This window comes from Trachinotus anak, unplaced genomic scaffold, assembly GCF_046630095.1.
Source record: "Trachinotus anak isolate AG129_WGS33_773 ecotype Australia unplaced genomic scaffold, CSIRO_AGI_Tana_v1 ptg000031l, whole genome shotgun sequence".
NCBI classification, from domain to species: Eukaryota; Metazoa; Chordata; class Actinopteri; order Carangiformes; family Carangidae; genus Trachinotus; species Trachinotus anak.
This window is the reverse complement of record NW_027273882.1, coordinates 1,477,274-1,612,407: the sequence shown is the minus strand read 5'-3', so window position 1 is coordinate 1,612,407 and position 135,134 is coordinate 1,477,274. Positions and strand designations below refer to the sequence as shown.

The following is a 135,134-nucleotide window of genomic DNA, read 5'->3' as shown; positions in this document are numbered from 1 at the left end:
AGTGGAGAGGAGGAGGAGGAGGAGGAGTAGGAGAGAGGAGCTCTTCTGTGCCACAGAACATGCCAGCCCTGCCCAGTCACTGCTTTTCATTTTGATAATTGACCGGCAACGCCAGAAATGTCCATCAGCTAATCCTCTTAGCTTTCATAATGCTGACTCTGTCACAGAAGCCCCTGTTTTAATGTAACGAGCAGCTAAGCCCAGAGCGCAGGGCAGAGTCGCCCTGGGGCACAGAGGCTGCTCTGCCCCCTGGAGGCCAGCGAGAGATCTGCTCTCCACTCAACAAGTGCCCCAGCCAATCTGTCGGATTCAAATCATAAATCCATAACCTGGCTGCAGGGTGAGCACCCCTCTGCCTTTCACACTGTACTCGTTGGCATGCAGCTCTGCTCAATAGGGAGCATCTTGGTGGTGTGTATCCATTCATCTGTGCGGATTGGAGGATGAATGAATTTAATCCCTTTTGAATTCCCGGTCTCCTCACTAAGCAGACCACTTAATGCCAATGACATCAATGTAATAATGTGAAAAGGGGACGAATTTCTATGAAACCTCACAATATTCAAACATAGCATAAGGCACAAAAATCCCATGACATCCAGATCTAAAAATGGAACTAGAGCTTGTCACTCTGCCCAAATGGACATCACATTGAAATTTCGTGGAGATTTATTACAGTCGTTGTACATTAAGCTCAGACATGGGTTGTAAAAGAATAGAGAGGTTCTTTGACACAGTGATAGTTGCTGGAAAATGGACTCATGCCTCCATAGTTTTACTAAACATTGTTATGGTTTTATCTCAACCTATGAGAAATTGCAAAAATAATAAAAATATGAGACGAACTTTGCCAAGATCTTGCAATATTTTTACAAAAATCACAGGGAGAAATGTTGAAATGAAATGAAATTTGTTTCAGCTGTTATCAAACTATTTAATACAGGTAACACTGCTAAAGTAGCTCATTTAGGCTACTTTGTTGGTATCGCTACAAAGCTTCCACTGGACGTGACCACCTTGGAGTAATGCACCGACACTCCCAGTCGGTATAACGCTGGTGCAGAATAAACCAGCTAGAACAAGTGAAGAGCTGTATTCCCCAAAATGTCAAACTCTTTCTGTAAAGATCTGGTTGTGTGGAGTTGCCTTGAGCTGACACAGATCAGGACCTGGACCTTGCTTTTGGACGTTCTACTTCAGAAAGCGTTTGAAACCCATGACCAAAATAGTCACATATTCTGTAATTGTGTTACTCATGGATTGAATTATAGTGATAATAAATTATTCCCCTTTTCCATGGGAACCATCGGGAACATCATCAAGGACCACTCAGTATCTCTGGATCCCATTTTGAAAGCCACCGTTTTAAACAATATTTAATATAATCTTTAGAAGGTTTGTTGACACTAGGAGGTAAATTGAAACTTCCCTTCCCATTTTCACTCTTTTTTTCATTTTCTCTCTCCTCTTTTCCACTCTACACTTAGGCCTTGCTTTTTCCCTCCATCTCTTCCTTAATTCCTCTATGGATAATCCCAATGTGTCAGCATCTTTCTGTGGCTATGGTCTTCCAGTAAAAGAACCACTTATGCCCACCCACTCTCTACGATACACATAGAAAGGCTGCGTTGAGCAGGAATCCTGAATTACACCATTACGGAGGTGATCCTCTTATGCAACCTGCTCTTCACACCCCATCCACAAAGCAGGAATGCTCACGAGCACAAATCCACGAAGGCACTCGCTGCCAGATTATCCACAGTCCACAATACTGCAGCTGCCATGTTGTCTTTCTGTTAAAACAATGCGTTTTGTTGGGTGTATTCATGGCTGGGACTGATCCTTGCCGGCTCTCTGGCAGAGCCATGTGGATGACTTAGCGATCATGTGTATGTGACTGGATATTTAGGACAGATCGCATGAGATTGTTTAGCTTGGCTTGAGTACAAACACCACATTCTTCTCCTCCCGGAGTAAAACAAACCTGACCAGTTGGTTGTCCGTAACTTGAGGCCATGTGGGCAATAGGCTCATGAAACACGCTCCTGGATGAGGGCAGCATTCGCCTCTTTGCAAACTGCATTCAGGCTGACATGTGCTTCCAGCCAGTCAGCAGAATGCAACCTGGCTGGCCTGCTCTTTCCGCTCAGCACATCGGAGGGAGGCAGCCCTATCTGATGTGACATGGCTGACACCACCTTGAGAGCTGAGAGAAGACCCTGCCGATGATTAATTCAGGCTCAGAAAACAAGATGAGGATAAGCTCTCTGTGTTTACCCCTGCAGATGTCTCTCCTAAACTCAGGGCGACTACCTGGCATGACACGGGGCCGTGTAACAAGGCCAAATCACTGGCAGCAAATGAGGTAGATGTGAAAACGAGCATAGGCCAGGCCGAAGAGTTTGAATCCAGAGAAGTGACTCAGCATTACAACTGTTTATGTTCATGCAGTCCAGTCCTGTGAGTGGTGCCCTGCAGACCTCAGTCAAACAGAATGTCCAAATTATTCCGCTCGCTTTAACATGGAGCACAAAATAAGGGAGGTTTTGCTGCATCAGACAAATTCAGATATTTTGCAATATCACTTAATAATACCATAGCTTCTTCTTTTAAATGTTCTGTCTCCCACATTATCTGTTTTTTAAAAAAATATTTTTTGGGCATTTATGCCTTTATTGGAAAGGATGGTAGAGAGTGACAGGAAAGGGTCGGGCCAGTTGGGAGTCAAACTGGCAACTCGCCTGCTAAGAGCATCTGCGCTCACATGGTACGCACCCTGACCACTCGGCTGTGGGGTCGCCCCACCACACGTTATCTTTCGAGGTCAATTCTAGCGATCACATCAAATGCTGAATTTGTCCGTTTCAGAGCTGTAGATTTGAGCTTCGAGTCAGATCTAAAGTCACAGAAATAAGGATCTGAGACTTGATTCGGACCGGACTGCTATTATTTACACCAGGAAAGTGTCAAATATGGGACCTTTAAAGGCCCACTCACTAGCTTCATTTGGAGCTTTGACTCTCATCTCACAGTCTTTATCAACAAAAGGAGAACCAGGACTGCTTGTTGTCATGTGACCACGATTTTACCCAGGGGGTATTAACCCTTGATGGTGCCCCCCAGACAGAAATTAGCCGTGGGCCCATAATGACCCCCCAGTTTTCCCATTCTGTGCATTATATTAGTTTCTACTTACTTGTTTGTTGTAACTTGATTAAAGTAAAGTTAAACTCAGGGCCTGTCTAGACGTTTGAGTTGAGGTTACCTTGCCAAACATACGAATAACAACTCTGAACGGAAAATATTGAAATGCTCCATCATTTTAATTATTCAGAGATCTGAAAGACTTGCAATTGAAGTGCACTTAGCTTATAAAGACTTGTGATCTTACTTGGACTTGCCCTCAGGGATTGAGACTTCACTTAAGATTACCTACTTAAGATGTGACTTGGGCTTTTCCCGACTGACTTAAGTCTTTAAGTGGAAACTCCAGTGATTTAGCATTTTACTTTCATTAAGTTGGAGACTCACAGAGACAGATTTAGATAAGAATGTTTGTAGCAAGATGTTTTGACTTGTAGTCTCCAAAAACATTGGATTCTACAATTCCCACTATCAGCTTTGGTTAGTCCCTCCCTGCCTAGAAAAAGCTCGCACCCTTCGAAATCCAGTTTTTCTGTTAAAAACAAACCATGTCACAATATAAACAATTTCTCAAGCCCAATGCAAAATCACATAAATCACATAAATCACATTATCAGTGTTAGTTGCTCAGATTTTAAATCTTCTAATCCATAAATCAGTGGAGTGCTCTTTAAAGATATGATGATAAGTTTTCCATGAAGAAAATCATGTTTCAGTCCCTGTTCTTGCTTATGAATAACAAGCTTATGACATTAACAACTCCTACTCATCCTCCAACGACACAGTGCCTATAACTTCTGTGTCCAGTGTGGAGGTGTGCAGGGTGATGAAACCACACAGCAGGGAAATCTACTGGCTCACTTACTGTACTGCAAACCCCTCCACCCCCAGCTCCAAGTGAATGGAGAATTCACCCTCACTTGTCCTCTGTTTCAGAGAGCTGCTGGCTGTATTAATATAGACTTTGTAGCCTGTCTCTGCAACTCTGATGCTATCTGCCCAGAATGAATTGGCTGCGTGTTTCTGCTGCCATTACCTCTGTGGTCAGTCTGAATGGGACTCTCCACTCTGTTCTTCGCAAGGGGAAAAGGTTGCTCTTTGCCTGCCTTCCCTTTCTTTTCTGCGCTGTAGACAAAAGAATAATGAAGTTATATGTGTGCAGCTCATTACAAAAGGCCAAGTCTCTCAGATAAAGCCAACCTTTTCCCTCTAGCCACTGTTTGGCAGAGGAGCTACGCCTTCTGCTCAGGCCTCAAACGCTACCACTGAGATTCATGAAGAATTTCAACTAAACCAAACAGTATAAGGTTAACAAATGTTGTATCTATTGCAGAGCTACAGTGTTAGACTGCATCGAGCGCAGTACATTGTACTGTACAGTACACACAGTACATAAAAGAGCAAGTTTTACCTCCTGAGGTGTCAGTTCTAGAGGTAAGAAGCCACCTTTTGTATGTAGAGGTGCAACACACTGATTAATAGCTCTGAAAATTAGCCGTCAACTTTTTGAATTTATTGTCTCATAGTTCAAACAAAAATGAAAAATATTTGCTGACACCAGCTTGTCAAACATAAGACTTGCATGCTTTTCTTTGTCATGTACAGTACACTTGATGAAACAAGCAATTTAAAGATGTTACCTTGAGGGTTTGGAAGTAAGTGGGCGTTTTTCTTCAGTATTTTCTGACAGTTTACAGAGAAAATGATGAGGTGACTTGTGAAGAAAATAATCTGCAGATGAATTGATAATGAAAAGCAGTTGTATCTCTAACTGTATGCCACTCTGGTACTTATCATGTGTTATGTAACCCGGTTTATAGAGAGATAAAGAAATAAATCAGCAGGCATGAAACACACATAATTGATCAACTTGCTGTTTTCTGGAGCACATAAACCTGTATTTCATACAGTAAAAAGCACTGTGTGATTCATAATGTTTTGTGACTCTCCGAGGCTGACTGAGTCGCCTCTTGTTGTCGACAGCTGTATGGGTGAGTTTCCATGTCGCGGGAGATGAAGACAACAGTACAGGAGATGAATTGCTGCCTTCAGAATACACAGATTAGACTTTCTGTTGCTCTTCTCTGCCCTGTTTACTCTTCACACCTGAGCAGGCATACAAATAAACCTGCGGTGCTGCCACAGAATGCTCAACACTCATGATGAATATTTTATTTTCCCTGCAGCTGACTGAGGAGCTTTCTCAAGGAGTAAAATCAGCAGGTCTCCAGAGACACCTCCTGTGTGTGTGTGTGTGTGTGTGTGTGTGTGTGTGTGCACACGCTGAGCTTGTATTGTGCTGTTAGTAACAGCCATTGGCTAGAATGGGCTCAGCAATAGTTGGCAGGTTGAAGGGAAAAAAAGGGGGTTCAGAGCAGGAGGTATTCATCCCTCCATCTGTTTACTTGCTTCAGATAATTAGTAGAATATTGGTTACAATGCTGGCAGTGCAGTAATGGAAGGTGTCACACTTCTGACTTTGGCTCAGTGTCACCTGGTCATCTCTCCACACCACGCTCACACACACGCACTCACACACACACACACACACACCTCAGCAGAATCATTCCCATTTATACGCCAGATACACCAACACAGTGGAGCCATTGTGTAGCATACGGTATTCTGCTCTTTTCTCCGAAAACAAAAAACCAGAGAATTTGAAGGTTATTTACTGGAAGTTATCAGTTTTGAAAATTGATTTTAATGTTTGATTTTCTTGGGTGAAACCACAAGGTCCGTTTTATAGCTGTTCTGGAGCTTTTTGATCATTATTACGTGATCCGTGAAGATGGAGTTTACCAAGTTGTCATGGAATTGCGAATGATCAGATTTCCATTTTGAGAACTTAAAGCAAGACTATATGACCTCCACTGAACAGCAGTGGCACCATATAGGCACCAGTGGCAATGTAGGCACCAGGTTTTGACACAGTTTTCTCAACTGCTGCTTCCTTGGTCACCTCTGAACCTCAAAACCACAACTGTGTTATTTCAGTTCTTAAGTAGATACATCTGCTTGCAGAAAAAAAAAATCTCGAGGGACTTTTTGGGTAATTTGAATGTATCAGTCCACGTTTCAGACTTCATACATCACCATGCCGTAGTCATGTGTTATCGTAGCAAATCTAAGCAGTTGATTGTCGTTCATCATCTGCAAACAACAAACAACATTAAAAATGCATTTACACTGCGTTGTGTGGCACATTCTGTCAATGCCTGATTCAAAAGCCCACATAGTAAATTTCACATTGAAAAAATAACCACACACTCGCAAAAACATTATGTAAGCTGTGCCACGGTTCTGTTGTGCTGCCCTTAAAGACGGCATCTTAATTACTGCATTAAACCAGTGAATAAATCACATGAATCATCACTGCAATAATTGGAGTTGGAAGCTGAAATGAGCAGTGCTGAGTCAAATGGCAATCGTTGTGTAACACTCACGCAGTTCATTGTTAACACCCTTGACATCAAGTCATTATTGATCTGCAGTGGAAGGACATGACACATACTTGGCATTTATATCAAACAACACATTTTTGTTTCAATGACTGCTCCTTTTGACATCTGCCCACAGTAAAACACTCCCACAAAGCCAACCTCTTGCCGTCTCCCTACAGCTAAAACCACATTTCACACACACGATTATCTCTGCTGCAGATCAGCAGCCATTCACTGGGTCCTGCAGAAGGCAAAGGAGGCCATGTGTGTATGTTTGACGAAGCCAGGGAGTGTAAAGCAGTGGATAAATCTCTGTAAGCAGGCCCTGGCACTGCTCCCCGATTGCCTGCCTGCTGTGTGGGCAGGGGCCCGGAGGGGACTAATCCCTTGGCATGGGCACGGGTCGGGACATGTTGATGTGTATGTGTGTGTGTGTGAGTGCATGCAGAAGACCCAAACTACAGGATAAACACAAAACCTGGCGACAGATTCAGAAAGTCCTGACTAAATAACCTGTGACGCCTTCCATACTTGACCAGCAGCCTCCACACAACATCTTCGACGCTTCATGGAGATGATGGAGCAAATGTTTTTGGAGGTCTGCCTCACGCTGTACCGACAGAGACAGTCCTGATCTTACATAACCTTGGTGTGCAGGAGATTGCGCTGGAGTGTGAGGCCTTTGACCCTTACAGGCTGCTCGGTTTTTGCTTAAGTGAGCAGCAGCGGCGGCCGTAACAAGTTGACATGCTGTTTCAGCCTTGTCAACCTGTTCATGTAGATGGCTACGAGGTTGTGGCAGAGTTCCTGTTCTGTTATCTTGGCAGCTAAGGTGACCCTCAACAGGCCTGGAGGCAGCAAGAGCAGACAGTCTCCACTCTGTGGCCTCACAAGCCCCCAAAACACACGTGTGTGCTGTTTTTAGTTTCAAGACGAGATTGCGCTCATGTGTTGAGGGAGTGGTTTGACATTCTGGGCTATACGTTCATTTGCTTTCTTGTCAAGAGTTAGATGAAAAGACTGACAACACTGTTGTGTTTGCAAGGGATATATGAAGCTACAGCTAATAGCTTAGCTCAGCTTAGCACAAAGACCAGAAACGGGGAAACAGCTAACCTGGCTCTGACCAACAAAACTGACCTACTAGCGTCTCTTAAGCTCACTAATTCATTCTTGTTTGGTGGAGAGATGTGACTGCGCTCGGCCAAAAAATAAGCAGCGTACATGTGAATAAGCCTGCCCCCCCCCCGTTTCCCTTCAAGTTTTTTTCTTAGTGGAAACATTACCAGCTTTGAATTGAATGGGGCAAGCTATTAAAAGTTCAACAATGGGAAGCGACTTAATTATTCCAGGACCAGTCTATAAATACAGCTGGTTAATAACAGAGGAGCGCTGCATGGGAACAAACAGCGGGGTGGCAGGGCTTTTTCTCAACAACGCTGCAGCAAAATGGAATCACTTAGTGGAAGTTTCAAACAAACAACTTTGAATCTCACTGTTTTGCGGCACACTTTTCTAACCACAACGCTAAATTACATTTTGATTCAGACGTCATAATAACAGGCTGCTTGTCAAATCAAATTGTATTCCGCATGATTTACATAATTGCCAAAGATTAAAACTGTCCAATTATTTCCTATATGCCACAGTGACAGCTCCAGGTGGCAACGGCTAACGCCGAATAGTGGGTGAGCAATGACACCTGACCCTCGCCACTCACATGCCATGGAGCCTGCAGACTCCACAGAGACCTCAGTTGGCCTGCATGGGGTGACACACTTGTGAGGCTGCCAGCTATCAAACACTAATTAGCAGTGTAGTAGTGGAGAGTAAGTCCAGTTCAAGTGAGCATTTCAAGCTGACATATATGTTTGTGGGCAAAGAGAGAGAGAGCGTGGAGTGAGTTATAAGAGCAGCCAGGGTCTTTCATGTTCCCGAATATACAATTGATTTTTCTTCATGATGGTAATTGTTTGCTTTCTAATGATCCCTGACTGCGGGACATATTTTACCCACATTTAATTTACAACTGCCACACCGACACAAAGGTCCCCATCACATTATTCATCTCTAGTGTGCACAGGTCCAGCAGCTCTGTTTGTGTGAGGCAATTTTCTGAAGAGCACAATGCGGAAGCCATTATAATCTTGGCACCAATAAACCTTTAGGCAATTCTTTCATGGTTGTAGATTTGGTGTTGAAGTGGGAGGAGGAGGAGGAGTAAAAAAAAAAAAAAAAAAAAAAAAAAAGCAGGCATTGATACTTGTGAGCTGGAAGATCTATAACCTCAATTATTCAGCGTGATATCAACATGAGGATAGCAGGTGACTTGTAGGCCAGTTATTAAAGGGGCTGCGCTCGGGCCCCAGAAAGATATTGGATTTGGTTTCATAACACAGCAATGGTGGGACACAGGAAGTCTTGTTGTGAGTAGCATGATAGGGTTTTTTTTTTTTTGGTTTTTTTTTTTCTCAACCTGCACGTTTGATCTCACGGCGACGCGCAAATAACGTGAGAAAAAAAAACAAACAAAAAAAAAAACAAACTGGCCAGACTCCAGGACCCAGAGTGGTCGAGGAGCAGCTGTCCGGAGGTTTCCAGCTTTGACAGTGGAAAGACAGAGGAAAGCAAAGCCTGATCTTCCGTTCCACGCTGGTTTAGCGAAGTTAAAGGGTCTGATTGAAGGGGAGGGAGGGGGGGAAGCGGAGAGACGCCGACTCTCTCTCTCTCTCTCTCTCTCTCTCTCTCTCTCTCCTGTGCACTGAGGAGGGGGAGGCGCCGGAGCGAGGCGAGCGGCGCGACTGCTGGCCGAGTGGAACAATTAACCTTGATGAACACGGATTGGTTTCACTTAGCGGGCGCACAGGTGCGTGGAGCCCGCGACACGGCGCAGCTGAGCGACTCCGCGGTTTGTGACCGCACACTGACGCATTTCATGCCGAACACAGAAACTACACGGACAGAGGATATTGCAGCTGATATCAAAATATTTCTCTTCTTCTTCTTCTTCTTCACGGGACAGGAAGGATGCGCGCTGCGACGGGAGCTCATCCGGCTCGGGTCTCCGTGCAGAATCCGAATTCAGGAGCATCGCTGAATTGATTTTTGTGCCCTACATCGGAATTTGACCGCCGTGTCATTGCCCAGTCTCACAGAGAGGCATCTTTCTCAGCGGCGGAGATAAGAAAGGAGGAGGAGGAAGGAGGAGGAAGAGGGGGGGGACACTGTCCGCTTCACTACACTCTCCATCTGCGCCCTGGACGGCTTGAAATGAGGACCACATCCCGGCTCTGTTCCGTGTGAAGAGGCAAGCGGGGCGGCAGTTTCTTCGGCTCTCAAGGACGCACACACACACACAAAAAAAAAAAAAAAAAAAAAAAAAAAAAAAAAAAAAAAAATAGTGAAAGTGGCCGCCGGCCGAGCTGTGAAGCATGGAGCGGGACGACACCGACACCGACGCCGTGAGCGCGTCTAAAAAGACAATAATTGCCAAGATATTCAAAGTTCGCAAGAGGAGGGAGATGCTTTTCGTTCAGGTGTGCTTCATCTGCAGTGTCCTCTTCGTGGCGTGGAGCATGTCGGCGCTGTTGACCAAGACAGGTGAGTGGGGAGAGACTGCTGAGCTGCACCGGGGGGGCGCACAGAGAGCCGAGGAAGGAGCGGAAATCTGCAGTGTAATCACGCATCCACATGCACATCAGTGAACCGGAATCACGCAGCTCCCTCCGATCGATCACAGAAACAAACCAATGGGCTTTAATTGTCAAGGGCACGCGATCGGAGCGCGACATCCGTGTGCGACATGTTATTGTCGGGTCACATTCATCTTGTAGCTCGGTGTCGGTGATTACATGCGTCTGTCAGTCCGTGTATGCCGCAGTGTGCGCGCTTGTGGCAGCGGCACGTTTTTTAATTTGAGAGGCAGGCTCATCATCACGGCACACGCACACCTCCCACTCCACATGCACCCATCAAGTATCCGACCCGAGAACGAACCCCCGATCGGGTTCGGGTTTGTTTTCTCTTTCTCTCCAAAATGTTTTATTTAAATTATTATTAGGATTATATTTTATAATTGTCTTTCTGGCGCCAGGCGCATATCGTCGGTCACACAACACTGGAGCTCAGGTTCGTGGTTAATGCTGGCATCATCTTGTCTAGCCCGGGGCTTCACACACACACACACACACACATACACACACACGCTGGACCACCTCGATCACACTCGAGCATCACCACGCCGCCGCCAGGTTTAGGCAGGCCGATCGAGGGATGCCGATTTTTACGCAGAGGCCACCGCCGACGGTTCTCCAGGAGGGAGGGCGGATAAACGCTGATGCGCACCGCTGATGTCCGGGGTGTGCGCTGAGCGAACGGCTCAGATGGCTGATCATGCGTGATGCGTGTGATGTCCCCATGCATCGAGGCACACACACGTGCACACGCACACGCACGGACGCTGGCAGACAACATGCCCCCCCCCCCCCCCACCCCCCCTCAAAAATCTTACCTCAGGCCCGTGCAAACACTGACACGCAGAGCATCCCACACAGCCTCACACGCAGTTATGTAATCTAACGACCAACCTTGACATTTTGCTGGTGAAGAATGATAACTGACACACCACTGGGATCAGAGGTTAACTACACACACACACACACACACACACACACACACACACACACACACACACACACACACACACACACACACACACACACACACAGAGCTGTGTTTGGTGCCTACATTAATTTTTGATAACATGTTTTAGTTGAGCCACTATGCAGGAGAGACCTATTACTGCATTTAAGTCAGGAATTTTTGCACGAAAGGGAAGAAGGCCTGATTTTTTATTTATTTATTTTTTTTTTTTCCCCTTTCAAAGTGCTTCTAACCCTAAGCCTCAGCCCCAGACCATGTAGTGGGATCTGTCCATCTGCAACCACTTAGGCCTCAGGGCTGAAAGCGGCTGTAAATTCACCACAGCTACTGCTTGACTGTAGATCTCTAACGGATGTATCGGGAGTTTTATTAATTACATTAAAAACAACAAGAGGCTTAAAAGATTATTCTGGAATGATATCATACAGACGAGTGCAAATCTCCTATCTCCAAAGGCAGGCTGTGGGAGCCAAAGTAAGCCCCCCCCCCCCCCCCCCCAACCCAGTCACTAATGGCTTGCCTTTTTTTTTTCCATTTAATCAAGTTTGCCTGACCCACACTGTGGTTGTCATGTGGAGGTATTTGACAGAATGCGTTTTCTCGTGAATTTCAGGCGACTGTTTGACCAGCAGCTGCAGCAGCAGCAGCGGTGGTGGTGGTGGTGGGATGTCAAGGTGACATGCATGAGAGAGTGTTTGATGGGAGGGAAACAGAAATCCCCTCTGAACCCACGAGACCCAAAGCTCACCATAATCAGATCCGTCCAACTGAATTGCTGTGGCCTTCTCATCTTTCAGCCATCACAACGGGAACAAGCATTTGTCATGTTACAGTAACAAACCTGTGCCCCATGTTTGCCACCCATTTGATTGATAGTAGTGTGAGGAGGGGGGGGTCGTTGACGAGCTGAATGGTCCAGATGGATGGGATTTGATGTACTACTCCCGGGTTACATCTCTATAAAGAGGGGTGGGGCGCAACATGCTGCCGTGCATGCTGATCGGGCTGCGTGTGTGCATGTGTGATGGAGCTCGGCATGGGAGAGCAGAACAGGTGTTTTTTTTTTTTTTTTTTTTTTCTTTCTCGAGAAGAAGCAGGGCAGGGCAGAGCTCTGACAGGTAGCTGCAGCAGGCTGATGCTGCTGGGGGAGGGAGGTGTGGGGGCAGACTGATGGTGATGTTGAATACCCACGTAAGAGAGTGTGTTCATAGCAGAGGAAGGTTGATGGATGGCTGTCCTTGGTCCATCTACTTCCTGAGCTGATTGAAAAAAGCTGGAGGATGACATCAGTGCTGTGCTACTCTCTGTCCCTCTGCCGCTCAGTACAGTCTGCAAGAAGCCCATTTTAGCTCATTTGTTTCTGCTCCAAAGCAGCCAAGTAGATTTAGTGCCGCTTTTTAATGTAACCCTTTTTGCGCTGCAGTATTTAGGATTTCAGCTTGGCCTCTCTCTCCTGTGTATATACTAAGCAGTCAATAATGGAAGAACCTCCACCAACTCTAACGCTAAATCTTACTGTTGTACTCCATCGGCCACAAAAGATGAGTCGGCCTCTTGATTCTGTGCAAACATAAAAGAAATTGGAATCAACTGTGGAGCTGAAACAACTGATCAACAGAAAATCAATTTGCAGCAGTTTTGACCACCAGTTAATCTAGTCAGGTTTTTTTTTTTTTCATGCTGAACCAATGTGGCAATGCTTTTATCATATATCAAAGCTATGTGAATACATCACCATGGGCTTTTACAACCTATGATGGACACATTTTCAATTAGTTTCTGACATTGTATAGAGAAAACAATGAAAGGAAAACATAAGACAGATGAACAAATAATGAAAATAATCACCCTGATCATTTTTTCATATTTTGTAGGGTCTTTTACTTTTCATAATGTGTCAGAAGGACTAAAAAATGTCTAACGAAAGTCCCGAGACCCCAAAGTGTTATACTGAAATTACTTCGTCTGACCAGAAGCCGAACTCATAAGTATTGAGTTAGTGTACGAAATCAGAGAAAAAGGCACATCTTGGCATTTTTTTAAGCAGTTATGAGCATTTTTATGTGTTGAATGACTAAAATGATACATTTAGTGCTGCAGTTAGTGATTTAAAAAAAATGTTGTTCATCTGTGTTTTTTGTGATTAATCATTTATTCAAATATTATTCAATTTGTGAAAAATGTTCCAAAAGATATTCAGTTCACAAAGACACAAAACGTGGACAATGTGGAACCAATGAATGCCTGGTCCGTTTTGCCTCTGTAAATAAATTATAAATGTTTAGATGAATTGATTATCAAAATTGTTGACAGTTGTTGATTAATTTTCTTTCAACTGATTATTTAAGAACTAGATGAATTATCTGAGATCTCAGACCCAGCTCGCCACAAAATCGAATCAAGTGATTCTTGGCTCCCTGTCCATCAAATTCCACTAAAAATGAAAAGTTTTTTTTGAGATTTCCTAATCTCAGACGAACAGGGATTAATCAGGTGTAATCAAAACCATCAATTTCTTTACAAGACCAGAACACTGGTCATTGCACATGAGGAATAAGACGATTAATCAGCAAGAGTCAGCTCAGGGGGGAAAGTCGGTGTAGCATGAGCCAGCAATGCTGAGGCCACAACAGACTGCAGTCCTTATTTTACCTCTAGCCTGCCTAGAAGTACTGACAGAATCACATCGTCTTTGTTTTCCCTTTCAGATTCTTGGCAGCGAGAGCTCAGTACACTGAACAGCCCCTGTGTACACACACACACAGTTGTCCTGCCTTGTTTAGTCTTCCAGGAAATGGTCATAGATTCTTTGTTTTAAAACCACAGGATTTCATAGTTGCATTGAAACAATTCTACACATAACTGCCCAGAGAAATTACATTCAGATGGACTGCCATGCACAATTAGCCAAAAAATTGAAATAATCCACTATGTCCACACCACTTTGTTGTTTAAGTGTGAAAGATCACACCTAGTTCCATGCACATAATTCTTTTACGTATGACAAACGTCTCTTTGTGCGATGTGTCCATATGTTTCACTGTCTTTCCCCTGGACAATGTTTTATTATGAGCTTTGCTAGGATAGAACGAAACAGGAGACCAGAGGCGAGAGAGCAGTGAAAGTGAGCTGGTTAGTGAGGAGGAACAGGTTGGAGCCATGACTGGAGGGTTTGGCCTTTTGGAGAACTGTGGGAAGCAGCTGCAGTCGCCTTGTGTACAATCTGTTTGTCCAGTGCCTGCTGATCTTCAGGTTGTCTAGCTGTAATAGATAGAAAGCCATTTAACGAAGACATTCTTGTTTCAGTATCCTGAAAATATCCTCAGGTCCAGGTAGAGGACTTTAGAAAAACACTGACTGAAAGCTGTTGGATTAAAACACAAAATGATGCATAAAAATCAAGAATTAAATCCTTGATGTGGGAAAGCATGTGGGTTCGTTTTATTTTCTTTTTTGCACTCGGCCCGCTACAGCCCAAACTCTACTGATTCATGCAGATTCATTTTTTGAAAAGGATCCCATAAAGCGGGGGTCGCAAGTAAGTTTGGCTTCGGGCCAATTTTTTTCCTAACCCATTACATGTTGGGCCAGAACATAATCAAAGGCTAATTTTAAGAAACTGATTGATAAAAATGCAACTTAAATGTACTTTATAGTGTGGCCACAGTCACATATATATATGTTTGACTGAGTCATTGAACTGGTGTTATTTTTTTCATATCACTTCATATAACCGCTATTTCAGAGGTCTATCTAGTAAACGACAGAACCTTTGGAACTTCCTGTCTGAACTTTTCATAATAAAAGCTAAAAGCTTGTTTGAACCATAGAATTACAGTTTGCGCTTTTTTTTTTTGTTGACAAAATCACTGTGATACTGTGATACTGTGGGTAACTGTTACGGCTATGACGGAGATCTATTGTAGAACCAGACGCTGACAACTCTCAAATTGGATAAAAGTATAATAAGCATCTTCAGGTGGGAGGAGATTCTGTTTCGACATTAGCTACATCTTAATGTGAGAATGTCAGTTCGATATTGTAAGATTAAAAAAAACAAAAAAACAAAACAAAACTGGCAGCCCAGTTTTGGCCTGTGGGCCGCCAGTTGCTGACCACTGCCATAAAGCTTCACTAATGTATATTTTCACATTAACAATGAAACAACTACGTGTAATGTGGCTCACTGTGTTGCTCGTTGACTCTACAGTTCAGTAAAAGAGCATTTTAGCATCTTGTAGCTCATTGTTTTGGTTTTCTGACCTGCAACCATTGTGTTTTTATTGAAAAATTTACTGTTCTATACACTTATGCTCATCACCAAATGGCAACAATGGCATCAATTATTTTAGTTGTTCAAGTCAATTATGAAACAAATGTCACACATCGCCGTGTTTAACCTTCCCAAATATTATTTTCCTGGTTTGTCTTCTGTGATATTAAACTGAATATCTTTGGGTGTTGGACTGTTAGTCGGACAAAACAAGTAATTTAATGGCCTTATCTTGAGCCGTGGGTAACTGTCTTGGGCATTTGAAACTATTTTGTTACAGCAGTGTATTGCTACTATCATGACCAAAAAAATGTCTTAGTTTCTTGTCATAGCGAGGAACTTTTCTTGTTCTGACAAGATCTTTTTCATGAAACTCAATATTTTTCATGTTATGACATCTTCTCCAGTTATTGCTGGATACTAAATCATTCCGTTTTCACAAATGTTTCTGGTAATGACAGCATATCACTTCATCTTGTTACACCACAAAACCTTCTGCGATATAAAATCAGCATATCGCGTTAAAACATTTCTCATTTCAACACGAGTTGGACCAAAAGAGGAACAATCAACAGATTAACTGGAAAATAGTCTTTCAAACATTTGTGCTGCATCGACTTGTTACTTTTCAGCTGGCATATTTAATGACACTGTTACATCTGCAAGAAAAGGTCATTTGGTTGGTTCACTTCTACAATATTACATCATATTCAAACACATTTGGACAACTTGTTGCCCTTTTTAAAGTTGTACTTGTCTCCTTTGTCTGGAACCGTTAGTTCCTCGTAGACACTGCCAGAGGGGAAATGAGCCTGCTGAGACTGGGTGATCATATGCAGACATTCACATGGTCAGGGAGACCTTTACAAACACTGAGATCATGTGAGTCTGCTGCTACATAGAAAGTCTTTCATAGCTATTGTATAACCTACAACTAAAAGCCAGACAGAGGTGGTCTCTTGAAGGAAACACAGACCTTCAGTCCTCGGGGTATTCCCCAATGATCTGCTCATTACTGTGTATCCAACAATACTGTTTAATCATCCTGCAGTAAGTTCCTGCTTTGTCAGGTCAACGTTGCGTTTGTATGGCGACGTTTTATGGAAATTACAAGTTAAAAACGCCGCTCAGCTCGTCGGCATGATTTTTACATAATAGATTTGGGACTGCTGTTTTTTATGTCCTCATTACAGAGGCTTAAGAGCAGTTTAATGAAAAATGAAACTTGTACGCTCCTCCTCCCACTCTGCCTTCCCAAAACATAATGGCACAGCAGCTGCATTTTGATGTGTTATTGCCGCCGCTGGATGAAAATGTCATATCTACATAAATGAAAACTTTTAAGGGATTAAAGGAAAGCAACCTTGTTTGGATAAATGACTATAATCATGATCATGGATCTTTTGGGTCATGAAAGATCCTCTGCGTAAGAGTGGCCATGTTAGGTTTTGATTGCTGGGTTTTCAGATGTGCAAAATGGAGTCTCAAGGTTTCCCTGCAGCAAAAAAAAAAAAAAAGGGATTTTAAATTCATACCAGGAGCTTGAACCTCCAACATGATGTGTGCTGCAGACTGGGCTACAAGCATAGATGTAGTATTTATGTGGATGTCTGATAATCAAAGCTGTTTGTATTCTGTTGCAGGCCATGGGATGATAGTGGAGGGGCATCCGAACCTGGAACACTGGGGAAGACGGCTAATGGCCTCGGCACCAGACAACGAAACAGAGAAGAACTGTTCAGAGCCAGGTATACTGTTGTGAGATTAAAGCTGCACTGATGAACTTTTTTTTAAAATTATTTTTACAATGGTATAAAAGTTGTTGCTTGTATTGTTGCAAGAATTATCACCCAATGCTGCAGCTTTCCTCAGCTCTATGTGATGTTTTCGTGTCTTTCGACTTTGGTCTTCTGGCCCGCAACTTTTTTTAATAATGTATGTGCTACCTTGCAATAATAGCATTATCTGCTGTTGCTCCCATGCCGCTAAAAATCAATGCATACTGCTTTAAATTAGTCATTTTCATTTTCAGCCAGCGATCAGGAGATTTAATGGTCTTGCTCTTTAATGATCAGCAGCTGAGAATCCACTAATTAATACGCAGGGCCTGACTAATGCAGTCTGAAGATCATTATATGCACATATCTTTTGTTAAACTCTCTTAAAGGGGATGCACTGTTCTCAGAGGAAAAATAAACAAAACAAATAAAACTGTTAGGAAAACTCAAAGTAACACCAAGTGGTTGTGTAGTCCGAGGTGGGTCTATATTGTTCTGACTCGTTTAGATCACTTGTGCTGTAATAAGCTCTGGAGGGGCTATTAAAAAGGTTAAGTATTGATTATTTCACAGCGTCTCTGTTACTCCTAGGAAGCAGCATTCTCTATAATTAGTTATACTGGACTGTATGCTGACAGCTCCACTGACACTGCTGACATCTGCATCAGGCTGCGAAAAAACATTAAAGCTACGTTTTTCATGAAAGTATTGATTGGAAGTAATGGCAAGAGATGGCACTTGTTTGTCTCGTTATTTGTTTTATTTCCTTGTCATTTCAATTGCCTCAATCTTATTAGTTTTCTTTTCACAAACACAATGAATCACTTTCTCTGGTCCTGTATGACTCGGTGGGAAAAGCATGGCATCAAAGCTGCCAGGGGTAGAGATTTAGTCCCATTTGGCAATTTCATTTAAAAAATAGTATGTACCTCTGGTGCTGTGATGTCAGCTGGTTGTACAGAATTTAGGGACGTTTCATTACGAAAGCCACTAAATCTAAGGTGGGAATATAGATGAAAGGAGACCTGTTGAAGGAGGATTTTTAAGACTCGAGGATGATTATTTTGCTAAATGAGCTGCTAAATGGAGTATTGGGATTTGTGTTATTATTTGTATTTGACTAACATGCAGAAGATGACACCAGAGCAAGACAATTTGGGAGTAATTTCAAGTATAAAATTTTTTTTTTTTTTTTAGTTATTCCATTACTGGTCGCAGCAGGCCGACTCCCTCAGGGAACAGTGAACCTGCTGTTTCATATATAAACAAGCAAAACAAACACATTTTCACTGACAATTCAGCATCGTGACCATTTGAAATGTGAACTTTACTTTTAGAGTCACAGTGGGTTTCTATTGACATGTGCGCCAAATGACAAGATTATGTGCTGGAAGTTTTCCTCCTAATCCTCCAGGATTACCTTTTTTTTTTTTTTTTTTTTTTTTCCCCTTCCCCATTCAGATGTCTACAGCACTGGAGGCACCACACTGTACTTCACATTCCACACATTTCTCGCCGGCTCTAGTCCTCCTTCCTCTTATCCCACCACTGCTGCTCTGCCTCATCAGTGTGTGCTGATCATATGACTCTTTGTTCTTGGGGCTTGGTCTTGTGAATAATCCTGCCATAGTTACAGACGTCAGGCACGTCAGCTGACAAGTTGCCTGGTTTTGGTCAATTTGGGCAGCATGCGTGGTTCTAATTCTAGCTGTGTAAGACTATTACATAGTTGGAGTATGTCTTCAATATGTTTTTTGGTGTATAAAACTGTCATTTTGACTTTAAAGGAGCTGTTTGTAAGTTAGCATTAAAAGTTTGCAAGTTCAGCATCAAACTTCATTCCTTTACTCACCATAAGCTGTCTCCAGCAGTGGAAAGCAATGGCAATGTTAACGCTTGTCTTTGTCATGTTTTTTTTTTTTTTCTTCTACTGAAGTTAGCATGCTAACTAGCTAGCTCCAGCCCGTCTGGTCACTTTCCAGTAGCAGCTCACTGTAGCTTCCAGTCTGCCCTGAGGACGCAGCGCTGCTCAGGAGGCGTGTTATAACCTCTTGTCTTGTAAACGCAACAATGGCTGAACCTCTTTTCAAGCCACAATAACCACCACCTGCCTCCAGCAAGAAACCATGTTTGGAGAACACTTACAAATAGCCCCTTTAAGGCCAAATTCTGTTGGCAGATTTTTTTTGTCCCCATTTGAAGACAATAGTACTTGTTCTCAGTGGAGGTTGATATGTTTGAAAGCATTTTGTGTAGAAATGACGAACAAGTTAAATAACTCCCTGAGTAGCAAGGAAGAGTTTCTCAACCAGCTGATTTGTTTTTGGCTAGATAAAGATAAGATGAAATCATACAGTTAGTTATTTTTTTCATGCAATGAAATTGTGTTTTTCAGATTTTGGGGTCACATTCTCGTAAATTTTGGCTCTTGTGACTGTGGGTCATATCGGCATAATCTTTCTAGGATGACAAACTTGTTTACCATCTACACATTTTCCAAGAAGTGAATAGATTGTTCTCACAATAAGTGAGAGACGTGTGTGTCGTGATTCCCTGTGCAGTTGTTTGCTCAGAGCTGATGATCCAGCAGCGGACCAGTGATGACTCCGGTCTGCAGCCCGGGGGGGGGGGCAGTTCTCGTGGATGAACTCAGGCTAGACTGGATGAGAATTATTATTGGAGGCTTTTTGTTTTATGCTGAGTGTGTGCAACATCTGACATTCCGTTTAATTAGGCCACTGCCGAATAGATTACACTCGGCCAGCTTTGGTCTCTCTACCTTTTCCTCATCATTATTTCTCCGATCAGCGAGGGAACCTTTCTCTGGGTTCATGGGGTGCTAATGTTGTTTTGCTTGTCCCAAGACTTGTGCTGCTAAGGCAGCCATTCATCATAAGTGCCTCTTTTATTGGCCGTTCAGTAATAACTCCACAAGGTGCTGTCCAAACAGTTTTTTGTGTTCCTGCTTGATTACAACACACGCTTGTAATCTACAAAGGACTAAATCACACTGCCAGGGGCTGATACAACCTCTGAATATGCTTTGTTAACTGTCACATGCAGACCTTGAGTCATACCACCCCTTGAGATTCATTTCCCTTGTAGCAATCCTATGACGAATGGAACAAATGCACTTTGACTTTTTCACCAAAATTTGACAAGTAGCAATAATGTAATGGCTGTTTTGTTTTTGTTTTTTTGGGTTTTTTTTAATTTGGGCTATGTGAGGAACATGATCAGTGATGTGTGTTTGCTGAGAAAAGACTAGAGGTTTATATGGGGACACAGAATATTAGATTATACTCTCTCATATGTATCCCCTCCCATGTGGGACCGAGTGATGCCAACCATGCAGCACAGAAAATTGGCGAGGGGGCAGAGCACTGTGGCTAATGTTCTGTAGGAGGAATAATTTGCCTTTAATAAAGATGCTTCTAATACCATATATTGAAAACTCCCTCTTGAGTGGCATAATTGGCCTGGTAGAAGTAGATGGCAGTGCAAAAAGTAGAAGTGAACAACAAAGCAAAGGTTTTAGTATGGCTTGGTTTGTACTATGAATTAATCCGACAGGATTTGATTATAGTGGTTTTGAGATATGGCACTAATCTGCTCATGGGCGGGGGGGTGCACATGTTGCATGTGAGGCGGTCGTGGGAGAGGAGGAAGTGTGGATAACTCTGGCCTGCAGGTACTGTAGTTTGTTGATTTTTATTTTTTTCCTTTTGATGTTAATTTTTGTGCGTGAGTTCTGACGTTGGCTCACAGGAAAAAGGCAGGATTTGAGGCAAAAGGGAGGTGGGGGGAGGTGGGGGGGGGGGGGGGGGGGGGACTATACTGAGTTATTTTTGGGGGGCAGGCAAGAAATTTGGCAGCAGCATGAGGAGTAAAGCTGCCAGCGGGTAACGGGCTGCAGCTTCGTCAACTCCAGGGAAACACCAGAAGGAGGCTTTTTAAAAGGAAATTACACAAGCGGGGATTATGCTGCGGTGCATAATGGAAACTGACCTCGCTTTGCTTCTCTCTTGCATGCCAACAGTGGAACAATGCAGCAGAGAGAGAGCGAGAGAGAGAGAGAGAGAGAGAGAGAGAGAGAGAGAGGGGCGAACGCGGGCACGAGCACCTGCACAGAGCACTTTCCGCTCAAACACGCCTGACCTCTTATGTATTTATTCATTCACATTCTGCTCTGCTTGTGATTTGCTGCCTTTTTGTTACTCATAAAGTCTCATCCCATTGAGCTTTTGGCTAGCGTGGAGTAGCTTTTATTAAAAGTGAGGCTAGAAAACACAGTGGGACAGGTTTTAAAGTGTGTAGTCAAAGCAGTGAGGTAGCTCTGTTCGCTTTGTTGTTACAGATCCATACCTTCACCCCAAGGGAGTTGTTTACCTGTTTCTGTTTTTCACAGTTGAAAGCATATGTCTCACAGCAGTGTCCCCTTTAGGTTATTGAACCAGGTCCACCAACACACTGACTACTTACACACAGTCATGTAAAGGCTGATGGGAGTTTATGCTAAATGTGGTAATAGTGTAATAGGTATGTGAGTGTGTTCATGTGGGGGAAAAGGCATGTGTTAAAGTGCTTACATGGCCCATGTGAGAGCAGTTGTACATGTGATGTTTGAGCATGTGAAAACAACAAGAGGATAATCGTGTATGTTTCGAGTCAACCAAGCCCCTGCTCTTTTCATCATTTATTGTTTTAGTGTGACCAAAAGATTTTCCCCACCAGGCGACTCGTGATGTTGTCGTCACGTTTTCAAGAATGGCAGACGTCAGTCGCAGCAGAGGTCAAAACCAATTATCTAATTGGCTAATAATGACCCAAAGGAAGCATTGTTCTCCGAAGAGTCCCTTGATTCCTGTACTGAAGTGCCAGTTGTATTCTGTTAATGACCTGACCGGTCTGTGGGTCGGAGCGCAGGCTGTGACAGAAGGTAGCACCAGGCGCTCTGCCAAAACATCTCGCTCACATCATATTTTTATTTGGCTGTTTAATATATGATGTCATTCAGATTTTTTTTTCCTTTTCTCATCAGAATGATAGATTTAGATGTAGTAGACCACACAGTTTTAGAAATCTTTAGAAAGTTTAGAAATCTTTGCTTGACGTCGTCTCAGTGTGAGTGTTTGGTGAAGACTGGCCTGTTCTGTGCACTGTCCTGCCGGTCCTCCTCTGGGACAACAGACGGCACCCGACACTGAGCTCCATTATGTAACTGCACAATAATATCTGGAATATTACCAGATTATGGAATAATAATTGCACAAATGTAAAGAGTGGCCTGCATGCTCTTTGGCATTAGCTTTAATATGTTAGTATATTAAGGTTATCTTAGGGGATTTTTTACATTTTTTTTACATTCAAGACTTGTGGACTGTGGAAAGTGGCCAGAGTAGAGACAAAATAGAGATTTATTTTGTGTGTATGTGTTTTTTTTTTTTTTTTTTTTTCCGTAATCGCTGAAAGAATGAATTCGCAGCACTAGTGCAAGCAGTGCTACAAATCCAAGGTTGTACTTACTGTACATGTAATAAGAGCAGGAATCTGAAACTGCAAGTGTAAAATAAGGAGGACTGAACATTAGGTTTCACTTTTTAAAAAAGAAAGGTGTTCGCCATAGTTATTTTCTCTGAACCGTCCCCTTGACTACGATTAAAAACCCTGCAATGCTCCCCCCAAATGTCTCAAAATAATAAAACTGTATTAAATTGGTTCATATTATTTGATCATTTATAACTAAATTGGGAAAAGACAAAGAATAAATTGCAGTGTTTTGATGGAACAATGGTTTTCACAGAACCATTAAACATTGGCTGTAATTATGGCAAACATCACAAAATATTTAATATTCTAGTGTGTTTTTTTTCTAAATTGAAAGCTGCTAAGCAAGCACCCATGGTTTAATTTAGATAATAACTAACTTTATATGACAGGTTTAACTGGAACTGGACATGAACTGGAGATCATGTTTAATCCACCGTGTTCTCGCTTTCTCAAAAAAGATGATAGATTTTACCGTATGAAGCATAGCTGAGTAGGATAGGCCAACACACAGGATTGCTGTCCTGCGCATGTGTTGATGATGACCCTCAAAGTTTTACAGTGGCGGTTGGCAACACTGCATGTCGTAAAATCCTCCGAACCCTTCTTGTGAGGACTCCATGTGGACGTAATTACTTCTGGGGTTGAGGAGGAGGAGGAGGGGGTTGGGGAGACAGATGAACAAAAGTGTTGCCAGTAATTTCTTGCATAAGCAGCACAGTCAGGTGTCCAAACAGAGAATCCAGGGTTTATTTATAGTGTTGTAGCTTAGCTTCTAAAAAGGACTTTTTTTTTCCCCTTTTGCATGCCCTGCCAGTCCAGACATCTCTCGTTCACACTCCCTCCCCTGCCTCCAAAAACAGACAGCAGTCCCATACCAACACAGAACAGCAGGAAAGATAAAAATTTTAGATTTCTTTTTTTTTTTTTTTTTTTTTTCCCCCCCAATGTGTGCAATCACAAAACCTTTGCTCGGCAGAGTAGATTTTATTCTGAAAGCAGCTTGCTTGGCACAACTCATGTTAAAGATATTTACCAGAAGATTCAGAATTTCTGGCAAATGTCATTTGGTTCAAGATGCCAAATATTTAGGTTTCTGTAAGCCTGAATGTCAGTGCTGTATTGCATAGTAAATTACAGCTAAAACTCATACATTTTTAAAATAATGAACTATCTACTCTGATGTCAGAGACGAGAGACAAAAAATTTAAATATTCATGGCATGATTTATATAAAATGAGGAGTAAGCAAATTCTTTTAGAGGTGAAACAGCTTATTAACTGAATTGCGGACTGACAGAAAATCAATCCATCAAATGCAGCACTTGTGGTGATTTGCTGTTTTCCTGTCTGATGTCATAATAAACTGAATATCTCTCGGGTTTGGATTGCAATTGTAAAATTCTCACAAGCAATTTTGTATTTTGACATTGTACAGGCCAAATGATTAATCAAGATTAACCAGTAATGAAAAAAACTGCTAGTCCCAGTCATCCTTGCATTCATGAAGCTATAACCTGCACACGTTTGGCCATTTTTGCTTGATTTAATGATAAATTATTTAAATTAATTTGCTGTCAACTCATGATTTCTGCAGTGTACATCATAACGGTATGCCTTCTCCACTTTATTTCTTCACTTTCTGCCAAAATGACACGATTCAACTGAGCTCCATATTATTTATGATTCTATTTATGGACCTCATTTGAGATGCATCACTTAAGCAGCATGTCTGTTGTCCCGCTCCTGTGTGTACAGCCTGTCCTGTCCTTGTGTGGGGAACGGCTGTAGAAGCATGTTCATGTCCGGTTTGACCTCTACAGTGAGGAGACGCGGACGAACCCTGCCGATGCTGTCTGGTTGAGTGTTTACAGGGACTGGGAGGTGACCCCAGCCTGCCCGTCATCTCTCAGCTGTCCCAGTGCCGGTGACCTTTAAGCACCTTTGTGATCACCTATTTTTAACACACACTCAGCTTGAGCTGATTGTACAGAGTAGAAAGGGGCCGAACGAGTAACTAAAGAACATGGATGGCCATGGCATTTAATTATTGATTAATGGAGGACCTACAAGGCTGTTAACTGAACATGGCAGCAGGAGGTGAAAAGACTTAGCAGGGAACTTGTACTTTTCCCATGTTTTGAAGAAGTTTAACAGGCAGGACGTTTAACAGGCAGCCTTGTGGAGCCAGAATAGTATATGGTTGTGGAGTTGTTTGTCCATGAGGTATCAGTAGGAGTTTAGCCTTCTGTATTGGCATCAGTGTGTTTTCAGTCACCTCTGAGGGCACAGCTGACAAATCCTGTAATTGATTGCGCCTTTGCTTAAGGCCATCGGCTTTCCGACACGTTTCATTCAGCACATAAACCCGTCAGAAATGAAATGAGCTAAAGCTGCCGGCCGCAGTCGGTGTTTTCAGTGTCATCCAGGTGTTTTCTTCAGTTTCTCATTATAGTCTACATTAAGATCGTAATCCACATTACTCATATATTCAACTTGTTATCCTGGCCCCTAATCTAATCAGGTGCATTTACTGTGTTGTGAAGGCAGGCAGAGCGCTGCAGTGTTGCGAGATACCAAATCTCCTGCAAATCAAGGTCAGATTAATGTGTCCCACTGCCAGAAATAGCATTGTACTTTCTTTGTGTTGTGCCTCTTTGTTCTGTGGCAAAGCTAATGTGCTAGATGACATATGGAGATGCAAAGTGTACCACAATTTCTATATACGTGATGTAATTGAGTGAAATCCAGGATGCATGCAGTTGATTAATTGGGCTTGGACTACATCCTGCGGAGTATTTGATTTGCCCGTGCAGTGTTCCAAATGCTGCACTGACTCAGTCATGTGTGCACACCATCGAATATCATAAAAACAGACATCGGTGAGGTGGGGACAGATGCAGTGAGGAGTCTCAGGTGAGCACTGTTCCACTTCACGAGTCCATATGTGACAAGGGCCTAAATCTTGCCTTTATGTATCTGTTGTAAACAGCATTGTTCTGCTGTTTCTTGCATCATGTGTGTACGAGTGTTTCGAAGTACTCTGTATAAATAGTACAACAGCAAAGCATTCTAGGGATGGCCAGGTTGGTCAGCCACTTCCTGTTTATTCTGAAACATGTTAACAATAAATATCATGTAATTTTCTACAGATTCATGGTCTCTAAAGGACAAATCTCGCTGACCTTGATGATCCTCTGACATGTCATCTGATTTTCACCTATCCACCTCATCATGTACAGAAGAGACTGGCACAAAATTTTGTACAGACATTCATGTTTGTGGTTTTGAGTGAAATGTCTTGACAGCTATTGGATGGCTTGCCATGACATCGGGATGATTTGTTATCAGCGTGGTGATCTTTGTCATCTAGCACCTCCATCAGGTTAAAATTAGTTTTTGGTTTATGACCAGAAGCGTGCAAAACTAATGACATTCTCATCAGCCTCAGCTTTACACTGTGTTTAATGCTAATTACCAAATGTTAGCATGCTAATGCGCCACACTAAGATGGGGAACATAGAAACATATTGCCTCCTAAACATGTTTGTCATGTCACTCTGGGCATGTTAGCATGCTTTTGGCATTTAGCTGAAAGCACGAAGCACAGCCCCAAACAGTCACGGCTCTAGACTCTTAGTCTTGTTTATCCTCGCTGCAGTGGAAGACTAACTGTAGCTTAGAGATAGCTGTAGCTTATGTAAGCAACATGCCGGTAATGTCGCAGGCTTGTTACAAGGCAAGACAAGATGTGAGCCTGCAGCTCGGGCCCTACAGGGACAGGTCGGACAGAGGCCGCTCCCCACAGATGCTGGATCCTGTCAGGGAGACGGCCAGCTTCTGTCTCCAGCCAGGTGCACCGTAGAGTGGCTGTGCTCCCAGAGATCTGAGCCGTATGGTGGCACCAAGATCACACCGTGTTCCAGCTGGAGCTCTGGCTGATGAATGATGAGTCCTCGGCATGGGAGGTTTTTCTGCCTGCTCGCTTTAATTCTGTATGACTTTAGGCTCTTAATATAGCTCAAGCTTTTTACAACAGTTCTTGAGGAGACGTGATGGTTGATTCTTGTTCATTGTATTTTTTCCCTTGAATTAGGTAAGAAGCCATTGGTTGTCAGGCAGTGAGGCTGGAGATGATTTTCAGAAAATGTTTTGAACCATTTCAGTCCTTTGAAAAATTCAAAGCGCTTGATGTTGATGATGTTGACTGTTTCCAGCTTTTTTTTGGATGATTATCACAGGCTGCTATTTAATTTGCATCTGGCCCTTTCTGGCTGTTGTGCCCTCTTTTTAAGGTATACAAGACATTTTTGCTATATCAGATAATCCAGTGGAAAGAAACAGAAGAGAAGGACTAACTCAACCAAATGAGTTGAGTGTAAGCCTGCTGAACCAACAGAGCATCCTGGGCCTGTTCCTCAGATACCGACATCCATCATGAAGTCACAGAGCCCTCTCAGGATGGGGCGGGGACATGTACCTCACTGTCATGCTGCTGATGTGTGGTGACCGTGACATTTCCTCTCTCCACAGCGATACATGAGTTCCCTGATGACCTTTTCACCAACAATGAACGAAAGAGTGGGGCCATTATGCTGCACATTGTGGCGGTAAGAGGACTTTTTTTTAAGAAGCTGTACCTGCATCACCCTTCCCCTTGGTCTTGTATATGCTGTAGATGAGCCTCGTGGTGTTTTCGAATGTACTGAATGCACATAGCAACAACAAGGGAACTATAAGAAGTCATTAATTTCATTTAATGGCTCAGAGTCATAAAATGATGATGCCTCTCTAAGGAGAGCTTCAGCTCTTTGAGTGAATGCAGAAAGCTTCATAAATGTGGTGGTGGAGTATTTTCAGTCCAAGTTGAGCTTTGTCTCAGTCATGTTAAGCTCCTCTGACTTTGACATAAAGACACAAGCCACCTGTGGATTCCAGTGGAGCTATGGATCATTGTTCATTTTAAAGCACCTGTGAATAAACGCTTCATGCTGGGTTTAATTGGCTTTAAAAAGTTTTGTTTTTGTTTTTTTTATTGAACCCATCTCAGTATCTTAGAAAGAAAGAGTCCCCCCCCCAAAAAAAAAAAAAAAAAAAAAAACTCACTACACTGCTCAGAAAATTTTGACCAGGAAATAAAAATGTAATTAAAATGTTATTTCCCAAAATGAAATACCATTTCAAAGCTTTGATTCTGGGAGCAAAAAGGCTAAAACATTTTCTCACACACTTTTTTGTCATCATCCCTCCACTGCACAGGGAAAGATAAAGAGGCATATTTCATAGATTTTGAATATTTTTTGCTGGACCAGCAAGGCCAGCCCTATAATCTGGAATGTCCCTGACTGAGTGACTGAGTGATCGTATTTCCACTGTCGGTCAGCCGACTACCACATCACTGAGTTGGAGTTTCTGGTGCAAATCTAAAGCTTGGTATAAACCTAGCACTTGGCTAGACCATGCATGGACGCCAGCTGGGGGCTCTTAACAGGCAGACCACAGAGCCGCTCTGGTTTCCCGGCTGCTTGGGAACTGCAGGGAAGCGGACAAGCACTTCCAGTTCACTGAGCCTCCATTACGGCAAACGAACTACTTTCATTACATGTCTCATTATCACTAAAGGAGGCAGAGGAATAACTAAATATAAAACACACCAAGCAGAGAAGAGCGCAGGAGAGATGGAGGGAGAGAAGTCATTGGTAACTGCGAGAGAAACTAGCGGATCTGAATAGCATGTAAGCCACAGAAACACCAGCAACCGCTCATGAGACAATAAGCTTCCTGCAGCACAGCAATAAAAGCCCTGTTTTAAATAAAGGAGTTCTCCCCAACGGAAGACTAGAGGGCTTTTAATTTGAAATGGTTACAGGAAGTGTTGAGTTTTTATGAACATGTAAAGCAGTAAATTTAACATGCAATGACCAATGATTACATACCAACAGAGCAAATTAATTGTATTAGACCTGTCTCTAATACAAGCCTTCCTCAAATAAAAGTCTGTTACATTCTGGAGGTGAGGTAAATAAAGGCTAAACTATTGTGGACCCCAGACAGAGGCCATGTGCTGTGTGAGAGACAAAATAAGATTTTCTGTGGCATCTAACTTTCTCCCCAAGGGATAATTTTACAAATAAATATAACTGAACTCACAGAGCAGTCTTTGTCTTTAATTTATGTGTTTGATTATTTTTGTCAGATGTTAAGAAAACCAGGATTTGACCATAGGCGTTCCAGCTATATACTGACCTAGTCTTGTCTCACAGAACAAGGACTGTTGATTTCGCCCCTTGCATTGGAAGTGCATTTAAAGATCAGGAGGATGGATTACAGCAAATAAAGCCATTTTCAACCTTGTATCAGAATCTGACTGTTGCTTTTAGACTGATTTGAAAAATTGGGAATCTTTCCTTTAAAGGTAGTCCCATTTAAATCTGATGACAACCATTGATCACTACTGTTTTCTGGTCTGTTATCCCATCTAAGATTATAAAAATCCTCCTTAGTGCCACACAGAGAATTTTTCAGGACCAGGATATGAAGAGACTTATTACAAAGATACAATCCAGTTAATACTCAGCTCCACCTTGTCCCCATCTTAATGTTCCACACTGAAATATGACTTAATATTATTCTGGCTTCAGTGCTGAAAGGAGGGGGATAAAATGCAGGGGGTTGGGGGGAGTTGGATCATACTGCGGTCCTGCACTGCCCCCTGTGGATAGCATAGAGCAGAGCACACCTGCCAGAGCTGCCTGGCCATGATGATGTCACAGCTGATCTATAATTAATAGATCTCAGCTCAGCTACCGAAATAACCCCCCCCCCCCATACCCCACAGGGGTATACAGATCCCGAAGATCTTTCACATAGTAAGGGAAAACAACTTGTCATTGATCAGACATTTGAATTTAACACAACTGGGTGCTGTGCTTTGGGATTCCCCTTCACTCGTCCTTTAGCAGAATATCTGTGCTCTGCTAATTCTCTATTAACTCAGCCGTGTATCTACACACACACACACACACACACACACACACTCTCTTATTCTGACTTCTGTTTTTGCCTTTGTCACACTCACACACTTAACTCTGCTGATTCTGTCTGTAGGCGCTCTACATGTTTCTGGCCCTCGCGATAACGTGTGACGAGTACTTTGTGACAGCGCTGGAGAAGATCTGTGAGGTACTTGGATCTTGTACTGTTTCATCTGTCAGTGCTGGAACGACACATCGCTGGTTTGTCCGTGTGTACCACCCCTCTTTGCTGTATTTCCGCAGAAACTAGATCTGAGTGAAGATGTTGCCGGAGCCACCTTCATGGCAGCTGGCAGTTCTGCACCAGAGCTTTTTGCATCTGTCATTGGTAAACAAACACACACGTACACAGGGTGTGCATACTTACACTTAGACATTCCCAGATGGTCGGTGTCACCGCTGATTCTGATTGGCCTCCCTGTTTGCAGGTGTCTTCATCACCCATGGTGATGTGGGGGTGGGGACCATCGTTGGCTCAGCAGTCTTCAACATCCTTTGCATCATTGGTGTCTGCGGGATCTTCGCTGGACAGGTGTGTGTGTGTGTGTGTGAGTGAGAGAGAGAGAGAGAGAGAGAGAGAGAGAGAGAGAGAGAGAGAGGAGTGACTTGCTGCTGCAGCTGCATCATTCTGTTTATTTATAGACTGCAGAGTAGCACATGTGTGGCAGAAGTTTTTTGCTGAGGGGAAACAAAGCCATCTGCTGCAGTTAGCTTTCTCAGAACTGGTTTTAGTAGAAATGGAGAGCTAAACTCTGGAGGCGTAAACAGATTATAAATGTGTGATTCTTTTCTCCTCTCGCTGTTACTAATTCACATAGATCTCAAATATGACGGCACATTTTTTTTCCCTCTGTGAAATCTTAGGTGGTGATGCTGACCTGGTGGGCTGTTTTCAGGGATTCCTTCTACTACATCCTGTCTGTTGTGGCTTTGATCGCAGTAAGTTAATTAGGTCACAAGTTCACTGTGTGCATTTATTAATGGACACCAGCTGAGACTTTCTAATCTAAGAGAAATGTTTCTCTTCATTTTTCAGTTCATCTACGATGAAAAGATAGTTTGGTAAGTTTGTTTTTTTTTTTTTGTTTTTTTTCCCCAGTTTAGCTATAACACACTGTTATACAATTCTAAGCACGCAAGGATTTTGCTGCTACAGCCTTACATGACCTATGGTTAGCAGGACACTCTCTGTAGCCTTAACTATTTTCTCATAGTAATACTACCAAATAGCAATCATAGCAGGCAACTAAAAGACCTGAGTGAGTGAAGCTTCTATAAGCTAAAAGATCTTGGATATTCTTTTTATCTCTGTAAGTGTGTCCGGACCTGAACTTGTTGTCCTGGATATTTCTTTTTAACAGGTGGGAGAGTTTGGTGCTGGTGGTCATGTATGCAGGATACATCCTCGTCATGAAGTGAGTTCTGCATATTCACGTGCTTAAAATGGTTCATGTTAAAACCAGGCAAGTGGAGTACCACATCACCATAAAAAGTTGAGTGTGTGCACGGGAGGTGGTGGTGCTTGCACACCGACACCTGTGAGCTGCTGAGTATACCCAACTGTGCACTCTGTAGTTTTACAAGAGAGGAGTGAGTTTCCAGCTGGAGGGGAGTGTCTCATTCGCGTCCCCTGCACAGATGTTAGCTGCAGATTCAACTGTGGAGCACTTGTGGTGAAAAATGTTGCCCCTCTTCAGAAGTAAGATGCTGCAAACTACAATATTTATGATGCATTTTGTTCAGTTAGGACAGTTTATCATTACTTCATGTTACCTTGTCTTTTGACATTTATACTAGATATCAAAATTAGATGATGTATACTTAATAAAAAAAAAAAAAAAAAAAAAAAAAATGCACCACAGCATCTTCTAGTTGACAATATTCAGTTTTCAGTAGTTTTGCTTCATCTGATAATTAAATATTATAAAGGATTAGACCTGGAGTGTTAGCTTTATGCTTAACTGGATGATCACAATTCAGAGTTACAGTCTGCCCTGAGAACTGCTTGTCCCTGTCTCCATAACTGTCAACATTCAGCAAATAACAGACTCCTCTATTACACCATATTTGTGTCTTTACAGTCCAAACTGCCTAATGCCAACCACATCGTCCTGTGCCTCTGTGTCTGTCCAGCTGGTAATCTGTGTTACACTCAGCAGCAGTCTGCTCTCTCCCTGCCATAAGAGTTTAATCTTTCTCCCTCTGCAGTGGCTAAGAGCACAGGCTTAACCGGATCACTCCTCTCCTTTCTCATTTGGAGGAAAGAAGTGCTTACTGTAGGATATGCTGTCATATGTCTCCCCTCTCCCAAAATATCTGCTAACCATTTTGGCCTGTTCCAGTCAAAATGGAGCAGAATAGGTTTTAAATAGCGCAGTCACTGCTCTGAGGTGACCTTCCAGGGCTCGACTGTGATGTGTGCGTGCGCGCGTGTGTATAAAATCTAACAGCAAAAAAATATCAATTTAATCACAAAAACCTCTTTTTTTGAATTTCATTTTTGTTTAAGATAAGTCAAGTGTACTTGGGCCCAAAACGGACAAAATGTACTGTCTATAACAGAGCATGTTTCTGTCTTTATAACATTATCTCCATTTTCAGGTTTCTTTTCTTCATCAAGGACACCCTTGACATTTTGTGGATGTATTTGATTTAATGTGTCCTTTCCCCCCAAACTAAACTAATGCACCTTGCTAACAAAATGCTTAAGGTTCTGTTACACAAGGTACAGTGATGCTGCACTGCAGGAGTGCACAGTATGGTTGTGGGTTAAACTAGAGCTTTTTCTCTTATCAACCAATAGGAGGAAAAGCATAAAATTTAATTAGTTTTTACATTTGTTTTATTTGTTTTAATTCTTTATCTAACAGTTTTATTTATTGTTATAAACTGCTAATTGTTTTGGTCTCCATACTTTACGATATGCACAAATATAAATATATATAAATATAACAACCTAGCCTTAAACCTATAATTCACATCTAGAAAAACTTAATGTAATATTGAATATGGAGTTAAAATATCACTGATTCACTTCTTGCAAAATGTACCCTGAAACTACAACACATTGTCAGTTCTGATGATGGACGTCTGAGTACAGCTCTACTAATGTTGCCAGTGTTACCCCTGCGCACATGATGTTCAAAGTAAGCAGCAGCACTCAGTTCAGTATTTTTGATCCATTTTTATGTAATGCATTCAAATGGTCTTACTGAAGGCCCATGTGGCTGATGAAAGCCTTGTGATTGGCTTTTGTGAATATTTCTGGCCTTCTCTTCCTTTTCCTGTTCCAGTGCAGAAAAAGCATATTTCAGCCATTTGTTTTTTTTTTTGTTTTTTTTGTTTTTTTTGTTTTTTTTGTTTAGTGTAATGCTGATGCTGTTGTTTAGAAAGTAGGCCACCTTAACTGTAAATTCATTCTATAGAAGTATGGAGTGTAAACACTTTATTTTGCCTAATTTATACATACTATATTTCAAAAGAGCTGGAGCCTTTCATCTGAAGTTCATACTGTAAACCCTATTTGCAAATGTGAATCTTGACACTGGATGTCCTATTTTGTTTTTTTTTCCTTCCCTTTTTGGGCTTTCAGCTGAACTATTTCAGCATCTCTAATTTAGGGATTATGTTCCATCTGTTTACTAGATTCAACTCCAGCATGCAGAAATTTTTCATGGGGAAGTCGAAAAAGAATGTGGCCAATGGTAACGCTGCGGCCAGCAGTGAGATGGAGGACGGTAATACTAGTTATGACTATGTTTGGGATGACGACCCGTCATCGCCTTTACTCTCAGCAGGTAAGGTTAATCAGACAGGCTGGGTACCCAAAAACTATTCTGTGCCAGCAAATGAACTAGATGTATGTTGGTTGGGGTTCCTGAGCTATGATTAGATGATTTGACTTTGTTTCTCTGGAAGACAGTGGGTGTTTCCTTCTACTAAAAGGTCTGTGGCTATAAACTTTGCTCCTTTCAGCTGAACTAACGTGGAATTGCTTCAGCTTTTACTTTATTCTGCTGAAATTTACTTAAAGAAATAGTTCCTCATCTTTGGGAAACGTGCTAATTTGCGTCATTGCTGACAGTTGGATGAGAAGATAGATGCCACATATCTGTTGGTTAAAAATGAAACTATAGCCAGCAGACTGGAAACAGGCCTGACTTAAAAGGTAACAGAGCCAGGCCAAGAAATAGACTGGTACACAATAGCTACAAAACCACAGGTGTTCACTCAAAAAGAGAGAATTTGTTTTTGTGAACTTTATGCTAAGCTAACCAGCTGCAGACTTTAGCATCATAGTAAGCATATAGACATGAGAGAAGTATTAGTTTTTGTATAGATTTAACAAACAAAGACAAAACATGTTAACTGGTGAACATTACAAGCACTTTGAGACCATTCGTTCTTATGGCACAGTATGCTAAGCTAACAGGCTGCTAGCTGTAGCTTTGTGATTAGTGTACAGACATGAGAGTGGTCTTCACCTGATTAACTCTCAGCAAAAAACAAACACATTTCCCAAAAATGTCTAACTATTCTCTTTTCAAATTTTCAGTCCTCTGGCCTCTAAACTGCACTACCTGAAGATACAATTTGTTAAATTTCTCCTTTTTCCCCTTAAGAGTTAGATATGTCCTTCCATTAAATGTCTCTGCCTGCTAAGTCCTTTTCTGGGTGATGAGCAACTGACGCTTATCTGAGCGCATAGGGGCCACAAAATGAAATGTTCGCGTTCAAAATGGGAACAACATAATGAAGATATTCTTTAATCTTCCTTCAGTAATGCAGTTTAACGTCAGGGGACTTTGTTGTCTATGGGTCTCTTCAACCTTTTCTGAAACGCGTCTTCACTGTCATGTTTGGGTGGGATTTCCTTGTAGCCACAGTTCTCCACTTCTTCCTTTCCTTCCTTTTGACCTTTCAAAAAACTTCTCAGTGACATTTAACCCTTTGCGAAGTTTAACCCTTCCCACTTTGGCTGCACTAGTGTTAACATGCCTGTCTGTTTAGCCTTACTAAACTTATTCTTGCTTATTGTCAACAGTGTTGTGCTGCTGTGTGCCAATTCTTTCTGCTTGCATACTACTTTTCCTCTTCCGGTCTCTGGAGTGTAGACCCACTCACTCCTGAAGTGGTAATGAATTTCACAAGAGGAACTGTTTATGCCATCTCTGTTTACACAGTTAATTTATGTGCATTCTTGTATGTATAATAATTCAAATTAAGGATGAGTTAAACTAATAAGTGACATGTAGAACTTTCTCATTCCCCATTGCATCTTATATCTGATTGTGAGCAAAGTGCAAATGAGGAGTCTTAATAAAACTTAGGATATATATTATTGTCTGAACGGGAGTGACCACCTGCATATAGCGGTTTGAGATTGTCAGATCAAAGACTCCAGAGGTTACAGCTCCACCGTCACAGATTTTAAAATTTCAGGAGGCCTATAGATATTCACAACTGGTAGGCAAACTTCAAAGCTGCACCAGGCAAATTGGGAAAAGCTATTTGAAGTCCAGTACCCAGACATCAGGTGAACTGCGCATGGCAGCCTCCTGTTAACCCTCCCAAATATTGTGTGGTGATTTTTACCAAAGGGTTTGGAGGGGAGCAAAAGGTCAAACAGTCCTGTGTTGAATCCTCCTCCGTTCCTCCGTGACATGCACACAGAGTGAAGTGGAAGAAAGATTTGGGACCGTTAATCTGCTATTCAATAAAAACTAGATGAATTTCTCATCAAGTGGTCGTATCATGACTGAATTTACTTTAGCCTAACAGAGGCCTTTTAGCCAAGCAAGGTTTGTCACCCTTATATTTGCAACATTGAACTCACTCATGAAATGTTTGGCATTTATTTAGATGCTTTTTTTTTTTTTTTTTTTACAGGACAGTGATGACATTACATGTTCTTAGTTGTATCTAAATTTATGAGATACTAGATTTAAAATGCTCCAAACCTGCATATGATGATCCTTTACGTTGTTTCCTTGTGCGTCCTCAATCAAATAGTGCCATCAAGAACCACTTCCCTCATGTCAGTTGAGGCAACACGAAAGCACCAACATAAATTTTCTAGGTTGCTGAGGGAGAGATGAAGGGGTGGAGTGAAAGGAGGAGTGATTTCCGGAGCTCTGGAAAACACCCCAGCTTGTCTAGATAAGACATTCACGCAGCTGTTTAGGGGACGTTTTTGCGCTTAAGTTTTGATTTGTGTGGGTATTGAACTGTCCACTTCCAGCCCATGTTGTGATTTAGGGTAATAGGAATATATTTTATCATAATAATTAAAAAAAAAACTTGCCTATTGCAGCTTTAACTCTGGCATAGAGACAAAATGGCTCTGGTTCAGCATCATTGAATATTCCTTGGCCCAGGAAGCTGTAGTGCTACAGAGTAGAAAATGGCACTGCAAATGTTCATAGCATAGCATGTTTCTCTTGATAGCTACGCTCCTCTTAAAAATGAGCTCTGTTTAGTCTTGTAATTTGCACTTTTGCCAATGGGGTATAATCAAGTTCATTTGTATGTCACTTTTAAAAACCAGTGTGACAAAGCACTTCAGTCATGAAGGTAACAACTACACAAACTTGAATGACACAAATAAAATGGATTGCGCAGTTCATGTATTCATTTTTTAAAAATACTTATCATATCCCTCCACCCCTTAGTCAAGCCCAGCAAGGCCTACAGCCGTGGCTCGGTGGTGATGGTGGACGAGATCATGAACGCCAGCCCTACAAAGTTCAGGTTTCCAGAGGCTGGCCTCCGTGTCATGGTCACCAGTCATTTTGGACCCAAGACCCGTCTGCGCATGGCCAGCCGCCTCATCATTACAGAGGTACAGCTGGGCGTTGTTGCTCCAACAAGTAGATTTAGCTGCTACTGCTATACAGTATGTTAAGAGTCTTTTCTGTTTTCAGCTTCAGATTTATAAGTTTAAGTTTTTATAAACCTTAAAGAGTTTCCTTATCTCGCTTGCACAGTGTACGTATATATTTGTGTCTTTCATCAATGCAAACGGCAACAGAAGTAAATTGCAGTAAAAGTTTTGGCAGTAGCCCAGCAATCAAACGAGCAGCACGTCTGCTCATGTGCCCTTTGACTTAGTTTCTTTTTTCTGAAAGCGCCAGAAGTTGGTCCAAGCTGCCAATGGCGTGGAGACACAAGTGATTGACGGGAAGGTTGAAATCGAGAATGGAAACGTGCCAGAGGACAAACCCACCGAGGCGGAGGAAAATGAAACCATCTCACCGTTTCACATTCCAAGTATGTGATTCATGTATTGACTTGATGAATGTGCGTAATTTGGCATACATGGATGGATACTTTATTGGGTAAAAAGATACAGGAACAACATAATTATGAAGCATCCTCACATCTTTGACATTTCAGACATATTTATGAATATATTATACATCGTCCTGTGATGGTTATGTTAACAACTTGAAGCATTATTCATTTTGAAAGGGGTTTTTAGTTGGACAGCTCTGCTCAGTCTGCCTAAGACTCTCTCTGCTTCAATAGTTATTGATGTCCTCCCTCAAATTAGTCGGTGGCTTCATATGTACTGACTAATGATCACCCTCTTTGACAGCTCTGAGCGGTGCTGCCCTTTTATCAGTCAGTGGCTGCTGATGTGAAAAGAATCTGAATCTGATTAATCTGATTCAGCACGAAACAGACCAATTCATCAAAGTGGGTGGAAGTGTTGTTGCAATATATTAGGCGAAAAGGCATTAAAAAAAGTGGAAGGGAGGAGGATAAGGTTTTGGTGTTCGAGGTGACACAGTGTGTCTGCTGAAATCTTGTACCACAAAACAGGAAAAGGGCAATAAAAGGGTGATTTTAAAAAAAGAAGAAAAAAAAAGAAAAAAGCTTTCAGTGTTGGTGGTAAATGACGGATAGAGGGACATGTTTATCCTTTTCACTAAAGCCAAAGAGGGAATAAAAGCAAATGGGACCATAGCTTGGCCACAAGCAAAGATATCTCCAGTTTTTCTCCATTTTTTTTTTTAACACTATTTATTCATTTGTCCCATTTCAACAAAATGTATCAACAGTACAAACAACAATGACAGAAAAGTTTTTCCACATATTCAATTAGGGGAAACAATATTTAACATTTCACCCACAACAAAAAGCCGAGGAGCTAATCTCTGGTGCTCATGTGTATTTCTGCTGCAGGGGGTATTGGCAGCAAGTTCAAGTGGCTGATCTCGTGGCCTCTGCTCCTGTTACTGTACTTAACCGTCCCAAACTGTGCCAAGCCGCGCTGGGAGAAATACTTCATGCTTTCCTTCATCCTGTCCACTGTCTGGATTGCAGTCTTCTCCTACTTTATGGTCTGGATGGTGAGTATTACAGCTGTTTCAGACAATCTGTGTTTCCAGGTTTCCAAATGTGAAATTTTGCTGCTTTTCTGTTTAGTATAATTGTATATGCAATATCTTTCTATTGGATTGTTTAGTTGATTTTTAATTTTAAAAAAAGTCCACAAGTTTCAGATTGTTATCTGTAAGGATTTGTGCATTTTTTTTTAGTCTTATGTGATAGTAAAGTCATTATTTCTTGACATTTTGGACTGTTGGTTGAACAAAACAGGTAATTTGATGACATTTGTCACAGTTTTCTGGCATTTTAGAGACTAAATGATAAAAGATTAATTGAAAAAAATTTGAGTTGATAAGCAGCCCTAAATTCAAAGATACAAATCAAAAAAAGCCTGACATACCACAACCAAAAAATAAATGAATTAGTACAGTTTAAGAAAACTCAATTCACAAATGTATTACTTTTCGAATTGGTTACCTTGTGCTTCCTGCCAGGAGGGTAACATTAAATATCCATCGGAAATAACTGAATAATTAATCTATACAGTACAGACAGTCTACAAGAGTAAGTACAAAGAGTAAAATGCATAAAACATTAAACATGGATATTTGTTAGTGTTTGAATGTGACATGCTTTTTCTCGTACAAACAGATGAGGTTATTTTTGAGCCCTAACACTCCCTGTGTGTTTCTCTCAGGTGACTATAATTGGCTACACTCTGGGAATCCCTGATGTCATCATGGGCATCACTTTCCTGGCAGCAGGCACCAGTGTCCCAGACTGCATAGCCAGTCTCATCGTGGCTCGGCAAGGTATACCTTTCCCCCTGAACCATTTTTGGATTGTTATTGTATTGTGGTTTTATCCTGCAGTGGAGAGCCAGATGTGGATGTCATGGTTACGTGGTGTCCATTTAATAGCATTGGTCCACGAGGGTGTTCAAATTGTTTTAAAAATGTGTACACTTTTATGATCCCTGGTTGGATGAAGCATTAAAATAACCAAACATTAAGGTATAAATATAGATACAGTGTCTTTGTGGACAGCATGAGGTTGTTTGAGGTGAGACTGGAGAAATGGAAGAAGTAGAGAATTGTATCACATCTGTCTGGCTGTTTACATGCAGACAAAATACTACAAAGCGCAGGGGCAAGAAAAAATAGTGCAGAGCTGTTTATAGAAATTACTTTGTAGCCCTGCGTCACTGCCTTCCCAGCCGAAAGTACAGAACAGAGAAATGTTAATCTTCATTTGGAAATTAAGTGCTTTGTTTGACCTGCAAGTCGAGGAAAAAAAAACTGCTATTTCATTTACTCTTTGTGTTGTTGCAGGTCTGGGAGACATGGCGGTGTCCAACACAATCGGCAGTAATGTGTTTGATATTCTGGTGGGACTGGGGGTTCCCTGGGCATTACAGACCATGTGTGTAAACTATGGATCAGAGGTAAGGAGCTAGTTTGCTTTACCACAGATCAGAGTAATTAGTAACAACACAAAATCTGCTGTGTCCTTATGTCTCGCACTGAATAATTAGATTAAATGGCTGCCGATGAATCGCTGATCTTTTGTCATGTGTGTTGCAGGTGATGATTAACAGTCGGGGGCTGGTGTACTCAGTGGTGCTTCTGCTGGGCTCTGTGGCCCTCACGGTGAGCAATAGTGACTAATGTTTACTCTACACTGGTGCCACATGTCATCCACTTCCAGGAAAACAACCTGGTTTACTACTGTAGTTTACCTTACGCATTTTAAAGAAAAAAATTTGTGTGTGTTCATATGAATAAATAAACATACGTCTTTGCCTACGGTCATCACTGACTGATGCCCTGTTACGTAATGGTGACTGAAGCAGGTTATGTAATTGGTTCAAAAAATGTAAAAAATTCAGCATCATAAACACTTTGTGTCTTTCTGTCTTGCCTGTGAAAAATCCTCTGGTGCACTGGAAATGATGCATTTTTTCTGTTAGGTAGTTATGATGCATTCAATGATATTGGCATGTAAGACCTTCTACTAGAGAAAATAAAAGCAGAATGACTCTTTATTGCAAATTTAGTCAGACACATTTTCTTAAACTAACCCTTCACAATGTGACGTCAAATAAACCCCACTTAGTTTGGGGCTGTCACAGTTACTGTAAGTCGTGTTGTATTGTGGTATTTGATGTTCTTTGGTCAGATGACGTAAGATTTTGTTTGGATAATCCGAGCTCCTACACCAGTCGCTCTGATGTGTTTGTATGTGTGCAGGTTCTGGGGATACACCTGAATAAGTGGAGGCTGGACACGAAGCTGGGCATCTATGTCCTGGTCCTATATGCTGTTTTCCTCTGCTTCTCCATCATGATCGAGTACAACGTCTTCACCTTCGTCAACCTGCCCATGTGCATGGAGGAGTAAAGCGCAGCAGCATGTCTCAGATACCAAAACCTCAGTGCTCCCATTCGCAACCCCAAAACTCTCTCTCTCTCTTTTTTTTCCCCCCAATAATACTGGACCTAACACCAGACCTTTTTTTCCTACTGAGCACTCTCCCTGTAAGCTTTTCAGTCCCAAATATGAATCTATTTTCCTCAAGATGCAGTACACTCTAATGGTGGACTCCATTCTATGTCTCTAATTTGTCCTCTTGTCACACAGTGCCAGTCCTTAATGCCCATTATCTCAGGCTTTGCCTGTTACTGCAGAAAAGTCTTTAGTTCCCCTGTGCATCTGTTAACTTTCTACCCATCTAGCATGCCTTTAGATGTCGGGGACCTCCAGAATCATAAGTGCCCCTGTGGATTGTTGGTGTGTGTTTTCATTGTTCACATTGTAGATTTCCACACACCATTTTCAAAGTCTCTTTACAAACCAAACCAGAGTCTGTGAGGAGCAAAAAAAAAAAAAACAATCCTACTACAAATGCTGATTCCAAACAAACAACCTGTGTAGAGACGAGTCTCCTTGAAGTAATTCCTAAAAGATTTACCAAGTTACCCCAGCACTTCAAGAAAAAAGTGCACTCCTTTTTCCCTCTTGACCCCCTGGAGGAGGGCCTTGTCCTTGGCAGCTCCCCTCCTCCAGCCTGGACCTGACTCCCCTGGCATGGCCTCTGGCATCAGGGAGCAGATACTGTTAGCGCTTCACTTCACTCACCCTGCGCAACTCTTCCCAACCCTCATCTGCTTGATCAAATCTGCTTTCTTTTCTTAACAAAAAAAGACTTTGTCAAGACACTTTGTGTCAGAATAATTCACAGTCCAGATCAGTTGACTGTGAGGGTGTTATGCATATGCAGCACTGCACAATGTAAACTTGTAAACACTTTTTTTGTTGTTATTTTTTTGTATTTATTTTTTCAAAACAAGGTTTTATCTAGTATGAATTATGGAGGAGAGCTTGTTGCAAATATAGGACATTGCCTGTTTTTCACTGAAACAAATTGCACATGGAAACGCTTTTCTTGCTTTGTGCTGTAAGGAGATTTGACCACTCAGAGGGGTATTCAGGCTGGTGGTGGCGACTCCACTCCAGCGTTATTTCCATTCAGTGATGGGTCGTTTCACTTTTCCCTCTGCACAACTTCAGAAGAAAAAGAAAAAAAAACTGGCTCCAGATATGTGGGATGCAGCTGATTTTTGTCATCATCTGGTGACTCGTTCTCATCTTGAGACAGCAGCAGCATGGAGGTAGTTGTTTCGAAAAAAATTAAAAAAAAAAAAAAATGCAAAGAAACCAGGCAGTTCTCAAGACTGACTGTCTGCTATGACACCCTTTGGCCAGTAGGGGGTACTGCAGTCCCTCTACCCAGGGCAGGGGTGCCAACCACAGCTGTCGGTTATCAGGGAAACTCAGAAATGGACAACTCCAAGAGGTGGCGATGGTGATGGTCTCTTGATTTTGAGTTACATGTAGATATTGCACTTTAACAGCCATCCTCTCATTCTGAATCAACTAGTGCTTCCTTCTGTGCGTGGGTATTTTCAGTGTATATGTGGCTGTGTGTGTGTGTGTGTGTGTGTGTGTGTGTGTGTGTGTGTGTGTGAGAGAGTGAGTGAAAGAGAACATTGTGTATGTGTGAGAGTGTGTGTGTGTGTGTGCGCGCTCAGTACGGGCCCACGCTACGTTTTCTCACACCAGGCTCTTGATTCTCAGACTGGAACCTCGTTAACACCATGAGCACACCCGCCTCTGTCTGCAGTGCATGCTGGGACATTAAACGCAGCTCCTCCACAGCACAGCAAAAGGCTGAGGGCTTCTGGGCGTCTCCATGGAAACCGCCCCGACCCATTTTACAAAAATCGGCAGCTACGAGCTACACTGCAATCCAGACATTTTGACATCATGCAAAAATGCCTGTGAGGAGTCCACAAGTGAGGCGCAGAGACTAAAAACTAAAAAAGCGTGTGGGGAGCGTTTTAAATGTTGAAAATATTCCTCTGCCACACTGTCGGCAGCAGGCACTTGTATATGCAATCTCAATGTAAAGAATTTATGTGACAGAAGGCCCCCTGCCAGGTTGCCATATAAAGACGGGGGGATCCCCTGCGGAGATGTGATGTCGGTTTGTCTAGTAGTACTTGATGTGTGAGCTCACAGGTGTGTATTTGACAGCCGAGGAACTGAGCCAACAGCACGGACGCTTCTGGAACAGTGGCATTGTGGGAAAAAATTTATTTTATTTTTTTCCTCCCCCTCCTACCTACAGCTTTTTTTTTCCCCCCACTCTTTCTCCACTTTTGTCCCCTCTTGCACAAAGGGCATTAACTTTCCACCAACCCTAGCTGAAGGAGCAGAGGGGCAGTAAGGGAACACATGGATGGATGGAGATGGATGGATGACTTTCCTCCACTGCCCTCGGGACTTTGTCACTTTTCAGCGGACCTTGGTGAGAGCTGTCCTTAAGGAATTTTAAAAAGTCGGACCCCCTTAAGCTGCTACTCTATCAGGGTTCAAAAGGCTGTGTTTACTGGATGGAGGTGACCACACAGGGCCCACAGACTCCTCCACACTCCCACTGACACCCTTGGACACCACCCTTCCTCCCTGTCAACCTTCTCAGTGGGTCTTCTGTACATACAGGACCTATTTTTTTGACGCTTTTTGTGGGGGAAGGCACCTTTGTACTGTACTTTAGTTGATTCAGAATGTGCAGTGTTACGGTTTTTGTTTGTGTGTATTTTTGTTGTTTGCTCTGTGTGGTCATGTCCCGGTTGCCAGGTTTGAGCGGTAACACCATAGCAGGGGTTAAAAAAAAAACAACACACTGCTCCTCTTTTTGTCCTCATCTTGACGCACAGCGTATACGTCCTCACCGGTTGTCTGACTCACATCTTTGTTACCAAGTCACTTTTTTGGAAGAGGAAAAAAAAAAAAAAATTCAAATGCCATACTTGTCGTAGCTCTGCATTAATCCAGATTGTACGGAAATCCTGTGTACAAAATAAGCGCACACTTTAGAAGACACATTAAAAATGGCAATTGAACACAAGAGGACCGGTATGTATTTGTTGATTGAATGCGACCTGATGCACTGTGAGCTCAATGTGACGTGGGAGTTGTTTGTCAAGAATAATAAATGATTAAAAAATATATTTAATGTAAAGTTAGTTACTATAAAACATTACTGAGGACATCTGTATAACTTATATGAATGTATTGTCTTGCTATACTGGACATATCCAACCAATGCATTTTACTGTAAAGCAATAATGTGAAGAAAAAAAAATAAAATGGCAAAATAATTCCTGTACATTTGTCTCATAAGTTCTTGGATTGTTTGTGAAATACAAATTAAATGAAGCCATTTGTACATGTATCTGTTGCTTGTGCTGTTTTTGTTTTTTGCAGCATGTACTGATGATTTTTGACTTTTTTTTTTTTTTTTTTGGCCTTGCAGAAAAGCAGAATGTAGTTGTTTATACATGTTAGAGGGCCAAGGAGGTAAAATTATCCAATAGTCCCCAAAAGCCCCTAAAACTAAGATAAATATGTGTAGCTGAACTTGTTTTCACTTCTGTCGTACCCTGTTACTCATCTTACAACTCCTCAGGTTCATTGTGACTATCTGAGGCTGGTGCTGGAACCACTGCACTGAAATATCTTTAGTAAAAACTAGCTTCATCTCAACCAGCTGCTATAGTAAAATGCTACTTGATGCATTAATAATAACTATTTAAAGATGTCATACTAATACATGTAGTTGATAATACTTGTGTACTTTTACTTAATGGTGATCCAGTGATTTGGTATTGCATTAACATAAAGCTAGAGGGCAGAGCTAGAAAATTAATGAAGCCGTTTAATTAAAGGAGCCATGATGTCCTGACTTACAGTTCCTGGTATAAATCAAGCCAAAAAAAACATCAGGTACTATGTTTCCCATAATGCAATTTTCCAACTTTAGAAATGTCCTACTAAAGCTATAGAGAAAACACAACTGTTTCCACAGGCTGTAAAGTAAACTGACCTCCATGTGTAAAGTCACTGTAGTGGCCCTTTAAGTAGGATTTTGGATGCGGGACTTGTAATGGAGTATTTTTAGTTTGTTGTCTTGGTATTTGCTCTGCAGTAAAGGATCTGAGTGCCTTTTCTCTCACTGTATTAAACTGATCCGTCTTCTTGCTAATTTCTAGATATGTGTTTAAATGAGCTCATTTCTGAAAGTATAAAGAACAACTTAATTGAATTGCTGAATGGCTCCAGCTGTATCTTGTTTCTGTAATTCATTCTAATTTGTTAATGTCAGATTGAATTATCAGAAAGCGACAACACTGAGGGGGACACCTTCAGATTTGCTGACTCGAGGTTTATTTTACACCTAAAGCCAAATGAATCGGTGCAGCTAACATAGTTTTGATGTGAGCAGTTTAAGATATGTAATAAATCTTTCTTGGTGAAATGACCCTTAAGGTAAAGTTAATGAGTTTGATGTACTCCTTATGGCTACTCTGATGCACCAGCAGTGATTAAAACACTTTTGAAGAAAAGTAGTTTGTGTCCCTGCAAAAACTCCATAATATATTCTAGCCATATCACCCTGGCTTGATTGCATTCAGTCTTTTTTTTTTCATTCTGCCCGGCCGTGCTTTTTCTCCACTCCAAAATTCACTGATTTTTTAAATTAAAGTTCCAGCATCTTCTGATCACATCATCAGTGGATAAATTCACACTCAGTCAACGCTCAAAGTAATACCATGCAACAATTCTTTTAATTTTGGGGTATGTGTGAGATTAGATAGCAAATAAATCATCTGCTATTTGGTTGAAGCGCTCCGGAAAAGAATATCTGAATTAACGAGTCCCACTTATGATTTAGACGTTGCTGTAACAGAGTGTATTTCTCCCTGAGTGAATGATGAATAATGATTTATTGGCCCTTACTGGAAACTTGTCTTGAGCAATAATCAAGCTCCAGAGCGATGCACTTATCCAGACAGGGTGATTGCAAACAATCTGTTATTTATAGTGACAGCTGGCAACATGTGAAGAGTCCATTGAGGGGCAAGTGATTGGGAAATTCATGTTTTGATTGCATCTTGCCTCCATCAATCTGGATTTCTTGTCCGTGGCACCAGTAGGGGGCAATGTTGCAGCAGGATTTATCCTCTCAGTGTCACAGACAAACTTTGTTACAGCAGGATGAGATGAAAATGGAGCTTCTTCACCTAAGTGACTACAGCTCTGGCACTCCATAAAGTTTCAAATATGAAACTGTGACAAACTCAAAGCATGACTGGAATGAATGCTTTCCTTATGATTTCACGCACAGAGAACATACTGCACACAATTTGTTAATGATGGATGTCCATGTCCTTCATCAGCCAGCAGACAGCTAGCCATCTGGTGAGACCAGCATTGCTCGTGCACGCTACTGGTGCTTCTCCCTAATGAGCCACCCTCTTGGCTACTGTGCTGCGGTTAACAAGCTTCTCTGTCAGCCGTGATCTTGTGCACTGATGAGTTCCCTCTCTGCCCCCTAACAAGCCCGTTTGGGCAGCCGCCGCGTGTCTCCCCGTGAACGCTGGCTTAACTCCCCTCCACCATTTGTTGTGGCACATCTAGAGACAAGGCCCACGCATCCTGGCCTCCACATATACAGTGTCGTAATTCTGCTTTGAAAAGTTGTTTATGTGTTCACCCGCCGCCCCCACAGTTACAGTTTGGGGACATGTTCTATCCTTGTTTGTGCCTTGCCAGTATTTTTGACACTGCTCTGCTGTTTGGGTAAATTGCTGTGCTGGGGTGATGGATGGTGAACAAACTGGGTTGCCACTGCTTGCTGCAGTTCCCCGTAAGGGCATCCTGTGCTGCTGAGTACAAGGTGTTTGTTGTGAGTCGCCCCTGTTCCTTTAACTGCCAGTTTGGTTTGACTTCCTCTGTTGCATCCTGATGTTGGCTGGCAAACTTGGACTCTTGGACTTTTATTTAAAAGTTTCGCTCCTCCAAATTACAAAACAAAGGCTTTCTCATCTATAATGGTATTTAACAGCCATGAGAATAGTTTCGTTTTTTATGTACCGTCTCTTAGATTTCTGCCTCCGATCTCATTTAGTGAAAGTGGATGTAATTTTGTTGTGGTCCTCGCAGAAATAAAAAATATATTTAAAAAATTCAACACCAACATCTCTTTCGAGACACAATGCCCTAGTTATTCTGGATAATTCCCAGACCTCGCTGTGAACAGTTTTCACTGGAACTACTTTCAACGGAGAAAAGCGTCTCAATAAAAACTTTTCACAAAAGATTCTGTGGATTATTCTGAACAACTGCAATCTCTGTTTTCTAAATAATGTCTACAATGTTTGGCCCTCTCAGTCCTCTTTTCCTTTGTCAGCATCACGTCGCAGTCAGCCATGACCGGTGACATTTAACCTTTAACAACAGTCTTGGCCTTGTGGGAAATTGTGTTTTGTTAAGGCAGTGGTTCCCAAATTTTTAATACTTAAACAGCATCTTCTTGCCGCAGGTTGCAAATGTGAGTGGAGGGTGGTCATTTCAACCAAGGAGTGTTTTTGCTCACTTGTTTTATTTTTGCACAGGCCTTAATATACAAAATTAATGCCTTTTATATATTATGTAAAACACTGGCAAAATCAATTTGTCTGGCCTATGATGTAAAACTACTCACTTTTGTGTGGCAAAAAAAATTTTTTTTTTCAGCTTTCTAAAACTTGTGAGTGGGTGTTTACCCACACCCACTTAGAATAATCTTGTGACCCCAAGGTCCGGAGCCAAAGCCTGCTAAGCATAATGTTTTTAAGAATTTATAATCTCAGTCTAGACAGATGGAGTGATTCACACAACAAACCGAAAAGAGTGACTTCAGAACCACACTGAAAAACAGTGATTCACCGCCCTCTGTTGAAAGTTCCTGTGACGCACACACCCGACCCGTCAGTGCTGCTGGGTGTGGTCAGAGGTGTGCTTACTTGCACCTGTAACCAAACCCAACAGTGACATCACAAAGTCCTGGGGTACACCTGTACATCACTGCAGCAAGGTGAGGACGTAAACCAGTGGGGGGGGGGTCATAGTCTCAACAGTAAAAATCCACTGGCTGAGTCCATTTAATGTCCCTAAGATAACAGTCCCCAATATTTAAGTGGTGCATTGTTTCGTACTCCATTACCACCACGTGACCTTTCCCTGGTATTTAAACCGTCTGCAAACTTTGTAACTAGATAAAATTAAAATAAACGGAATAATGATGAGGACAGTGACATTATCACAGCTGTAACCTGCGGTCGCTGGTGGTTTTGGTTCTTTTTTAGCAACCCAGATGGTAATGAAGACACTTTAAAGATGGCATAGAAATGAAGTCATAAACTCAAAGGACAGTCAGCTGTTTTTATAACTAATAGCAGGAATTTCTGCCACGCTGCACGCTCAGCTTTCATTTATGCTTATCTGTTTATGACAGCCTCCACAGTCTGCTCCCCAGTGCATTGTGGCTCAGTGATTAATCCATTCTGCACATGCAGTACAGTTCATGAAGGTAACACAATACCTTCTTATCTATGTATGCATGAATATTAAGTAGTCGGCCCAGGTGAAACTAGAAGTGTGCAGTGGAGACTGATAGTCCTGATAAGTAAATCTGAAAAAAAAATCAACTAATGGTGAGTCATGCACTGAGCCCTTTAATCAAGGTTAGAGTTAAGATGTGAAGTGCATCATAGATCAGATCACTGAGTGCTGCTGTGGACTTTAGTTAGGCTATTCCACAGACATCCATCATTACAAGAACACATTAGTGCTGGAGAGAGTCCAAGGTTTGCATTTGTTGTAGCCTGAAATATAGATTCACACTCAGAATCAAATTTAATTTTAAATTAAAACAGTAAGGCCAACTCAGATGCTTTGCTTGGTTTTCAGCGGAAACCACAGTCATAACTCAGTGTATAACTCATAATTAAAATGGGGTTTTTCCTTCGTTATTAGTGAATTATAGTTTGTTAACACTTGGGAAATGCTTAAAACATTAAATCTTTGCTATTTCCAGTTTTTGTGCGTGTAATTAATCTATTTCAGCACCAAGAGGGAGCTATACAGAACTGTGCAAAAAAGCATTCGGCACTTTAGATGTTTAGATTCCCTCCTGCAGTACCTTCTGGGAGGCGTCTGATCCAAATTCATTCTGCAGCATGACAGACGACCCTGAAAAACCCAGCCAGGGTCATAAAGAACTTTTTTAACATCAAGAAGACACTGAGACAAACTAAATCCACAGAAGAACAAGTGGCAAGTGGTGGCAAATGTACCAAGGAAAAGTGGTGCTGTTTTAAAGACAAAGGGTGGCCACGCCAAATATTGATTTGATTTAGATTATTTCTGTTTACTGCACTTTCTATGGGGTTAACTGATAAATAAGAACTATTCATGGCATTATATTTGAAAGCGTCCTCATTTTACTTTTAGTGTCTACATTTTTGCACAGTAGCCCACTTTATGTCAAAGTTATTGAATGTTTCTGTGTTAGCTGTTGGAGTATTTTCTGTGTGGCAAACATTTCTATTTTCTATTATTTTTCATGATTTTCCTTTTCTTCTTTTTGCCAAGTTTTTCTCTTCTCTTTTACATACCTTTCTGCATGATTGTTTTTATTGTTTTTTCTTTTCACATTAGATGCATCGTCTATATTTCCATGTGCTCTGTTTCTCTGGCAGTGGTTTGATTTGCTCTAACCGAGTCTACCTACTATGGGAGTGCGATGCATTCACAAAGGGAAAAAAAAGGCTAACCTTATAATTAAGAGAAAAGAATTCAAAATCATGAGATGAGAAGGCTGAGATTGTTATCTGGCACCGATAAGAGGGAAGCATTATTGTGTTACCTGATTTCATCTGCTTTCATTTCCCCCTTGTCTTGAGACTGTGGGAGATCTTCACTGAGTAATGTATTATTCTTATAGAGGTTTTCTTTTTTTTTTGCCTATTTTGTCTCTCCTATATATTTGAACATGAGCATAAACATCAGTATAAAACAGGGTACTTTGGAAAATTATACATTAAAAGTCTGAAGGCTTGTATGAAAAGATTGTAAGAACTGACTGTTCAAGCTACTTGTAGTTATTATTTCGGATTTTTTTTTTTTTTTCTTTGCGCTTCTGTAACGTTTTAAAATGCATTTATAACTTTTTTTTGGCCACAAGGGGCCACCGTAACAAGCAATTCGCGTTCAAATAGTTATGAATGTACACATAAAATAACACTGGAGCAACATTAGCATTCTTTTGGAGTAGCGTGTCTGGCCACCTGTCAAATGTAAGTCCAAGATTCACTCCTCTTTCGCTAACCCTGAGGGAAATATCTGGCTCTTAAGCTGAGAAATGCTCCACTATGTTCACCAGCCAAGGAGCTCTGCTGTTTGCACCTGAGAAGGTGCTGTACAGGGTTTTCTGAAGCTTAGCACTTAGCACCTCGTTTGTTCAGTCTATACAGAAACTGAAACCGGCACTGGTGGGTTTTATGGGAAGTTATCGGCTTTCAAAGGCACACAGTTCTGATTGAATGATTAGCATCACATCACCAGACTTATTGTACTTAACACTGGGGGACCCATTATCCGCTTTGTTGTGTTTTTTTTCTTCTGCAGTGTAGTCCAGTTACAAGAATTACCACACAAGAATAGGTAATTCTGTGAGGTTTGAAAGCTCTTAATTTTGTTTGCCTCTACCTTAGCTTTAGAGTAAGAGGGATGCGTAAATAATGTGCGACTAATGCTGTTGCACGCAGAAAACGCTCCTTGTGACTCCAGAACTTGCTTGAGAATCATCAGGTTTTTAGGTTCTCTTCAGTTTTAAGGTAAACTAGTGACAGTTATATGCCCACCCGTGGCAACATTGCAAACAGGAATCGCTAATAGCTAATTCGGCTTACTTTTAATGTCAATAATAGAAATATAGGCTAGCATGAACAGGTCTCACTCCATGGCAACATTATACTTTGTACTTCCTGTTTAATGGGGATATCTTCTCGATCCGCAGTAAAACTCCACTAATTGTCTCACTAACTTTTAGCATCATTGGGTGATTGACCAAGCCTCCATATCCGGTGGACAATAAATATACTTCTATTCTATTATAATAGAAGCACAGCCAGAAAGCGATTTCCATATAGATTACTGTGTGCAGTGGCTAGTGTAGTTGAAGGGTTATGTAGTCAGCAAAGTGATTACTGCGTGAGAACGAAGACATTTATTAACAAGTAGGAAGCAACTACTGAAGCATCTGAGAGGACAAACTCCTACAAGTCAGCAAATGCAAAGGTGGTCAAGAAAGAGACTGTAATAATGGAAAACACCACCTTCATCCAGCTGGTTCTGATTTAATTTTGCTGAGACTAAGTGCCTCAGGAAGTCATGGATACCCAGTAAATCACAGGCAGAGAAAGAAAAAGTGCTTTTACTGACTTATTATAAATGAAGAGAGCACAATTACATTCCTGATGCGCAGGCTTGGTGATTTATGGATGAATCCCTTGCTCAGTGGGTCTCGAAAAGGTGATCTGGTTCAGAGACAGCTGCAGGTAATTTATTCTATTCCCAAGTTTGCCATTTACTTTTTCCCCTTCAACCACTTGCGCTGACAAGATTTATTCAAACAATAGTGACATTATGCTGCTGTAAGCCTAACAATGAGCTGTGATCCAGACCACAGCAAAGATTTGGTCAGTCACAGACATAAAAAGTTTCTCAGTGGCACCAATGACTTATACATGAGGATATTTTTAATTAAATGTTGAACCTGGTTCTCAATTCCCATGCTTTGAAAAAAACATTTTGCTGAGCTTAGAGTCCAGTTTAGACAGCATAAGAGATTTAATATAAAGTGAGTTGCAGCAGAAAGCCAACCAGGGCTTCATCTCAGACAGATTGTCACTTCACATTGCAGCATCGTTGGGCCTGTTAGTGTTAAAAGATAAAAACATTGTCATTTCAACATTTAGAGTTATTGCCTATTTATATTCAACAAATCATATTGCAGTGCATGAAGTGTGTAATTAGATATTTTTTTAATCTACTTGTTTATGTTGCGCGGAGTCAAACCTAGATTAACTGCTGTCCCCGCTAACAAGGGTACTCTAAATATAGAGACCTGCGTGTGACAACAAAAAATGTGAGGTACAAGGGTTTGAGGGATTATTTATTGCGGGAGAGTTATGTCTTCTTGTGGATGGATGGATGGATGGATGATTGACAGTAAACTGTGTCATGCAATTTTTACATTAATCTAAAAACTGTGAGCTCAGGCACAGTGAAAAAACAGATTCACAGAAACTGATTACACACTGGTGCCCAACAGCATGTTATGTAATGATGCAGCAGTGATGTCCTGGGTTTGAGTCTTACCAAGATTGTTTGTCACATTTAAAGGATAACTCAGGTTGATTACAGTTTGGGTCTTTACTCTTAACCAAAGTGCTAAAATCTGGAAAATACAGCAAAATTGCTTCTCCAAATGTTCATTGTAACAAGGCAGCAGTCAAGCCAAATGATCGAAACCATCTGGAAGTAAAGCCAAAAGTGAGTGTAATCACAATGTTGGTAATGACCTAATTCCTCACAGCACAGGAAAACTGTGTGAGTGCACTCTGGTTAGTGTAGTATGTCAAAGTTGAACCAGTGAAATCCACTATGATGGATGTTTACTACAATGGACAGTTAGGATCACACTGGTTCAGCACCGAATGTGTAACAGGGCATAATTTGCATGAGGCAGTGCATAGCATGAAGTGCAGCTCACAACCCTACAAAGCAGCTAGAGTGGAGGCCGTAACTACAACACAATGTAAACAATCACAGCGACAGCTTTCTAATGTGGGTGTCCCATCCTCTTTGATAATATTTGCCAGCTTGAGAATTTTCTCAGTGCAGATGCACAACATTAACTTTAACCATTCTACTTTACAGTGGAGTTGGCGCTGTCATATCCTCAGCCTCCTGTCAGTTCCAGCATCCCACTGGACGTGTTGTGGAGGTGAGCATATGTGTGATTCAAATTCAGTTAAGTTAAACTGTTGTTGCAAAGCTCGGCAGGAAATCTGGGCAGAGTGTGCCACTGTGGGCCATACCTCTTCCTCTTCCAAACAAGTCTGACTATCTTGGCAGCAGGGGTGGGTAATAAAATGATCTTGATGACTATCACGGAAAAAAATTCCACAATAATGATGACAAACTGATGAGTAATTTACGATAAATGTATCAGTACTGCATTTATGTCAGACCTCATCTGCGCAATCACTCTATTATGCTACAGCAATAAACCTACACAGCTGACACATGTAAGTGCAAAAACACATTTGTATCACATTTTCCGTCTTTGAAAGGAACCAGACCAGTAGCTGTTTGTCACTTTTTATAAGTGACATTCATCTAATGTAATATATAACGTATATTTTTATTTTTTATCGTTATGTGACACATAACACTGAACACTGCTGCCAGTATCAGTGTTTAATAGCTGATATGTGTTGCATAACATGTTGATATTTAGTGTGATTCTTACCTAAAAGCATTGCTGCTGTTGCCATGTTGGTTGCAAAGAGTATGAATTTATTGATTGGAATTTTAGAATTTGCTTTCTTTCTTTCTTTCTTTCTTTCTTTCTTTCTTTCTTTCTTTATTCTTGAATTACTGGAATCCAGGAATATCTGGGGTTAGTGCTCTCTCTCTCTCTTCTGTCAGTCTTAGCTGTTGAGCGTTTAATAATGACAATGTATAAATAAAGATGGGGAAGTAAAACAAAATATGTACAACACACCATATAAACCACTGCGGGACGCTTTAGTCATGAAGCTGTTTATAATTATGAGCAGGGTGAAGAATTCAATTGTGGGAAATCCCCGCAAAAATTAGGAAAACTGCTCTAGGTCACAGTTACTCAATTTCTTTTTTATTGCTTGTCAGTTATTAGGCCCTACACTGGAGAGTTACTGTAAGACAGGAGCTGAACTGAAAACAGACAACCAGAATGAACTGGATGTGCCCGTAGAGCTACGCCTCAGAAATATTTAATACTCCACCAGCAAGAACAATCAATATGTTTCTACAGAGGAGATTCCAAGAGAAGAGACTGGCAGTTTGTACAGATACTGTAAGCCCCAAACTGATCCTGCTCACTCAGTTAAACCGTTGGCTGTTTGATGAGCTTGAAGCAACAATGTCATGGGCATGGAGAAGGAAATTAGCACCTCTTTGTGTATATTTACTTTCTTGCTGTTGTGAAAATGTTGTATATATTGCAAAAAAACTCCTTAGTAAGCAAACAAATATACTGCAACTTGGATCTTGCAGCAATTTGCCAAGCAAGCATAACTTTATCTGAGTATAAAATATATAAAATATGGCTGCCTTTGCTTTGCTGAGGACAGTTGGTAGTGCAGTAGGCGAACCGACTAACATCTTTCCCCTTAGTGTAATTTTACCCCTGCAACTGATGACAGCTTTAATTAATAATAGCTTAAATCCCAACGAAGACTGAATATTTGTTCTGGTCTTTGAAGGTAGGTCAGTCTGATTTAGCTCTAGTGGTTCAAATAATAACATTATTTTGAGAACCATGAATCAAATAAGTATGAAAAAAAGAAAAATGTCACCACTTTTGGTAATCATCCAGTCTCTTTGTCACTCTGCCGCTGACAGCTATTGTTAATGGAGTGGGGCCATTCAGGGTCTGAGAGTGTGTCTTTGTGAGCTGAGATCAGGAGTTAACCTTAGTTAACCTCACGACAGTGAAGTGACTTTCCTCCTGTGGCTGACCTCTCCACTCGGGTCAGTTAATCATTTTCTCTGTGGAAACATGAAGGCGATTCATCAGCTGTAAAAGTTGTATTTAATAACTGATACTGGGCCGGTGCAGAGAAGATTAGTGTTAACAGAACAAAAAAGCAAGTGGGGAGCTGATAATGAGAACTGGGAGGAAAAGAGACACAATTTGAGAAAAGGTTCATACATTTTTATCGCATTTTAAAGATAAATCCATTGCTTGCTTTCCCCAAATGTGGTAGCCTGAGGGGTAGAAAATTAATGCTGGAGTCCAGGAGGCGACTCAGCCTTACGTGCTGTGTGGATTCTTCCATGCAAAACATAACAGAAATGACTTTGCTGTTATGTTCCTGTCATTTAGTTGTTGCTGTCTAGCGTAACTGGAGCACTAAATACTTCTGAATTTAGCTAGAAAAAATATTTTGATCAATCATAATCAACAATATGGAAAGAAGAAACCATGCTGTCATCATTATTCTTTTATTTATACTTTTATTAAAACATCATTGGCCTCCAACAAGTAAAGAATGTACATAATAATAGTATTAATAATAACGATAATAATAATGATGATGATAATAATAATAATAATTAACTGAATAACATCAGAAAAAGTATTTTCTGTTTGTATGTTATTGTATTTATCTTTTTTTGTCAATTCTTCAGTGAGGCGTTTGCTGGATCTCTGCATTCTTTGACTTCAAGGCTTGAGCTAGTTTCAGAGGAATGTACAGTACAGGAAACAAAAAGTATCTTTCCCCCATCATCTTGTTTTTGTTTTTTTTTTTCTTCTGACATCACTACATATTTTGTCTCATCTGCAATTCATCACACACATCGACCACACACATTTCTTCCAAATCAGTTTGAAATAACCTAAACCTCCTGTGCCGAACACACACACACACACACACACACACACACACACACACACACGCTTTCAGGCATACGTACTCTATAGTGTGCACATAAACGCACGCACACACACACAGTAAAACACACGCTTGAATGCCTGCAGTGGATGTTATAGTGCTGAGCTCTGGTGCTTTAATCAGACCTTTGGTCGTAAAGCGTCACACTGACCAAGGCAGCAGCTTCTACCGAGCTTCTTTCTCAGCAGAACCAAACAAGGAAAAGCACTCGTCTGCCACCAGCACAGCACAGATAGCCCCTCTTGACTGACTCTTGTCACTCTCCACTCCTCCTCTCCATCAGTGCTTCACGTTGAGTGGTATGTCCTTTGGTGCTGGAATTCAAAGGAAATGCCACAGATGCACTGTTGAAAAAGTGACCTTTAAAAAAATACAAGATACTCACCAAGGGGGGGACCAACTGTCCATTTTACACAACATAATGTCACAGGGCTGCACACTGTGGAGATTGTCTCTTAATAAAGTCTGAACTTTTAAAACATTTGAAACAATTAAAAACACAATAGCACGATAAAAACGCTTGACTTCATTTGAAAGTCTGCTCGCTGCACTCAGTCAAGTGTAGGTTTACAGTATGTTCTGACAGGCAGGTGATGCTGAAAATCTCTTTTATGGTTTCACAGTTGTTCATGTGGGCTTGACAAGAGCAGAATATCATCCTGTCATGCAGCTGATTTCTCTATCTACCTTCACTCCTGGAGAATTTCATAAAAAGGGGTCCGTTTCTAATGGTGCTGAGTCCAGCGCTGGCAGTCATGTGTCGATGACGTCCTGCGCTGGCGAAGGTTCATGTGGCAAACTGGTGGCATTGGGCAGCGGCTGCGTGTGGCTGACAGAGTTCTGCTGCAGCTCTAGTGCCATGGCGTTCTGTGGGTGGGGGAACTCCTTCACCTGTCTGCGGTACTCCAGGAAGGTGGACGCCTTGGTGGCGATGGCCACCACGTTCTTGCCGACAAAGATGGTGGAAACGCGGCTGTCCTGAAACAACACCATGTTTACACCACGTATAAGAATGGTGACCACGTTGATGGTGACCAGGCTCAGGACCGGGTACAGCATCATCTTCTGGGGCGACATGTGCTCCCCCTGCATGCTGATTTCACTGAGCGACACGCAGGGCAGGATGAGCAGCAGGATGTAGCAGTAGAAGAACATCAGGCCCTCGGCCCAGATGGGCAGGCCTGTCCGCTGGGGCTCCCATAGGTTAGCTTGGATATCTAGCAGGTCCAGCAGGTCCAGAGCCACCCAGAACAGACGGCTCCTCATGTCCTCCTTCTTTCGGAAAGTTCTTACATATTCCATACTATCCAGAGCCACTAGAACCAAGTACAAACCTGGTACACACACAGATAATAATAACGTCAAAGCTTTCCGTGCCACTGTCTCCAGACTCTTCCTGTCAGCTTTGCAATTCTGGAAGACAAAATAGAGTTTGATCTCCAGGACAAAGATGTAGAGAAACCACAGGATCATGGCGTATCCTCGTCGGGCAGTGCGCACCTCTGCACCGACCCACACCGCCACATATCGCAGCACTATGAGGAAGCATACATCCCCTACCAGCACTATAATACACACACCGATCTTTCTGGGACCCTGGTTCTGCTCCACCAGGTAGGCGTCCATGAAGGCCATGCTGGTCATGATGACGATGGTGGTCAGGCACACATGGCGTTTGTCTGGGGGCGGCAACACCATGGCGAGGGCACCTGCTGGCTCTCTCTCTCTGTCCACAGCTTTTAAAATAAAAAATAGTCCAGAAGGTAAACACGGCACTGTGTCCACTCCAGACCTTTACAGTTGGAGAAAAAAGGGGTACTTAAGGTGGTCTGATAGCTCTGATGTGCACAGGAGCAAAAGTCCAGCAACAGTGTGTCTTATATTAAAATGATACTATAAGTCACTGCACTAATAGTCCATTGAGGAGGACGGTTATTGCAGCGTAGAAGCAGAGCTGTGTGTGGAGTCAGCGGAGAGATGCTGGCTGCTGATTGCTCTCAGACCATGTGAAAACAGGAACATCACCTCGTTACTCAGCGCACTTCCATTGATCCACCTCTGCCCCTGAGTAGCAGCTACACTGAGGGCTCTACAGCTGACACACCATGACTGATAGTAATCCACACACAGTCAAATGGAGGATGCTCTCAGAGTGGGCTTGGTCTAATGGACATGTGATGGGACTGCGGGACACAGTGCTGCAGTGTGGGAATGTTTATGGAGGTGTTTAGTTTTGAACGAGACAGTGTGGGAAGCAACAGTGTGGCTTGCAGATCTATCCGTGCGTATGCCTGTGCTGCTGCTCTGCATGTGCCAGGAATTCCTCTTTGGATACTCCTGTAGATGGTGGTGCAGTGTGTGTGGCTCCTTGCAATCCTGCAGTGTGTGTGAGGGGAAGCGAAGGAGAGAGAGGAGAGGAGTCTGCAGTGGCCAGAGGCCTCCAGTCGCCATAAATCACACAGACAGCAGGTCAACGGCCCATGAGGCTTTGCGTCCGACGACGGCTTCCCCGGGGGGAGGCTCTTACACAGGTCTGAAGATCCATCCTTTCTCCCTCCTTTTGCCACGTGCTGGCCTCTCCACAGCCTAGAGGAAGGAGAAATAAAGAGAAGAGGGGGAGGGCAGAGGAGAAGGAGAAAGAAACCTGTCAGCACTACTGGGCCATATAACACAGTTTTCATTGCCAACAGTCCTCCACATATGAGGAGCCAAGTAATGTGTCAGCTTGGCTCAAACATAGCCCATTTCACCAAGGATAGGACAGAACATATTGCACATGTTACAATAAAACTGCTTCAGGATGTCATTACCTCTCCATTGTATGAGAAGTGCCCCAGGACATCTGGATGCATGGCTTAATATTCTCAGATGATAATGTTCTTGTATTCGACATATTTGGGGCCATAATAACCACTAGTTTAATTTTGGGAGTTAAATTAATAAAGGCTTTATTACAGGAAATTATAGAAACCAATTTTAAAGTCTCATATAGGAACTTAGTGCTCGGCACCTCTGGCCGGGGTAAATGGGAAAAATGATGGCAATAGGTTCATTTCCTGCAGATATTTTGAGTGGGTTTGGTGTAGTTTCCAAACTGAAACAAGGAAATCATAATTGCAGTATGCACTGTATGCAATGGAAGTTTTGTTGTGGTGCATCTGTAGCACAGAAAACAAAGCTACCTTATTGTCTCATTCTTGCATGCTCAGTGCCTAAAATTTGTCGAACTGTATATTGATAATGATAAGCTTGTCCATGTTTTATTTTCCCCAGTTCTAGCTCCATTTACAGTCTGCAACTACAGTCTGTTTTCGCTGAATAATGTTTCAGTTTTGATCTCTTTCATATTCCACCTGATGTGTGCGTTGAGGCGTGTGACAGATTGGGTCAGAGAAGGGCTGTCATCAACAACATCATTTTCTTAAAGATAAAAAAAAAACACTGTACAGATGCCGACTGCTGAGACTGCTGAACTCATCAGTAGGAGCCCACCTCGTGCCCTGACCTCACCCATGAATAACACAGCATGTCTACACATTAGCATGGATAGAAAACAAATCTGGGTAAAAGAAAATGAAATGTGTTAATTGAGCAGAAACATTGCCCTCGGTTCAACTTTGGCGAGCTTCAGCACAAACTAGAATTTATCTGTCGCTCTTTTCGTTTCTGTCTGTGCTGCCTGTCACCAGATCCTTCAGGCAGAACATGAATAAATCACATTAGTGTTTCTGTCAGCTGAGGTACATTTCAAGTCAAGATATGACTGTATCATTCAGAGAGCCCTGTCAGTGCTTGTATAAATGAGGCTGTTTGGTTAAATCAAATGACCATAATACTAGTGTCAAATGTAGACATCCCAAAATAGTCCCCTAGTTCTAGACAAAGCATGTACACCAAACACCAAAGTGCCGCACAAAATTAAAGTTTTGACCTGATGATGGCGCTGAAGGAACAATGAAGATGACGTGTAAAGATATTACAGTTCATCCTGAGGGGAACATGAATGTGCCTATCACATGTTATGTAACCCATCCAATAACTGTTGAGACATTTCACTCAAAAACACAAACGTCATCTTCATCCTCCGCAGAACGTAAATCTTTGTACAAAATTTCCGGGCAATCCATCAAATATTTTTTGTGACATTATTAAGTGGTTGACTGACCAACATAACATTACTACTTTAATACATCTATCAATCTGTTAACAAAAATTAGGCTACTAATGGCTTTATCAGTGGTTAATACATGTCTTACTAATCCTTCAGATCAGTTATATGCCAGTAATAAGAACAAATTTCTGCTTGCAAGATTGAGAAAAATCCCACTACCAGGTATTTATCAGTTAATGATGCAGTTATAAATGGTGGTAATCCATTAATACATTCTCACGGCTTTGTCACTTTCTAATAACCCTGCAGCCATAAACATTAGTATGTTGATAAATGGATTTACTTTTTTTTTAGATTTTTTTTTTTGCCTTTATTGGATAGGACAGTAGGGAGTGACAGGACAGGGGCAGAGAGAGGGGGAATGACATGCAGGAAAGAGTCGGGCCAGTCGGGAGTCAAACTGGCAGCTCGTCTGCTAAGAGCACCTGCGCTCATGTGGTACGCGCCCTAACCTCTCGTCTATCAGGTCGCCCCTATAAATGAATCATTGTTCAGATTGTCTGCAGCTCTTTTCACAAGAGACAGATGTTCCGGATGTGACAGATGCTCTTCTTAATGACTTTTAACTGATTCATAAAGCATTAGCAAATGATTTACTTACCACTGATAGAGCCAAAAACTAATTTTATAACAGGTGCCTGATTAGAAAGTGGTAGAGGTCGGAAAAAACATTAACAAAACAAGGAATGTCACAACCTTAATTTGTAATCAACAGTTTTTTTAACCACAACTAAGCTTAAATGTGTGCTCTTGCCATTTACTGAACATTTTAGCAAAACAATTGCAAACCTTTTAGTGATATTGATTTGCTTAATTTCAAACCAATCCAGACATGCATTCGAAATTATTCCACCATTATGCTTACTTTTCTAAGTCCAACACTTCTTTTTCACCCCCATTTTGACTAAGTGAGCTCTTGATATGACGAATTTGAGTATGTGATAAATAAACATGAGTTTGTTTTCAGCCGCGCTGTGTGAAATCACCAAAGCAAAATGGGCTTTTGAACTTTTTCAATGAGATCCAAAGATTGTGGAGAGGTTATTTTCCATCAGAAAATACCATCCTTGAAGAACACGGACTGTATGTACACCCACAGAGCATGCGTGTTGGTCCAAATTAAAATAAAAACACCAACCAATGCATGCACAGCAGAATTAGTCTGTTACCCATTGATTATTAACATTAAAAAAACAACACTTGAATTTTGGTTTCATCTCACATTGAGCCCCCACGACACACTGAGATGTCAGGCATTGCAGACCCAAGAAGCAAAAAGTTTCCCGTCCTGAGACTTACTGATCAAACAACACCCAGTACTGTTCAACCCCAGACCAGCACGAATCATAGTAAACCAAATTATTTAATTAACTAAAGATGGCTATCCGGAACATTCAAAGAATCAAACCAAACTCCAAACAAACATGATTTGATATTTGGCTCTAAACTATGAATATAAATTGGCAAAATATCTCTTCACTGTCAGAGATACAAAGCAGAGACAGATCCTGACTAAATACACACTCAGTGACCACAGTCTGACCTTAGGGAAGTCCTGGCCACCACCAGAAGAAAGTGTCTGTGGTCACTGCATGACGGTGAGGTAGAGACGGAGATGCACTTAATCTTAATATATGACAAATATAGTAATATTGGAGTAGAATAGTTTAAGTAGTTTGATTTGTTAATCCCAAACTTTACAGAGGGAAGTGACAGTGAAAAGCAACAGACTCCATTAGCACAGGGATGTGCAGCGTACTTAGCTGCACAATATGTTACTGCATGTCACAAACTGAGGGACACATCATTAAAACTGCATCACTGGCTGTGACAAATCTTGACAGTCTATTGTAAATAGGCAACACACACACAAATGCACACAAATGTGCAGTTTTTTTGTTTTATTTGCCATTTTCTTATTCTTTCTATTTGTTTTACTTAAAGAATAGTATTTTTTCCTCATTTCATTATTATCCTAACACTTGGTGCAATATTGTGCACCTGACATTCCAGCCAATAGAGCAAACTAATTTGAAATTGCATTGCATTTATATACAGAAAAAACAGCTTTAATAGCTCAATGCAAGAATTTCAGTGGCTGCATTGTGCATTGCCTGCAACACAGACTTTAGATGAAGAAGCAAAATAAGATGTTACATTTAATAACATCTCAAATCAAAGGTTGTCAGCAGAAGCCCAGTTTAAGAGGAGCATGACACCACAATGAATCTCATTTGTAATCCAAGCATGGATTTCAATGTTTAAAACCCATTATGTAGAACAGGGCCTAAGTAAGAGATTAAATTCATAAGATGGTGATTAATTGACTGATTAGCAGAATGCTGTGGATCATTAACATGCTATAGGGAAGAGTTCTCCCACATATACAGTACATCGCATCATCATTTAAATGTCATTAATTATCAAAAAAGACTTTGAGATTGTTTCCCTAATGAACGGATTACAGCCGACGTGATTATATGAGAGCGCTAAATTGGGTGGTTTGAACCTCCCAGGAATTATGATTTCTGCAGCGAAACATGGATCCCAAGATGTCATCGTCATGATTCAATGCTACATGGGCCACTTTATGAAACAGGAAGCTGATGAAATTTGACAGTAATAGATGATTATTAATCTTTTCTGTCATATACTGTAGAAAAGAGCCTTTGTCTGTGTGAAACGATGACAGAAATGCGCTGGTCTGTTTTGCATATTCTGTTCAGCATTTATAATGCATCACTTGAGGCTGGAGATTAGCACACGATGTCACTGCAGCATTGGGAAAAAAGGCAGAAAGAAATGTCCACTGATATGTGATTTGACAGCTGTGACGAGTATCATTTCACATCTTTGCTTAACTGTTCTCCTCTAAGAACACTGGGACTCTGTACTGCACCCTGTACGTTTCAGCTCTGCTTATATGCTTCAATTACAGCGTATTAATTATGGTGTACTATAAATAGGCAACATGGAGGGCTGTGAGCTGGCAGTACAACATTTCTTCACAGAGGGAGGCTATTATTGTGTCTGTGGTCCAGGCCATTATCTCTCTAAACAGCCAGAGCTTCCTTGTCAGGCAGTTATATTAACAGTTAGCCTCCCTGACTGGCTGCAGGCCTCCACATGGATCACAGCAAGGACAGAGGAAGTGGTATCAGTGCTACTTTTTTGTTTGTTTTGCCAGTTGTTCCAAAAAAAATAAACCCCAAAAAAAACAAAACAATGGAGAAGGTCTGTTTGGGCCAAAGAACCAAACAGTCAGTACAACTAGAAGAACAGTTTGGCACAATGTCCTTCCACTCTCTGCTTTGTTGAGAAATAATCAAATCAAAAGCTTAGAGCCACTTCCAGGTGCTGCTTTTGAACATGCACAAAAATAGTTTTCTTTCAAAAACTGATTTAACTTAATCACCTGTGTTCTTAGATTGATGTTTGTCTTTTTTTAAAAACAAGCTCAGAGCTTAATGATAATGAAGCTGCAAAAATCTTTTCTTTTAACACTGAGGTGTTCTGACACATGGCACACCTTGCGAGGGATGAGAAAGCACTTGTTTACAGCAGCAGAAATCATCCTGCAACTGTGGATGGCGTGCTCTGTTACCTGTCGCCTTCAAAGAAGACTGAGATGTTTATGCTTTTGGGAAGCCAAATTATTATGCATTAAATGTATTGTATTACATCTCCAACTCTGCTTTCTCTCCACGCTTCCGCTCTCCTCTCTCCCGCCTCATCCCTCCGAGGATGATCAAATGTTTACGTCAATGTCAGGAGCACTGCGGTGGGACAGCACAGGTCTCCAGAGTGGTCCGTTTTGTCCGATATTTATGTCAGGTTGTCTTCATTAGGGCCAGAATGAGACCCATATGTCGTCTTGGCTGCCAGCCATCTCCATCATCTCAGCAGGTGTTCTGTGCCGTCCTTTGTGTTACAGTCAGCGCTTGGCTAGTTTTGGAAGAGGTGGCAGATTGCTTTGAATTTGCCCAATACACAGAGTACAGCTCAGCACAGCTCAGCTGAACAAAGGCTTGTGCGCACGCACACACACACACACACACACACACACACACACACACACACACACACACACACACACACACACACTGGTATGCACACATACACTCGTGCACTCACGTGTGCATGTATGAAAACTCTTACACTTTCCCTGCTTGAAAGGTTGCTGACAGGATTGCAATCTTCCGTCTTTCACAGCCTAACATTCTGTAACCACACACTAATCGCATGCATCCTGCAAGGTATTATACCCCCGAATCCCTGGATGCATGTTAAGATGTGTCTCGTGTTCCCTGCTGGGACCAATAACCAATCTGGTTGCAATTGAGGACGTCTGCTTGATTCCTGCGCACACACTGACGAATGTGTGTGACATCTCTTAGGCGCTCTGTACATTTCTTAACCGTAGTAAAACCGCCAGACTCAGCTGCCCTCGTTGGGCTTAGCTTTGTCTGTGATGCATTATTCGCAGTGTATATCCACTGTATCTAATGGATCACTGTGGTTGTGTATTGAAATTCTAAACACGTCTGTTTTACATTTTAGTGTCATTATTTTTGGCAGGTTTAGTCCTTTCCACCTATATTGTGCCATTCAAAGGCACCCACTACAATTAGTCAAAACACAATACACAGGGTTTGTATGTTACTTGCTGCTCTTAGATTCCCATTCTCTTGTTTTCTTGTTATCCCTGTATAATATGCCTGTAATTGCTTATGAGGGGGCTGTGGGTTAGAATACAGGGGAGGATTGGAAACTAAGAAGGGGGTCGTGTTTTTTTTTTTTTGTTGTTGTTGTTTTTTTTTTACTGTGGCTAAGCTCATTTTATCACCCATTATGGTTGATTAAGGCTGATCCTCACTCTACTTTGCCAGGTCACATTGTGTATGTGATAAGCACTGGAGGTTCATTTTAGCACATAACTGTAACTAACCCACTGTGAATTCGGGCTGTCTGTGCTTTTAAATAGCCGTGGGTGTTGATCAAATGCAGCTGAAATCAAACATGCTGCACGTGACAAAGGATGGATAGCTGCTGTGCAGGGTAGGCTCCCATAATAAGCATTGTATAGGGTTAGATGTTGAAAGCAGCTCAAAAGTGCTTTCCTCCAACTTGGCCGTCAGTAGCAGAGATAGGGAGGGGAGGGGGGGCGAGGGGGGCTTTTCAACATGACAGACGTGTCTTTTTCTCCCTGCCAACTCTCAAACGGCCATAATGTGCGCAGCGTCAATCAAAGTGTATTCTTTATTCACAAAGCTGGGGAAAGGATCAAAGGCACCATGCCACAGTGAGTCATCATCAAAGTGAAGAGCAGCCCTGTGACATCCCACCCGGCAGTTAGTCACTGACTCAGGGGGCGAAGATGACTAGTTGCCCACCGTGTACGTGAGACAAGACATTCTTGAACTGCTCTCCAGAAATGATGCTGTTAATAACATGTTAGCCACTTAACTTTAAGTGACCGAAGTGACCTTTTGTTTAAGTGCCTCGTAATTTGTCTTTCCATGTAACATGCAGTCTGGACAAGGCTGATATCAAAGATATGGAGTCAATACAGTGAGTTATGCCGCTGCACAGACAGTCCTGTCCTGAGAGCCCCTGCTACTGTTCCATTATCTCCTACTGAGAGTTTCTTTCATCTGCCTGACTGGAAACGTGAATCCTGGGGTTTAACATTCATATTCTTCCATCAGTGAGCAGCTGCTACAGCATTTGCTATTAGATTTTGAACTTTTTATATTTTCATCAACCTGAACAATGATTAATTTTTGTAGCATTCACACTATATTCCCCATTATGTTTTGAGTGAGGTCATTCCACATTCTCTTTTCTCTTCTTTCTAACTTTTTAGCTGTAACCTCACCTGCTTACAAAACTGTTCAGCCCTGCCTGTCTGTGCCCCATTTGTCTGCATCATATCCTTATAACCTGCCACTTAACCGGCCTCAGTCTGTCAAACTGGTGACATTTAACCCGTGAAGGTCTATGGCTTTTGGGAAATGGGGGGGGGGGGGATGCAAAAGACATAGCTGGATAGTTTCTTCAAGATCTATCTCTTTCTAGATGATTGGAAAGCACTGCATGGCAGACTGTTGAGCAAGGCTATGCAGAGTTGGGTTTTTAGTAATTTGCATTCAGTATCAATGTGATATTGAACCAAGTTTTCATACTTCTGGAACAAAATTTGAAGGATTTGGTTTCATTTTTATCTTTCTATACTGCACACTAAACACTTCCCTGTCCTTCGTCTGTAAATGTGAATAATCAAAATTGTTTAAATCAAACATAATTTTTATGACAAATTTAGACAGATGCCAAAAAATAAGGGATGAAGTTAAAAAAGAACAAAATCTCATTTTTTAATATTTTTACCCACTTGGGGGCAGTGGAAGAAGATGTAAGTACGACACAGATGCATCATCTTATAAAGTTTTTATGGTGAACATGTTAACAATCAGTTTTGTATATCAACAAGCCACAGAGCAACATTAACTTTCATTTGTAGTTGTGTTGTGTGTGAATGTAAGTCCAATATTCACTCATTTAGCTCTGTTTTGGTTGCCACTGAGTCTTAAGAGAAATATTTGGCTCTTTAAATTGCTAAATGCTCCACAATATTCATCAGCTAGTCACCATCTTTGTCTGTCTGCTTTTTTCAGAGGGCTTTTTTTTGCTACAGACAGCTGCATGGAAATGGTGTTGAGGTGAGTGATGAGAGTAAATAAAATAAAGTTGCAGGCTGTGAAACCAAAATGAGTTAGAAGACGCTAAAACACTTGAGGCGAGGGGAACTCAGAGTTACTCATCGTGCTATGTGAATTCATAAGAGTGACTCTTTTCACATTACACATAGTCATTTGATCCTTTATTCACAAACAGTATTGATTTGTGCAGCCTTAAAGATAAAAAAACATGATGTTCTGCCAATATCTTATGACATCTTTGAGCTGACTGAGGTTTTTGCCATGGCAATGAAGACTGCTTTTGCGTTTTTAAGAAAAACAAAATGTAATGCTTCTGCCATTGTGCAAACTGGATCCCTTAAAGGAAAACACCACTCAATTTAAGAATTATTGCAGGTCACACTTGCAACTTCAGACATTTCAGATGACCTGCAAGATACACTTAATACCCAAATGTGCTTTAATCTTCAATTATGCTGTCAGCTCTTATCAAGGAAACATAACCTCATCCCCAAGAAATAACCCCTCATTTTCTCTCACGTTTACCAAAATTTGCAGTCAGTGAAGCGGGACCCCGTGTAAATCCCAGCTGCTTTGTCCCTGGCTTTCAGTCCTGCGACTTCAACCGAGTAATAACAATGAGGAATTCCTGAATAATTAAGTTTTGCTTCCTTTTAATCTCTTATGTTGAGAAAACACACCTTCAAGCACATATTGTAACTATCCCTCACTCTGATAATTGGATTGTCCCTTCAGGTGATTGCTGGACGCCCCTTTAATGTTTTAAATTGAGGGCCACAAAAGAGCCTAAAGTGCTGCAGTGATTACCATTACCCCTCATCTTAATACACACACACACACTCACTCACACAGGCAAACACATACTCAGACAAACATCTCTGGCATGGCATTGAAGCCGTACCATAGTAACACGCTATTACACACTCCTCCGGCTTTTAATTCTCCCATGCAACGATGCAAGGGTTTAACAAGCATATTGATTTGCCCGTGTGATACCAGCTCTCATATTCATTCTCTAATGGTAGTTTGGGTGTGTGATCACCCAGTGACAGAAGTGATTTTTATCCAGTGGTTTTACAGGGAGATCCATTTAATCTTTGTGTCAATAACCCACCCTCCCCCAGCCCCTCTCCTTCCCTTTTAAGCTTGCTCTTTTGCCACGCTTTGCAATTCTTCCTCCTGTGTTCACTGTCGCCATTTCTAATCTGGCCACCCTAAGGGAGCTGGCATCCATACCTCATTCCAGTCACGCTGCCTTTCTGTTTGCTTTCCATCCCACTTGAGGGTAAAATGACTTCCCAAAGACATCAAAACCTCACAGGTCCTATTCAGTATTTATCATTTCTGTGTTGTGGTAATGCAGCAAATAGTGGCTGAAAATGTCAGAAAGTAGAATCCTTCTTCCAGGTAGTGTTTAATCACTAGAACTCAACTTTGTTTCCTATCTCAATTTAACACCCTCTCACCCTGGTGTTCCCACTAGTTTGCATGAAACAGATGTGCACTGGCAGGTAAAAGGGCAAGACCAGTCACCTTCATGCAGCGTCCTCAAGAGGAAAAAGTAACAGGAGAGGGAGAAATGAGATGGAGATGAGGGAGAGGGTGAGAGGGATTGACGCCAAAGAGCAAAGGTTTCTGTTCCACGTGATTGAATAAAAGGCAAAAGAGATGCGATACAGGGAGGATTTGAAGTGCTGCTAATGAGCCGGGAGTTAAAATGGATAGCTTTGCAGAGGAAACAGATTAAATATTACGAGCCAGGGATTTATGATGAGGGTGTGAAAAACAGGCAGAAAGAAGCAAAAAAGCTCCCCTTTTCAACAAGTCATTTCTTCTTATGTTCAGCCTTTAAAACCTCATTTTCCATAAAGCAAGAGAAGAAAATCTATTGATGGTGTTTCGAAATGTTCCCTATTTTAAGGATGATGGCTTTTTAAAACAGAATGCAAGGTCATTTAATTTAAGTGGGGATGTTTGGCAGCGAACAAGAATCTTTGTCAGATTTTGTTCATGTGCCTTCTATTACATCTGTGAAACCGGGTATTTGACAAAACATTGCAAAACTTTGAATGTGTCTCATGGGCACAGTGTTTGCTGAAGGCGACACCTGCTCTGTATGATAATGAAATGGAAAACAATATTTCACTCAGGATTAGACAGTTGTTTGCTGTGCAGAGGAGTGTCGAATTTCTTGGCAATTGCTTTTGCTGAGGTGTGGTTGGGTCCAAAGTTGAGAGGTGCTGTGCGTGTCTGAATGGAGGATTCACGCAACGTATACTTACTCACTGGAACTTTATCAAAACAGTTGTACAACTGTGATAATTTTCACTGCTGGTTATTGTTGTTACCTGGATGTGGCTCATAGTATACTATCATAGTATTTCCTTCAGGCCTGATTATGAGTGTTGACTATGAAGGTTTTACAAGCAATTATTGGCTGTTTCATTGTGAGCAGACTGTTGTAGCTTTTGGCATGATGTTGTGGATCTGCTCAGCAGTGTGCAGAGCATGGTTAATAGATGCTGATGGAATGATTTGGCTGCGTGTTGCAATTGTGAGTCAGTAGCTGTTCAGCTCTCACATGTTTATACAGTATCCAATTACAGCAGTTTGTTCTCAACAAATGTTATCAAATACTGATTACTCATTACTCTCTAGTGAGACCAAAGAGAACCCCAAAAGTCCTGTCCCCACAGTGAGTCAGTCAGCTCACGGTGGCCAGTGAGCCAGCTATGAGGACACAGCATGTAAATAAGACGAAGTTACTTTAGAGTCTGACTATTTTAATTACACTGTACATGTGAAGCCCAACTAGAGACATGAAAGCTATAAACTCTGTGCAACACATCAGTTTCATGCACTGGAACTATGTTAAATTGCATCACTCGTATTAAAGAAATAAACTTAACCCCCCCCCCCCCCCCCCCCCCCCCCTCCAATAAAACCAGGAGGCATACTCGTCTTCTTTTTGAGGAGACTAGCACCCTTCCTGTCTCTCCACCACTTTAAGAAATTATTAGTTACTTTCTATTACTCAGCCTCTAAAGAACTTCAAAGCAACCACACCCACATCTTCTTTGACACTGGCAGTACATTCTGGTTAACAAGCTGCAGGCCTGCAGTTTGAAGGTAGTTGCTGACCACCAACAGCTACTGTATGTTAGCCCCCGTGACTGTGAGCAGCATTCCTGAGGTTCATTCTTCACAGTGAAGCGATGGGTGTTTCACACACCTTCCAACTCTAACCCTAACCCTAACCCAGGTGTTTCCTGAAGCCACAACATAAAATAAATAATACAACCATGGAGTTAATGGAAGATATGTTCAGTCTGTTTTGGTGGATTAGATGCTGGCTGCCTCCCACACCAAGGTAACATGTCCCAGATCTGTGTCTCCACTGAACCCACAGAGAGGAAACTTATACTGATATGACAACATAGTGATTCAAAAGCCACAATGCAATAAAGCGACTGAAGATTTTTGGCAAACATGTAATCTGTGATACCAGGCTTCTCAGCACCGGTGCTGCAAGCTCGTGATCCACAATGTTAACTGAGGAGTCCGTGTTACAAGATAGTGATCTGTGATGGGCAGCTTCAGAGCCAGTATGTCAAGATATTCATTCATAACAGACATTCAGTAACAGTTCCCAGTATCTCATTATGTCCATTTAAAAACAATACACTGATGATAATCATGTCACATATAAAATTAATTATTGTGGTAGATGCCACTTTATGGAATCATTCAAATTGTTTACTTAATATCAATTGCACAAGTAATGAATTTAACAATTAGTTCTGTTGTGTGCGAGAACTAGTACGCCACCAAGACCTTTTTACACAATGAGCTCTGTCGAGTACATGAAGCATCTCTGACATCCACTTAAAGAAAATAGCTTGTTCTGTTCTTCTTAATGCAGCCGTCTTCTCATCAATTAGGAAGCTCTGAAGCCTTGCATCAAAGCATGACATGAACATTAGGTTGTCTGATGGTTACAGCCCTACAGGGGCCCTCAAACAGATGGGCCACACTAATAAACTTCTGTTATGTCATACTATTCAAACAATGCTACACTGTAATACAATCAACAATGCGGAAGAGCCATTAAAACAATTAAAGTCTGAGATATTAATTATGTGACTGCAGACAGTTAAACTGTGAAATACAGATGGGAAATTTTTAAAAACTATTTTCATTGAAGCCTGACTGTAAAATATATGTTGCATGTCAGTTTAGATGTAACATTTAGAGGAGTATGTAGGTGTATGGCCCACCTGGCAAAAGCTCACTCACCTTTTTGTTTTGAGATTTGAGGATGTTCATAAGTGCCAAAGGGTCTGTGGCTGTTCTCTGGCTCAAAAGTATTGATCCACCAATCTGTCACAATACACTGTGATGTGAAAATGTGATAATGTGCACCAAACACACCTCCGTGCCTAATGTGTAGCTCACTGCAGCTTAAAGTGTTTAGTGTAATAATCATAAAGAACCTGTGGATTAGCTCTACCTCTTGTCACCTGCAGTACCATTTCTACAGCATATGGTGCAGTCACCATCATGAACTTATCCTCCTCTCTGTTAATGTTACTGTCGGACCTTTTTACCTTCAAGCTCTAGTTTCAAAGATACTACAACTATCCAGACTGTCAGCCCTCCACTTGTCTGCCAGACAGATCCTCTCTGCTGTGCCAAGATCAAAAACGGACTATTGATGTGCCGCTGAGTGAGGGTAAGGTATGCACATTTACCTCACCCTGTTGGTATGCACAGCTTGTGTGCAGCCCTTTTAGTACTCAAAACTGGTAGCACAGTAGGCAGATACTTAGCCACGAAGTTGTGCAGGCACAGAGGTCAAAGCTGATGTGGGCTAGTCATTCTGGAGGTCAGTGCATCTATCTCCTTTGCTCATTACGCACATTCTGGTGACTTAAGTACCAAAAAGCTAAGACTTGACCTTGTGTAAAAGTGGATTTATTAATATATTAAAACTGTAATATTTCTTATTTTTTCAAAATAAAACATTACGCCCGGGAACACTGACGTTTGAACTGGATTGTTACAAGGTCAGATTCTTACTTAGTAAATGCCAAATTAAAGTTCCTGAGATAGAAAGAAGGTCTGGTAAAGTTTTACTCCAGCTACTTTAAGTTTCCCATGAGAGTTTAATGAATGAGATATTTTATGTTGTTATTTTATGTGGTTTATTAAATGTGAATATATTGAATTTGGAAGCTTTAAGATAAACTGTGATGACATTTGTGTCAAATGTTTAGTCCAAATTGCATTATTGTGATTCACCAGGTTTCTTGAGCCAGCGATATAAAGAACATGTTTTTTCTTTTTTCCTGTTCAAGACAGAAAACTAATTTTACATAACATACCCTTCAGGATAAATTTGTTTGTTACAAACTTTGTAAAAAGACCAACATAGACAACGTCTAGGCCTGCTCATTCCTTTAAAAACAAACGCTGAGATTCAGGTAAAGTTATGTTGCACAATTATTCTTTGTTGTCAAAGTTTTTTTTCTTTAAAATATATCTAATGGTGCTTAAGTTGTACTGCGAACGCTGCATTGTGACAAAAAAAAATATTGTCCCATCTTTTAGTCAAGGTCTCAGATGAAGTGCGGGGGGGTTGTTTGAGCTAAAAAAAAAAAAAAAAAAAAGTCAATCTGATCAATCAGCCAACCGCTGTCAGCCTTTCCAAATGAGAACAGCCCCCTTCTGTGGACGCATTATACTGATGTATACCACACACACATACACACACGCACCTCGGGCTAGCCTGCACCTTCATAGGCAACAGAGTGTATAGAGGAAGAATAAAAAAAAACCCAATTTGCTGTCTTTTCTTCAGAATGTGCTCTGTGTTTCCAAATGTGATTCTGCCTCTGGGCTGTGCTGTTGCCTTTATTACCAGATTAAAAGCCAAAAAGTAATTGAGAATTAGCAATTCATCAAAAAGTTATTGGCGGTTTGGTCTCGCCAAACTGGGTCTAAAATCATTCAGGCCATGGGCTTTTATTTTAGCAATCCTATTTCTCAGCTCAGAGAGGGACTCCATGGAAATGCACTGTTGCCTTCTACTGTAGGTCTTTTTGAGGTTTGTAATGTCCTTTGACAGAAGCAGAGCCCTATTTAACTGCCTCCTACATTGACACGCAATTTAGTTTTTGCTAATTATAGGGTACAGCGGTCATAAATTATTCCCTGCTCCTTAGCTCTCCCTCACCCCACTCTCTTTCTTCACACACAGACAGAAACACACACCCACACATCCACGCTAACCATACAAACAAAATTACCCATCTGCTGATTTTCACACTGAGGCTGAATGTCACGTACAATGGGATGCTGCACAGTGACTTCGGGGTGGGGGCTTAGAGGCAGAGAGAAAAAGAAGGGGAGAGCAGACGAAGAAACAAGGGCAGGGAAAATCCAGCAGTTCATCTCTCCCCTGCTGTTTAAAGCCATTCATAAATACTCAGCCTTCACTATGCCTCACAGTCACAGATTCTACGAGACTCCAGTGCCTCGGCATATCACAAGCAATGCTTTAAATTATCACAACAACAAAAGACGGAAACATAAAATGCGTCTTGACAAGAGAAGAAGAGTAGGAGCCAGAAAAAGGCAGCACAAAAGTAGCCCGCGAACAGCAGAACATCCTAGAGCTCCCCATTTATAATAATGAGAGCTTCACCGAGCTGCTATATTCAGTCTGCGTGCAGGAGGAAGGTATTTTCAGACTGTAACACCACAAGTGCTGAAGCCTTATTAAAGTGGCTTTTTGCCGCGCTGTGGATGTGAAACTTTATATATGTGTCACTATGTCGTGGAGTTAATTAGGTCATCAAAGACAAAGGCTAAATGAATAAAAAAGTACATCCACAATGTATATTTTCATGCTAATTTACAAAGTTATTAAATTATTATTTGTTAAATGATTCAAATCTAAACACCAAACCATGTGTGCACTTGACTATACGTCGGTTATATTATCTCAGCTCAGAAAATTTAATCTGGTAACGTCCTGTACACAACCCTGGTTGAGCTGCACATGATTTAAAATTTGTAGTCTAAAAATATTTGGAAAATGGAAGAGGTATCCATAATACATGATGTGTGTCAGGTGAGACAACCACAATAATTAATTTCAAATATTTTGTTAGCATTCAGCAGCCACAGCTCCCATGAGGATTCAACATTATTTCTGTGGTTAATACTCCGTGTGGTTAATACTTTTTTTTTAACAACATAATGTTTTGGGGTTTTTTTTGTTTGTTTTTGTTTTTTGTAAAAAAAACAAAAACCAAAAAAAAAAAAAACCAAGCTGCTCAGATTTTACAGACCAGCACAGTAGGAGATATACCAGCGAGGAGGAAAGTAAAGTTGTGGAGTAAAGTAAAGTTGTGGAGTTCAGGGTGGTGCATAGTTGTGTTGCACACCAAACTTTCATGCAGGATTCTGGAGTTTGCTGTTTGCTCTTTTATTAACTGTAACCACCATTTTCCATCTAACTTGAACCAAGAGTTTTAGCTATGTAACTGTAACCATATCTTAACTATAGTTTTTTTTGCCATAAGCACAATCTTTCCCTAACATTAACTCACTGTAGAAATCACGTACAGATATTGCAGAGTGACAGTTTTGAAAATGTTGGTACTGGATGATAATTCAGTATTGCATTCAGGGTTAGAAACACATTAATAACCCCAGTAAGATGTTTCACCTTGTGATTTTGTCTTTCTATGATAATTCAAGCTACCACTGATTGCAGGCTAACTGTATGCTCCCAGATCTGGATTTATTGTGGTGTTATAATTTCCTGTACCTCAGGTCTGCTTGGCCTGTATGAAGATGACTCGTCTCAAGACAGATTTGGAGAGCTGGCAGTTGAAGAGGGACTTTGGGTAACATGCTAAAGAGTGTGCATAACTCTGAAGCACTGGCTAAGGGACATCAATGTGAGTGACAATCACAAACACAGGCATAAAGAATACACATGCTCCTTACTTTGTTTTCTCTCTCTTTTCAGTCTCTCAATCTGGTCGTAAATGTTGAGTATCCACGAGGGGAAAATGCTCCAATTCTCCCATTTCTCTCCTTGAGCGAGCTCACAGATTTCCAGCCTCTTTCCCACTCTACCCCTGTCTCTCTCTCTGCCTCTTCATCTTTGCTGTCCTGATTTCTTCTTATTTCACACAGCCTGTTTGACCTGCGCTAAGGGGATACGACTCTGCCCTCCTCACCACAAAGAGCTAACAATCTTCTCTCGCTCCCTATTATGCTGAGCATTTGCAGCACACACTTCGCTCAAGGTCACTTATTCAAGGCTAAGCTTACGCTGTTCATGTTTACATAGCAAGAGAGGAAGATGAACAAGTGCTTGGACTCAGAACTGAACCTACGCAACGTGTATTTTATTTTATATAACAACTTAAAACAGTAATGCACAGAGGAGCCAACCAGCATGGCATGTTTAACAGAGCATGTTAAAGCCAAATTTATTTGTTGCTGAGGCAGTTGGTCTCCTGGCAGAGACCTGAGGCATGATATCGAAGAACAAGGCTATAATGAAGACCTGGCTCCCCAGAGAGAAAACATTCGTGGCTAGTTTCACAGACATGGATTACGCCTGGTCCTAGACTAATTTGCCTTTTCAGCAGATGTCTCTGTTGAGAAATCTCCTTAGTTGGAGACTCTGCGTAACTGGCCCCCTGTGTCTCAGTCCTGAAGTTTTTTCAATTCAGCTGTCTGGCCTTTTCTCTCCTCTCTCTTTCTAAAAGCCTCAGACTGACATGGACTTACTCCATCCACAGTCTCACCCCTCTCCCCGTGGCTAGGACTCTAGATTTAAGACTTTAGCAGATAGCACAAGTTGTACAGCTCGGGCTTATTCATCATGTTAAATATCCCTTAGCCTTCTGCTCTCTCGGTGTAGATTATTCAAATGACGGCTCCCTCATATTTGGAATTAGGCTGTAGACATATCGGCTCGTAAATTTGCTCCATCCGACAACACACTCCAGCTGCAAAGAACTCCTGTGATGTATGCTCTTGTGTGTCATAATGTACTATTATTCCATTTTGAACATGCTAGTGGGTGCTGCGTCCGTGTCAGCCACCCAGATTAGACTCATAAAACTTGGCGCAGAGATGATGTGACATTTCGCCTGGGCTGTAAAATCTCTGCAGGCTGGTCGTACTTTCACACAGTAATTTCCAAGCTTGCAGTAAGAGTACTGAGTCAGGTTTGTGCATGCTAATGGTGTGTTAAATGGGTGCAAAAACAGGAGGAGTAGGTGTGCCTATTGTTGTATGTGTATTTATCCCATGCATGTACATGAACACATCCTCATGTGATGTCGACATGCACCATTTATAAGACCAAGTACAAGATGCATTTGGGATCTTTACACTGCATGAGTGTGCTCAGCCATGGCTGATCATGTGTGTGCACTATACACAGCATATGCATGAATGTTTATTTGCATTTCTGCCTCCCTCTGTCCGCCTGCATGCACGCTGAAAACTGTGTATGAATATTCATCGTCGTCTCTCCCACTGTGTGTGTGTGTGTTTGTGTCTGCGCGGCAATATGAGTATCTCTCCAATCTATCGGGTGGGGTGGCGGCGGGTTGAACGAGGGAAGGAAAAGGGACAATGAATGACATTGACAGGCAACGTGCCGCAGAGCGTCTCTACGTTCGAAGGGACACCAAGCTGATCGCTGATAGCAGATGTGTGTCTAATTGCGGAGGGGTTGGGTGCCCTGAATACGTCTCTGTCTCCTCTGTCTCTCCCTGCCAGGAAGCTAAGCCCCCTCCAGAGCCCCCAATCACTGCTTATAATTAGAGGCCTTATCTCTGTCAATCAGCGTGCCTTTCGCTCTCCTCTGCGGCCCGCTGCTCGGATAACAGGGTAACAGACCTGGCCAGGATGGCGTGGTGGTCACAGAGAACGAGAGAGATGATAGACTGGGAGGAGAGGGAGAAACGCTAAAGGGAGCTGACAGACGGAAAGGGGTATTTGTAGGGGGAGGATCAAAGAGGTGTGTGTTTCTGTGTTTCTGCTTGTGTGCTGGAGTGTGAATGCACTATACAGGTGTTGTAGAACTGTCAAAGTGAACTGAAAGAGAAAGGATGTAAAAATGTCTTTTTAATTCAAGTAAACTCAGCCTTCACTGATCCATCCATACAGATTCTGTGAGCTCCTCCACTGGAGCAGCTTGAGGTTAAGTGCTTGTTGCAAAGGCAACTCTACAGTAGCTATTGAGTTCTTCTAGCTGCGTCTATTGATGGATTTCACTCATAATAACATTTATCTCCCTTGAGGCCGCTGCCATGCTCATAAACAAAATGATAAAATGGTCGTATATGAAGTGTATCGTAAACTGATAAAAGCTGGTGTTTCATGCAGCCACATGGACCAGCTAACATCCTGATGATGTCACTGTCCTTGGTTATCACATCTAACTCATCTCGCAGATAAATGTTGAAACCCATTCCGAAGTGATTCCAAATTAAATGAATGGCTGTTAGATTCTGACTCCAACTGTATGGATATTTAAGAGGCAAGCTGCTCAACAAATTTCACAGCTTTAAATGCAGAAAAGACTGTTTGATTATACATATATTTCCACATGTTGTCTCTGGAACTGTGATGGATCATCTAGTTTATCGCTTGTGAAGTCATTTGACCTCGTTATTGTATCCTGCTTGAGTGCAATGTCAGGGACTGACCAGATGCGCGGAACATAGATTTATTCAAATGTTGTTTAATCCAACATACAGATCCATAATTACCAGTTGAGTCAAGTTACCCTTGGTTTTAATCCACAGGCCATCAGATGTTAACTTTTGTTTCCTTATCACTAAAACAACTTTATGGTCATTTTCTGTAGCTGGGTCAGATTACATTCTCAGTCTAAATAAACCACGCTGCAGTTCACCTCAAAGAGGTTGAGACCACACATTTTAGGTCCTGTACATACATGATTTAGGGGGGAAATAAGATAATGGTTAATAAGATGATCACATAGTAAAGATTGCTGAAGTGAAAACGTGTGTAGAAGGGTGGTGAGAAGTTGAGGTTAAGTAGAAGAGATTGAAACAAAAGGACAGACGTGTGGCGATGAAGCTTAAGTGTGGGATAAAAAGGAAGATTAGGCCAGAGGTGAAGAGGGCTGGAACATGTCCAGAGAGAGAGAGTGAAAGAGAAAGAGTAGAGCAAGTGAGGAACCCTCTCCCCATCTCAATGTCTATCCATGGCGGTTCTGTCTGGGCACCTCTTCAAAATCAATTTAAGAAATTACCATTCAGCCAGAGTTCCGTCATTAGGATTTTATAATTTCATCTTCCTCCTCCAGTGCCTTTATCCCTGAGCCCCTCAGTTCATCTCTGCAGCACAACCCCAGTGAATAATTAACCACTGCCGTGAGCAGAAAGACGATGAGCGACACAAGCGTTCTATCATTCACACACAGCCGCACACCTTCAGCGGCGGCTGCACCATGCTTTTAAGTCTCTGCCTCTGCGTCTATCTCTCTACGGTTTTACTTAAATCTGACATACCATGTCTCCTGCGCGCCACCGCTCTTAGACACAAACACAAGTTCTCACACACGGGCTCAGACGGTGCATATGTGTCAAACACACACACAAACACGCATCCACCTTATCATCTGCACACACACATGCTTACTGTCTGTCTCCTCTGCCTGTCCTCTATTCCCTGAAGGCATTTTAGCTGTGGAAGCAGAGGTAAGTGGGGCAGCAGAGGCTTGGGTTGGGGTTGAGGTGTGGGCAGGGTGAGTGGGTAAGAGCGGCATCTCGCCCTCTAAGATACCTTTGTGGCACAGCAAGCTGGTAAGCCTGTTCATCAATACAGGTGGACGGAGGGGCAGGCCAAGCCCTCGTCTGCTCTCTGTTGTTTGCAGCATAGGGATCTATGAGCCAGGGTGGTATGAGAGAGAGAAGGATGAGGGACCTATTAGAGGTGTATGCCAGTGAGATGTGCACAAGGTGTGGCTCTCAGCTGAGGCTTAGCCTTAAGACCAGATGTGGGCAAACATATTTCTTGACAATCATGAGGCAGGCTCAGTCGCATCCTCTGCAGTGCCGCCATTTCCAGACCTCCAAGGCCAGCTGACTCTTTGTGGAGCCAAGGCATTTATTGTGGTGCCATTTGGCTAATGGGTCTGTGGTGTGTAGTATCCACAGCAAAAAGCGGCTGTTATTCCTTATGTTCTGCTAACACAGGCCCAGTATGTCTCAGGAATGTGTGCCAATGTTTTGCCATAGGTTACAGTATGTGCAGACTCATGCAATGACAACCAGTCAGGTCCTGAGAGATATTTTTAATATATTTAGTTGCAAGCGAATAAATGCAAAGTGAATTAATGTATTCTAGTCATTTTACTCCCATTTACTGTATGTATTGACTGTAAGCTTGTTGTCATTTAACTCTGGCTGCTCATTTAGTTTGTTATCATTTTAATTTGTTTCTGTCTGTCTTCTGTCTTGTTTTATAATTGGTTCTTGTAAGAGAATGATATCTGTGTTTTGAACTCATTGTTGCAAACATTTTTTTTTTCTCTTTTATTATTACAGTGTACTACTTGGATATTCTTAGCCATGCTAGTGGCGCTAGAGATGCCAGTGTTGGTTGTTGGGTCAGTTCGCCACTCTGTATTCATGCTCCCATGATGAATCCCATTTACTTTGGTGAGCCTTGTTCATCTAGCTCCACCATGAGAGTGCTGTTTGTGGATTTGTGGATCAGTAACTATCAGATGGACTGCCATGAAATTTTGAACTAACATTCACAGTCTCCAGAAGATGAACACCACTGACTTCACCAGCAAGGTAACATTTATCCAGTGAAATATCTCTACATCTAGATGAGATGAGTTGGCACAAACTTTGGTGTAGTAATTGTGTTCCCCAGAGGATCAATACAAATGACTTTGGTGCTCCCCTTACTTTTCCTTTAGTGCCACCATGCAGATTGACAATATCTTGAAAACTTATATGGATTACCATTCAGCTTGGTGCAGATATTCATAGTTTTTGTTTACTTAAGTGATCCCACAGATTTATCATCTAGTACATTGATAAGGTCACCATTTCAGTTTTTTCATTAACAGCCTCATAGAGGTGCAACTATGGCTGTAGACTCTTTTCTATAGCAAGTATAGCGAGAAACAGTCTTTAATCTGTACAATGATAGAAAAATAGAAGCGGTTCTGGCTGGCTCCACAACCTCTGGAAAGCCCACTATGGGTAACTGATTGGTTACTGTCTCTGTCTGGAATCACACCATTGCAGAGAAGGGAGATGGTGCCAAAAGAATAACGTTCCAAAGGATGTAATCTTGGAACAAATCAGTCGGGAGCTGCTGGCAGATGTGGATACAAATCAAAACTCCCAGTTCTGATAGCAAGTTAGAAGAAACCAAAAGTTAGTGTGGGATATTTGCTATCCAATTGGCTTGGCTCCTTTTAGTTGGCTTAGTAATGGGCAACACTTAAAAGGAAATGCATGAGTTGCAGACAGAGCAGAGAAAATATGCCTTGCCTAAAATTATATGTATGTCTGGATATTCAGCTGCCATCCTTTTCAGCATGCAAACACGATAAGCCTTGGTGATGGTGGCGTCTGGAGGTGTGTGTTTGTGTGTGTGTGTATGTGTCTGTGTGTGTGTGGGCGGTGGTGTCAGTCTGACTAAATACCCAGCTCTCCCATCATGTACAGTGCACTTAATCAACACTATTTACAGTAATGTTAGCCCTGTAGGACAAGCGTAAAAGCTGTCAGACACATTTGTTTTGACTGTTGCAAACTAGGTGGAATTTACAGACTGGAGGTCGCACGCTATCGTTCTTAATAATGCGCATTCCCCAAAGTGTTGACTAATTGGAACTATTAAAATCTTGACACCGGTGTTTAATTTGTTTCCTTGTGTTTTAAAGCAATCATTTGTCCCATCGGAAAGCTGCGATGAAACATGAGGTGATTATACTAGCAAGTGAGTCTGGTGGCGTTAGAGCCGGCTCAGTGAGGCACGAGCGAACATCGCACACTTCCCAAAACCCCCAATGTCATCAGTCGGTGACATTTTTGTCACGTGGAAATACTGGGCCTGGATCGTTGTTGTCATGACGAACAAGACCTTAGTGAATGCTCTGAGGCCTAAATGGGAGAATAGTCAGCTTGACCTTTCTGTGAAATCCTTGAGGTGAACACTGTGAAATATCTTAATTAGAAAGAGATGGACTGGCTAAGAAAACACATTGATCAGGCACAGACCACAGCTGAGGAGACAGGGTTGGATGAAGGGAGGGGAACATATTACAGCGCTGTTGTCAGACAATAATCGTGAATCATGTAGGTCTGCTCTGGAATGAAGAATAGGGAAAGTATCTGTGCAAATTAGTTTTTAATACAGACATGCAGAGAACTCCAAGGCCACAGCATGAGAAAACTCACATTCTACATAACTAAATTTAATTTGACTTTTCAAATATTACTTATTTAGTTCAGTGTAAAATTTTTTTTAATTGAATTTCTTCATGGAATTTGATGATTTAACTATACAGCACATAGTCAAAGACAAATCTGCTTTAACACAATGGGTGCATTAGAGCTGCAACTACTTTGATGATTATTTTCTTGATTTATTGATTCATTAATTGAAATGTGGAAAAATGTGAAAAATTGTGCCTGTTACAATTTTTTCAAGCCTGCTTGTTTTGTCTAACAAACAGGCCATGACTAAAAAATATTCAGTGTATATTCATATAGGACAATGGAAAGAATTCTAACAACTGAGGAGCTCAAGCTAAGGAACAATTGGCTTTTGACGAAAATGACTAAATGACGATCAACATACTGTGGACTAAGCAAATTGTTTTAGCGTAGCTTCAATATGCATATTGATTTTTTTTTTTCTTTCTTCTATCATCCATCTTGACATACAAAGCGCAAATAATCTCTGCAAATGTTCATTGTGTTGTGTGTGCTTTGGTGAAAATTCCATTTGTTGCATGTTTTTATCTTTTTTTGTTTGCTTTTCGGTTTCTGGTTTGCTTATTTTAATGTTTCACAAAATCCTTGATTTTTTTCTTACTCTTATCTATCCCAGTGCATTTTCTCTTTCACCTGCTCTCTGTTCTACTCTGTTTTTCTTTTTTCTACCTCTGCATTTTTATCACTGTGCAAATACATACAGTAAAATACTTGTGTAGGCCCAGTGGGAATTGTTAGTGTAAAACTCTACCCATTGAGCGTCAGTGCACAGATCCACAGATTCCCCAGTGCAGTCAAGACCGCAGAAATGTCGCTTGTAGCTTGTCACAGTTATTGACAGAGACCTTGTAAAACTCACTGAGTCCAGTGAAGCAAGGCACCAGTCAACCTCTGATTCACCTCCTTGACTCCCGTTGACTGGCTCTGATGTAAACAGAGTGCCAGCAGAGCACTTGTTTGACCAATACAAGATTCTGCTTGTCTGCTGCCATGATGCAACTTGGCCCCTCGTCCAATATTCAGCCTGTACTCTGGATTTCCATCAACTTGCATCACTATGAGTCACTCCTGTGATTGTGAATGTGAGTATTTCACCATCACACTTCAATTACTGGTGACAGATACAAGAGATATTATTTGGCCTGACAGCATTCAGGAGAAAAGCTTATTGGAAGACCCAGATGCTGCAGGTTTCATCAGACAACTCCTGAGAATTTCTGAGGTTAAAAAAAAAAATTACTACAAAGTTTTAGTGATCGCAAACAGACAGACAGGGAACGTAGTTGATATTGATCTACTGAGGCTAAGAATAATGTTCAAAGGCAACAGGCTTCAGGGAGTAGGCTGGTCGGGTTTCATTCAGTGTAAACATTTTCGAGAAAGAAATAGCCTGAAAGGACAGAAATCAAGGGAATGGGAGATGAAGGAGAGTAAGAATGCCAACAAGAAAAGGAAGAGAGAAAAGGAGAACAATTCATGTGCTTCTTTTTTTCCTAATTCCTCGAGCCACCTCTTTCACTCTGCAGCCAACTCAGGATAGATGAGCGTGTTTGCTGGGTGATGGAGCTTTTCAGCCCTGGTTGTGGCTACTGTCCCTGTCTCTGGCTCTGACATGAAACTGTGGGCAGCAGCCCGGGGCCCACACTGCCAGAGCACAGTGTGGACAAGGATGAAGCACCCACCACCGCTTTAGCTCCGGTTCCAGTAACAACACCCACATAAATGGCCTATATGGGCTTTTAATAAGTGTTTGAACAAACAGGCACTTGCATCTGCTTTAGTTTTATGTATTTCAAGGGCATAGTAGTGTCTGTTTGGCAGAGCAGGCCTCCACCTGCCGAAATGCATTCCCGGAATGATAATAGCATTTGACTCCGATTGATGGCTTTGTGACGGGCAAGGCGTGAATTGTTTCATCTTTGTTTATCAATGTTTTTCCCATGGTTTTTGGCTAATTGCAGAGCAGAGTGGCTTGCAGAATGCCTATTAGTGCCGTGCTGAGTTGAGAGACAGGCCAATGAAAAAAAACTCGCCACCGAAAACAAGAAAAACCCACAAGCACTTGTGCACGAAGACAAATTCTCTTCTACTTTCTTCTAAGAGTGCACAGGCATATACATGCTTGTGTGAATCCATGTACACACACACACACACACACACACTCATAAAGACAGCAGGCAAAGATAAGAGGGACCAGCCTTTTGTATTCGAGCCCACACACAGAAAACGAAGCAGTACACGTGAGAGTACATCACTGCTTGGTGTGTGTGTGTGTGTGTGTGTGTCCTTGCATTATCTGCTGCCTGTTGGTGCTGGTGTTTAAGTGTTGCTGAGAAAGACAGAAAGAAAGAAAGAAAGAAAGAAGGGAAAGATGGAGGTGAAGGCAAGGTGAGGAGAGATGGAGGAAAGGAGTAATGGCAGAGGCGAGGACAGGGGGCAGTGGGAGATGGAGGGGAGTGGAGCCCAGTGTCTCCAGAGTCCCCCTCCACAGCCCAGAGGCAGTGACACAGCAGCAGCTGCTTCTGCCTTTCGGAGCCAGAGTCACAGTCATATGAAGCAACATTTATCCCCCCAGCAACAACTACCAGCAGCCGCTGTGGACTAATCAGCCCACCAGTCCTGGCTTCACAGCCTGGCAGAGGGAGTCTGACTTTTCCTCTCATCAGGCTTGATCTATATCGATGCTGATACACAATAGTTACTGCGCTCGCTGGCCTGAAACGTACAACACACAGGCAATAATGTCTTACAGACGGGTCAGATGGCCCAATGCAGCAGGGTTAATTCCCTGCCACGGTGGCCACCCTCCACCTCACAAGTCCAGTGAATTTGTGGAGGTGCTGGCAAAGGCCGGCAAGTGACAAACGAGAGGGGAATACAGAGGGCTGCACAACAGCGTATGAGACATGGTCTGTTGCCTCAGTGTTCCCTGTGTGCGCGCACGTGTGTGTATGTTTGTGCGGTAATTAAATCATGAGAGCCTCTGTTTTGGAGCACTGCACACAGAGCCGAGACTAGCTAGGGTGCTGACTCCGTGGGCCTGACTGAAATTACAAACACACACGCTGTAATTACACACGGCCACACCTGCACAGCACCGGCAGCTCCGACAAAGGTAGTCCAAACAATATTTTCTACAGGAACAGTTTCAACTTGCTCTAATAAGCATGCTTAGAGGACGACCCAATGACATTCCCTTATTATCTACTGTATGCATTCAGCTCGGACAGTGCTTTAGCCGGTATAACCTTCACACTGGCTGTTTCTGTCTATAAGCAAATTGATAAACATAATACTGTCAGCAGAATATGGTATGGCTATTATGATAATATTTTTATGTCCTCCAGCCAGGTGAAATTTGTCACATGAACCTTTTTTCAACTTATTGGACTACACCGTAATCAGTTTGATCAGACAGACATACTGTATGGTCACACATAATTGCATGTACACGCACAACATTTCGAGTCACACTATACACAATACACAAATAGAGAAACATATCCAGGCCCTTGATGTACATGTAGCGATAAGCTGCGTCTGGCTGATTTTCAGATCAGCTTGTTTTCCAGATGATCTCCATTCGTCTTGCTTCTTAACCAGCATGGCGGCCGACAGACGGGGTCACCAGAAGGCCAAGCCTCCTCATCACCCCTGGGACCCTGGTCTGGACCTTGCTGTCACTGGTCGGCTAACAGAAGGAACAGGAAATATCATAACTTGATATGAAATTTTTCATGTCCATCTTTTGTGATGTGATGAGATGTAAAAATTTATCACTGCAGTTGTGACCTGTGATTCCCGAAATCGGCAAGATTTGAATCCCTACAGCTGTGTGACGAATTAAAGCAAAAACCAACAGAAAGTGCCTTAATAAGGTTTTAGTCTGTGAGCCTCCATCTTTAATGGTCTTCTGGAGGGATGAACACCAATCTTCAAAGTACTGTGTGTTTTAATGATTGCAGGGAGCACTGTCTGACACGTCGCTTCAAAATCTTTTGTAGATGCTGAATTAAGTGATACCTGGTGACTGAAAAGCATAGCATACTGCATTGTCATTGTCCACTGAAAACCATTTCAGTTAGCCAACTCATGTGGAAGAGATGATTTATGAATGGAGAAAATTTGCAGCATTAATGTTTGGTCTCAGTTCTGACCTTGTCACTCGCTTCCCACCAAGTTCAGCACAGGAGGGAGTGTGGAGAGTGATACTAAGTTCAGCCTTACAGGGAAGGCAGACTCAGACCGTACAGGCAGATGCTCAGCGGTGAAGGGGCTTTTGAAATGCTACATGAACAGAAGTAGTGGCAGCAGCAAGTGGCAGCAGCAAGTGACAGCATAGCATTCAGGTGATTGGTGTAGCAGTAGAGGATGAGCAGAGTGCTGACGGTTTACGTACACTGGCACGATTGAAAGGGTGCACAGGATACATGCTGAGAACCCCATGTGAGTGTCGGGGCGGATTCAAGTTCGCTGCTTGCTTGCACATATCACTTTGTGTGCCTCTAATTCTGGTGATTTTTAAATTTTCAGATTAAGTGAAGGATTAAGCATTCCTTTGTGGGTTGAGGAAATTCTCCTTCTCTTTAATCCAAATAAATCACTTCAAAACCCAATGGGTTATCTGAAAAATACATTGTCACAAGGCTCCTTAGCTAATGAAAATGTGCTGTTTTGGATATACACATGCATTTACATAATTTTCACACTCATCAAACCATTCAGTGACCCATCATGCCCTGGATGAAAGCATCTGCATTCAATATTTTTCTCCACTCATTCCTGTATTTCCTTTCTTACCTATGTCTAGCTTTCACTAGTGGACTAGCAGAGCTCCAGAGCCATAAAAGTAGGAAGTTAAACATCATTAAACATTTCAGTCTGAAATGCTAAGTTGCTTTCCCTCGCCTTTATTGGTGTTAAATTAGAAGCTATTTACTGCACAAAGTAATTCATAGGTTTCATTAAATGCCCAGTTTGTGTGTTCATGAGTGGGTAGGAAGCACCTTACCAGCGACAGCTAGGTGCAAACAGCTACTGTCACGCACGAGCACACATATCCAAGCACATGACAACACAAGCTATCACAGATTTCAACACACATGCATGCATTGGCAAACAGGAACAGGAGGAACACACTCACATGTACACAAAGCACACACTTAGCATCTGGACAAGTGCACACACTTGCAGTTATGATACAAGAGGATGGAAATGAGAACCGAACACACGTAAACAAGAGAGAAACATATGATATGGCTTATTTCCTGTTTAATAGCATTAGATACCAGAAATGGCAGCCCTGCTGTGACACCCTTGTTGTGCATGGAAGCGTGTACGTGCACAACCAAACACATGCATTCACAGCCAAACACACATGCTGATAGATTAATGTGTGGGCTTGTTATGCTGACAGTCCAGCCATTTAAGCCAGCAAGGCGACACTTGTTGTAAGCCGTTTCCTGAGCTTCGACAAAATGAGAAAACGTAAATGGAGCATACATACAGACACACACTTCCTGTCCTTGCCTCCTGCCAAGATGAGCCCATTGAGAACTCTGCATGAAAATGGCTTTACATTGCTACTTAAAATCATTATAAAGGAAACAGTCTCAGTGGGATAATGTGGCATATTAATGTTTATAGATACTCAAATCCTCTAGAGCCTCCAGCTACAGTACATTACCTTGCTCTGTTCATTTTTGTATCTGATTTGGATTTGGCCAAAGCTGCTACCAGTGCACCTCGTAGCACATACACGCAGCTGCAGAGCAACAATAAAGTGCATGAATTAGATATGAGGTTGATATAGAGATGTTACGGATCTGTATGCTGTTTGCCTTCACCCTGCATCGCCCACCTCACACAACTGAGAAAACATGAAGGCAGATAAGTAGGTAGATAGATCAACTACTCCTCATAGCTGTGACAAAAACAGGTGATTTCTCAGTACCTTCCTAGTAAGAACATTATAAAAAGAAATACTGTGTTTTCTGATCTGCGACTATGGGTAAGGCTTGGTTAAGATTCAGCAGATAAAAACCTAAAGAAAGATCATGATCATCATGGCAGTTGTTACCAGTGAGGGCGCTGAGGTCACGCCCTGTCGATTTTTTTTTGAAGAAACTCAAGGCTTTTAGTAACCATGGTTGAATGCTGGCGGCTGTAGTAGAAACCACACACTCAACCTGTAAAAATATCATCAAAGATCTTTTATGAAACGCAACAGCAACGCATTTCGCTCAATACTCCATTGGACTCCTGGAAAAAGTAACACCACCTGGATATTTTATAGCCTTAACCACAGAGATTCTGCATTTATTCATCTTTTTTTACAGCAGGTGTGGAGAAAACTTGAATCTTAATGTCGCCAAAATCAAAATTACAGACACTAAAACTGAACAATTTACAGACTAAATGAAATATACAAAACTCAAATAATTAAACATTTTACAGACTTTATTTATTGATCCCTGGGGGCAGGAGCCTGGCCCAGTGACATCAGTTTTTTTGCAAAGTCCAATCTCTAGCCCTGTTGCTATAGTTTCAAAAATACTCAGTTAAGCTTGGAGAAAAATTGTGGTCATAGATAATATAAACAGATGTCAACTTGCAATACGAACTGGGATGCGAGCTGCAGTTTCTGCTCTCAGATTCACACTTTGTAAACCCCAACATCCACTCTGACCTCTTCAGTAGGGGGGTTTTTGCGGTGGTCAACAGCATTATTCTTCCACATTTGCTCCGGAGAGAGAATCCAAAAACACAGTCTCTCCCTATGTGTATATGGTGTATGGTAAGTGTATGGTAAAACACATTTTGCACAATAGTTCAATATCTATGTCTTTGTCTAGCAAGATAGATAGATAGATAGATAGATAGATATTGTGATTGCACACACACAGACATACAGTAAATGCATGTATGTTTTGGTTCAATGATTAGAACAGTGAACTGTAGACATCAAGCATCTGGAAAAGACAAGACTCCTCTCTTCACCACAGGCCAGGCCACTCCACTTGAGCTGATTGATTTCCCATCAGTTCTGTATCCCTGATAACTGCATGCCTGGAGGGCTGCAATGGGTCCAATATTTCACTGCTATATACCCGCACAGCCATGCTCTGTTTAAAGCCTGGTTTTAAATTTGTGGACGTTTGTGTGTGTGTGTGTGTGTGTGTGTGTGTGTGTGTGTGTGTGTGTGTGTGTGTGTGTGTGTGTGTGTGTGTGTGTGTGTGTGTGTGTGTGTGTGTGTGTGAAGGGTGTGGGTGTGTATATACGAGTGGCTGTAACTATGCTGGTGTATGTGGGGATGCCAAACATTACTGCATGTATATTTTGCATTCATCTGCTGCTACACGTCTCCTTTTTCTTGTCAACAATCCTCCACTGAAGTAAATTAGCTGAGCTACTGGCGAGAAAATACCCACAGTCAAAACAGAGATAAGGAAAAACTCTTTAACCACCACACAGATGGTGCAGAATTTTATGACACCACAACACCAACCCATCTTTCTCAAACCTGGCTCTGATTGGTCAAAATCCACAACGGCATGTTTATTTTCTCACTCTCAGATTTGAAGTATTTGATTTATAAATGTCCAGTGTAGCTATTACAACTCTGTTTTATGAGATGCTGAGCAGATTTGCTAATTACCCACCAACACAGGAAATGCCATTCAGGGTGGCAATGATTTTTTTTTTAAGCTGGATCTAATCATACACTGGTTCTTAGTGTGTTAAAGTGTGGCGCCGAGAAGAAAAATAAACTTCTTATCTTCCATTCACGGCAGTTTGCTTCTCTGTTGGAATAACAGCAGCTACTGAGCTCTAGCTGTGACCCTTACCTAGTTACCTTTCCAATTTGTATTCTTGCCAAAACCATTATGGCTTTTTGCTGTGCATGATATTATCTCGGAGGATGCTGCAAACAAAAAAATTCACACAGATAGATAATTTAAAGGCCTTAACTCTAGAATCCGAAGTTGTTTTCTCTAAGAAAAAAAACTGCCTTGTTACATATAAAATGACCATTTTATCTTAACTTCTTTCAGGTATGCTTGGAGAAAAGCTTGATTAACGCTTAAAAAAACCAATGAATTTTCTGGCTCCTCAGGCGGAAACCAGCAAACCATGAAGTGAACGGGCTAAATTCATGAACATTACGTTCTTTCCCGATTTTGAAAACTTCTGGTGTGTGCAGAAGGAGAAGTCAAGGAGAAGACAATGAGGGTTATTCTAACAAAAATCTTTAACAGTTTTTTTTTTTTTTAATATAAATTTAATGCTGTTCTCAGTCAGAAAGAGTCAAACTGTTCTGTGACCAATCATGGGTATTTATCTCAGGACTGTCTTTACTTTTGTGCTTCTGGAGCACATACTCTGTGTGTGAATGTGTGTGTGTGTGTGTGTGTGTGTGTGTGTGTGTGTGTGTGTGTGTGTGCATGTACGTGTGCGTGCATTTGCATGTGCAGTGATTAGAGAGAGAGGCAAGCAAGCAAAGTGGTGCCAGTTTTTTTTCTGACTGCTGTGCTTACATTAGCATAGATCATGCAGCAATCCATAATACATGGCTCGTTAACAAGGTTGGTATTTTTGATCCATAATTAAGGAGCATATTTTCAAAGAGTTTCCAGGGTTAAACATGTGATGGCTGAAGGCTGCTCTCCCCTCTGCCACTCCCAGGCCACGTTATTGTACAGTATGGTAGCTATTGATTCACCATGCCATTTGGCTATTGATTGGAGTGGACGCCATTATGTCAGTGAGATTATAGCCCTCCGAAGCACAGTGATTCTGAAGTGGAAAACCAGCGGCTGAGAACCGATGAGATGAGCTGAGTGCTTACTGCATCAGATGCAACAGCAGCTGTGTTTCAGCTAATGGCAAAGAGCAAAGCACAGCACAGAACAACACAGCTTAGTTTAGAATGGCACAACCTTGCCCAGAGTAGAGCCTAGCACAGCAAAGACAGAGCACTCTCATTTCTCTGCTTTCTATCTGTGCCAAAGGCAGCTATAGAAACACAGGGGAATGAATAATCACATTGACTATTCCGAACGCACAGATTTTTTATTGGTGCGGCTCATTGTGGCCTAATACTCTTTGTGACAGCCATTGCCTCCCAGATTGTCTTCTGTTGATCATTCAAATTGACCACAATTCACTATGCAGTGGGGTGAGGGGGAGGGGTTTTTGGCGGCCCAGGATGATTAGGAAGGGGGTTGTGGAGTGGGGGGGGGGGTGAGTGGGTGTTCACTGCCTCCGCCTGCTCTCTTGCTTTCAGACCGGCCCGTCATGTATTTACAGCAATATTGAATTTAATTGCGTTTCTAGCAGTGGCCTGAATTTTAAGAGACCCATAAATGGAATTCCAGGCATGCACGAACATGATCCACTGTGCACTGAGCATGTGAAGTGCACACTCATGAAAAGCAACTCGGTCTGCAATCTGTGAAATGCAAAAATCTAAAGCAGAGTCCATCAACGTGCTGTGTCCTGGATGCCAATGAAGGCTTGTAACTGCTGACCTTAAGGTTGCGTGCCGTGTCGTGTTTTTCAATGAGGCACAGTTTGAGACTGAACCAGTTAAAAGGTAACCCTCTGGGTGGCAAACTGGCCTTGGTTTTATGGTACATGAAAAATGCTTTGAGATAAATACCTTGAACTGAGTCTTGCTTGCCCTCCAATCCCGGGAGTTTAATTTCTAACTAGGCAAAGACAATTTAGAGAGGTAACAGGAATTGTGTGGCCTGCCCTCTGTAGGGCCACTATTCAAATTCAAATTCATGGTCTGTTTATTGGATAATAAATTGAGCATGAAAGATTAATTTGTATTTAGTTCATCATCCCCATGATGTAGAGCAGCAATTTCTATACAGTAGTGCCCAGAGCTTAATAACCCAGAGGCAAAACTGGCATATCAATATGTGCTTTCTTTCTTTCAAGGACACTGGAGAAGGACCCTATGGCAACATCTCTGCTCTGATTCACACTTCTTGCTTCCTCCCACTAAATTCTTGTCACTCACAGTCAGAGCCGACATATCAGACACGCTTAACGCCGAGCCGAGAGTTATCACACATTCAGTGTAATCAAAATCCTAATGAACATCATTAAAATCAAGGCTTTAAAAAGTGGGGCTTACATCACAGTGGCTTTACACAGTCAGGCTGTATGTGTATGTGTATATGTGTGTGAGTGTGTTAAGGGCTATCAGAGCCTGTTAGAGTGCCGCAGGCGAAAAGCATGGGGGTCACCTCTTATTCAAAGCAGGCCTGACATGGGCATTTTTCTTCCTTTACATTTTGAGAATTAATTTCTCCGTGCAAAAAGAGCTGCAGCAGACAGTTCAAACAATACATGGAGCAAGCGGGAAAAACGGAGGCTGGGTGGCCACATCGATTTCAAGCACTCGTCTGTTAACCTAAAGGTCACATGTTTAATCCCAGCGACAGCTCATGTACAACTGGGATTACAAGGGTGTGAAATAAAAAAAAATAAGATAAAACTATGGATCCAACCAATGACTGTTTTCATTATTCATTAATATGCTAATGATTTTCTTGATTGGTCCATAAAGCATCAGAAAATGATAGAAAATGGCCATTATAATTTCAAATTTCCTAAAGCCCAAGTTCTGAAAAGAGTCCAGAGTCCAAAGCCATTCATTTTACTTTGCCATGAGATAAAGACTAGCAACAAATATCTCCAGTTATTGAGGTAGAACCTTTGCGTTTTTGCTTGAAAAATGACATCAACGGTTAATCAATGATAAATCCATTCAGTGTCTCAACTCCACTTATGACTGATGATTAAATCAAACATCTTGTGAAATATTGATACACAAACACAAACTGAAGGCCTTCAAAGCATTTTGAGCATCATAATTGTTATAGCTGTTAAAAACCTACAAGATCAACTTTGGCTCTCACTTGGTTAAAGACCCCGCAGGTGCCACAAACACGCCAATGAACGGGGGCCACGCAGCGGCCATGTTTCCTAAAGTCACTGAGCGGAGAGCTGAAGCCACAGGCTGTCCACTCAGGGAAGCTCTCCACATGTTCAACGATGTGAATGTATTGTTTTGTCCGATAGTCGGTGTCGGTGGGCTGGGAAAGCGCGGGGGTCGTGAGGGTTATATATGGTCTTAGTGACTCCAAGCTGCTGGCTATGCGCCGTGGGGGTGGTGCGTGTGTGTGTGTGTGTGTGTGTGTGTGTGTTTGGGGGGTGGGGGGAGGGGGGGTTGGGCTGATTTTCTGCGCAGACTGGAGGCACGAGCCGCTGCTGCTGCCTGGGCACGCGCTGACTCTTCAAAATAAACAGCTGCCTTAAAATAAAACACGGATGCACAGCAAGGATAATCATGATAATAGCGATTATTAAAAAAAATGTTTAAAATACTTCAGCCTGCTTTAACAAAGCACACAACAAGAATTCACTATTTGTAGACTGCAAGCGCCAAATTATAATAATGGGTCTAACACCGAGGAAAGCGGCGGGAAGAGCGGCGAACTAGACCGGTAGAAAGTAGCAGAACTGATTTTAAAAAAAAAATAATCGAGTAACCTTTAAACTTAGGCTACTGACCACGAAACTGTGCTTACTAGGAATTCACCGCAACCCAGACTGTTCCCATTTGTAATGTCTGGCTTGTATCTTTCATGTCTCTTTCCCAGGCTGCGTTGAGACAAGTCACGCTGAACATATGGTGAAAGAGTGATTCCCCCCCCCCCCCCGTAGCCTGATGTCTTATCGCGAACATGAAGTGAGAGGCGAAAAGCCGCTGTTCAACTCCTGCTGCCTTACCTCCGGTGGTCGCTCAGTCGCTGTCCAGGGTGCTGAAACGCTCAGTCTCTGTCCAGGGTGCTGAAACGCTCAGTCTCTGTCCAGGGTGCTGAAACGCTCAGTCGCCGTTCAGGGTGCTGAATATCATTGCAGGCTCCGGAGAGGCTTTGTAAATCCGCTGCGAGGAGGCGCCGAAAACGCCGGTCCAACAACTGCTGCCGCCGTGAAGTTACATTAAAGAAAATCCCATTCCCAGCCACTAGGCATAGATCGACTGTGTCTCTACGAGAGAGAGAGCGACTATGTGTCCAAAATTGTGAATTCAAATATGAATGGTGAATGTTAGAAATGTCGCCTGCTGGCTAAATGGAGCAGCTTTGGCAAGTGTAACTGCTGAGGCTTCTTCGCTAGTTGCTTCTTCCTCTGGATAGGCTTAACCACCCCTCTCTCTCTCTCTCTCTCTCTCTCTCTCTCTCTCTCTCTCTCTCTCTCTCTTTCTCTCTCACCCTCCCCTTCTCCCTATTCTCCTCGCTCTATCAATCACTATTCAATTCAAATATGTTGGAGTGACAAGAGGGAAACCAATAGCCTCCAGTATCCTATAGGCTACAGCAAACACAGGCAAATGACTGCCAGTAGTTAAACAGAAATCATTTGGCATTAGCTTTATTGGCAGTGATGTGATAAAGAAACATTCAATTTGAATTAATTCAGTCTGTGCCAAAACATTACATCCCAGCTGCAAATAAGCTATAAGATGAACACAGACAGAGACACATTTTGTCTCTCTCTGTCTCGTTCTCTCTCTGTCTCACACACACACGCACAAACATACACACACACACACACACACACTAAGGGGAATTGAATTGAATTTATGGTCAATTTACTTATGTAGAGGGAACAGCCATCTGTTTCATGCACCTCCTGCCCCTTCATTTACTATGAGTTTGTCTTTTGTTTTTAACACAGCAACAGTTTTCTGCAGAGCATTCTTTATAAAAATGACAGTCAGCAACACTGGTAGAGGGATTAATCTCTAAAGAAAAGACCTAATGTGATAATTATTTTGGGAAGGGTGTGACTGAAGTATCACAGCACTATGTGAATAGCAGTATAAGAAGAATTTGTGATGTCAAAGGGGATTGAAAATACCATAATGTAGGGTCATGTCAGTATTAACTCACACAGTAAGTCTATTTGGTTCTGCTGGAGATATGGAACGTATAGTCAATATATCAGAATCAGAAATACTTTATTAATCCTTCACGGGAAATTATGTCAATATACATGAGTCCAAGCATAAGGTGTTAAGAAAAAATCTAAATTACATGATGCTATAACATTAAAATACCACCATGCAAGATAAAGCATTAGACCACAAATGAGTACCATGTTAGTGGCTAACAAGCCTTAGAATCTACAGCCACACTAGCAGCTCTGTGAGGCTTGAGCTAAAAGCTAACGTCAGCATGCAACCAGTGTCAAAGGCTGATGAGAATGCCATTACATCACATTGCAAAAATTTGATCATATCCCAAAGTACTGGTCCAATTAAAATTTTGACGGAGTGGAAATTGTCAAAGATTTGTCACAATCATTAAAAAACATCCTCTGGGAATTCTAGATATCTGTTCAAAATTTCATGACAATCCATACAAACGTTGAAAAGACATTGCACTCAAAACTACACGTCATGTCAACCTTATGCTGGCGCAACAAAAAATGTCAGGGGATCACCAAAATCATTAGGATCCATTCTCTGGGGACCATGAATGTGTGTACCACCTTTCATGGCAATCTATTCAGAAGTTGTTGAGATATTTCAGTCTGGACCAAACTGGTGGGCAGACCAACTGACCAACCCGCTAACATTGCCATCCATACAACTATGCCGCCAGTGTGGCTAAAAATATAAAGCTATATTTCCACCACATCCACTATTGAATACTTGAAACAGAATATGGGACAGGAGAAATATTAACTACATTACATGATACCCTAATATATTAAAATGCCATCATGGAAAATGAGGTCATAAGTTGAGTGTCTTCGTTGCATTATAAGTGGCAATTTTATTGTAATGTTATAGAAATGGGAGTTGAACCTGTGAGAAAGGGTAAGGTCGCCGACTCCATATCAACTAACACAGACACAGTGTCAGTCAGTATAGGAATAGTACATATTGCATGATGCTGGAGAGGATGAAAAATGTATTCAAGCAGACAGTAAAGTCACAGTTGAAGTACCATGCACAGTCTGTAGGCTAGTTTTAGTATGTCCCTGTAGGGTTACAACAGGAATATTGTTGTTTTTTTTGCCAGGGAATTGGCTGCCCCCTTCTCCGTAGAGGAGAGGAGTGTGCTCTGTCTCATTAGCTTTCAAAACCACATCCATATAGAGTGACTGTGCACAGCTACTTCAAATCAAGTAGGCACAGAAAAACCCTCCTGCGCTCACTCGTCATTTTAAACTTATTCAGAATCCACACATAACGGCGTCACATTAAAAGTAATTTTCAATGATTAGGGTTTTCATAAGGCAATCAGTGCCGATTAGACTCGGGGTTAGAGTTAGATGTGAGGTGACTGTCTGAGTGAGCTTTGATGGGGGAGATAAGAAGGTTATTCCTCGGTCTGAGTCAAAGTGAATGCAGGATGAGAGGTGTTAAATATTGAGGATTCCCTCCCTTCCTCCCCCCTAGATCTCTATCTCCAGCTTCAGCGTTATGTAATGATTTTTCTCTTGTTTTTGGGTGTGGGGAAGATTGTCCTCTGGCTGCCAAGGAGGAGAAGTTGACAGTGTAGTGCCTGCTTTCATCATACAGGGGTGAGGCACTACAATCTACTGTAGCTACCTGTGTGACTCCAGCAGAATTTAAAGTGCCTGAGAAAACCGCTTGGTACAAATGATGGTTTTTCTTTACTGAGCCTCACATAAAAGAAAGTTTTATCTCAGTCAAATTTTTTCTTTAAATATCCATTTTTATATTCACGCTCCTTCTTGTATGCAAATCAGTTCACAATAATTCTTGGTGGCAGATCCTATTAGGAGAACTTATCTCTGTGCCCCTCATTAGTCTTAATTAGTCAGCATGGACTGATACAGTGCTATTATGGTCATATACAGTACGCCCAAATACATGCATTTTATGATTATAAAACTTTACCCAGAATGTTTTACAAAAAGGTTTGTAAGTAAAGATACAATAAAAACAGCTAGGCTTTGTAACACATCAGTTTCACAATCACTGCAACAGCAGGATTACAACATCTGTTGTTGCCTAATCAAGGGGCCTGACTTTTCTTAACAGAAAGTGGACCAGGAGGCATAAATGCAAAGCCCAAAGCTGTAGGTAATTTCAGAGCATATTGCCTTATGCTAATAGTATTAAAGCAGCTAATTTGACAGATCTGTGAACAAAGCAATGTGCTTCCGTCTCAGACTATATAAATCTTGTGTTTGTTGACCAGTGATTAGCTGTGGGAACATCACAAAAGAACTGAGGTGCTGAGATGAATGCAGTAAGACAACAGATGGTCTCTAAACTAACCAGTGGGGGAAGAAATATTTCATAAAAACACTCCAAAAGTTTAGTTAAAGTCTTGCATTCCACAGTTTTTACTTATAGCAGCTATAATCAATATTTTTATTACAATGTATCATATTGCAAGATGAAAGCGGTCGATCGTAGTCTGCAGCTTAATAGTGAGTGTCAGGTTGTTGTTTAGCTGTCCAACCTGCAGCTTTACTGTTTTGGTTCACTCTCACTGCTCCTATAATGTCATTTTCTTCCACAGCAGACAGCTGCTTCACTGAAAAACTTCTAAAAGCCTGCTAAACCCTGCCTTCTCAGCATCAAACAGCAGACAGACACAGTAAGCGACTGGCTGGTGAACATAGTGGAGCATTTAGCAGCTTAAGAGCCAGATATTTCCCCCGGGAGTCGGTAGAGACCAAAAACAGAGCTAAAATAACGAGGAGTTACAGTGGCCAGGTTGAAACACCACTCACCCAAATTAATGTTAATGCTGCTTTGTAACTGCAGGATGTGTAAATGAGCAACACTTTGATAACAAGCTTGCCATAGTAACTTAAAAGGTGATGATATGTAAATGATGTGTTCACAGCTTGTTTCTGCTGCTCCCAAGATGCCAAAAAGATGCATTTGTAGCAAAATATACTTGAAGTATCAAAAGTAAAAAAAAAAAAGACTTTTTATGTATTAAACATTTATTGGCCTAATATTACAGATGCCTTAATGTATGTGTAGCATTTCTCTGTTAGAGGTGGTTAAGGTGGTGCCAGTTTATTACTATTACTAAACAGTGCTGCATGGTTTATCTATAATAATGCATAATATAGAGGCTTGTCATATATTCTGTATGTTAAAGTTTAAATTGCAAACTAACTCCTAACTTATTTTAAGTAGCCCGTTTTTCATTAACCATAATCATTGTACTTAAGTACAGTGCTTGGGTTAATGTACTATGTTACTTTCCACCAGTCAAGTGGCCAAAAACATTCACACAATGGTGTAAATGTAATTGTGAAATGTCTTCTTAAAAAAAAGATTGCAGTGTTGGACAAAGTTAAAATAAAGAGAATGTGATTGTGTCTCGGTTTGGAACTTTGGCCTTGCCGCTGCTCAGTTAAGTAAATTGGGTCGGTCCAGTTTCAGTTTCCTCTCCCAAACAACAGAAAACAACATGTACTGTGTCTCACCAGCTGAGTAGTTTATTTTGATGTTTCTTTGCTCAGTTGCCTTGTAGTTTGTAACATTAAGTAACTATGGAGCAGCTCAGTTTTGTTTTACTCTTTATAGAAAAGATGGATCGACCTGCTGAAATTTTAAGTTTTTCAAAATGTAAATGTCCTAATTTTGCCAATGGAGACTCAACTCTACAAAAGTTATTAAACTGAAAAACTATATTACACTTCAAAATCAATTGTTTTTACCATATTTCTGTCTTTCTTTCTTTCTGTCTATCTCTCTCTCGCTCTCTCTCTCTCTCTCTCTCTCTTTCAGAGTGAAAATTGAAGCCAGTCATGCAGACCCAAATTTGAACACATATTGATGTCAGATATCCATTTATTTCACTGCTAAATTGGTCCTTTTATTAATTCTAACTAGCAAACAAAGGTATTTAACGTTAGCTAAATGAAACAGAACTGAAATAAATTGGTATTCTTACTGTGAAGTAATGACCACAGTGTTGTAGAGTTATTTGGGAGTAAATGTGCAGTTTTCATCGAGCAAAAGTCATTTTAGTCAAAGTTCATCAGTTAAGTTTACAGAACTTGAGAAGCTTCTCCCAATAACATCTCTTTTTACGCAGCAGTTGTTTTGTTGTGGGAAATTTAACTTTTTTTACAGCTTGACTGCAAATGTTTTTTCTTTTCTTGTCACAGTAATCGTCACTTACTCAGAAACTGCTTGACTGCTTGAAGAATTGTTAAGTCTACTGGCGAAATACCTTGAGGTTGTTTTCTTCGCCTCCATTTCTGTTTCTGCACCAAAAAATGTACACAAGCTGTAGGCCCTGCTGTTTCTGCACTCGCATTCTTTTGATATTCTTGAGTTCTGCAGCAAATGTGCATTTTTAACACTTGATGCATACACTGCGACAGCTGCCAGCGACCCTCGTGTGACCCGAGGCGTTGAAGCCACGGTCTTCCCTGGCCTGGCCTAAATTTACCTGGTTTTAGAACTTGGGTTGTGCCTTCGGGTGCCAAACAGAAACTGGTATAAATTAGGTTAGTATTTCAGTTTCTGTGTTTGTGTGGCCAGCAGCTCCAGTTCCAGTTCCAGCCTCTACCCATCTGCTACTGACCCTTGTTTTGCCAAAAGACCAATTGCGGTTTGTGGCTGCTAGATTAGTCTGTGGTGACATAATGATTTTGTCCCACATAGGGGTGATTTGACATGCTCTGCTTGCCTGTCTGAAGCTTGCAGGCTCTGCTCCTCCAATCCAGTACTCTGCCTCTGCCTCATTACTGTCAAACACATCAGGAGATGGTTCCTCCGTTTGATGCACATTAAAGCGCGTGTACGTTCTCGTGCCACCACGTCCACAAAAAGCTCCTTCAGCAATGTGTGCCATATTGTCTGTTTTAATGCAGCTCTTATTGGGAATCTGCTATTTGTTCTCATCTGCATTGTTTCTACTTGCTATCCATTATTCATGTTATCTCCACACACAAGTTGCTTTTTCTCCCTTTCAGGCTTTTTTCTCATGTTAAGTTTTTATTTTCCCCCAGTTTCCCTTCTGTATTTGCTTTGAGCTGTGCTTTGATGTTGCGGTGCCGGCCCAACCCAGCTGTCTGGACCAGGTGAGTTGGGATTTATTTTGAGTTTCCTAACAGTTTAAAGTACTTTAAATTCATTTGAACTTCAATGCTTTTTTCATGTGAAATACACTAAATACATACACAATTCTCTGTTGAGCATAGGAACAGCAAATCAGAGAAGAGTCTAATAAAATATTTAATAAAAAAAACCCCAAAAGCAATGGAGAGCAACTTCTAAATCTCCCAGTAAATGTTGTTGAGTTGTGCTGACACTTTACCTTTTTAGCTCATTAAAATCAATATGTGCATCATACATCATTATGGACTGATTCTTCCACAGAGTCCTTGTGACTTGGGATACCTAATAAGGTACAGTAAGATGAAACTTTAATGATCCCCATGGGGAGATTGAGCAGCACAGTGTAACAAAATGTAGCAATGCAGTGTAAGTAAAGAGGAGGAGGCTACAGTGCTCTGTTTTTTTTGCTTCTCACAGATACATAATGTACATTAAGTACACACTCTCATGCATAATGATGTATGTATATAGATTTGTGCTGAACATAGCCATTCACAGACCGCTGTTTGGCTGCCCATGCATTTTGTACCTCTCATTTTCACCTCTGCATGAACCTGCTGCATATCTTTTATCCACAATCAAAGGAAAGATCGAGAGAGAGAGAGATAAGGAGGAGGCAAACAGAGAAAGAATAAATCCTTCCAGGTAACAGTGGATGCACTGTAGGTGAGGTGGTGAAGTGTAAGTTGCGAGAACAAGCCACATATACACCTCCTCCTGCCACCACCATCCCCCACCCCCCCACCTCCACCTCGGCCTTGTGCATCTCCTCACGGCTCACTTTCATCTGCGCTGCACTATAAACAGAGCTTCTTACCATTTCAAAGCTCATACCTGTAAAGTATCCTCTCTCCTGCCTCCCATCTGCAGTAGGCATTAGGCCAGGCAGCGCTGGGAGGGACAAGGGCATCAACACTGCGCATACAGCGGGACCGGACGCGAGTGCACAGGTGGTGGGGTATGGCTGGAGGGTAAAGAGTGTATGAGGGATGATAAAGAGCCAAAGTAAAGCACAGGCACAGTCAAGATGAAAGAGAAGTATAAGTGGAGTATTAAAGATTATACCACAACAATGAGGTGGATTTGAGCAATCACAGTCTGACACATGTATCTTTGACTTGTTTATAGTCAATGAATGTGTAAATGTGGGAGGATTTCAGCGAAACACGCGGGTAAGTGGCTGCATGTCATTATGTGTCTGTTAATGCATTTGTGTTTGTATTTATTAGGCAGGCGTTTGGCATTTGGAAGCCAGCTGGGGGCTTTGAAGCATATTGTGTGCATGCCTCTGTGTGTATGTCTGTGCCTGCGTGTGTGTTCACTGATATGTGAGTGGAGGAGGTGAAGTGCATTAAAAGCCTGTCTGGCACTCTCTGTGTAGAGACAGGAGGCCTGTTCCAAGATAAAACCAGACTTAGATCAGCATGTTGAGGTTTTGGCAGAATGAGCTCCCTAAAAAAATAATTTGCATATTGATTGTGTATCTGATGAAGCTGAATGTAAAAAGTAACATTGTTTATTACAGCCAAGGGACTCCAGCTCTTGTGGTACATATGGCTTCATGAATATGAATTCTTTGTTGCAAAACTTTGTTTGGCTGTGAGTAAATTTGACGGCTTACCAACTTTAATCCTTATTCATATTTATGGCCTGTTGTTTTATGTTTTCTATTTATTTCTTACATTTTTTGGAACGATAAGCATTTTTTTCCCCCCTCCTGTGCTAATATAGCAAATGAAATTGAATAGCAGGGATGAATTGAATGGATGTGTAGGATGAGAGTGAAAAAGAGGGGGCTGGGAGTGAGCTTAGAGCAAGTGAATGTAGGGGGAAAGAGAGAGAGGGATTAGTAGAGGAGGCAGTGAAAGAGAAAGAGTATTGCTCTGCCAGGTGAGCCGTGAGGTGAGCCAAAGCTTTCAGAGATTATAACACACTGGTCACAGGTCAATCAGAGGGACACGCTGTTAGAAACCTCCAGCAGCTCGATCACCATAGTGGCCCGTCGTCCGTTTGTGCCTCATTTCCCATCCTTGGATCAGCATGTTCTGAAACAAGTTGCTGAGGAGAGAGGGCAGTGGCTGATTGAAAGGCTGTTGATAGATGTTGACGGAAGAGTGAGAGACAGGATTGGGGAGGGGGGTGTGACTGAGAGGATGGAGGTTAAAAAGAGAGGGGGTAGGGCTCAGTCTAATCTTTTGTAGCCACAAAAGATGGAGGTCTGGAGAAATTGAAGTTAGAAAGTGTAAGGTTCCAAGACCTTGTCAAGACGAAAGCAGCACTGATGAGCTCTGAGTTTAAAACTGAATTAGCCTGCTTTGTATTTCTGTCTGTCTCAAAGCTTGTGATATGCAACAAGTAAATTTAAACGATTGTATTATTTTAGTAGTAGGAATTATATATAGGAGGTGGTCATAAAATAAAAAAGGACTTAAAGGTTCAAATTGGCAATATTCTATTTTTTCTTTTCTTTCTTTCTTTTTTTCTTCAAGACTGAGCTCAACGATGTCAGTCCCGCTCTTAATGTTTCTGACTTCCCTGCCTTGTCTGTGGCACTTAGCCCCAAAACCACTGGTTCCTACTGACCAAGTATCTCAGAACTTCTTTAAAGAAGTTCTGAGATATATCAAAATACATGCTTAGTGTCTGATATGTTCTGCCACAAAAAAAGTTCAATTCACTTTTTAAAAGATTGTAAAAAATGCAGATATTGCTCGTTTCAAAAGTTTTAACAACTAGATACAAGATGTCTCCTACTTCACTAAAGTCTATGTAGTGTTATGTGCACTGAAAGCGTAAAGTTTCCTAAGATGCATACTGCACCATAATTAGCTACCAAATTAGATCTGTTTATGCTCATGTGTACGTGTCCTAAACTCAGATTTAAGGTGAAGAAACTTAGAGAAACTTTGCCCCTTTCGTTGATGAATGTGAAAACAGTCTTCTTGTGTCAAACTCTGAACATACATTATTCTGCAGGGGAAGTAAACTTCCAAGTGAGGTAACAGTAAGCAAATCACATTGTTGACACACCCTAAAAGGATAAGTGGTATGGCTAATAAATGAATGAATGAATGAAAGAATGGAACTGTCTACTTTCACTTTTAAAAAAGGTGAAATAAAATGCTTGGTACTGTAGTTTTTATCAAATGTTCAGTAAATGGTGCGTTTGAGTATTTATGGCAACAAGGTGGTGTACGTGCTACTGACTAGAAACAAAGCACAGTATGGATGTTCATTATAATGAAGGAACTTGTCACTCAGTGTCACAACTAATGTCGTTTTAATAGGTTTTTGAACATAAACTGAACCTTGTGGCACAGAGGACAAGTTATCATCGTCAACTGTACAGTATGTACTGTTAGTTTTCATCTTACCCCTGCAGGTTACTTTGAACTTGTCACCACTGTTTCTGTTTCTAAATGCAGTGTATCTATCGTTGGCATTTGTTGTCATGGTAGCTGAGACTATTTCCTTTGGATGAATAATTGATCAGCTGTATTTTTGAACAATGCACCTGCAATTAGGATACAGATCATTTACCCCCTTGTAGCTATGTTTGCTTTCTCGTGTTGCTTTGGAAAGCCATCAAATTGCTATTAGCAAAATTGCTATTTCCTGGGCATTTTTTATAGCTGAAAGCTGCAACTGAGTGGCACTCTAACTATTATGAGCCACCTTTTGATTTTGATTCCTGCTTTTGGTTTATATCAGTCTGTCATTTTGTACATCCACACACTAAGCAAGTAAGAAATCTTTTTTTTTTCCTGTAAAAACAGAAACAGATGGACATGTTCGTTTTAGTGGTGAAGCCTGCATTAACACACATTGCAGTATATTGCAAGCTAGATTTAAGTCTCTTCACTAGACTCTTTCACCAATTGGCCTTGACTGCTGTGAGTGCTGCTTTCATTCTTTATGTGACTTCAGATACAGACAAGGACACGTGATGAGAACATCTTAAAGACACATATTGTACATTATTTATATCAGTAAAAGTCAATGTGCTTTAATGTTTTCTTTGGTTTGAAAGTGAATGGCATTGCAGCAGAACCAGCATATTAATGCACGCTGCATCCTGAGGGCTGTTGTCTGGGGGTTCTGGGCTCTCTCTCTCTCTCTTTTGAATTGGATTCCTTTACTTTATATTCTCTGGAGCTTCACACACAGTCCCAGAACACCTGCACGATCAGCCTTCAGTGGCATGAAGGTGCAGCCAGTTCAGGCCAGACCAAGCAGCAGTTGGGCAGAGGTCTGATATGGTTCTCCATTTATGAACAGACCATGATATTTGTGCAGTGATGAGATTTTGTGTAACGGGACTCAAACACTCAGTTCCCTCTCCATTAGCAATACTAATTAGCACCACTATCTCATTTGGATTGATGCTGATGCTCTTTAGATTGACACGCTCAAATTGCAGGTTTGCCTGGAGGTAGGAAGGCTGTCTAATAACTTGGATATGGATGTAATTAATATGATCTCCGCTATGACTGCTGAGGGGCTCCCGAGCACAGTGCTGAACCCCCCAAGTTGTTACAGTGGCACAACAGGTGTTTTCCAGACTCATGAAATTTCTGCTTAGATGGCTCTGTGTATTGAAGTGTGATATGTGGGCAGACAGTTTCTTCAGGCACCATTTCTTCATCTTGAACTTTTGTACTTTTTATCATGCAAAACACTTTGTGATATTTTTTTGTCTGTGAAAGGTACTGTTGAAATAAACTTTACTTATTTACCACTACAAATTTCAGCTGGTTTGCTTGAATGGATATTTAAGTAAAATCGGTCATTATCTCTATGCTTTGTGGTTAGGTGAATTTTGTACCAAAACTAAGAGTCTCCAGCTGGACAAAACTCAAAGTACATGGACATCTATCCAATAGGTGTTGAGACATTTATTACACAAGAAAAACAACAACAGAAAAACCAGTTAACCTCCTGGTGCTGCTACAGGAAAAGTCAGATGTCAGTAAGCTTCATCCTCTGGGGGCCATGAAAATCTATACCAAATTTCACGACAGTCCATTCAGCAGCAGTAGAGATATTTCTGCCAAAGTGATTCAAACCAATTGACCATCAATACTCCCTAGGTGATGCTGCAGGCGCAAGTAAAAAGCAAACACACGCTATCTTAGTTTCACCTCAGTTCAGCAGTTGGTATAAATGTGAGCATCATTTTCAAAATGGGATAAAAGAGTCATCAAATTTACACAAACAGCTTCAGCAGTACTTTGAAGAAAACTGCTGCTTGCTCCTGCAGAGAACCACTGACTGGGAGAGAGTGAGGTAAATACTGGACCTTTGCTGCAAACCACTCATATTATTCTCCGGGGTATTGGAACTGATAGTGGACGTTAGCAGATAAGGCCAGAAAATGATTTTGGGGTGAACTATTCCTTTAAAGGTATTGATTCACAGGTGACAGGTCAGCACCCGTTTGTGTCAATGTGTTGCTTACTGGAGCTCATCTGGGGTAACAAGACATTTATTTTATTCCAGTTTATTATTAATTATGCTTGTCTGAAGCTTTATAAATGTATTACTCTGACAAGCATTAGAGTGTACAGTATTCGTCAATAATAAATACTTTCTGTGGGGAATTCCATTTAAAATTGCAACCAGTCATGATGCTTCCGGGTATTAAAATTTTTATGATTTTGTGCACTCATAAATTAGGAAGGCAAATCAACAGAGACTAATTGCATCTACAGGAAAAATGACAACATACAGAATGTATATTTTATTGGATCCTCTTTTTTTTTTTATAAATATTCTAAACTCACAGCCTCTCATGTTTGACAGGCAGTTTTCAGTTTAGACACAAAGTCAATTTATGTCCAGAAGTCATGAGTTATTGACCTTTTTTTTCAATATTCAACTCACATTTGCTTGGCTGAAAATATATCATACAGTTTGACAGCAGAAAAGAACCTAAACATCTAAAAGTTGACATAATGTAAACACCTAGTTTAAGTAAGCTTGTTCTTGCAGTCAATCCTTGTTTTCACAACATCTCAGTAATAAATAAAGTATGAAACTTGCATGCTTTATGAATTGTTATGCTCAGTCTAATTTGTTGTTTAAAAATGCCTTTAATTGCGTGTGTAAACCACAACGGCTAATCAGAGCAATATGTTTTGCTTCTCAACATTTTTACTCATTATGTAAATTCATTTACTGGATCAGATTAAAAGACACAGGAGCTCAGACAAATTAATATATGAATAACAAAGTTCTGCTGCATATACTGTGTTTCTTTTGAATGAATGTGCATAAATTCTACCTGTAAAAGCAGTGATACAGTTAAAAAATGTGAAAGGTTGGAGGTGGGCTCGTTGAACAGATGGTAAATAGTGGTATAAGAGCATGCAGATAAGGGGCAGATGAAAAAGGACAGAAGAACAAGATAAGATACAAAATTAAGCTAGAGAGTTTTAGAATAGAAGTAAAAAGAGTTATGCGTTTCTTGTGTCATGTTTGTTCAGTTGTATTGTATCATAGTTTATGACCTTTATGTCATTTTTGACCTGTATGTCATGTGACAACTGAGTCGCTCTGGGCAACGATGCAATAATACCTTAAATTCAACAAGGCGAGGTCAAAACCTAGTACAGGGCTGGACGGCGAATGTGAGAAATCGAGGACATAGTTGACAACTGTTGTGGAACCACTGCAAACAACTGTCGCATCTGCATTCTGCTGGTTTCAGCCCTTTATCTGTTTGCCTCTCTCCTACTCTGTGCTCGCATATACAGTGTTTTAATACAGCTGAATTCCCAGTGAAGCTTTGCTCATTTACATATTATTTTTCTGTCTTTATTGTCAGAAAATGGAACAACAGTGTTCAACAACCGTATTTCCTCAAAAAGTTACTGGGACCTCTTTTGATATGTATATGATATGTATAATTGGTCATAGTGTGATTTTAGTATGAAGCCTCATTTTCATTTGTACTTGTTTGCCATGTTAAAGTTACTGCATTACATGTTAATACAAACTCACTTCCTTTAATCGCTTCAAAATAAAAACCTTCTAGAGTTTCAGTGTACAGAAACCCTCGATTTCTAATCAGGGCTTTTATTGCTGTGCTGCAGTAGGCGTATTGTCTCATTTCCGGTTGTTGGTGTTTCTGTTGTTTATATGCTACTCAGATCTGCTAGTTTCTTTATCTTAGCAGTTACTGGCATCTCTCCCAGTCTTGTTTGGAAAAAAGTCTCAACAAATGCGCTAAGTTGACGACACTGCAGGCTCTAACACCCCCCAAATAGAAACCGTTTCAGTCATGTTCTGGTCCAGCCAAAAATCAAAATGAAGTTTTGTGTTCCAAAGTTACATATCCACCATTTGTGACTTGTTGCAGTGGTGATGCAGAAAGTGGATTATTTTTCTCCTCTTCTCAGAAATGACTTGTCGCTGTTCACTGTTGCGGTCTCTTTTGTTGTTCTCTTTCTTTTCCAGTGATGAAGTTTAAGTTTCTGTAGGCAGCACTGTTTTGTTTGTTGTATCTGCTCTGTGTGGCAGAGAAGAACCAGACACATTTTTTTAAACGAACCACTTTTGTTATAATTATCAACTTTTTAAATTACAAACTAATTGTTAGTCAATTAACAAAAGAAAAAATGCCGGACATTTGCTTCTTTTCTTGGTTTAATATAATATTAAAATAAATATCTTGAGGGTTTTTTAAGTACTGGTCCAACAAAACAAGTATTTTGATGAAATGATATTTAGAAAATTGTGATGGCCATTTTTCACACTTTTATTTTACAGACCCACTGTAAATCAATTAATTAAGGAATCTGCAAATTAATAATAGTTATGCAAATAATCACCAGTTGCTTCCCTACATAGATGACAATCTCTGAGTTCAATGATACACACAATTTTTCTTTAACTTGAATTTTGGATAAATATAGCAAATTTAATTTTATTACTAATTTAATTACACCACTTGGATCACTCATTGATTTTCATTGTGGTAAAATGGACCTTGGGCTTGATGTTTCTTATTGTAGCTAGGCAGCAGATATTAGCTTACTGCAAGTACATCAGTGTGGGTGTATATGTAAATTGTGCATAAATTGACCAATGTATTTCTAAGCTCTCTTAAATCGATATTGATTTCAGCATTGGCCCTAAAAAATCCTGTATTGCTCAAGCAATATTTCTTACATAGCATATATTCCACCAAACATCAAATCTAGTCATTGAATTTATAGATTCTTATTCTGGATCATAGTGGAGAGAAGGCTTTCCCAGCCTGCAATGGGCTTCAGATTCAACCAAACACCTTTGTACCTTTTGGCAATTTCAGTTTGAGTTTCATTTCAAGTTTGCAGTTCACCTAACCTGCATGTTTTTAGACTGTGGGAGGAGGCTGAAGCAGCTGGAGAAAAAAAACATGCAACTTCAACATAATGGCAGATTTACATATAAAAACTTAATCTTCATAAACTTAAAAAAAAGAGACAGTTGACCTGGTCAGGCCAGAGAAGGAGACAAGCCCAGGAACAGCAGGGTGGCAGCCAGCTCTAGCATATTAGCCTTCCAGCGTTGTAGTGATAAATCTCCACAATACTCAATCCCTGACCTTTCAGTCTTGCCAAAACTGCACAGGACGCCCACATTCCTTTCTCTGTCTCCATCTCTTCCTCTCGCTTCATCTTCATTCTCTTGAGTCTCCCTTTCAGAACCCAGAAGCAGACTGAAGATTCTCCTCTTTCTTCCAGACCGGTCCATGGCACCTCTTTGTGTTCATTAAAGGACAGTTTGATCTGGTTTAACTGCAGAGCTCCACTGGTAGAGGAACAGCAGAGGAGGACTTAATAGTTAGCGCAGCAATTAAAAAAAAAAATATATATATATATCTTTTTATATTGTATACTTGCTGATAGGAAGCTAGGAAGGCTGAAAACTACCCACACTAAAAACTGAAAAACCTTGAATACATGGCTTCCTGTAATCACTGCAGCTTTTCTAGGAGGTATCAAAAAACAAAATAGCAGCTTATTTCTGGCCAACTGTGCTTCTGCTCCCTGTTTTTTATTGCCCCCATTTTTTTCAGCTTCTATTTTCCTGCTCTCCTTTACTTCTGCCCGTCTCTTTCACATAGACCACATCTCATTATTTATCACTCTTCAAACCTCGCTGCTTATCCTCACTCTCTTCTGCTTTCTCCTTACCTTCTGTGCCGCTCTCTCACTTAAAAGCATGGCTCGGTGGAAACTCTCCTCCCAGTACCAGTGACCCAATTACTCTAAGTTGTCCCTCCCTTGTAGGATGCAGCAGTGTCCCTCCCTGGAGAGTCAGCCTGCAGCACACAAACGATCCATCACTCTCCGCTGCCACCTCCCTCTCAGCACATTTATTACTGTCACATGCACACACACACACACACACACACACACACACACACACAGGTTGACAGGGATACACACATTCCCTCACACACACGGATTCCCACTAATGCTTTAAAAACAGACATACACATCAATAAAACACAATTGCATGCATAAGTAGACATATGCATGAAGTAAATTTGCATGAATGTATATGCACACACATACACACACACATACATAGAGACTGTTGCATAATTACTGGTGGGCGACACATGTTGACAATTATTTCTTTTTGCTCTGACACCTCATCACACCTCCACTCTTTGTTTGTATAATCCTTTCTGAATTTTTCACAATCCTGTCATTAGAGTTTGATGAAGGGGGCAGGCGTCATGAAGGCAGCATGGAACCATTAATTTGTAGAAATCACCCTCTCCTGCTGCTGCGGGAAAAAAACATACACGGTGCTGGCAGGTGGGGTTGCACATAAAATGTTTTCATTAATCTGTGCACAGGAAAGTTGGTAACTGCAATCCATTACAGGTACTGAAAAAACACATTTTAGCACTCTGTTAACAACCACATTTAATATTAATAATATAAATTCAATCACTTTGAAGAATGAGTGAACCAAAAACCCTGCTCTTCATTGTTTTTGGTTTTTTTATTTTAAATGAAAATGTAAACTGGTTTTAAATGGATGCAAATAATATTAACAGGTGTTTTCATATTAGTGTCTCATCACACACTTGCAAGTTATGAAGTGACTACTAATACTATAGTTCTGTGTTTGGCAAGCTGGGTACAGAGAATAAAGCTCTACTGGCATTGACATTTTTCAACATTGAAGACTTTTCTAAAATAGGTTGGTGCTACACAATTGTGATTGTGTTCATTTTAGACTTTCTAGTTCCCCCTGTTCCCTTTAAAAGTCAGCACAGACGAGACAGTTTGCAAACGGTTGATCAATGGCACAAATTTGTGTCAAAGTTCACCAAAACTGAATTTCAAGAAAGAAGAATTTGCTGAGGGAAACTGTAGTTGTGGAGTTTGGGGGGATATTTTTCTGTGAATTCATCACCATGAGCAATGGCCTTCACATCACAAGTGGTAATTTCATCCATCATTTCAGTTTCTGTCTAAAATGTTACGACTGCTGGTGGGACTTTGGTGAGTTTTACTTTATATTCGCTTCATCTCAAAAATCTATTTGTTCAAATACTATGAATTAAAGTAAACAAATTAGCTCATGATTCTTGTCAAATCTATATTATTTATTCATGTAATTAATCACGAAACATGTTAATTAGGCCCACTATTTAGAGCACATAAGTCTGGTATAATATAAATTTAGAATTAAGCATTTGACAAGAAAGTAAATCAGTGATGAAAAGCTGCCAGGGTGGTAGGAAGTAGAGCAGGTGCTCGTCCACCAATCAGAAGGTTGATGGTTTGATCCCTGGCCACTACAGCCCGTGTGTTTAAAGATGCCTTGGGAAAGATACTGGACCCCAAATAGCCTGTGTTGGCTGTTCCATCAGTGTAAGGGTGTGATGTATGATTGTGCATGAAGCGGTGAATGTGGTATGTATTGCACTGAGCTTTGAGTGGTCTCTAAGAGGAGAAAAGAGCCATTTAAGTTCAGTCCATTTATCATTATTTTTTAGAAAATGAAGCACAAGAAAAGGAAATTACATTTTTCTGCTTTGTTGAATTAATTCTTAATAACTTATTGATCTGTCTCCATTATAAACCATTGTATTGGTTAAATCATCTTTGCTAAGCAGCTCAGACAGGGCTCAGTACACACTCTCATCAACAGTATTTGGAGTACAATGTGTAGAGGACACAGACCAAGCCCCAGCAGACCATGAACACACAGTGTATGACAGTTTGGGGATGTTAGCCTTTCTCAGCACCTAGCAACTCTGTCAAATCAGCAGAGGAGGGAAGAGTAAATAGGGCACATTGGGGAAACATGATTATCTCTAAGCAATAAAGTAGACCAGTCAATAAACACTAATAAATTAATGGAGACAACAGGGGGCAGAGCTCCATCCCTAATTCTGGGCATTAGTTTAATGATCAGAAATGCTGAAACAGGCCTCAGTTGAGTTAAGCCAATGCATTGCCTGCTAGACCTTTAATGGGTCCAGAGTAGGTGTCGACTCCTGTCTCACTCTCTGTATATGTGTGTGTGTTTTCCTGCCTCTAATTATTTCTTTGTGTGTCACTCTCTTCGCTTCTGGCTTAGAAGCGTCTTCTACTCCTTGTGGCTCACAGACTCCATGGTGATTGACAGATGCTGGGAAAGGAGGCAGAAGGGTTATCAGCCCATCTGACAATCAAAGCCTGTTTAAAGTAGCAGCACCAAGCCTTGCACAGGGAATAGACCTAGAAGTTGGGAGGAAAGAGGGAGTGAAGTTTAATAGATGATTTTCAACCCCTTTTTTTTTACTCATGAAGGCTTACAAGTAATGCACTTTTCCTGCCTGCACACTCTATGGATAACATGAGAAACTTGATAGACCCAGCATGGGGTGATTCATGGACAAATGGCTCAGAGATTAAACCTATGGTGGTTTCCTTATGCTACCTTGACTGAGTAGATGCTCCCAAGAGAGACAAACTTTCTGCTTCATGTTCTCCCAGCAGTGCATCTTTCCAAGCAGGTGGGCTGGATGAACCTAATGTCCCACTGAGTATAAAGGGGTCTGAGCTTCTTGTTGTGGCCAAGAAATCTGGTCACCTGCTTGGAAAACACCTCTGTAGATTCCTAATAAAAGAGTCTTTTGATACTGGACCTGCTGCATCTCCCCTTTTTTCCTTTTGTCTGCCCCATTGTCCTCTTTACCTGTCATGGCTGCCCAAGGCTGGGCAGGGAATTTGGCAAGCTGCCTCTGTTGTGTTGATGCTTTTCCCTGGACAAGCATGCTGTGCTGGAGATGTTCCAGATGGTGGAGGGAAGGCAGGAAGTTGTGCTCTGTCCACAGGCTAGGAGTTTCAGCCAAGCCCCCAGGTACACCACTGTTGGACACACCAGCTGAAATTGCATGACACATGAGGTGCTTGGAAACCAAAAGACATTCTGCATCAGTACAGTGTGTGATTCCGCTTGTCATATATTTAATAGTAATAGTAGGTTTATAAGCTCCACTGTATCAACATGCGAGTGTTGTGACTTATTGAAATGCTGCTACAAACTGTTGTGAATAGATGTGAAGTTTGGGGTCTGCAGACAAGCTACCCAGCACTTGTGTTAAAATAACGTATTGATCTTTTATAGAGTGCTGTTTTTGACTGGGGCAAGCCAAGTTTAATACATTTAATCCAACTATGTATATAGGTTGCAGACAACAAAATGCATACTCAAGGGGTTTCTTTACCAGCAAGGTTGAAGTTACACAATGACTATAACAGCTGCAAAACAATGCTGAAAATGTAATGAGTATAACACAATCTCAGTCGTTACTTTAGCTGTATCAAACTTTAAGCCATTAAGTCCAAGAAAAAAACAGAAAAGCACTGTCAGAATATTGATTTCATGCCATTCGTGTGTGGGAAGGCGGTCAGCTCAGCCAGAGAAGGATACTAGTTTGCAAAGTGCTGTGGGACCAAAATCACAGAAGCCTGACAACTTTCTTGGCATACACTATGTGGCTAGTTATAAAGAATGGGGAAATATTTAATAGAAGAAACATAAAACGCACAAACAGATTGACAACCCCAAATGCTCTTGTCAAACAAAAACAAACAAAAAAAAAAACACTCTATCCCAGTCACAAATTAGCAGGAAAAACAAGCTAGCACCTGATTTAGCATAGCAACAGCTATTACACCACACAACTTTTTTAATGATTAAAAAATGACTTGCAGTGTGAATGTTTCCAGTAAAATGTATCAATCATCACCAGCAGTGACCAGCAGCAAATTTTAGCATTAATGAGAAGTCAATATCAAATGAAACAGTGAAGCATCATTTTCCAAGCTTTTTTCCTGAAGTGTCTATATGTCCTTATTATTGTTGATCTCTACTTAAATTCTCTAACAGGATAATGAAATCATCCTTGAAACCTTGACATCAGTCGTAGGTGTATACACTAACGTACTGATAGAAAATAATCTTTTCACAAATGTGAGCATATGCACATATTGTTGAATTTGTAGACAACCAAACACTAATCCCTGGCAGTGCTATTCAGCACAGGTTTGTTTTTCCACATATCAGCAGGCCTGTCAATCAGTCTGAAGGTGAGAAAATGGTTTCAGTCCCAGAAAATGAAAACATTTAAAAGCAATGATGTGGAAAAACTTGTGCCAAGTATTACATATCACTAATGTAGTTTGGATTGAGGGGAGGTCTGACTCTCACCGCGGCCACCAATGCTAAAAATACTGCAGGGTTGATAAAGTTACCCACCATAAGGCCACAGGCTGACGGTAGATCTGACGTTAATCCTCTGGGCAGCTTTTCAGAGCGCTGATTTTGTTAGAGCTCTGAAACATCATATCACATTTCCAAACATTTTTTGTAGCTGATCCTCAAGGCGCAAATTACGTCTCTGAGGCACAGAGGACTGTTTCGGCACACACTGTGCTGTCTGTAAACACTAGCAACATGGGAGTGACAGTGAATGCTGGCTGGCTCTACAAAAAACTCTGCTCCAAAAGATGCTCTGTGGCAGTTCTCTGTACCTTTCTGTTCTTCCCCACTGGCCTCTGTACACCACAGGCTCATTTGTAAAAGAAGAAAGACCTCTCTTAGAACGCTGCTCTCTTTTTATGAAAGGAAAGAAATTGGAGATTATGTGAGCTGGGTTAATTTTAAGTTGTGAGGAAGCAGTGCATAATATGGTTCATGTTCCCCTCAAAGTGTGTGTATTGTGTCATGCATTTGTGTGTGTGTGTGTGTGTGTGTGTGTGTGTGTGTGTGTGTGTGTGCGTGCTCACTAAATGAATGTGTATCATTTTCTTTTTGTGTGTGACCTTTTGTGTCGCTGTGTGTGCACCCCGGCACTCATTTTAAGAGTGGGAATGAAAGCTTTGTATGTAACTGTGTGTATGTGTGTATTTATGTGTGTGTGTGTGTGTGTGTGTGTGTGTGTGTGTGTGTGTGTGTGTGTGTGTGTGTGTGTGTGTTTGTGTAAACATCAGTTTACCAGTGTGAGTATGTGTGCATGTGTGTCACCGTGCTCCTGTATGGGGAGCTCAGCAAGACAAAGAACCCATTGAGTCATTGCGTGAGACTCCCATTACAAGCAATAGCTCCTATTTCCAGAGCTCCCTCGCTCTCATTATGGGCTCACACTGCAGACAGAATATGGCTGACATTTAGCCATTATGCTTTGCCACCATCCTATCCTGTCCTGGCTTCTCTGCACTAATCGACTGTGTTAACAAGCAGGTTAAAGACCATGGTAAACAGCATTAATGACAGGCATGTGAAAACAGTGAAGAAAAGGAAGCCTTTGCATAAATGGAGCGGGTTAAGGCCTGCTCAGAATCAGGGAATGGATTTAGCCAGGAAACCAGGGGCTTCTTTAAGTTTCTGAGGATATATAGAGCTGCGCTGCCCATGATCTTAGGAGGTTTGGAAGGGGCGTCGCCTCCTCTGAGAGTCACAAAGTCCACGGCAAAGCAATTAACACTGAGGCCCTTGATGACCTCAGCATGTAAGGCAGGGGAGCAGAAAGCAGTGTGACATTTGTCTCTAGGACACGCAACTGCCCTGCTCTGCTATTGAACATGATAATTTCTCTTGTCAGGATGTGATTATCTGCCCTGGGCTTGCTCGGTCTTTTTTTCCCCCCCAATTATGGTGCTCTGAGGGAAAAAGCCATCAGGACATGGAGGCAGGATGCGAGCATCGCTTTCTTCCAGACATGTCCTCTCACTGGGAATGGGACAGAGCTCTTCTGATGTTGCACATTAATGATGAGCGTCATGATGCGCTGTAGAGGTCTAAAAATGTTCTGCTGCAAAGTGTTTTCCAGCTATGTCCACAAGGCCACCACAGTAATATGAAGCTATCCACTGGTATGAGACGAAATAACTAGGAGCGAAAAAAAAAAAAAAGTGAGTGAAAGAGATAAAGTGAGAGGGAGACACAGAGAGGGAGGGAGGGAGGGAATGGCTGAGCTGACTGTGCCCAGTCACCATGGCAACCTCTTTGACATGCAGCTGCCATACCTGCTGCCAATATCAGAGCTTTACTTAACCATTTACTTTGTATCTTTGTATAAAAGATACACAGAGCATTGCATATAAATAGGGAATATCATAGTTGTTGAATGCATATACACAGCATGTGCAATCTTTTCAGCCTGTCAGTATTAATGTACCTTGAGTGCTTGCAGTAATTATGTCTGAAAGCTGGTGTTTGCTGGAAAAAGCTGCTTTAAAGGGAGTTTTCAGACACCTCTCACTAGTAATTACTTTGAATTATTGCTGTACTTTAAGCAGAGGTGCCCTGGTGAATGCGTGTGTGTGTGTGTGTGTGTGTGTGTGTGTGTGAGTGAGTTTTTCGAGGTGTGCATTTTCCAATGAAAAGGTAAGGCTACAGGGCAGATTTCTGAACTTAATTCATGCCTCATCTTACCAGAAGTTCCCCCTGTGTTGTGGTGTTCCGTGTCAAAGTGTTTGTACCTGCTATCAAAGATCTGTCAGCTCTAAGTTGTGCAGAGTGACCAGTGGGTCCTGCCTGAGGGCGGGTGACATCTGTCCAGCCTCACAAACTGTGACAAAACACCTGCGGCTTCCAAACATCTACACGCACAGCGCTGCATGAACAAATGTGATCCTTGCTAACTTTAGCGTGATATAGACGTGTTATGCACATGTGTACACACACTTGACAGCTTTCACATGCACATGCCTGCATGAGTGTATACACACATATATGCATCCCATAAGACAGAAGCACTCCCACCGGGCCTTCAACACCTTGAAAAACGCCTGCGGCGATGTCATTTTCCTCTGGGTTCTGCAGAGCTGCTGTGTTTGGCCCCAAGAGATGCCAGCACTCCAGTACAAACACATGGACTTTCATAAATATACCCACACATGCACAAACATGCGTGCACCTCCTCGAACACATGCCAACCACGAAGGATGCATCTGAGATTTGAAAAAAAAGCTGCAAGTTTCATAAACACACCAATGAATTAATAATGTTGCTGTCAAAAGCAACTCTCCAGCCATGCTGCTGTATCCGGGCAAAACTCTACTCATATGACACCTTCTTGTCACTCACTCTCTTCACTCAGGGATTGGAACCAAGGTCGTCATATAGCAAGCAACAAGTAAAGTTGCATTTGCTTTTATCTTTCACTACCCTTAGGCAAACCAGGCAACTTCAATTTAAATGTCAATATGTCCTTTCAATGTCATTCCTAGACAATAGTCTTACTTAAGTTAGTTGCTGCAGTGAATAATCTGAGTCATGCGAAGCCACTGACAGCTTAAATTAGAATTGGGTTGGAGGTGAAATGAAAAACAAATTCTTTTACTTGCCACGAAAAGACCTTGTTCTCCATAGAGGTTAGCGAGCAAGGTAGCTAAGAAGAAAACGGGAGTGAAATGTAAAGTAGTACTGGAGAGCGGCTATGTGTTTGCTATGATATGACTCTGTAATATTGATTTATATGTATGTGTGGGTATAGAAGCTAATTAGAGCTTCTGTATAAGAATTTCTGAACTTGCAGATTGACATCTTTTCATTTAAATAATCTTTGATGGGACATGCAAGTGGGAAAGGCAGATGGAAGAGCGGATAATAAAAGTCATTTTTATGATCTCAAAGAAATTATTCTGAACATCAATGATTTTACAAGTGGAAACTGAGTGTGCGACAGACAACTGCCCTTATCGCACATAGGCAGTTTTTACATGCTAATGAGAAAGAGAGTCTACAGATGCTTTAGTGGCTCTGGGAGGCTGTATTGCTCAATGTAAAGAAATGTAAAGGGATGGATAAAATTAGAGGTCCAACACAGAGGGGGTTGTCTGAATAATTCTTTAGAAAGAACAGAAGGGTTTATCAAAATGTGAGCATGTAAGTGTTAAAAGATATCCGTGGCAGCATAGTAGCCCGTAGTTTATTTGTGCAAGGGTAGAGAAAATAGAAAGTTCAAATTCTTAGCTTACTAGCAAGATTTAATATTGTGTGTAATTAAGGGATAAATTACTTACTCTCGTTCAGAGCAAGACACAGAGAGAGAGAGAGAGAGAGAGAGAGAGTGCACACCAATATAATACTAACCTTCACCTGTCAAATTATTAACATAATATAATTATAGCTTACATTAAGTTTCTGCTATGACCTTACAGTACATGTGGCCTCCAATATCCAGCTCCAGTGTGTTCACCAAATAGTTGCTAACTAACTTTTTCACTGAAACCAGCTGCCTGCTGCGACCACAAAACGACACTGTGAGAGCAGTGAGAGCGAACCAGACTATTTATGGACCAGACAGCTAAACAATGAGTTTAACCTCCCTGTAAAGCCCGGTAAAACTGAGTGGAGCTGCAAACCCACTTAATAATTCTCTGTAGGTTCAATACTACACGTGATCACATTGGCACTTGACAAGTTGCTGTTGCAAATTATGGTTTATAGCCACAATATGTAGCCTATGTAATTACTGGTGTGATCATAGCATGCTAACATTTTCTAATTAGCATAAAACACAAAATACAGCCTAAAGCTTGAAGGTATTTCCACGTCTGTTGGCCTGGGATAAAAACTTGGGGTGGGTTGAAAACAACAATAAAAATGACAACACTAAAAGCAGAACAACTTTGAATAGCTGTATTCAGGAGTTTTCAGCAGTTTGCTTTTCAGGTCTGTTACATCCAACTGTTTCACTCAGACTCCACCAAACTTTGTCCCACAAGACAGAGGGAATGTGCGTTGGTACCAAAGCGCAGCTTGTCTGACAGAAAGTACTGTGTGAAAAATACTGGTTTATGAGCTAATGTTAGCATCTGTCAGCTAACAGTCGACTCAGCACATTATGCCCTGAATCTGCTCCTCTGTGGCGCTCCCTGAATTTGATTCAGAGCCTCCTTGTGCTATTCTGATAAAAACAACTCAGGAAGTATTTTCAGAGAAAGCGACTGCTTTGACCACAACAACAACAACAAGAGCAATATGAACACACACATTCCCACAGTGGCTTGTATCAGTGCTAATCACCGGCTAGTTAGCATGTTGGGAGTTGATGTGCTTAAGTATTTCGGTACCATTTCATCATCATCAGAAGCTTTTCGCCCGCAGTAAGTGTTAGGTTTTCTCATTGCAGAACATGTTTTCTTTTTTCTTCCTGCAGTTAAGGCGCACTCAAGCCAGAAAGAAACATGTGTAATATCCACATGTCTACAGGCAACGTATAAGATCAGTTTAACAGAAGCAAATGTCTTGATTTCAGACTAGGATTTTAACAAATAATGGAAAATACTTGATGGTTGTAGTTTATTGTTCTGCTGGTATGACCTTGAGGATGTATTCCCCTAACAAGCCTGCACTTTTTAACCCTATAGGCTGGCACCAAATTAAACTAGCTGCGAAGGGACTGTTGTTGCTTTCATAAACACACTAACACCTTCAGTTGCCACATCAATCTACTTTGATGCACTTTGATTGCAAAAGAGGGCAAAAATGATTATTTTTAGTGAATTTTACCTAAGAAAAGCTGACCATTCACTGTGCTGGTGCTGATGCTTCAAATGTTCCACCTGCAAAGCAGAGGGACTGGATTAAAAGCAGAAAATAACATGCATCAGTTACTGCTGTCAGTGTGCTAATTCTTATTATATCCAAAGCCTTGAGACTAAATGTAAGCATACACACACAGGTGCTGAATATATACTTGGTCCCAAAGCTAGAAAAGCAGTATCTGCAGATACTTAGATCTAAATAACATACTGTCTGACTCTACAGAAAATGTGAGTTTCTGATGATCCTGGAAATGCTCGTGGGATCTGTTGAGCAATTGCTACAGAAACTGAATTATTGTTTGTTATTGTTAATCGTTTTTGCTTTTATCTTGTGGCAATTCGTTTTTGTTCATAAACCTCGTATTGTTATTTGTATTGCTTAGACATGAATATGTTAGTCCAGTAAAGCTCATTTAATTTGAATTTGATAAAGGAACAAAGAAAGAAACAGAGACAGAGCCAGAGAGAGCCAGAATACAGAGCCAGGGACAATATTTCTGCCTAACTCTGACAGACTTGAGACTTTCACATCTCTGCCTACTTTGAAAAGTCATGATTGGAATACTGAATATGAATATTCGTATTCTCGTTCCATTGTGTGCTTATGTTGGCAAAAGCACTTCAAACCCCAAAGACTGACAATTTCAGCAGTCCATATTTTGTGCTGTTGAGGCGATACGGTAAGTGAGATAGAGGGTTTTGTTGCAGCTCATTGCATAATGTCAATAGACAATTAGGCATTTACCGAATTCTACCCGCAAGCTAATTAGAGCTACGTAATTAGCGGAGGGAGAGTCTTAAGTGTTCCCAAATGGAGCAGCAGATAGCCACTTAGACAGTGCTGTGCTGTGTAAGTGGCCTGACACTCCATTCACAGCCCCAGAGACACTTAGACGAGCACTAGAGGTGCTTGACAAGGCTCAACATTGCGTTAAGTCAGGATAAGTGGTGTTCAGTGGTGACAAGAACGTGGTGCTGCTTTTTTTTTTTTTTTTTTGGGGGGGGGGGGGGTAGTCAGTGCTTTTTCAGTATGGCCTGAACTCACATGGAGGTGAAGGACTGAAACTGTAAGGCTTCACACTTTACTTCACTTCAGAGAGGAATGCCGTTGGTCTTTGGAGAGTTTTCTCTGGGCGTACTTTTTCTTTTGAATGACAGTTTCCATATGAACATCATAGTAAAGGCTGACTAAACAACTTTTGAACATGCCAAACACAACTTTTCTTACTTACACATTCCAGTCGTGCTCATCCCCTTAACCTCGCCTCATCTTAGAACTCATCTTACTCCTTTGACTCTATCCCCCTGTCTGTCTCCCTTGGGTTCGTTTCAAAAATGCCTCATCTCTTTTGCTCTGATGGACTTCCAACTGTGATGTAAGAGTTTCTAAGACTCGCATGTCTCCTCGCATCGCCCCTCTCTCTCCATCTCTCTATCTATCCACACTCCTTCTTGTGATGTGCTTGAATCAACAATTCAGTCACATCTACCCTTTGCTCTCTAGCTCCTATCCATCGGTTTATTCACGATTCTTTGTCTTGTTTCTGTGAATGAAAGGAGCACATATGTGAAATGGCATATCCATGATGGTGATTGGACATTTTCAGGAAGTGTGACATACATGCTTTCTCAGTACTAATAAAATTAAATTTATGCAATACATCTGATAGGTAATACTTTGTATTAATTCCACACTATGCAAATGATGATACATTTATAGAATAGTACATTTTTTTATGGGGGCGTCATTTTTAGTATTCAGATCAGGAAGTGGATTTTTCCATAAAATCCTTGAAGAAAAATATTAAATAAGTTTCTTTGTGCACACAAAGTACTGTACCAGCCTTTTCCTATTACTTTTCATGTCCACATATCAGCCTAGATCTACCATTTTATCAAAGAGAAACTAACACATGGCATGAAATTGAAGTATCACACCTGTTCCAAAGCCTTAAAGACACCATTTGACCATCAGGTCAGTAATAATGTACTGTCTTACTGTGAGCAGCCACAGTCTTTTTTTGTGATTTTTCTGTGCTCACTGTGACTGTTACTGTCCTCGCTCTAATATTTAAAACTAACCAGCTGTGCTGAAGAAAGCACTTGATGTGTGCACAAAATTGTAGCAAATAATATGTGAGCCCAGCACTGTTGAATAAGAGAGTTGCGACTCTGCCATATACTTCTGTTGTATTTGGAAATTGCAGAAATGATGATGTCACAGTTCCAAACACTACATGTCTCCAGCACTGAACACCCAAGCACACCAGCTGGTAAGTTAATGAAATTACTGCATTTTTTAACATTTAAAGACAGTAGCTGACCTCTCATGAATCTAGACAATAGGAGTATTTTATGTAACCAGCTTTAGTTGGTGTTTATAGTAAGATAATAGCTTATTCCAGCTGCAGTTAGCTAACGTGAGCAACACTATGCTTGCTGCCATAATCAGATGTCACTTGGCCTACATTTACCTCAAATTAATTGCAGTAATTGGCATGCATTGTTATACAAAGTTTATCTTCGGTTTATAGATTTGTTCTTAAAGTTAGCAACACATAGTTGTGACAACATTAGTGCACCTGATTTCAGTGAATGGTTGCCGGATAACATGGTTAGGTTGTATCTAGAAAAGTTGTCCCTCGGTTAATTCAGTCATTACACACACCGTTTGTTTGACAGTGCATCAGTGATGGGTGATAAAATCAGCAACATGAAAGTGGATAATCATAGTAAAAAAGAAAGTATAAATGCAGATGGCTAATTACTCCTTTGAAGGGCTGACATGTAAAACCAGGGGAGACTGATTTTGATGACCTAACAAGCCATTGTGGAGCTGGAACTGTAGCCCGGCTTTGATTAGATCAATGAAACAGTTATATGGGCACATAAAGATTTTATTGATTGCAAGCTAAAGAGAACATTACAATGTGCTTATTGGACCAACACCACTTCAGTACTTTTGGATTTAATTTATTAAAATAACATTTTTTTCTGTCTCTTTTAGGAGGTGATAGAGAAGTCTAAAGCAAGGGATATCCCTGTAGTCACTGATGCAGTGAGTCTCAGGTTCCAGGTGTTGAACAGATGGAATTTTATTTATTTATTTTCTTTTCTTCATTTAATGTAGGCAAATAATACACATAGCACACACAGCAACATGATAACATGACAATATTAGCAATTGTAGCACTTCTATGTGAACAGAAGGACATATAGAGACGTTATAACCTTATGCCCTCTATATGCATCTGTCTTATGTATTAAAATTGTGGCAAAACAAGAAACACGCTTCATATGTGGCTGCAAAGTGCTGACAGTGTTTGTTTTTGTAATTTATTCAATGATGGCACTTGTTGTGATGTTGTGACAGCAATTGTTTTCTACATCACTTCCACATTTCATGCAGCAGCCTGGTCAGTTTTAGACTTTGGATTTGGTCTTGATTTTCAGACACTGTTAGACTTTGATACAGACTGTCTTTGGTCAGCAAGGCTCTGTGTCCCATGATGTGACGTAGGCCTGCTGATTAGGACTGATCCACTGTGTATTCTGGGTAAATGAAGACCTCGTAGGCCCCATATTCATGGCAGCACAACAGCCAACTCAGGCGATGCTCTGACAGTTTCGTATTTTCCTGACTTTAAAGCGATCTTTGCCTGTGTGTGTGGTATTTTGGTGCCCAGCACAGAGAGCACAGTGTACAGATAGAAGGATCATTCAAATGAGGCAGCGCAAAGAGAGCTGTTGGTATTTTGGTGGAAAATGGCTCTTAGACTTTGCACTGAGACATCTCAGAATCAACATCAAAAATTAATGTTTGAGGCAGGTACACTGATAAACCAGCCTGCACTGATCTATAAATGAATATGAGTGAGTCTGACAGCATCTGTTATCCACAGCTGATTTATACAGTCAAATTGGACTGATTGTTGTGAAATTAATCTGATTGTCAAAACGTTCCATGAGTTTGCCCACACTGAACATCTGAACACAATTCACATCACAATTCCTGCTTGCACAGGCTTTCAGCCAATCAGTTTGTCCAATCTTTAGCCCACAGAAGAGTTGGCTCATGTCCTGGAGGAACTTGATGACCATTTTTGGTACTCTTCCATCTTGTCCCTGCTTAGTGCCATTACTGGGGGCTCAGAGGACATTATGTCAAACCAGTTCTCCACCTGCTTCAGAGTAATGCTCTTGTCCAGTTAGGGGGGGAATCATTGCTCCAGCTCCACTATGTATTTCAGACCTGCACTTGCTGCCCTGCTGAAGGCGTTCATCGCAGGGCCCCCATTCATCTTGTCGAAATGACCGGGCTGAGGGGATTTACATTATACATTTGGAGCAATTTCCAATGACATCCCCTCTTGAAAATCCATCAAATCTTTCAGTGGACCAGTATGTGGCCTTCCAGTGGACACGTGTTGCCGCTCCTGTGTGGCTGGGTAACATCACGTGCCCATAGAGCTTCCCTGTTCCCAGGTGTAGCTCCATGCTCAGTGTGAGCTCATCCAGAGTCAGCACACACTTCCTCCCCATCTCTGTCAGGCCATATACCTTCAGCTCCAGCATGTCAAACACCTCCCCTAATACTACTGGTTCCATCTTTATATACTGCAATCTTCTTTGCAGGGAGAGAAATCTCTGTGTCCCAAAGCCACCTGGCCTTTTTAACTATGTTGTTTCTCCGTCTCATGCCCCTCTTACTCTTCATTCCAATAGCTTTTATTAGAAAACATTGCAGCAATTTCTTTCCATCACTAAAATTTCTTTTTTAGGATGGCATTCATTTTTTGTTCTCATTTTAGGGCTCCCTCTACTCTTTCTGTCTGACCTTTTTGTATTTCTAACTGGCTCCTGGCTCAGTCGGCCCCCTCTTAGTCTTCTCAAAGTTTTCACCTTCCTTCTCCTCTCTTCCCCACTTTCCCATCTCTCACTTTCCTCACTTCCTCCCTCAATCTCTGAGTTGATGACATGGCGTTGTTACGTTTACAGAGAAGGTGTGTAGGCCAGTCACTGAAATTAGAAATATTGAATAAAATATTACTTCACATTATTCATACTGAAGTTCATTTCAGGACAATCTGTGTGGTCACTGGCCACTTCACAGCACTGGAGGTTCTGTGGCACTTCTCACTGCAGGACCCTTTCTCCTCATGGGCTCAGAGCGATGCACAAATATGGTTGGAACAGCATCAGCCCTCAGTTTCACTTGGCCTTGTTTTGTTCTTGTGAATTGCTTTCCCTCAAATGTCCCTGCAGAGTGGCTGATGAGTTATTACCCCATAACTGTCAATGACAATTTCATTGCAGTCATGTACATATGCCAGTAAAATATGTTGGGCCTTGATCCATAAATGAAATGTCCAAACGTGCAGTATAAACGTAACTTACTGCTGTAATGTAATCTCTCACAATGGTCAGGTTGGTTCTGCTGACCTCGGCCAACCATCAGTATCTTTTGGGAAGCCATACATCCAGATCCCTGTCTTGGATGGATTGTTGCATCCTAATGCCACTCAACCAACCATGGTAAGACATCGGTCTATAAAAGTTAGATGTTGTGATTATACTTTCATTTGCAGATGAAAACCCTGCCTTCCAACTCTTCCTATCCAACTGCAGGCCCATAAATATAGTGTTTTTGTTTGGTTGATGCAATGCACTTTAATACATTTTTTTGACCCTGCACCCTCTTGAAGTATCAAAAACTGTTGTCAGCCTCACATCACTTTGTAGCTATAGCAGATTACATGAATCCTAGGGTGAGTTTTCCCCTTCATCCTCATGCTAAAATCAACTTCCTGGGGGATAAACACTGGAACATCCTTAGGGGGGTTGCATCTTTGTCACCTTTTTCACCTCTGGTGAGTTTGCACTCCTGATAATGAATTGTTTCTGTGTTGTTACTTTTGTTATTAGGGAAATCGCTTGTCACCGGATATGTCCACATGGCATTGTCTAGTGGTGGCTGTCATGCGTAGAGGGAACTGTTGAAATATTGCCAGGGATTAACCCCTGATTCCTGATGGTCAGGAACACACCCCACGCCCACAATGTCTGAACCTTTGTAATCGGAGGAAGGAGAAGTTTAGGAGTTGGGCTAGCTTGCAGATGTAAGGTTGGTTTGGGATTTATACAGATAGGGCCATTTGAACAATGACACAATTTTTGGTTATTTTGGTTATGTCTCTTAACACATTAGATTTGAAATGAAACACTGATTAGGAGTTTAAAGTGCAGACATTCATCTTTAGAGTAAAGCTGTTCAGTAGTACTAAATGTAACCAATTTTTTTAGGTTTATAGGAACTTGTCCAGTAACCTCTGGTCCTCTGAAATTGGCAGTTTGTCAAATGGCTATAATTATTACATGGTTCAGTTGATACATCTGAAACTACCCACAAATTCAGAATGAAAGTTTGTATTTGAAGTCCATAGCCACGATACAATTTCAGGTTCAATGTACTGTAATATGCGGCCAAAATACACTGACAGGGACCTTTTTACTGCACAATGAGTACTTTTAACACTTCAAGTAAATTTAGCTGATATACTGATACAGCTAATTTACTTGAGTAAGGTTCTGAATGCATGACTTTTACTTGTAGTGGAGTATTTTCACAGTGTGGTATGAGATAGGTACTTTTACTTAAGTAAAGGATCTGAATACATACATCTGCTTCTGTCAGTGGTATGTCCTCACCCAAAAATTCAAGTAGCATTGCATGTGGCATGGAGTTTGGATGTTTTTGCTATCACTGCATGGATAAGCATTTGACTTTGTGAGTCTCATGTTTGTGTCTGGAGATGTTTTGAGCAGGGAAATGAAGTTGATTGAGCACTCACAGCCAGGTGTCCAGATCTCCTTTTCTTCCTACTGTTGTGGTGAAGAATGCAGTGGCTATTTTGAACACTTGTGTGTCTTCCCTGTCCTGCTTTTTGCCATCCCTCTCTCCCTGGAGCAAGTTGAATGAGTTTCTTTGAGGCTGTCCATTCAAGAAAAAACTTATCTACCCTCTCCCTGGATATTTTATATAATAAAATGTTTTGTTGAATGCAATTGGTTTTGCCTTGTTTATTTTGCACTATTGACAAAACTTCTTTCTTGGCTTAAATTGAGCAGTTGCTTGCATTGATTGATATTCACTTGTTGTGCATGTTTATGTCAATGTCATTATGGGAGAAATCCCCTTTCTCTTCAAAATTAAATACAGAAAAACTGTTTAATGCTGTCTCTCCATCACTCCCTAGAAAAAATACTATAGGTGTAGTCAGCGTAGTAATCAATGCACATTATGTGTTAGTATTTACAGAGAATTGCTGCAAATATAGTTGCTGCTGCTTTCCATCCTGCTTGAAACCACTCAAGCAAGTTGACAGTGCAGATTTGTGTGAAACCATTGAGAGCTACATGACCCACATGACCGTGCATTAAAGTGTGTCACTACTCTCTTATTCAACAGCACTTGGCCCAAATCTTGGTTACAACACAATGTGGTTACTTCATAATAAAAGTCCCCATGGGACTTGCTTATACAAAGCTTTTAACCTTGTAATGCCCGACCCCAGAAATAATGGACAGAAAATTCTGATTTCTTGAATCTGGAACCTTTATTTTGCCCTTTCACAAAATTTGAAAAAAAATGACAAAAAATTATTTGCATATAGGTTTTTCCAAATTTTATACACGATTTTACTAAATACTAAAATGCAAAAAATTATGTAATTATAACTTGCTTCAACAGATTAAGTGTTCATGTTAGAATATTACTAAAAATTTCAAAGAAAATGTCACTGGAAAATCGTAAAAATCGCAATTTTCTTTACCTTGATCCAGTGAGTTGGGAACTATCTGAAGGTGGCCAACTTGGATTGTCCCATGTACTGTGTTTGAATTGTTGTAGTGATAAAGGTATCCACCAGGGGTTGGAAGACAAGTATCAGATTGGATACAAGAGGGTTTTGAGTGAAGATTTTACCATAAGGTGATGCAATAGGTCTCAGAAATGCTTGTATCAAATTTGATGCATTTGGCATTATAGGGTTAATGTGAAACAAGCACAGCAGCCATGTAACACGGCAGATGCAGCCCTGAAACGGCTCTTTGAAGAAATTTGATCGGTGAAAATGAACATTTTCAGCTGAAATGCTTCTTGATCGACTCAGAAATCCATAAAGATTGACAGACTGGTGACAACCTGCTGCAGCTTCAGTCACACAAAAGGAAAAAATATCGCATAACACTTATGGAACCCTGCATTAAAAACATCCCTTTAAAATAGTTAAGCACCTTGAAAACAGTAGCTTCTCAAAACAACTTGTCTCTTCACTATCACTATCAAAATACATGAAACACTGGTATATAATAATATTCAATTCAATTCAATTCAATTTTTCAATTCAATTTTATTTGTATAGCGCCAAATCATAATATACATTATCTCGAGGCACTTTACAGGGTAAGGTCGAGACTTTACTTTGTTATAGAGAAAACCCAACAGTTCCTACAAAGAGCAAGCGCTTGGCGACAGGGGGGTTTCTTTTTCTATTTATCATTATTTGCATTCTCTCTCCCGTCTTGATTGCTTTCTTCTAATTTTCCCTTTCTATTTCATGCCATAAACAAATGTATAAAAACCTCAAGCCAATGATCTGTACTGCCAGTGGCTTGGATGCAGTCTTCCCTCTGAGCAGAAAAGGGTTTGCATTTGGACTTTGGCTTCAAGCGTGAATCTGTCTGCTCCTGATAGAAGCCTCAGCCTCACTTGTTATCACCAGACACTTCATAAGTGATTCCCAATTGGATGCTTTCCTGAACCGGGACCCAGAAATCAGATTGAGAGTGACTGTGACACTGCAGTGTCCCTCCAGCTGTGTGTCTAAACCGCTCCCCCTCCTGCTGAACGACAGCAACCTGCCAATGAACCCATTTAGTGTTTGAAGAGAGGACATTGTCTACAATGCCTGCCTGGACCCCAGGTCCTTATTAGTCTCTTACAGAGCTGTCAGTGAACCTCTGTTCTCCCTTGTTGGTCAATCAGAGCCTCTTCATGCTGTTACTGCTGGCAGTGAAACTACTTCACTTCTGATTCACAGAGGCTGGTCTTCCATCCAAGGAGTTCTGCGGAAATTACAGTGTTATATAGCACAGCATGCTTTTAAGTGCCTGTAAAGGTTAATTTTACAAACATTACTGAAAAGCATTTGTCACAGTGTTTGTAAAGTGGTCCTCTTTTTTTCATATATAGTATGCTCTGTATATGTAAGTATAGACCATTTCATTTGAGTGACGTGGCTCAGACACAGTGGGTCTAAGTGAACATCCTGTCAACAGCAAATTTGCAACAGGAAATCAGCGTATACCCATTCAATTCATATTGAAATAATGACTTCTCTTAATTTGTTGTGGGAGAAAATATAAACTTTAATGATACTAAACTTATTGTGCGTCATCTTTTCATCTTTAAAAGAGGATAAATAGGTGCAACTATATGTTGATAAGCATTTTCGTGATAACTGTTTACCTTATGATGTGTTTTAAAATTGCTCGTTTGGACTGACTACCAGTTTAAAACTTTGAGATATTTCATTTTCACTGTCCCAGTCTACCACTTAGAATGGAAATACTTTTTTTTTCATTTGCACTCACTGAGTCTAAAAAAATGGAAAGATCAGGATCCAACAGTTTAATATGCAACTATAGACTAATGATGTATAATTGTCACAGAAAGTGTAGTCTTTTTACTGCTGTATGAATATGTTGCTCTGGGGTCTTCATTACTTATCTCTAATCAGCAGCCAGGTTGTTCACAAGGCCTGATCCTGTGAAGTGAACCTTCTTCATAGCCGGGGCCTTCAGTAAATTCACAAAATTCAAGGTGTTATCTGCAACATGAGATCATTTCCTCTGTCTCATTGTGACATGTTTCACGTTTCATGTTATGTTGACACCAACACCATGCCCGTGACACCATACGCAAGAATTCAAGAACCCTGTAACACTTCCACATCATTTGTAAAATGTGATGTTGCAGTGCATGAAAATCACTTTTGTGAAACCGGCCTCAGGTTAGAGTTAAGTGCAAAGGCAGCCAGCTAACCCACTAATCTGCAGGCCTCAGGTCTGATGTTTGTAGCCAAGGAAGCGATGCAATGCGTAAGCTGCTCCTCATGTTCCCGTATCCTAAGACGCTGTTTTCCAGCACAAGGATAATGTGAACACCCTCCCTTATGGCTGTATGTAATTATCACAGAACCTTTGATTAGAAGTTAGATTTCTACCTTCTGTAACCCTCTAAGAGCCGGAGGCTTGAAGAAATGTCCAATACACACAACACACAGTTAAAGAACCATGTGACAGAAATCCAAAGGAGCTGTTCAGAAGAAAAATGGCGACCCCTCACTTGGAGTTCACTTATATTTTTTCCACTCCCTGCACAATAAGTCTATATATTCCTTTCCTCCCATCTCCACTCACTGTCTCTCAATCTTCCTCTCTCTACTTTGGGTGTCAGGCAAAGAGGAAGGAGTGGCTGCTGTACTGGCGTGACAGAGTGGGTTTGCTGTGCTTTTTTGTAGCTGCTGTGAAGCTGTCAACCGGTCGCCTGGGGAGGTAGACATATAAAGACAACGAGACAGGAGTGTGTCACATAGGATTGAGCTGTCACACATATTGAAGCAAGACTACTGTCATCAGGTTCACATACTATGCAGGAGGTCGCACACAGTAGGACTCAGATTTATACTGAAATCTGAATGCTAGGTGTTTTCATTTTATGCATCAATGATTGCATATAGGACATTGCATACTATTATCATATTATCATGGAAGAGTTTGCCATGCATGTGTGAGAGGCTGCAAGGCCGAGCCTGCCACATGTGTTTTGTTGTTTAATGTTGTGCGATATTAGAATTCTTTTCTCTTTGCTTAATATGAAGTTCTGTGAATGAAATGCATGAATCGTTCTGTGGGACTCTTTATCTTGTTTACTTCCATTTGTGCAATAATCATAAAGGGTAAATGTGATTATTGAAATCCCTGACCATGACTATCTAAAATATAAGTGAGTTATACTGTGCTGTGTGTAGAGATGTTGATAGATTAGATAGTTTATAGATTATTTCCATGTTTTTTTTTTACCACTTTGGATAATAAAAAAAAAAAAAAGTTACATAAAATAAATACCTTATACATACCTCGTAACCTCAAGGACATACATTCTGGGTGAAAATCATTTCAAACCAATCTGGTCCTTGGTCGTTTCTTGGTCAATAGCTTAAAGCCAGATTCAACATCTCTTACATGTACTGTATGTCCTTGCCTGTTGGCTGCGGTCATCATGTGCATTTGTACACTGTGTGTTTGTCTAACATGAATTGTCTGCTGTGACACTGATAAATGGCGTTGCACTTTGAGTAGCGGCTCTCAGAGACTCAATCCCTCCTGGCTGTCGTTGCTCATTGCTCCGTCCTATTATTTATCTGTGAAGAGAGAGGTGGAGGGCTGGCCACTGTCTGTCAGAAGACAATCTATCTGCACTGAGCCCCAGTCCTGTCAACTGGCTGCACCTTCCACTCCCTCTTTCATTTCTTCATGCTTGGGATACTATGGCTTTCCACTGCGATAGGAAACTTTACCACACCCAATCATTTTCACATACAAAGAGATTGTAGTTGATAGATGTTCCAATACTTGGGAGTCAACACTTGTAGGAGTTTCAGAAGGAGATAATCATGTGGAAACTTGAAGAGGATAAACTGGAAACAGTAAGCTCTGGGTGGGCGTTTGCCTTGACAATGCTGGCTGACATTTGAGAGACACACTGTGAACTCCGGTGGTTTGCTCCTTACTGTAGCATGTCATATATATCCTGCCTAACATTGATGCTGGAGGTTTTTTACCTTTCTAATAAACCCACATGGCAGGGGTATGCACCATCTCATGCTGGGATGCAAGCTTTCTGTCCCTGTGCAGAATTCAACATTGGTAGCATCCATTCTGCTGTTACATTTGTATTGCACCTGCAGAGTGAAAGCGAACAGGGTTATCTAACTGCTTGGCTTCTGCAGAAAGCAGAAGCCAAGTTATCTTAGCATGCTTACGTCAGCACTGATTGCCACCAGATGTTATTCCAACACCTTCTGAGTCATCAGTGGTTATGTCTCTAATAAGGGTTAGTACTGTGTTTGGCCCACATTACACAAATGTGGTCGAATTAGCATTAGCTGTCTCTCTTTCATGGGTTCACAATGACTAGACTGTCAAAGCTAACAGTAACATGTAGTTCTGTAACCTCAGCAGCAAATCACAGAGTAGCCTTAAATGACGTGTGCAGCGTGGAGAAATTGTCCCCCAAGTCAGTTACCTGCCTGTGATATTACAAGCTAATTACATTAACAGTTGCTAGTAGCTCTGTAGCACAGGTCTGAACTCTAACATCGTATAACATTATTACAACATTAAGATAACATTATAGCAATGAGGGCTCTGTTGTGTTTAAAGATGCCATGACAATGTGACAGTGAACCAGCATGTACAATACCAGGACCCTAAAACTGAAACAGCTTAATGGAATTCAGACATCATTAATTTTATGACTAAAAGACAAAAATGAATTAAACTTCAGTTTGTCTGTAATTACAGCTATTCTGATTACTTAGTGGCCTACTGAATGTTCTGTAGTGTCAGTGTTATTCCATAGTCCTTGGTAAACTAAATGAAACTAGTAGGAATGGAATGCTAATCTGGGAACATGAATAGGGCCGTTGTGTTTAACATCAAAGACATTATTGTGTTACATCTCCACCAGTATTTTAATTAAGTGGGTCAAGGACCTCATCTCCACTCCATTGTGCCAGATTGAAAGAGCCTGTTATGCATAAACAACAATCAGTTCTGCTCCCTACTCCTCTGTGTTATCTGATTGCAGTCACCTGGTTTAGGGAATGAGCAGACATTTTTTTGTGTCCAGCCGGGGGCGGTGAATGAGGAAACAAACGATGTGGCAGCCATCTTTATACAGTTTAAGGGGAAATGCCTCAGTCATTATTCAGAATGACTCTGTGGGGCTTTTAGATGCGTAAGTGGCTCCTTTTAAAAAGCCAGATGTTGCTTTTCTGACTAGTCAGAGAAAAGGGTGTGCAGAGGAAGAGAGAGAGAGATGCGAAGGGAGACTGTGTGTGAAGGTACAGATGGATACAATCTGTAGGCAAACAGGCAAATGAATTTAATCCCCAAAGAGCAAGTGGAGGTGCAGAAAAAAAACGGATAACGACAAGGAGGGAAAATGGAGTTGGGGGCTTAAAAGAGAGCGACTGCCCACATCACTGGCAAGTCTTCTCCTCTGATCTTCTGTCCACTGGCTCATGTTCTGGGCATCCATTCCCAGAATGTGAGTCCAGCCCGCCAACCTGCTTTTTGTTCTGCATCTGCCCCTTTCACACTCAGTCATGCCTGCAGCTAATGGATTTATTCTGGACAAGAGTTCAGTCTGGTTTTTTTAGGCTGTTTTGATTACGGATCATGAATATAATTCAACTATAAAAGCAGTCAGAGTATATATTTATGGGTCAGTGTGAGAACAGGTAAACATGAAATTTCAATTCATTTTTTTTTTGGACAGAAAACATTTTTTTGCCTTTTTTTTTTTTTTTTTTGCCATTTAGAATATATAATAACATGCATAGGGAAGCTACTTGAATTGCATTGCAAGCTCCCAATCACTTCACAGAGGAAGAAGAAGAACTACAGCAAAGCGACCCTGGGGAGAACTCTCATTAGGTTAACTAAAGCTGCTTAGAAAAAAGAAGTTCAAACTACAATGTAAAAATGATCAAATTGACAATTTACATGTGATACAAAATTATAACAAAATATATTACAAAAGAGTCGCATTCCAGTTTATCGCAAAAAGTGTTCAGGGGTCATAACATAAATCAAAAAATAAAACACTCCACTATCCATGGGAAAGTGCAGGAATGTCAGTTTTGGTTTTGTATACAAGAACTGGTTAAGTATGACCATGGTGATTCTTCCTCAGGCTGCGATTCAGGAGGTTCATCCATGGTGACGTTGTTGTGAGTGTGTAACCACTGCCCTTGGCTTTTGCACATGCACTACACAAAGGTCAAGTGTGCGGTGATGGCTGCCTGAGGAATACATTGCCTGGGCTGCTTCAGTGTGGTTACAGTAGAGAAGCAATGGTGAAGTTAAAAAAAAAAAAAAAAAAATCCTTTCATTTTATGACTCAAAATTGTTCATAGTTTCAGTTTTTCAACAAAAATGACAAAATAAAAGTAATTTAACTGATCACCATATGAATGTAGCTGAACTACCAGCAAGCTACTGTCAAATGTAATTATACTACGAGTTCAATTAGTAGTACCCTGGAATAAGGACAAGGGCTGTTTCAACCTAGACCTCACATAAGTATCCAAGTTAAGTTAAAGTAACAAAAGTATATTTAATCTATGCTGCAGCCGCAATATTTTAGTCCACGAAAAGGAAAAATAAAATGCTTCATCGATTCTGGTGACATGGATGGTGCATGACATACCAGTACTTAATTATATTACAAACATTTTACCACTATTGGTCTTCGCTTGAGTAAATCCATAGACCTTTCTCCCTGATTTCCATCTGTCCCTGCCTGTGGGTAAAACACTGATCTTTTTCATTGTTAGATTTTGACTTTTTTTTTTTTTTTACAAAATTAAATGTTTATGAAGCCCTTGGTGTGTCCTTGCCTGAAGCATTTGGGAGCATTTTCTGATTTTGAAATTTTATTTGGTTATAAATGAGGAATAAACTCTATCTGAATAACATAGTTCCTGCTGATATGACTTTGTCCAACATTATTACTATGCAGTGTGAGGGCCAGCTGGGTATTGATATGAGCTGAGGAGCAGGTAGAGTGGCTGGGTTAATGAGGGTCACGGCCATGCCTGGCTGACAGAAAGCTGAGAACAGGGAGGATCCAGTACATATTAACACAGTTAATTGTGGCTATAATGCAACATAGCCTAGGGCTGCCCTCTTCTTGTAAAAGACCTGAACCATACCAATGGCCCCGTCTCTTAGACCATCTCATAAGGTCTGGACCAACATCACTATTAACAAAACACTTTACTCCATATGGTGACTTCAGTATTTGGCACTGAAAATTAAATACAAAAAAATAGGATCTTATCAGACAAAAATTACAGGATTGAAATCAAAACTTCCCATGCCCTCTAGAACAACCCGTAAAAGCATTTTCTGATCTGACACTTTCAGCATTTCTCTGTGCCTTCCAAAACAAGTAATTGTTGAGTTGTCATTGAAATTAAATCTGTTTGATGGTGTGACAACACTTTGGTTAAGGTTTAGTCAGGTTTGGTCTCACACACACACACACAAACGTTGTTTGGTGACGTACAACCATGCAAGGGCCCAGTGTAACCATCAGGGGCTAATCGGTGTTCTGTGTCTTACTAAAGTTTCTTGCTCAAGGACACGTGGACAGGAGCCAGCTATCGAACCTGCCAACAGATTAATGGACCTGCTGAGCCACAGCCACCCCAAGACCAGAAGTCTTACCCTCCTGACCATGTGGACCATCTGTTATAAAGAGAAGTTCTTGGAGAGATTAAATTTTACCACTTGTCTTGGCTCCAGACAGCGAGCACATTGTCATTCAGCCTCCATCATACTTACGGTTGCAGCACTACAACTGCATCCTGCTCTTGGCTGTTGTATTTGCAAACTACTGCTTCCAAGGCAATAGTGTCGCTGCTTCTGGCATTGCTCCAAGAGAGTAATGCTGGGTCACTGTGAATCAGCCTTTAGACAGAGACTAGGACAGCTCTCCGGTAATTCCACCACCTACTGCTGTTCCTGTAGCTGCAGCCCTCCCCATGAGAGCAACCTGATGAGTTCATACTGCGGATGCCAGCTTCAAAGACTAAGTCATTTTCATTGTAGACTGTACAGAGCACAATTGGTGATTGAGTCCTTTGAATTTTGGCATGTCAGTGGAGTATTTATCAAACATGAGAAATCAGTATGCATCCAGCACAACTAGTACTGGAGGGCTGCCCTGAAGCCTCCAAAGATGAGTCAGTCATGACAGGTGGTGACCACCAGAGATGGCTTTCAGGGCAAGAGAGAGTGACAACATTTGGTCCCTTGGCATTGAAAAAATCAATGTCACATCTCGACACATCTGCCTGTATAAAATAACAATTTCCAACTGACATAATACAGTGTCATAGTTTTTGTTTTATTTGATAAATACAGATGAACCCAGGTGTGACAAAAATCATTTAAGTCTACATTAACCTCTTATCTTTCTCTCAGAGCCTTTGTCTCTCTGATCTCAGTTCTCGCCATGAAAGAATGAGTGTTCACAACGTCAAGTGAAGATATGATTAGATAACAGACTATAACCGTTTTCACCCCCTACATTACAAAGGTAATTTACCCTCATTCTTACCTATCATCCTCCATCATATGTACATGTCTTATCAAATCCCATCACGCAGAGACCATCCTTATCTGAACCTGGAATACTGTCAACAGACCATAGAACAAAGACTCTTCAAAAAAGACTTCTGCATTCTTTTCATTGGTCTCAATCACGTCAAACATCTAATATGTGAGAGGCAAGTTTCTGTTAAATTATATACATATGTATATTATATATGATAAAAACCTTATATTATGTATGTCCCAGCAAACTAAATAAATTAAAAATCAAATCAAAACTTTATTTCACTTGTAAGAAAAAAACAAAAAAACAAAAAAAAACAGACGCTAATAAATGTGATAACCCCAGTCTCTTTTTAGTGGTGAAATGGAACAGGAAGGGTGTGAAACATTCATCCAAATCATTCTGTTCAGACTCACAGGCCTGCTGACAGATGAATACTGCAACAAGACAGAAAACAAGAGGTAAAGCCGAGCCAGAGATGATGTGTTTCATTCATAATCCTCTGATTTACATTTCCCTGCTAACTGTCATATCTCTCTTATTCCCCATGGTGGTGGTGTAAAAGATAATGAATATTGTTTCAGCAGTATGAAATGTCTTTATAAAATTTATAATTCATTTACTGTCA

At 41.2% G+C, this 135,134-nt stretch overlaps 2 protein-coding genes and 1 long non-coding RNA gene across 6 annotated transcripts; 2 read left to right on the top strand and 1 right to left on the bottom strand.

The window, feature by feature from the left end:
• Positions 1-9,800: 9,800 nt before the first annotated feature.
• slc24a4b (solute carrier family 24 member 4b) lies at positions 9,801-41,940 on the top strand. 3 transcript variants are annotated; one of them, XM_071467884.1, is made up of 17 exons: positions 9,801-10,187; positions 17,166-17,270; positions 27,380-27,456; positions 29,954-30,028; positions 30,124-30,208; positions 30,309-30,412; positions 30,745-30,819; positions 30,917-30,942; positions 31,242-31,295; positions 33,526-33,617; positions 36,552-36,721; positions 37,008-37,149; positions 38,068-38,234; positions 38,912-39,026; positions 39,546-39,658; positions 39,798-39,863; positions 40,464-41,940. In XM_071467884.1, the coding sequence occupies exons 1-17, from the start codon at positions 10,019-10,021 to the stop codon at positions 40,611-40,613; spliced, it is 1,785 nt and encodes a 594-aa protein (XP_071323985.1). In that variant the 5' UTR covers positions 9,801-10,018; the 3' UTR covers positions 40,614-41,940. The 3 variants fall into 3 exon arrangements, with proteins under 3 accessions (XP_071323985.1, XP_071323984.1, XP_071323983.1); XM_071467883.1 differs by having other exon boundaries at positions 9,864-10,187; positions 33,526-33,677; positions 37,014-37,149; XM_071467882.1 differs by having other exon boundaries at positions 9,864-10,187; positions 33,526-33,677.
• Positions 41,941-49,736: 7,796 nt separating this feature from the next.
• LOC139612390 (uncharacterized) lies at positions 49,737-128,872 on the top strand. 2 transcript variants are annotated; one of them, XR_011686526.1, is made up of 7 exons: positions 49,737-49,960; positions 52,608-52,674; positions 66,239-66,283; positions 74,126-74,253; positions 98,866-98,937; positions 120,240-120,305; positions 121,040-128,872. It is a non-coding gene; the product is annotated as an uncharacterized lncRNA (long non-coding RNA). The 2 variants fall into 2 exon arrangements; XR_011686525.1 differs by lacking the exon at positions 66,239-66,283.
• tmem121ab (transmembrane protein 121Ab) lies at positions 55,041-93,012 on the bottom strand. Its single transcript, XM_071467919.1, has 2 exons — positions 92,626-93,012; positions 55,041-57,979 (listed from the first exon to the last, which is right to left on the bottom strand). Exon 2 carries the CDS (start codon positions 57,089-57,091, stop codon positions 56,147-56,149), a length of 945 nt encoding a protein of 314 aa, XP_071324020.1. The 5' UTR covers positions 57,092-57,979; positions 92,626-93,012; the 3' UTR covers positions 55,041-56,146.
• Positions 128,873-135,134: the final 6,262 nt, after the last annotated feature.

Excerpts from the sequence above, each read along its gene's own strand:
- slc24a4b (XM_071467882.1), top strand. The coding sequence starts at position 10,019 with ATGGAGCGGGACGACACCGACACCGACGCCGTGAGCGCGTCTAAAAAG. Across the intron at positions 39,659-39,797 it reads GTGTAAACTATGGATCAGAG|GTGATGATTAACAGTCGGGG; the intron begins GTAAGGAGCTAG and ends TGTGTGTTGCAG. Across the intron at positions 39,864-40,463 it reads TGGGCTCTGTGGCCCTCACG|GTTCTGGGGATACACCTGAA; the intron begins GTGAGCAATAGT and ends GTATGTGTGCAG.
- tmem121ab (XM_071467919.1), bottom strand. The coding sequence starts at position 57,091 with ATGGTGTTGCCGCCCCCAGACAAACGCCATGTGTGCCTGACCACCATC.